At 40.9% G+C, this 144,179-nt stretch overlaps 8 protein-coding genes across 12 annotated transcripts; 3 read left to right on the top strand and 5 right to left on the bottom strand.

Annotated features, from left to right (window-relative positions):
* Window positions 1-26,942: 26,942 nt before the first annotated feature.
* LOC117451168 (zinc finger protein ZFP2-like) lies at window positions 26,943-30,963 on the bottom strand. Its single transcript, XM_034089325.1, has 2 exons — window positions 30,649-30,963; window positions 26,943-29,643 (listed from the first exon to the last, which is right to left on the bottom strand). The coding sequence occupies exons 1-2, from the start codon at window positions 30,836-30,838 to the stop codon at window positions 28,247-28,249; spliced, it is 1,587 nt and encodes a 528-aa protein (XP_033945216.1). The 5' UTR covers window positions 30,839-30,963; the 3' UTR covers window positions 26,943-28,246.
* Window positions 30,964-34,788: 3,825 nt separating this feature from the next.
* rab40c (RAB40c, member RAS oncogene family) lies at window positions 34,789-70,370 on the bottom strand. Its single transcript, XM_034089326.2, has 6 exons — window positions 69,230-70,370; window positions 48,116-48,176; window positions 44,649-44,709; window positions 44,375-44,452; window positions 40,673-40,895; window positions 34,789-39,749 (listed from the first exon to the last, which is right to left on the bottom strand). Exons 1-6 carry the CDS (start codon window positions 69,369-69,371, stop codon window positions 39,475-39,477), a joined length of 840 nt encoding a protein of 279 aa, XP_033945217.1. The 5' UTR covers window positions 69,372-70,370; the 3' UTR covers window positions 34,789-39,474.
* A 1,837-nt stretch (window positions 70,371-72,207) lies between these two features.
* Window positions 72,208-92,954, bottom strand: pigq (phosphatidylinositol glycan anchor biosynthesis, class Q). The gene is made up of 14 exons (XM_071203971.1): window positions 92,818-92,954; window positions 91,481-91,659; window positions 87,049-87,235; window positions 86,385-86,671; window positions 85,897-86,036; window positions 84,985-85,173; window positions 83,762-83,882; window positions 83,411-83,537; window positions 82,421-82,574; window positions 77,343-77,454; window positions 76,386-76,466; window positions 75,319-75,433; window positions 74,387-74,448; window positions 72,208-74,158 (listed from the first exon to the last, which is right to left on the bottom strand). The coding sequence occupies exons 2-14, from the start codon at window positions 91,631-91,633 to the stop codon at window positions 74,006-74,008; spliced, it is 1,881 nt and encodes a 626-aa protein (XP_071060072.1). The 5' UTR covers window positions 91,634-91,659; window positions 92,818-92,954; the 3' UTR covers window positions 72,208-74,005.
* A 1,085-nt stretch (window positions 92,955-94,039) lies between these two features.
* eef2kmt (eukaryotic elongation factor 2 lysine methyltransferase) lies at window positions 94,040-100,197 on the top strand. Of its 2 annotated transcripts, none has more exons than XM_034088926.1 (8): window positions 94,040-94,409; window positions 95,686-95,748; window positions 95,844-95,924; window positions 97,355-97,453; window positions 97,676-97,809; window positions 98,466-98,710; window positions 99,180-99,317; window positions 100,063-100,197. In XM_034088926.1, exons 1-8 carry the CDS (start codon window positions 94,341-94,343, stop codon window positions 100,161-100,163), a joined length of 930 nt encoding a protein of 309 aa, XP_033944817.1. In that variant the 5' UTR covers window positions 94,040-94,340; the 3' UTR covers window positions 100,164-100,197. The 2 variants fall into 2 exon arrangements, with proteins under 2 accessions (XP_033944817.1, XP_033944816.1); XM_034088925.1 differs by having other exon boundaries at window positions 94,041-94,409; window positions 97,352-97,453.
* On the bottom strand, window positions 100,161-107,809 carry alg1 (ALG1 chitobiosyldiphosphodolichol beta-mannosyltransferase). Of its 2 annotated transcripts, none has more exons than XM_034088923.2 (13): window positions 107,743-107,809; window positions 106,410-106,487; window positions 106,220-106,323; window positions 105,945-106,093; window positions 105,679-105,768; window positions 105,261-105,374; window positions 103,787-103,905; window positions 103,128-103,166; window positions 102,838-102,897; window positions 102,423-102,533; window positions 101,653-101,767; window positions 101,459-101,534; window positions 100,161-100,566 (listed from the first exon to the last, which is right to left on the bottom strand). In XM_034088923.2, the coding sequence occupies exons 1-13, from the start codon at window positions 107,792-107,794 to the stop codon at window positions 100,435-100,437; spliced, it is 1,239 nt and encodes a 412-aa protein (XP_033944814.2). In that variant the 5' UTR covers window positions 107,795-107,809; the 3' UTR covers window positions 100,161-100,434. The 2 variants fall into 2 exon arrangements, with proteins under 2 accessions (XP_033944814.2, XP_033944813.2); XM_034088922.2 differs by lacking the exon at window positions 107,743-107,809 and adding an exon at window positions 107,021-107,304.
* Window positions 107,777-113,359, top strand: c8h16orf89 (chromosome 8 C16orf89 homolog). The gene is made up of 8 exons (XM_034088924.2): window positions 107,777-107,957; window positions 108,999-109,151; window positions 109,634-109,784; window positions 110,232-110,349; window positions 110,500-110,662; window positions 111,037-111,141; window positions 111,660-111,749; window positions 112,101-113,359. Exons 1-8 carry the CDS (start codon window positions 107,777-107,779, stop codon window positions 112,202-112,204), a joined length of 1,065 nt encoding a protein of 354 aa, XP_033944815.1. The 3' UTR covers window positions 112,205-113,359.
* Window positions 113,360-113,444: 85 nt separating this feature from the next.
* ift70 (intraflagellar transport 70) lies at window positions 113,445-128,722 on the bottom strand. 3 transcript variants are annotated; one of them, XM_034088919.2, is made up of 19 exons: window positions 128,548-128,722; window positions 128,049-128,114; window positions 126,605-126,814; window positions 125,667-125,723; window positions 125,079-125,214; window positions 123,898-124,002; window positions 123,639-123,767; window positions 122,695-122,744; window positions 121,743-121,895; window positions 121,234-121,299; window positions 121,063-121,116; window positions 120,435-120,500; window positions 119,583-119,659; window positions 119,270-119,477; window positions 117,391-117,462; window positions 117,061-117,164; window positions 116,467-116,545; window positions 115,290-115,419; window positions 113,445-114,470 (listed from the first exon to the last, which is right to left on the bottom strand). In XM_034088919.2, exons 1-19 carry the CDS (start codon window positions 128,593-128,595, stop codon window positions 114,334-114,336), a joined length of 1,947 nt encoding a protein of 648 aa, XP_033944810.1. In that variant the 5' UTR covers window positions 128,596-128,722; the 3' UTR covers window positions 113,445-114,333. The 3 variants fall into 3 exon arrangements, with proteins under 3 accessions (XP_033944810.1, XP_033944811.1, XP_033944812.1); XM_034088920.2 differs by having other exon boundaries at window positions 119,583-119,653; XM_034088921.2 differs by lacking the exons at window positions 113,445-114,470; window positions 115,290-115,419 and adding an exon at window positions 115,778-115,940.
* A 946-nt stretch (window positions 128,723-129,668) lies between these two features.
* Window positions 129,669-141,068, top strand: LOC117451618 (uncharacterized). Its single transcript, XM_034090012.1, has 4 exons — window positions 129,669-129,767; window positions 134,584-134,740; window positions 135,295-135,424; window positions 140,117-141,068. Exons 2-4 carry the CDS (start codon window positions 134,614-134,616, stop codon window positions 140,358-140,360), a joined length of 501 nt encoding a protein of 166 aa, XP_033945903.1. The 5' UTR covers window positions 129,669-129,767; window positions 134,584-134,613; the 3' UTR covers window positions 140,361-141,068.
* The last annotated feature ends 3,111 nt before the right edge of the window (window positions 141,069-144,179 follow it).

Here is a 144,179-nt window from a genome sequence, read left to right as displayed (position 1 = left end):
TAGAATGATTCACTTAATGGTTATAGAAGTATGAACTGATTTTGTCAAGAGTAATATCCTCAGGCAATTTGTTCTAAAATTAATAAAGGAATTGTAGCATAATATGACAGGCTTAAAATAAACTGCTTCTCACTTAATCTTCTTGTATTGATACACTTAACTGTATTTGAATGTAAATGCACTAAAAAACAAAGATATAAGCACCTTCAAGCTTTGGGAGGAGACTTTACAAAAAGGTGCATTTAACTTTCGTTTCACCTCTTGCATTTTTTAAAGTTTTCATTGCATTGTGTGTTACATTTTGGGTGTGGTCATCACAGCAGTGCCTGCCAGCAGCACAATGACACTGGGATTGAAGGCGGCATCTGCAGATGTAAGCGGAGGAAACTGGTTTGGCAAACACAGAGAGGGAAACCTCTTCTGGAAATCTTGGCAACAAACTGGAGTTATGGCCGGGCAATATTATGATATATAGAAAACCGTTGAAATAGTGTCAGTGTGCGTGGAAAAGGTAGGACCCAAAAGCAGTATTAACAAAAAGCGAGCTTTAATTTTCAAAAAAAAGCCGATGACAAAAGAAAACGAGACAAAGTTAGCATTACCAAAAAAACAGGGGAGCACGAGTAAATAATCCAGGACCAAACTTCAAGGACAAATATGGAGCGTGACATGAAGGGAAAGACAAACAATGAACCGACACCGAACACAGGAAGAGACAAGACTAAATACAGGGAGGGGTAATCACGAGACGAGAAACAGCCGAGCAGGGGAGGAGAAACACAAGGGCCACAGGTGAACACAATCAGACAATCAGACACACCAGGGAAACTAACGACAGGGAGGAAAACACAGAAGAGGCTTCTCAATACTCAAATTTCCCCTCCTCGACTCCTCGGTCCTCCGGTAGTGACCCGGAAATGAATTTCAGCGCGCCATTTTGAAGGACGTCTCATTTCTCTAAATGCACACCGAGGACCGAGGATCGAGCGTCGAGGAGGCTCTCTGGAGGAGCTATAACCGAGGATACACTGATGGTTCCTCCACGGAAGCATTTCCGGGAACGGTGGAGGCGTGACGCATGGCCGGACTTATCTCAGCCAATGACAGCTCTGCATGCAACCCCTGGATATTATTTTAGAACCTGCTCTCATCGCAACGCGATGTTTACAGTGAGAACAGCTGTGAGGTGCAGAAAGCAGAGCAGTGTGTAAAATATATGCATGCGGTGTGTGTGTGACCGCATGCATCTGTAGCCTGGTATTGTCTCATTATACCGCACTCTCAATGAATTCAAAGTAAATATGTGGGGGAACAATGTTCAGCTGATCCAGCAGAGATTATAAAATATGACAAAACACTCGACAGCTGATGCAGCTGTTGCCACGTAATAATGAACTGACGTCGCTTTAATATGACCGCTCAGAGGAGAGGAGTTCTCATTTCTTTAAACGTCTGCTGCTTCCCCTCCTCTCTCCTCGGTTCCCCTCCTCGGTCCTCCGCTCGCATCTCCTGTGGGAGGGTCTAAGTATCGAGGAGGGGAGTCGAGGAGGGGAGTCGAGGAGGGGAAATTTGAGTATTGAGAAGCCTCTAGAGAAAAGGACCAGACAATCCACAAGGAGGAAAACATGACAGAGAGAACAGCAAAACACCCAAACCTAGACATAAAAACGTGACATAACATGAATATCGTGACAAATATGTACGTATGTTGAGGGCATTTTTCAATATCGCTTAAATCGCGTGTTACGCTGGGCCTATATTCATTTATCGCCATCATTTAAAACACTCAATGTTATTTTGCACTAAACTTAAAATGAGAAGAAAAGTGTGCAGGCTTTAACATGTGCTTATTTATTTAATAATGATTAATTATATTACCAGAGAACGTGGTATTAATATCGTTATTACTATGATTGATAATTTTGAGCCCCAAGTTGAGTCCTTCTTTTTTGTAAACATATTAAATCATGGCCTCCATATATATATATTTTGATTGAATTGTATTCTTGGTAGCAGGTCTGAGGAAAAAAATAAAAATGTGTGTTCGATTGCGGGTGTTGGATAATATAAAGAGTAAAACTAAATATCTCTCAGGTCAACTTCTGTCCACGCCACTAACATGTGATAGAATGAATAATAGATAACTAGAGGAATTATTCTATTGTTCTAGTTTTTGTAACCCTATTGTATCAGTATCTGGAAGAAAGATAATAATAATAATAATAATGACTAATTGTTACACTCTTCTCTTTTACAATAGCCATCTGCCATTTTCTAGACAAGACACGGTATTTTGTCCCTAGTAATACATATTTCTAAGTTTATTGCTAGTAAGATATAAATAAAAAACCCAATGCATGTGAGCTTATATCTCATAATGAGAATATCAAATATCTTTCTTGGTTTGCACAACTTACCGGTAAATGTTACATATATCTCAATATAAATCTAAACCAAACTCAGATTTAATATGAACCATTTATTTTTCCATGTAACAATGACAGTTACAAAATGCTAAAGTCATTTACTTTGTATCAAAAGTTTTAAACATAAAAAATAAATGAGTTACAGCTCATAGGGCTCACATGTAGCCACATGCACCGGTTGGGACTGGTTTGGGGTCGATGATTTTACTGATTGTAATTCGAGAAGGATCCCAGACACAATCCTCCTCCAAACCGCTCTTTACCATCCCACAGTTGGGGGGCACCCAGGAGTAGTAGTACAAATGCCATATCAATCTCATTAGTATGCAGAAAAAGTGACAGGTCGCCCCGCCCCTTTTTGACCGGAAGTCCCGCCTTATTTGACCGGAAGTCCCGCCTTTTTATTTTTATTTTGGAAACCGGAAGTCCCGCCTCGTTCGACCGGAAGTCCCGCCTCGTTCGACCGGATGTCCCGCCCCCGCTTCCGGCGGATGTCCCGCCCCCGCTTCCGGTTTACAAAATAAAATAAAAAATAAATTTAAATTTAAAAAATGAGAAAAATAAAATGCCGTTGTTTTCAATCAATTAATATGTCTAGGCTATATGTCCCGCCTCCTAACCACTTCCTGTGTGGTTAATCCTGTATACAGTATCGAATGTAACTTACAAATACTTGCAAATAACATGAAATTAATAGTAAAAGCATCTAAAAAACACATATTTAAACCTCTCTGTTTTTGCAAACAGGACATGACAGGACATGAGGGGAGAAAACATATGGTGAAGGAGGGGGAACACACACACACACACACACACACACACACACACACACACACACACACACACACTTTCCCCACCCCTCACCCTCTCCCTCTGTCTAAATAAAAAGCCAGCGTCACTCTTAAATATTTTTCAAGTCGAGAGAAAATGGCCAAGAGACGTCTTGATATGAATTTAATCAGCGAGACACCGGTGACAACTTACAGCCATCCGTTGGGTGCTCCAATCAAGAGACGAATGCAGTTTGTATGCCGGGTTCAGACGCCTACAGCCGAAGAACTTCACGAAGAATGGATTCTAAAAAATGGCGATGTTTGGGGTTATATATTCAACTATATGGCTATTACAAATAACATGAAATTAATCAAAAGTAAAAGCATCTAAAAAACACATATTTAAACCTCTCTGTTTTTGCAAACAGGACATGACAGGACATGAGGGGAGAAAACATATGGTGAAGGAGGGGGAACACACACACACACACACACACACACACTTTCCCCGCCCCTCACCCTCTCCCTCTGTCTAAATAAAAAGCCAGCGTCACTCTTAAATATTTTTCAAGTCGAGAGAAAATGGCCAAGAGACGTCTTGATATGAATTTAATCAGCGAGACACCGGTGACAACTTACAGCCATCCGTTGGGTGCTCCAATCAAGAGACGAATGCAGTTTGTATGCCGGGTTCAGACGCCTACAGCCGAAGAACTTCACGAAGAATGGATTCTAAAAAATGGCGATGTTTGGGGTTATATATTCAACTATATGGCTATTACAAATAACATGAAATTAATCAAAAGTAAAAGCATCTAAAAAACACATATTTAAACCTCTCTGTTTTTGCAAACAGGACATGACAGGACATGAGGGGAGAAAACATATGGTGAAGGAGGGGGAACACACACACACACACACACACTTTCCCCGCCCCTCACCCTCTCCCTCTGTCTAAATAAAAAGCCAGCGTCACTCTTAAATATTTTTCAAGTCGAGAGAAAATGGCCAAGAGACGTCTTGATATGAATTTAATCAGCGAGACACCGGTGACAACTTACAGCCATCCGTTGGGTGCTCCAATCAAGAAACGAATGCAGTTTGTATGCCGGGTTCAGACGCCTACAGCCGAAGAACTTCACGAAGAATGGATTCTAAAAAATGGCGATGTTTGGGGTTATATATTCAACTATATGGCTATTACAAATAACATGAAATTAATCAAAAGTAAAAGCATCTAAAAAACACATATTTAAACCTCTCTGTTTTTGCAAACAGGACATGACAGGACATGAGGGGAGAAAACATATGGTGAAGGAGGGGGAACACACACACACACACACACACACACACTTTCCCCGCCCCTCACCCTCTCCCTCTGTCTAAATAAAAAGCCAGCGTCACTCTTAAATATTTTTCAAGTCGAGAGAAAATGGCCAAGAGACGTCTTGATATGAATTTAATCAGCGAGACACCGGTGACAACTTACAGCCATCCGTTGGGTGCTCCAAATCAAAGTAAAGCATATAAAAAACAGATATTTTAAAAAGTCAGCCTTTTTTGCTAAAGGATAAGGGAGGGGGAAAACCCCAAACCCCCTATGGAGAAGTCATAAACCCCCTATGGAGACAAGCATGTTGTAAACAGAGGGGAGGTAGGTAATATACTTAAATATAGAAAGTCAGAGAATATTTATCAGAGGATAACGCATATACATTTGTACAAGTCGACACGGGTGCATTTTGTTAAGAAAACAGAGTTTTCGTACTCAGACCGCTGCAACAATTTCAAGCAGATCTCTGCGATATGCAGTCGCTGTCCGAATATAATGATGGCTTTAATTATTTGTTAACAGTCATAAATGTATTTAGAAAAACCTGTGCTCAAACATTAAAAAAGAAAAAGAAGGGTCAACTTTAAAACTGGTAGAAAGTTAAGTACTTTTTCTGAGCAGATTTTCTTTAAGACTGTGACTCTTAACACACCAACCCCCCGAGAGCCAGACATACTCATCCCCTTTTCAACGTATTTTGTTTTTGTCTTTCTCGCTTTTTTTTTCCATTATATTTTTGAAAAAACTACATAGTGATTGCTAGCAAAACTACAACATGCAACTAATACATTATACAATATTACGACTTTTGGCGATATTTTCAACACAATATACTTGTACCCTTTTTTTTTTTTTTGTAGGACTTCAAGATATGTTGCATGTCATGCATAAACACGGTGTCATCTTTCTTGAAACTGACGTGCTGTCCGTTTTACAAACAAGTTATGTTTATGCTTCTTCATCCTCTGAATGTTCCTCCCCCGTCCCTCTTCACAATAACAATCAAGGTGGATCTGTGAAATGAAACACCTCTTCCCAAAGCGTGACTACCCTATTGAGGGCATGCAGTAGGGGCAGTAGGGCAGTAGGGTCTAAATCGATGGGCCAGATATACTAACATGCAGAACGTACGGTATGTTTGAAAAAGACCATTTATCCAGTTCAAGCTGTCTTTAAGATGTGACATAGCGCTCTGACTATTTCCCGTAAAATCGTGACAAACTATTAGGGGTGTTGAAAATAATCGTTTCTACGATGCATTGCGATGCGGACGTGGACGATTCGGTCTCGATGCAGTGACGGAAGATAATCGGTTATAGAGTAGTAACGTTGCTTCCTGATTTTCCGGCCGCGGCTTTACTATAACGTTTTTTCTGTCACTTTAATATCAAATCGGTCGGTGACGCAGAGATCAGGGAACATACGTGACAGCGGCACAGCAACACCGAACACGGAGTCTGCTTTATCCACCAACACAAGAACACCAGTCCAGAACCCACAGCAGAAGGACCCGCTCTGAATCACTCCGTGTTGCTGCGGCTCAGAGACACAGACAGGGATTTATGTTTTTCAAAAATAATCGCGTTACAATCATGTCAGGTTTTTGGTGTATTTAATTAAGTCTTGGATTGCAGAGTATGAATGTCCTCTAGCAATTTTCAGATGATATATACGTGTGTAAAGTTTGTGAAGGCAGGAGGAAAAAAGCTTCCGCGATCACCGTCTCCTCTCCGTTCCTCCAAGCCCCGCCCCCTCCCTGAAAATAATGAGTGACATGCTTATAGTGACCCGATAGAAACTTTATTATTCACTTAATCACTGAGATATAATGAAGCTAATTTTATCTTTCATTCATTGGATTTATGTAACAGTAAAACAGAGAATGTAAGTGTGCACCCACATGCAGTATTTTAGTTTGTATATGCTGTTGTAAATACTCCTGTTGTCTGCTGTGTTCAGACTCACGTCCTGTGTGTGATGCCTCATTCAGGACATTCAGTGCCTTTCTTAACAGAAGGCCGTGGCTAGAAGCTGCAGCTAGACTGCAGAAGCATTAGCTTTTTGTTTTTGAGGATGGAACAACTTCACACACGGAGGCTAGACCTATACAATTCATTTATTTTGGTTTATAAATTAATGTCAAGACATTTATGTTATTGATTTCTGAAGCACTTTCTAAATAATAAAAAGAGAGTTCATATGTATTGACTGCATGTATGCATTGATGAAAAATAAGCCATGTGCAGTAATATAGAAAATTGAGGATGCAACGCATTGGTATGAATCGAGATGCACCGGGATGCACCGGGATATCGAACCGAATCGAATCGTTGACAGGATAATCGTAATCGAATCGAATCGTGAGACCAGTGAAGATGCACAGCCCTACAAACTATTACTTGTTCTTACATTTGACCTCTTGCTGCTTGGTTGAAAATGATAGATGAAAAAGAACTTTTTTAAAAAGAGTCAAACCACAAATGTTTTAAGATTGTTACAAAATGTAAAAAATAAAAAAGGTCTGGAGACAAAATTAATTCAGGTGACTCTGGCTTTATTAGGACAACAAACATATAATACAAATGGGTTAGGGGTTAAATATAACCATCGTGGACTTAATAGTCTAACAAAATACTTTTATCTGAATACATTTGTTCTTTTTAAGAGCACTTTTTGAAATTATTTATTTATTATTTCAGTGGAACAATCCAGTGTTTGTTAACATTAACGCTTTCTTCTCTTTTTCTTGTGTTACTAAGATACTTTTAAACACACTTTGGTGTATGCAACACTTGTTCAGATAAACAAGGTTTTTTCTTTTCTGATAAACTTACATATTTTAGTTATTTTATGTTACCAAGATACTTTGAGATACACCCTGATGTACGCAACACTGAACAAAGGGTATAATATGAAGTAGTTGGTAAGGAAGGGGTTTTTCTTTAAGGGTGCAAAACTTTAGAACAGGGTAAAATATTCATTAATTTGTATTGAATTGAGTTTTCTTTTTTTTGATTTTCAACATACTATATGACTTTTACATATTTCTGACGTACTATACTTTTTTGACTTTTTTCTGTAGAATCTTGACAAAACTATTACTTGTTCTTAAATGATGACCTATTGCTGGAGATGAGATGAAAAAGCTACAACGCTTAAAGAACTTTTTTCTAAAAACTCTCAATTCTACACTGACTCCCCCCACTCAACGCAATAAGTCCCAACCCACTCAGCAAATCATCTAAAACGAAGGACCCTACCAAGACGACCGTTGAAAACTAGCCATGGATCTGAGAAAAACCAAGTCTGATGTAGCCTACCCTTATTATCACCAGGATAATGGATATGGGCTTAATGACTGGATGGTACAAAGTAGGGGAGAGGATGTTCCCGAAGAAGAGCTCTCCTCTATATGTAATAGTATTGTAAACGAAACATTTAAAGTGGTCCTGGAATCTTCATTTTTCAGAAACATTCTGTAACATTACCGAATAAATTACACTTACTCTTTTTCTTGTGTTACCAAGATACTTTTAGATACAGTTTGGTGTCTGAAAACTGAAACTGGTTGAATATAAAGTACTTTATAAGGAATTCGGATTCTTTTAAAGGCAGATTTTGGCTTTTTTTTTTTCTCTTGCCAAGATACTTTTAGACACACTTTGAGGGATGCAAAACCTTAAAACTAGAAAATGAAGTACAGTCTGATTAGATTTTTTCTTAAGACTGTTTCTCTAAAAGGTAAGTTTGTGATTTTAACAATTTTCCCTGACACTTGGCAGATTTGTGTGTAATTCTCTCACAAAGGAACTGTAAGATACACTTTTTATGTATGCAAAACCTTAAACTTTTTTTTTTTTTTGAAAATAAAATACTTTGTCTGAATACATTTTCTTTAAAGGCACTTTTTTTATTTTAACGCTATTTCAGTGGAAAAATACAGTTTTGTTGACATCAAGGCTTTTTTCTCTTTTCTTGTGTTACTAAGATACTTTTAGACACACTTTGATGTATGCAACACTTGTTCAGTTAAACAATGGGTTTTTTTTTTCTGATAAACTTACATATTTTAGTTATTTTATGTTACCAAGATACTTTGAGATACACCCTGATGTACGCAACACTTAACAAAAGGGTATAATATGAAGTACTTGGTAAGGAAGGGGTTTTTCTTTAAGGGTGCAAAACTTTAGAACAGGGTAAAATATTCATTAAATGGTATTGAATTGAGTTTTCTTTTTTGATTTTCAACATACTATTTGTACACACTGACTTTTCCATATTTCTGATAAACTATACTTTTTTCCGTAAAATCATGACAAACTATTACTTATTCTTAAATTTCACCTATTGCTGGAGATGAGATGAAAAAGCTACAACGCTTAAAGAACTTTTTTTCTAAAAACTCTCAATTCTATAATTGACTCCCCCATTCAACGCAATGAGCCCCACCCTCCACTCAGCAAATCTTCTAAAACGAAGGACCTCACTAAGACGATCGTTGTAAACTAGCCATGGAGCAGAGAAAAGCCAAGACTCCCCCCGCGAGTTGCAGTCAGGAACAGAGTCCACCAGCGACACCACCATGTGGGAAACCCGAATCTTGCAGTACTACTGCTGCTGATGCTACTCCTCGGGTCAAGAAGTCTCGGTTTAGGGACACAGTGAAATCGGAATTGTTTTATATTCTGGAGATGGTGATGTATCGGTACAGAAAAGAAATCTGCAAAGAATGCCGACGCAGTAACCCCGACCAGAGGCAACACGATTGTCGGAATGACATGCCCGATTTCTTCTTCAGAAACAATTACAAAGCGTTAATGAAAAGAATTTGGCTCGCCGACTTCGTTGCAGTGATTGACCAGAGTCTTATTGAAAAAGGCATTTGCGAGGATAAACTGAGGATAGGACGCGCTTCGGAAGCCTTTCTGCACAAGCTTGTAAAATGCAGATGCCTCAAGGAGAGACTTGAAATATCCATACAGAGTTGGATGGAGAAGAAGAAGAAGACTAACAAACAGCAGTCGGATGGAGAAGAAGCCAGGGACTTGTTCAATGCAGTGACTTTTTTCTTTAAGTAAAATAAAAATGGGAAACTACTATGCAAAACGCTCTGTATATATTGATCATAATGTAGTCCTTACCCGTTTAATAAGTGTGATGATGGGGACGATTGAAAACAGAATGAGTAGTGACCCCACGTGTAAGCAGAATGGCTGAAGTTTGTAAACTAGAAGACATTTTGGATATCGTTCGTTCTGGCAGTACTATTCCGGGTCATTGGGAAATGATTGTAAACGAAACATTTAAAGTGGTCCTGGAATCTTCATTTTCCGAAACATTCTGTAACATTATCTCAGAAATGAAACAAACATCAACAGTGTATCATGTGCTCTCATTGTATGCTCTGTTTGTAGATGTAATGCATCTTTGTGTCGAAAACAGCATAGACGTGAATATTTTGACTGAAGTGAAAAACTTCCATCACGATATCTCCAGTAATATGGGGAATTCTATGCTGGAGACTGTCCTGGGGATGCTACAATCAGTATAACTATTGATTTTGTGTGTGAAAAAAATAAAAAAAGTGTTTTTTACATCTAAAAAACTGTTGTCATCATTATAGCAAGGGGAGCGTGTCTGATACATGTGTATTACAGTCCTTCTTGTTGTGTTTTTCAGTGTTTTCTGTGTGTCTGTACACACAAAGCACACTTCATTATCTACTTTTCAGCTTTTTTAAAAAGAAAAGTGTATCTTTCGGTAACTTTCTCAGAGAATTTAAGCATAAATCTGTCAAATGTTCAAAACAGCCTTGTTTCACTGAAATACCCTCAAAATGACAAACTGCCATTAAGAGTCAGATTCTTAACCAAATCTACTGACACAAAGTACTTCGTTATCTACTTTTCAGCTTTTAAATACAAAAGTGTATCTTTCGGTAACCTTCTTGAGAGAATTAAGCATAAATCTGTCAAAGATTCTTAACGAAATCTACTGACACAAAGTACTTCATTATCTACTTTTCAGCTTTTATACACAAAGTGTATCTTTCAATAACTTTCCCAGAGAATTTAAGCATACATCTGTCAAATGTTCAAAACAGCCTTGTTTCACTGAAATACCCTCAAAATGACAAACTGCCATTAAGAGTCAGAATCCAAGCGAAATCTCCTCAAACAGAGTACTTTCTACAGATGAAGCCTTCCCACTCAACGCAATATGTCCCACCCACTCAGCAAATCATATAAAACTAAGGACGACCGTTAAAAACTAGCCATGGATCTGAGAAAAACCAAGTCTGATGTAGCCTGCCCTTATTATCACCAGGATAATGGATATGGGCTTAATGACTGGATGCTACAAAGTAGGGGAGAGGATGTCCCCGAAGAAGAGCTCTCCTCTATAACATATCCATGTAAGGTCTTTAGGACAAAAGAGGACCATGATAACATGACATATGAAGAATATCTTTCTTTAAAAGATGGTATTATAGATAACCTTTATAGAAACAGTATATCTCATACCACTCGCCAAGATCGCAAACGACAATTAGCAGAAAAGAATAGAAAAAGTAAATGTTTAGGGGTCTCTTGGAAGTATACGAAAGCATTTTTTATATCAGATAAATGCATTAACATCACATGTAAATTCTCTATCCTTTCACCCGCAACGATTATAATCTGCTTTGCTTCTTCTTCGGTTTCTCCATTATTAGCTCTGAATGTAATCCTTTCTGGGGCTTCTTGTGCTTCTTGTGGTCTGTTGAATACCTGGCGTAGGATTTGTTTAGCTGTAAGGACAGGTACCATATAATTGTCTTCAAAAGCTTTGTCTATGTCGTCACACGTTTTGGCGTATGGGGGTCACTACTCATTCTGTTTTCAATCGTCCCCATCATCACACTTATTAAACGGGTAAGGACTACATTATGATCAATATATACAGAGCGTTTTGCATAGTAGTTTCCCATTTTTATTTTACTTAAAGAAAAAAGTCACTGCATTGAACAAGTCCCTGGCTTCTTCTCCATCCGACTGCTGTTTGTTAGTCTTCTTCTTCTTCTCCATCCAACTCTGTATGGATATTTCAAGTCTCTCCTTGAGGCATCTGCATTTTACAAGCTTGTGCAGAAAGGCTTCCGAAGCGCGTCCTATCCTCAGTTTATCCTCGCAAATGCCTTTTTCAATAAGACTCTGGTCAATCACTGCAACGAAGTCGGCGAGCCAAAGTCTTTTCATTAACGCTTTGTAATTGTTTCTGAAGAAGAAATCGGGCATGTCATTCCGACAATCGTGTTGCCTCTGGTCGGGGTTACTGCGTCGGCATTCTTTGCAGATTTCTTTTCTGTACCGATACATCACCATCTCCAGAATATAAAACAATTCCGATTTCACTGTGTCCCTAAACCGAGACTTCTTGACCCGAGGAGTAGCATCAGCAGCAGTAGTACTGCAAGATTCGGGTTTCCCACATGGTGGTGTAGCTGGTGGACTCTGTTCCTGACTGCAACTCGCGGGGGGAGTCTTGGCTTTTCTCTGCTCCATGGCTAGTTTACAACGATCGTCTTAGTGAGGTCCTTCGTTTTAGAAGATTTGCTGAGTGGAGGGTGGGGCTCATTGCGTTGAATGGGGGAGTCAATTATAGAATTGAGAGTTTTTAGAAAAAAAGTTCTTTAAGCGTTGTAGCTTTTTCATCTCATCTCCAGCAATAGGTGAAATTTAAGAATAAGTAATAGTTTGTCATGATTTTACGGAAAAAAGTATAGTTTATCAGAAATATGGAAAAGTCATTGTGTACAAATAGTATGTTGAAAATCAAAAAAGAAAACTCAATTCAATACCATTTAATGAATATTTTACCCTGTTCTAAAGTTTTGCACCCTTAAAGAAAAACCCCTTCCTTACCAAGTACTTCATATTATACCCTTTTGTTAAGTGTTGCGTACATCAGGGTGTATCTCAAAGTATCTTGGTAACATAAAATAACTAAAATATGTAAGTTTATCAGAAAAGAAAAAACCTTGTTTATCTGAACAAGTGTTGCATACACCAAAGTGTGTTTAAAAGTATCTTAGTAACACCAGAAAAAAGAGAAGAAAGCGTTAATGTTAACAAACACTGGATTGTTCCACTGAAATAATAAATAAATAATTTCAAAAAGTGCTCTTAAAAAGAACAAATGTATTCAGATAAAAGTATTTTGTTAGACTATTAAGTCCACGATGGTTATATTTAACCCCTAACCCATTTGTATTATATGTTTGTTGTCCTAATAAAGCCAGAGTCACCTGAATTAATTTTGTCTCCAGACCTTTTTTATTTTTTACATTTTGTAACAATCTTAAAACATTTGTGGTTTGACTCTTTTTAAAAAAGTTCTTTTTCATCTATCATTTTCAACCAAGCAGCAAGAGGTCAAATGTAAGAACAAGTAATAGTTTGTCACGATTTTACGGGAAATAGTCAGAGCGCTATGTCACATCTTAAAGACAGCTTGAACTGGATAAATGGTTAGTCTTTTTCAAACACACCGTACGTTCTGCATGTTAGTATATCTGGCCCATCGATTTAGACCCTACTGCCCTACTGCCCCTACTGCATGCCCTCAATAGGGTAGTCACGCTTTGGGAAGAGGTGTTTCATTTCACAGATCCACCTTGATTGTTATTGTGAAGAGGGACGGGGGAGGAACATTCAGAGGATGAAGAAGCATAAACATAACTTGTTTGTAAAACGGACAGCACGTCAGTTTCAAGAAAGATGACACCGTGTTTATGCATGACATGCAACATATCTTGAAGTCCTACAAAAAAAAAAAAAAGGGTACAAGTATATTGTGTTGAAAATATCGCCAAAAGTCGTAATATTGTATAATGTATTAGTTGCATGTTGTAGTTTTGCTAGCAATCACTATGTAGTTTTTTCAAAAATATAATAATAATATAAAAAAAAGCGAGAAAGACAAAAACAAAATACGTTGAAAAGGGGATGAGTATGTCTGGCTCTCGGGGGGTTGGTGTGTTAAGAGTCACAGTCTTAAAGAAAATCTGCTCAGAAAAAGTACTTAACTTTCTACCAGTTTTAAAGTTGACCCTTCTTTTTCTTTTTTAATGTTTGAGCACAGGTTTTTCTAAATACATTTATGACTGTTAACAAATAATTAAAGCCATCATTATATTCGGACAGCGACTGCATATCGCAGAGATCTGCTTGAAATTGTTGCAGCGGTCTGAGTACGAAAACTCTGTTTTCTTAACAAAATGCACCCGTGTCGACTTGTACAAATGTATATGCGTTATCCTCTGATAAATATTCTCTGACTTTCTATATTTAAGTATATTACCTACCTCCCCTCTGTTTACAACATGCTTGTCTCCATAGGGGGTTTATGACTTCTCCATAGGGGGTTTGGGGTTTTCCCCCTCCCTTATCCTTTAGCAAAATCAATCAATCAATCAATCAATGTTTATTTATATAGCCCAATATCACAAATGTTACATTTGTCTCAGTGGTCTTCACAGTGTGTACAGAATATCAGTATGACAATACGACACCCTCTGTCCTTAGACCCTCACATCGTACAAGGAAAAACTTCCAAAGAAAACCCAGTTTAAAGGGAAAAATGGGAGAAACCTCAGGGAGAGCAACAGAGGAGGGATCCCTCTCCCAGGACGGACAGACGTGCAATAGATGCCGTGTGTAAATTGAAAAGATAATACATTTGCAACATAGGTAGTCCAAATGTTTGGAAATGCATGTGTGTATAATAGGAAGATGAATCCACGAGGATATCCATCCAGGACCTATGATCCAGGACCACAGCCACGACTCAAGATCCAGCGCTCGCGATCCAGGACACAGGACCGCAGGATCATCCATGACTCCGGATCCCAGCGTATATAGACACCAAAAAGAAAGACATTTGGGGAAGCTGGGTTAATCGGAACATGAGTGTACACGGGTATAGACAGAGAGAAGGAAGAAGTAAGATGTCCCCCGACAAACTAAGCCTATATCAGCAAAACTAGGGGCTGAATCTAATCAGCCCTAACTATAAGCTTTATCAAAAAGGAAGGTCTTAAGCGCACTCTTAAAAACGGATAGGGTGTCTGCCGCCCGAACAAAAAAGGCTGACTTTTTAAAATATCTGTTTTTTATATGCTTTACTTTGATTTGGAGCACCCAACGGATGGCTGTAAGTTGTCACCGGTGTCTCGCTGATTAAATTCATATCAAGACGTCTCTTGGCCATTTTCTCTCGACTTGAAAAATATTTAAGAGTGACGCTGGCTTTTTATTTAGACAGAGGGAGAGGGTGAGGGGCGGGGAAAGTGTGTGTGTGTGTGTGTGTGTGTGTTCCCCCTCCTTCACCATATGTTTTCTCCCCTCATGTCCTGTCATGTCCTGTTTGCAAAAACAGAGAGGTTTAAATATGTGTTTTTTAGATGCTTTTACTTTTGATTAATTTCATGTTATTTGTAATAGCCATATAGTTGAATATATAACCCCAAACATCGCCATTTTTTAGAATCCATTCTTCGTGAAGTTCTTCGGCTGTAGGCGTCTGAACCCGGCATACAAACTGCATTCGTTTCTTGATTGGAGCACCCAACGGATGGCTGTAAGTTGTCACCGGTGTCTCGCTGATTAAATTCATATCAAGACGTCTCTTGGCCATTTTCTCTCGACTTGAAAAATATTTAAGAGTGACGCTGGCTTTTTATTTAGACAGAGGGAGAGGGTGAGGGGCGGGGAAAGTGTGTGTGTGTGTGTGTGTTCCCCCTCCTTCACCATATGTTTTCTCCCCTCATGTCCTGTCATGTCCTGTTTGCAAAAACAGAGAGGTTTAAATATGTGTTTTTTAGATGCTTTTACTTTTGATTAATTTCATGTTATTTGCAAGTATTTGTAAGTTACATTCGATACTGTATACAGGATTAACCACACAGGAAGTGGTTAGGAGGCGGGACATATATCCTAGACATATTAATTGATTGAAAACAACGGCATTTTATTTTTCTCATTTTTTAAATTTTAATTTATTTTTTATTTTATTTTGTAAACCGGAAGCGGGGGCGGGACATCCGCCGGAAGCGGGGGCGGGACATCCGGTCGAACGAGGCGGGACTTCCGGTCGAACGAGGCGGGACTTCCGGTTTCAAAATAAAAATAAAAAGGCGGGACTTCCGGTCAAATAAGGCGGGACTTCCGGTCAAAAGGGGCGGGGCGACCTGTCACTTTTTCTGCATACTAATGAGATTGATATGGCATTTGTACTACTACTCCCAGGCGGTGTCGAAGCCGTGGTCGTGCCAGGTCTTCTGTCTTGGATGGTCTTTTTTTCTGATGGCGATCACTCTCCCTACGTTAACCAAAACCTTAATGACAGCCCTGTCATGCTCTGGGTGATCAATTGGATAACGGCTAGCTTTCAGATGAGATGATCGATGGCTACTGCCATATTTGCACAATGTGCCTCTGAACCTTGACAAGAGCATGTTTCAGGCTCATCAATGAACAACAGGAGGGGTCACAAACATAAGACCAGCTGTTAAATAAAGCTCTTCTGACCTTAGCTGGCATGTGTGTATATATATTAATGCTGCCCATTATGGCCACAAGCAATTTTCACCCATTTATTAATTATATGTGTTAAATTTGAGTGTTTCCTATCCCCTAAACCTCCAGGGATGTACACAGTTTAATACTACGTCTTTTAAAACTACAACTCCCAGTAGAGACGTGCCATAGATAGAGAACATGTTGCGAAACACACACTAGCCAGCATGTGTAGTTCTGGGGACGGGGTGGGGGAGGGGGTGGACCCGTTCAAATCCAGTTTTGGACAGTCTGCCGTGGTTCCATCCCATTTCAAGTGCTGTTCGACGCTCGGCACACTCTCCAATCACAGAGCTTGAGGACTATCACGGGGTTTGTCAAGCGAAGCGGAGAGAATACTTACTTCCGGGTGTAATATTCTGTAAAGCAAATGAGCTGCTCCGACCCTCGGTTCTGACGGACTCCAACTTGTGTTTATTAATCAAACAAATAAATAAACACAAGGATAATGATGTGTTATTGTTGAGTAAATGGAGAATTGCACAGGGGAAAATAACATATCTATTGTGGTGATTGACATTATTCACCCACGGATCTATGGGTTAGGGTATTGTTATGCATGGACATTTTAGTGAGCCGGACTTCCTGTCTCCGCCGGTCTTCGCTTCCCGGGCATGAAGCTGTTTACATGTGTTTTGAGATGCTAAATAAAAGTCTAGCTTGTACCTTTGATACCCCGCCTCCGACTCCCATCTCTCGGCACCACACTATGCCACAATTTTAGATGCGGATTTTGTTAAACTAATACGTTTGCACTGTGGACCAACACTATACATTGACGGGGAAGGGGGTAGCAATAAAGATAACACCATTTTACCCAACATAACAGAAATAATATCGATAGCAGCGTCCCTAGCAACCACCTTGGTAACAATGAAAACGTTGTATAGACACAATTTCTTGAAGTAATCTTCGTAATAACTAGCAAACTAAAGATCATGTACATCCACTGCACACATAATCTGAAATAACAACTCATATTTCTCGCATCAAATGACATCAAAGGGCATTTTAATCGCCAAACTAACTTTAAAATAGGCATTTTCCACCGAGAATAAAACGAATGTCGGCCATGTTTTTTTTTTCTGCAGGGAGAAATGTGAAGATCATGTGACATAGACGCCAGCCATTGGAATGAATGGTGAAAAAAAACGTAGGCATTTTACAATTTCAGAGGCGTTTTCGTAGAAATACTACGTCCTACGTTGTGGACCAACGTAGTTATTACACGTTTTTTTATGAGACTGGGTTGGATCGACAGCTGGAACAAAAATCACCAAATACAAAAACATAATTCAGATCCAGTCGTCATGACTCCACTCCGGAGGGATTCCCCGATCACTTCTTACAGTCTCTCATCAAGGGGGGGGGTCTCCTGTCCCCGGTGCAAACACACTGCCTGATGAAGGCTATGTGTATGTTTTTTGTCATTAACCTTTTTCGGACCACTTATTTATTTATTTTGGTGACGATCCGACCTCCATGCTGCTACTCTGATTCAAACTGCATCCACCAAACAATATGATTTATCTCCACCTCCCCAAAATAACCCAAATCTGACACGTCTTTTTGAGCTGTTCTGTCGTCATTTCCTGCGATCTTCTTCATAAAGTCAGTCAAAATGAATGAATGGGCGTTTCTTTGACTATTTATAGGCAAATATGGGCGTTACGTGAAGCCCGCAAAAGCTGCACCGCATTTCGAGTCGGTTGTGATTTATAAAGGGAAACCGGCGAAGGAAGTGCCGTACGCACTGTCCTCGCCGGTGCGCAATGTTTGGTGAATCGGAAAATGTCGGAACATTTCTGTACCTATTTTTGGGATTTCTATACGTAAGCAACCTTCCCACGTGAATCCTACGCACGGCGTTATAGATGAGGCCCCAGAACACATTTTATGACCAACTTATGCAGAAATCCAGGTAATTCCAAAGGGTTCACATACTTTTTCTTGCAACTGTATATGTTTGGCGCTTGGTCCTGACCTGTGAGAACCACTTACCTCTAAAAAGTAAACCATTCATGAGTTTCTCAGAAAAACAACCCTGTTTGTCAGCTTTGTGGTGGTGGAGGTGGATTACCTCACCAGAGAAAATAAACATTTCTACCTGAATTTCATCACAAACGTTCAAAATCATCTCGAGTTAAATCGTTTTCACTGGACAGGAAGGGGATGGAAAACTATTATCTGAAAAGTAAAAAAAGCTGTAAGTAGGCTACTGTATTTACTTCTGAGATGTAGTGTATTAGATTAAGTATAAAGAAGCAGAAAATGTACATATTGTACACAGATTCAGCATGCTCTACCTCTGCTCTCCCTTTAATACCCTTTCCACCAGATTAGTCTGATTTCATGCATATTGCAAAGTGCCAGCAATTTAATTGAATGAGCATCTAAAAATAGACATGATTTCCTTCCCCTTTTTTTGACCTCCATCTTCTTTGACATTGTTCCAGATGCATATTCCTCACATAGTATACAGTTACATTTTGGGGAATGTGTGTTAATGTTCGTGAAACTAATCCCCAACACAGTTTGAAGTTACAGTTTGCATCAGATACTGAATTTAGCTTTCTTCCCCTGGCTGCAGTATTGATAGTTATTGTAAAAATTCTTTTATTTAGTGTTCACATTTGTTTCTGTATGTTCTTCCAATGGTGCAGGCTGTGAGTTCACTCTGCGTACATAAATAGCCTCAAGTTTCAGAATTGCTACATGTGTGTTCATCGTTCACTTTCGTTTTACTTATTTTTGCATGCCTTTGCTTACAGTCAGACATTCCTGGACTCAGCCAACAATCTCAGCCAATCAGAGGCACGGTAGGACTTGGAGAAAGGACAGCTTTTGGAATGGAAATGAAACTCTGTGAACGTGTATGAGCTGATTGTTTTTTACAACAGTCCCTGTAAATATCGACCTACAACGTTTTACAATCTAATGAACATATCTGTTATTTTTCTGGAGAACAAAGGGCTTTTTGACCATATATAAAATATGTACACATTTGAGGTACTTTGCTTAGAAAATAAAATGTTCATGCTATTTCATAGATCTTTGAAAAAGCAGAATCATAAGGAGGCCAGTATCTAAGACTCACAATGTGTGCACGTTTGCTTTTGCAGCTTTGCTCACCATCTTTCAGCTTTCAAATATGAAGTGGGAATCTATTATTTACTTTTGTAACCCTAGTCGGTATCAGTATCTGGAAGATAAATAATACATAATAATGATTCATCTTAATACATCTTTTCTTTTACAATAGCCGTCTGCTATTTTCTAGACAAGATACAGTATTTAGTCCTTAGAAAAAAATATTTCTGAGTTTATTTCTAGTAAGATATTAAATACAAACCCAATGTATGCAAGCTCACATCTCATAGAATATCTTGGTTTGCGCAACTTACCGGTAAATGTTTGTATGGAACTATTTGACCACAGATATCTAAAAATAAAAATAAACTCACATAACCAGAAACAAACTCAGATTTAATATGAACCATTTATTTTGCCATGTAACAATGACACAGTTACAAAATTCAAAAGTTATTTACTTTGTATCAAAATATGTAATGGGTTACAGCTCATAGGGCTCACATGTAGCCACGTGCACCATAGGTTGGGAGTGGTGTGGGGTTGATGATTTTACTGATTGTAATTCGAGAAGGATCCCAGACACAATCCTCCTCCAAACCGCTCTTCACCATCCCACAGTTGGGGGGCACCCAGGCGGTGTCGAAGCCGTGGTCGTGCCAGGTCATCCGCTGGGGATGGTATTGGTGATTAATGGCGATCACTCTCCCTACGTTAACCACAACCTTAATGACGACCTTGTCATGCTCTGGGTGACCAATGGGATAACGGCTAGCTTTCAGCAGGTCTCTGCTGAGGTAGACGCCGCGGCCGAGCATCCCGTCCGGGGAAGGGTGAAAACCTGTGGCCAGGATTGATTGAGCAATGGCCCTGGTAGTGCCATGGTACATGACATACTTTCTATTATCACCTGGTGCAGAGAGCCCAAGTCGGCCAACCCCAGGCGGCACATCAAAGTCATCTTCAGCCCAGCTGTACTGCATGTTGGTGTCAGTATCACTGCAGGAAAGAGGAATATTAGCAACTTCAGACTGACTCCATATGGCAAAACTAAACATCAATGCAAAATGATTTAAAACAGAAACTAAACAAGACGTTAAGAAATCATTAAACAACACATTTTAAGCCCTGGAAGAGTCTGAAAAAGTGATTGCATTCTTTCTAATATCACCCGGCCATGGCCATGGGGCAACACCTCTCTCAAAAAGTACAAAGTCTGATCGTATAGAAATCTATGACACATATTCAGAATCACAATACCTTTATTAGTCCCACAGAGGGGAAATGTACGTAGTTACATATGCAACACCCAGTAAAAAAAAGTATAAACAAAAATGAAATTAATAACAGATTTTATAGATCCTAAATGTGCGTAGGATGATTCACTTAATGGTTACAGAAGTATAAACTGAGTATGCAAGAGTAATATCCTCAGGCAATTTGTTCTAAAATTAATAAGGAATTGTAGCATATAACAGGCATAAAATAAACTTAACTTCTGACAAATAATCTACTGCTTCTCAGTTAATCTTCTTGTTTTGATAAACTTTACTGTATTTGAATATAAATGTACCAAAAAACAAAGAGTGTGTTCACATACCTTCCCTTTGTTCCACCAAGAGTGAAGGCTGTGAGCTCACTCTGCCTTTTATAACCACCTTCAAGCTTTGGGAGGAAACTTCATAAAAGTGCATTTAAATTTCACTTTCGTTTCACCTCTTGCACTTTTTTAAAGTTTGTTTGAATTGTGTTTTACATTGTGGGTGTGGTCCACACAGCAGTGCCTGCCAATGACTGGGAATTTAAGGCGGTATCTGCAGATGTAAGCGCGGGAGTTAAGGGACTTTCCAGGTCTCTTTTAACACAGGATGATTTGACACTCATGTCCTGTCCGGGGCAGATACATTCCATAAATAAAAACAATGAATAGGAAACTGGTTTGGCATGGCAACATTCTCCAGAACCACAATTATATGAGCTCAGGTTTTCATCGTGCATATACACCTGCTCATCAAAAGAGCTACTGTGGTCCAGTTTAACTGAAAGTTAAACTACATTTTGTAGAAATTAAAGAAACCAAGGTTGTAAAACGGAGGCAGGCTGAGTGAGCCTCCTTCTGCTGTCCAAATAAACACAGGAAGCATTTCAAGTGCATTCCACAAATGTCCTAACATGTTTTCAGCATCACAACATTTTGGATTTCCTGTCTTTTTTTATTTTACATCAACAAAGTGAATATCTAACAAGTGATTATTAATCTCGTTTATGGTTTATTAGGCTGACCCCAAGTGGCCAAACAAAATATTACAGCTTTAAAAATGCATTATTTTATTTTCCAACTTTGATTTAACTAAGTGTCTTTTTCAACAATATATTATAGGTCTCAGATATATACAAAACATGTTTCTGAAGTGTTTGGCTCAAAATACAAAACAGATCGTCTATTGTAACATCCCATAAACCCCTCTGTTTCAGCCCTGTTCCAAAAGTGATGATTCTGCGGCTGTAGCTTTAAATGCTAATGAGTTGCTGCTGGCCATGCTCCTCTGTGAGATGATTGGTTTGAAAAAACACAATGGTGGTCTAGGAGGAGATTCAGGTGATGAGGTGGACGGGTGTTACCTTGGTTAGTTATGATTTTGTAGAATGCATAGGTGATCTTTAACACATGATGAAATGGCAGTAAAAAAGGTGTATACATTATTTATTAAAGTTTTTAGTTACATCCCAACTGACGTTGTCTGAGAAAATAATAAATATAAAAATTGATAAAACCCTGTTTGTCTCACAATCACACATAAAATGGGGATTTGCAGCTGGTATTTTTGTTTGAATTGTATTCTTGGTAGTAATAAATATTTCTGAGTTTATTTCTAGTAAGATATAAATAAAAAACCCTATGTATGTGAGCTTATATCTCGTATGAGAATATCAAATATCTTTCTTGGTTTGCACAACTTACCGGTAAATGTTTTTATGGAACTATTTGAACACAGATATCTAAAAATAAAATAAAACTCCCATAACCAGACACAAACTCAGATTTAATATGAACCATTTATTTGTCCATGTAACAATGAAACAGTTACAAAATGTAAAAGTAATTTACTTTGTATCAAAAATATTTAAACATACAAAATAAATGGGATACAGCTCACAGGGCTCACATGTAGCCCCATCCAAAGGTCCCTGTACTTTGAGCAGTCCGATCGTATAGAAATCTATGAAACATATCACCTTATGACACAGTAGTAGTTGTTTTTTTAAACCAATATTAACAAATTGCTTTACATACACAACTATATGCAACACCCAGTAAAGAAAAGTATAAACAAAAATGCAATTTATAACAGATTTTACAGATCCTAAATGTGCGTAGAATGATTCACTTAATGGTTATAGAAGTATGAACTGATTTTGTCAAGAGTAATATCCTCAGGCAATTTGTTCTAAAATTAATAAAGGAATTGTAGCATAATATGACAGGCTTAAAATAAACTGCTTCTCACTTAATCTTCTTGTATTGATAACTTACTGTATTTGAATGTAAATGCACTAAAAAACAAAGATATAAGCACCTTCAAGCTTTGGGAGGAGACTTTACAAAAAGGTGCATTTAACTTTCGTTTCACCTCTTGCATTTTTTAAAGTTTTCATTGCATTGTGTGTTACATAACTTACATTTTGGGTGTGGTTATCACAGCAGTGCCTGCCAGCAGCACAATGACACTGGGATTGAAGGCAGCATCTGCAGATGTACAGTGTAAGCGGAGGAAACTGGTTTGGCAAACACAGAGAGGGAAACCTCTTATGGAAATCTTGGCAACAAGCTGGAGTTATGGCCGGGCAATATTATGATATATAGAAAACCGTTGAAATATTGTCAGGGTGCGTGGAAAAGGTAGGACCCAAAAGCAGTATTAACAAAAAGCGAGCTTTAATTTACAAAAAAAAGCCGATGACAAAAGAAAACGAGACAAAGTTAGCATTACCAAAAAACAGGGGAGCACGAGTAAATAATCCAGGACCAAACTTCAAGGACAAATATGGAGCATGACATGAAGGGAAAGACAAACAATGAACCGACACCGAACACAGGAAGAGACAAGACTAAATACAGGGAGGGGTAATCACGAGACGAGAAACAGCCGGGCAGGGGAGGAGAAACACAAGGGCCACAGGTGAACACAATCAGACAATCAGACACACCAGGGAAACTAACGACAGGGAGGAAAACACAGAGAAAAGGACCAGACAATACACAAGGAGGAAAACATGACAGGGAGAACCGCAAAACACCCAAACCTAGACATAAAAACGTGACATAACATGAATATCGTGACAAATATGTACGTATGTTGAGGGCATTTTTCAATATTGCTTAAATCGCGTGTTACGCTGGGCCTATATTCATTTATCGCCATCATTTAAAACACTCAATGTTATTTTGCACTAAACTTAAAATGAGAAGAAAAGTGTACAGGCTTTAACATGTGCTTATTTATTTAATAATGATTAATTATATTACCAGAGAACGTGGTATTAATATCGTTATTACTATGATTGATAATTTTGAGCCTCCATATATATTTTGATTGAATTGTATTCTTGGTAGCAGGTCTGGGGAAAAAAATAAAAATGTGTGTTGGATTGCGGGTGTTGGATAATATAAAGAGTAAAACTAAATATCTCTCAGGTCAACTTCTGTCCACGCCACTAACATGTGATAGAATGAATAATAGATAACTGGAGGAATTATTCTATTATTCTAGTTTTTGTAACCCTATTGTATCAGTATCTGGAAGAAAGATAATAATAATAATAATAATAATAATGACTCATTTTTACACTCTTCTCTTTTACAATAGCCATCTGCCATTTTCTAGACAAGACACGGTATTTTGTCCCTAGTAATACATATTTCTAAGTTTATTGCTAGTAAGATATAAATAAAAAACCCAATGCATGTGAGCTTATATCTCATAATGAGAATATCAAATATCTTTCTTGGTTTGCACAACTTACCGGTAAATGTTACATATATCTCAATATAAATATAAACCAAACTCAGATTTAATATGAACCATTTATTTTTCCATGTTACAAAATTCTAAAGTCATTTACTTTGTATCAAAAGTTTTAAACATAAAAAATAAATGAGTTACAGCTCATAGGGCTCACAGCCACGTGCACCGGTTGGGACTGGTTTGGGGTCGATGATTTTACTGATTGTAATTCGAGAAGGATCCCAGACACAATCCTCCTCCAAACCGCTCTTCACCATCCCACAGTTGGGGGGCACCCAGGCGGTGTCGAAGCCGTGGTCGTGCCAGGTCATCCGCTTTGGATGGTCTTTGTCATCGATCTTGATCACTTTCCCTACTTTGACCAAACACTTAATGACAGCCTTGTCATGCTCTGGGTGACCAATGGGATAACGGCTAGCTTTCAGCAGGTCTCTGCTGAGGTAGACGCCGCGGCCGAGCATCCCGCCTGTGGACTGGCGAAAACCTTCGGTCTGGATTGATTGAGCAATGGCCCTGGTAGTGCCATGGTACATGACATACTTTCTATTATCACCTGGTGCAGAGAGCCCAAGTCGGCCAACCCCAGGCGGCACATCAAAGTCATCTTCAGCCCAGCTGTACTGCATGTTGGTGTCAGTATCACTGCAGGAAAGAGGAATATTAGCGACTTCAGACGGACTCCATATGGCAAAACTAAACATCAATGCAAACATGATTTAAAACAGAAACTAAACAAGACGTTAAGAAATCATTAAACAACACATTTTAAGCCCTGGAAGAGTCTGAAAAAGTGATTGCATTCTTTCTAATATCACCCGGCCATGGCCATGGGGCAACACCTCTCTCAAAAAGTACAAAGTCTGATCGTATAGAAATCTATGAAACATATTACCTTATGACACAGTAGTAGTTGTTTTTTAAACCAATATTAACAAATTGCTTTACATACAATACAACTATGAAACACCCAATAAAAAAAAAGTATAAACAAAAATGCAATTAATAACAGATTTACAGATCCTAAATGTGCGTAGAATGATTCACTTAATGGTTACAGAAGGATAAACTCATTTAGCAAGAGTAATATCCTCAGGCAATTTGTTCTAAAATTAACAAGGAATTGTAGCATATAACAGGCTTAAAATAAATGTACCTTCTGACAAATAATCTACTGCTTCTCACTTAATCTTCTTGTATTGATAAACTTTACTGTATTTGAATGTAAATGTACCAAAAAACAAAGAGTGTGTTCACGTACCTTCCCTTTGTTCCACCAAGAGTGAAGGCTGTGAGCTCACTCTGCCTTTTATAACCACCTTCAAGCTTTGGGAGGAAACTTCATAAAAGTGCATTTAAATTTCACTTTCGTTTCACCTCTTGCACTTTTTTAAAGTTTGTTTGAATTGTGTTTTACATTGTGGGTGTGGTCCACACAGCAGTGCCTGCCAATGACGTGAGAATTTAAGGCGGTATCTGCAGATGTAAGCGCGGGAGTTAAGGGACTTTCCATGGTCTCTTTTAACACAGGATGATTTGACACCCTTGCCAACTTGGGGCCCCAAGCGACATTGTGAGATGAGGCCCCCCCCCCAACCGACAGGAGTGAATTTTTTTTTGCAAATATAATTCCTGTTTATTATGATTATTATCAACAGTTACTTTTTTATACAGTGAGGTAAATGGTAAATGTGCATGTATGTCGTTCAGTATGCGTTTACAGGTGAATACGTCTGCATTTCCTGCCAAATACTAGCCTCATAAAGATTAAAATATAATTAATGCAAATACACTACTTCTACTAATAATGATAATCATAATCAATTCAATAATATACATACTATATTATTTTATTATAATATAGTCGTAATATAGTCAAGACAAAACATGCTTATGACATGCTCAAAAACTGATATTTCTTAAATCTGTATTCAAATGTAGTTCCCTCTGTCAGCAATGCATCAACAACTAGACACACATTTCTATCAGTATTTCTCTGTGTTGTGGTCAGTGTTGGGCAAGTTACTTCCAAAATGTAATATATTACATATGACTTATTACTCTCTTTTGAAAGTAATAAGTTACATTACAATATTACTGACTCTGAAATGTAATGAGTTACACTACTTTAGTTACTTTTGAGTTACTTTCACCAAAATAACCGCAAAAGAATGGCTAGTTATTTTAAATGCTAAAATGTGGTTTAGTGCAGCTCATTATACATCCAGTGAAGGGCGATGTGGTATAGCATAACAACTGTGTAGGCCCTTAAGGCTACTAACAACTTGTATTACATGGCTTAGTTGAATACTCAATTCTGATTGTAACTTCTTAACATGTGACACATTGTTAATTAAGCAATCATACACGAGAGGCCATTCTGGAACGTCATTATCGGTACGACAGTACTGCGGCAGGACCGAGGCGCTTGCGCCGAGGTCCGTACGCCTGTACTGGAGTTTACATCTGGAGTTATTTCTAGTAAGATATAAATAAAAAACCCTATGTATGTGAGCTTATATCTCATATGAGAATATCAAATATCTTTCTTGGTTTGCACAACTTACCGGTAAATGTTTTTATGGAACTATTTGAACACAGATATCTAAAAATAAAACAAAACTCCCATAACCAGACACAAACTCAGATTTAATATGAACCATTTATTTGTCCGTGTAACAATGAAACAGTTACAAAATGTAAAAGTAATTTACTTTGTATCAAAAATATTTAAACATACAAAATAAATGGGATACAGCTCATAGGGCTCACATGTAGCCCCATCCAAAGGTCCCTGTACTTTGAGCAGTCCGATCGTATAGAAATCTATGAAACATATTACCTTATGACACAGTAGTAGTTTTTTTTTTTTAAACCAATATTAACAAATTGCTTTACATACACAACTATATGCAACACCAAAGAAAAGTATAAACACAAATTATTGATTGATTGATAAACAAAAATGCATTTTATAACAGATTATATAGATCCTAAATGTGCGTAGAATGATTCACTTAATGGTTATAGAAGTATGAACTGATTTTGTCAAGAGTAATATCCTCAGGCAATTTGTTCTAAAATTAATAAAGGAATTGTAGCATAATATGACAGGCTTAAAATAAACTTCACTTCTGAGAAATAATCTATTGCTTCTCACTTAATCTTCTTGTATTGATACACTTTACTGTATTTGAATGTAAATGCACTAAAAAACAAAGATATAAGCACATTCGAGCTTTGGGAGGAAACTTTATAAAAAGGTGCATTTAACATTCGTTTCACCTCTTGCATTTTTTCAAGTTTTCATTGCATTGTGTGTTACATTTTGGGTGTGGTCATCACAGCAGTGCCTGCCAGCAGCACAATGACACTGGAATTGAAGGCGGCATCTGCAGATGTAAGTGGAGGAAACTGGTTTGGCAAGTGGGAACACTGCACAATTATATGAGCTCAGGTTTTAATTGTGCTCATGCATCTGCTTATCAAAAGAGCTAATGTGGTTCAGTGTCACCTTTAGTTTGTAGAAATTAAAGAAACCGAGGTTGTAAAACGGAGGCAGGCTGAGTGAGCCTCCTTTTGCTTTCCAAATAAACCAAGGAACATCAAGTGCATTCCACAAATATGTCCCAACATGATGTTTTCAGCTTCACAAAAATATTTTGTATAATTGTATTTCTGGTTGCAGGTCTGAGGAAAAAAAGGAAAATGCTGGTAGGATTGTGGGTGTTGGATAATACTTATAGTAAAACTAAATATCTATCAGGTCAACTTCTGTCTTACCGCAATAATGCAAAATCCAATAAAGAAATCCCATTGGCTTTTGGTTGAGGGAACCAGGGAGATGCTAACTTCAGGGTCAACCTACAAAAATACGTCATCCCAGCACCACTCCATTGAACGTTGCGGTACAGGGGCAGATCTTGACAATGAGACCCGGGCAGGACTCTGCTACACACCACCTTACAGTATTTATCAGTCACTTCTCAGACTTGTGGCTCTTCATGTGCAGCCTCAGGTTCGTCTTACGGTGGAAACTTTTCCCGCAGATCTCACAGCGGTGCGGTTTCTCCCCTGTGTGCGTGCTGCTGTGCTGCTTCAGCACGGAGTGGTCGCTGAAGCAGCGGCTGCAGATGTTGCACATGTAAGGTTTCTCCCCAGTGTGAATCCGGGTGTGTCTTATCATATTGTGGCGGCAGTTGAAGGATTTTCCGCACTCGCTGCAGAGAAACGGCGTCTCCCCCGTGTGGGTCCTCATGTGGATCTCCAGGTTTTTCTGACCGTCGAAACACTTCAAGCACACCTTGCACACCTTCCCGCTTTTATGAGTTTTCATGTGAAGTTTTAAGTTTGCCTCGGAGTCGATGTGCGTCCCACAAACACCGCAGAGGTCCGTGGCGTGACTTTTAGCGTGATTCACCAGAGAAATCATGGAGCGAAACTTGTCACCACACACTTCACATATCGTCCAAGTCTGCTGCTTTTTTGGTAAAGTCAACGTCTTCTCATCCTCACTCTCTTTGCCATTTTCACTTTTGTTATTTGGGTTCCGTTTCTTCTTGTGCACGTGAACCAGCAGGTGGCGTTTCAACGTGGAGTCGTCATTAAAACATTTTCCGCACACAGTGCAAGGATAGGGTTTCTCCCCAGTGTGTATCCGGATGTGTCGCATCATGTTTTGGCGGCAGTTGAAGGATTTCCCACACTTGCTGCAGTTAAACGGTTTCTCCCCCGTGTGGACCCTCATGTGCGTCTGCAAAGAGCTGGAGGAGCCGAAACATTTCCCACAAACGCCGCAGACTTTCGCTTTCACGTGCGATGTCAGGTGATCTTGAAAACTCTCCTCACTCTCGAAGCGCTCCCCGCACACGCCGCAGACCTCCTTCGGGTGCACCTTCAGGTGGTTCACCAACGAGATGTTAGCATGGAACGCCTTCCCGCAGACTTTACAGCAAATTTGCGATTTTGCTTTTTTACCTGGGTGCAGTTTCAGCACCATCGGACGATGCGTCTTCCTTTTCCTCCAGTCCTCGTCGCTGTCTTCGCTCTGAGACTCCCCGCTGCCCGCCCACTCCTCACCGCTGTTGTCTTTCTCCACCACAGAAAAGCCGGAGTACGCTCTGCCTTCAACTTCAGTCTCCGCCTCCACCGTGGAAGTGCTCGGGAGAGGATCTGCTTTATCCTGGTCCAGCTCATTATTCACACACGGAGGAGTGAAGATGACCTTGATGGTGTCCTCCTCCTCCGCCTCCTCCTCCTGGCTTTTCTCAGTTTGTGGAGGCTCCTGGTCCAGTGCGGAGCTCCACTCCTGCTCACAGTGTTCTTCTTGGTGCTGGTCAGAAGGGAAGTCCTCTGAGAGAGCCAGCTGTGGTTGGTCTGAAAAAAAAAGAAAGCTATTATAAAGATCTGCCGAATGGAGATCAGGGCTGCAAACTCGGACTTTTTTCAAATCTATTTTACATTACATTTGATTTTGATTACATTTTTATCCAAAGCCGCTAACCATTACGGTTGTGCTATATAAAGAAAATCAAATATCTCAGAACAGAAAGAATCTTGCAGGTTTATTTGCTTTCAAAAAGCCGAACCATTTTTAAGTATTCCAACTATTTTTGTGTTAGATTTTAACTGCCAAAGAGAATTGCTTCCATGTTGTTTGTTGTGCTCATGTGTATTTTAATTAATTGAGTTGCTATTAGATATGTCCTGCTCTGTGTGTATTAAATGTGTTCTGGTATTATTGTTATCATCGTTTTTAGGCAAACTAAGTTACCATTGAGAATGATTAGGTGCAATAAAAGTTTATTTTGTTTAACTTTCGCAGGTATGATCTTACACTGGAAAGGCCTTGCTAATATGACATGGGAAACTTCAGCATTCACAAGAGAACATAAGTTAAAGGTGGGGTAGGTAAGTTTGAGAAACCGGCTCGAGATCGCTAGAATTTGAAAATACACAACCGGAGAAAATCTGCCACTTCCTTATAGAGCCCCTCCTCCAACACACACGAACGCGCACATGACCAATGAGGGCACGAGACAAGTTTGTGCCCCGATGGAAGGCTGACAGGCAGGTAGGCCATCCAATCCGTTTAGCCGGGCCGGCTTTTTACAGTATTATGGCTTCTACAGATGACATTTTTTTAATGGATTTTTTGTCAAAGCACTTAAGATATTCATTGCTATCGGGATGTTAAGAGCATTCCATGGAATATAACAAGTGTATCTCGAGCCGGTTTCTGAAACTTACCTACCCCACCTTTAAGCTAGCAAAACTTTAGCAGGAAACTGGGAGTTCACGAGGCTCGTGATGATAGCAGATAAGTGCGTAGCCGTAGTCAAAAGTAGAGCCAGAACAAATTAATGCTAATCACTCACAAACCTGAACGTTTTTTAATCTTTATTTTATTAAGTGTCTGCAGCTCCGCGCGCTGCCGGTGGATCTCCCGTTTGGAGAGCAGGATCTCCTCCTCGTAGCCCGCGAGGGTGTTTTTGAATGCCGCGAAGATCTCCTCAGCGGCCGCAGACAGCCGCTCGGTAACCAGCTCTCTGAGCAGCTGGAGGCTGGACATGATGGAGGGACACTCGGCTGTGTTCACGGGCCAACCAAACCGATGTTTAGGGTTTTTGTTGAGAAAACAATTTAATACGACTGCTGTCAAGTTGGCGCTTAAGTGCTGCCAGCATGAACTAGTTCCGGTTCGATCATATCCATTTCAAAATAAAAGCTTTGTTTTCTAAGACCAACGGTAGTAACAACATTTTTGAAATCAATCAATCAATGTTTATTTATATAGCCCAATATCACAAATGTTACATTTGTCTCAGTGGTCTTCACAGTGTGTACAGAATATCAGTATGACAATACGACACCCTCTGTCCTTAGACCCTCACATCGTACAAGGAAAAACTTCCAAAGAAAACCCAGTTTAAAGGGAAAAATGGGAGAAACCTCAGGGAGAGCAACAGAGGAGGGATCCCTCTCCCAGGACGGACAGACGTGCAATAGATGCCGTGTGTAAATTGAAAAGATAATACATAGGTAGTCCAAATGTTTGGAAATGCATGTGTGTATAATAGGAAGATGAATCCGCAGGATCATCCATGACTCCGGATCCCAGCGTATATAGACACCAAAAAGAAAGACATTTGGGGAAGCTGGGTTAATCGGAACATGACTGTACACGGGTATAGACAGAGAGAAGGAAGAAGTAAGATGTCCCCCGACAAACTAAGCCTATATCAGCAAAACTAGGGGCTGAATCTAATCAGCCCTAACTATAAGCTTTATCAAAAAGGAAGGTCTTAAGCGCACTCTTAAAAACGTGTTCTGCCGCCCGAACACAAACTGGAAGCTGATTCCACAAATGTGGAGCTTGATAAGAAAATGCTCTGGCTCCCATTGTACTTTTAAAGATTCTAGGAACAACCAACAACCCTGCATTCTTGGAACGCAATGCCCTAGTACAGGGGTGGGGAACCTCCGGCCCCCGGGCCGTATACGGCCCGCGAGACCATTTGGTGTGGCCCTCGAGGTAATTTATAAACACACGCAAAAAAGAAAAAAATTAAAGAAATCTAGACCGCAAAATAATTAAACAAGTGAGTGCCTGTTTTTCCTGGCCAAGGTCAGGGTCCTTGAACACAACACAAGCCTAACGTGTCATCACGTGGTATATGTCTGACAGGGGTGTAGTTCTGACCGGGAGCATCAGAACGCAGCTCAGCTCCGGCACTTCCAAAAATTGCAGTACCGATAAGGAGCCGTACACATGCTGCAGTTTTTGCGTGGCTGTGTCTTAGTTGTAAGCCCAGTGTCGATCTGTTCATCTGTCATACTGATCATACAGTCAATAACTTTATTGTTATTAGCATCTGGTTAGCTCGCTATGCTAACGAATATAAGAAGCTTTTTCTACAACCAGTGAGGTAAAGGCACATCTTTATATGATCATTATAATTATCAAAAAATAAGAGAATAAAGTAAACAGGTATAAAATACTATATGACAGTAAAAAAAAGTTGTTATTAATAAACAAGAATACAGTTTGAAAGGAGAGTGATTTGTAAAATATCCATAAAGAAAAAGAAAATCTGTTTACAGTTCTGTTTCACGTGGGTGTTGAGAGATGTATCCATAGATCTACTAATGTTGCTCTCAAAGTGCACCAGATTGATGCTTTTAACTTCAACATTTAAAAAAAAATCTTCCCTGACCCCCCTAGAGGAGGTTAGGTCCCCCCGACTTAAATCATGTTCACATGGATAGGAGTCTAAATACATTTGCACACATCTTGTGTCCATATCTTTCTGTTTGGGTGGTCATGCCACAACCGTGCACGTGCATGCATGCGTGAGTCATGGCAAGATATCTGGATTGAGAGGTTGCTTTTTCTTTGCACAGCATGAAAGAAAGGTGAAATGAGTGGGCTGTGATTTTAGTATTTTTAAGCAGAGGTTAATAATTTGTACGGCCCTCGGAGGATGTTGAAAACATTGAAATGGCCCTTGAGAGGAAAAAGGTTCCCCACCCCTGCCCTAGTAGGACAGTAGGGTATAATGAGTTCTTTAAGGTAAGATGGCGCCTGCCCATTAAGGGCTTTGTAGGCGAGAAGAAGAATTTTAAATTCTATCCTGTGTTCTATAGGGAGCCAGTGTAAGGCAGCCAGAACAGGAGTAATGTGGTCCCTTTTCCTAACTCTGGTTAGTACACGAGCCGCAGCATTTTGAATCAGCTGAAGCGACTTGATTGACTTCTTGGTACTCCCTGATAATAAAGAGTTACAATAATCCAGCCTAGAAGTAACAAATGCATGGACTAGTTTCTCTGCATCGTTTTGAGGCAAGATATGCCTGATTTTTGCAATGTTACGTAGATGGAAGTAGGCGGTCCTTGAAATTGATTTTATGTGGGCGTTAAAGGATAAATCCTGATCAAATATAACACCAAGATTCCTTACAGTCTCACTGGAGGCCAAATTAATGCCATCCATAGTTAGTATGTCTTTAGATAATTTGTTTCGTAGATTCTTCGGGCCAAGTACAATAACTTCAGTTTTGCTCGTGTTTAACATCAAAAAGTTTAAGGTCATCCACGTTTTTAAGTCCTTAAGGCAGTCTTGAATTTTATTTAGATGATTAATTTCATAGAAATAAGAGAAACAAGTCTCTAAATTGCAAGATGCACATTTTAATTTCTCCAATAATATGGTGCATTACAATTCAGTGGCAAATATGGCACTCTTTACTGCACTACATTTATTTGATAACTTTTGATACGTTTCTTGTTACTTTACAGATTAATATCATTACTTATGATTAATGATTATAAACTATTCATCAATTACCTTTAAAAACACTTTTTATGTAGCCTACTATTAATTATTATTATTTATAAAACAATAATTAATAACCCAGTGCAATAGGTTAAAGATGTTTTCGGCGTGGATACTGTACGTATTAGGCAGTTCTTTTATTTGACATTAAGTTGATTTTTATCCATCACTCTTACTTATTTGACTTTTTGTTACAATTTAATTAGTTGAGGGGTCAATAACGCTATAATATTGTCTTATCTATACTAAAGTATACTATAAGTTATACCATTTATTTTTATTTTGTATGATAAGTCTTTACTTTTAGGTTATTTAAGTTTAATACACTAAGCAAAAAAAGTAAGGACATTTTTGTTAGGTAGATTATTTCTTTTTTGTAACAATGCTTCTTGGCAATACATCTTATGCCGTTGGAAAGTTTGTTTAGTTCCCTTTCAAATGGTGCCACATTTGTGGGATGAGCAGCAGAGCTGAGTATTTGGGGTGCGCCCATGAAAAATGTGACAAATCTCCTCTGCCAATGCCAAACAGCTTTTCTTTTGACTGGTGTCTCTTGTTTGGTGATTGTATGATTGAAGTTTGATGAAACAAGACATATTGGCAATTGAAACGTGTATTCATTTAACAAGTAGCCTCAGTAGCGTGTGGAAGAACCATTCACAGCCACAACAACCTCTCCTCCTCCTGCTGCTGTCACCAGCCTGCTCACACTCTACTGTGGGATGGCATCCCATTCTTCAACCAGCATTTGTCCCAAGTCAGCCGACGGTTGTGTTGGTCATTCTGGCTTTGCTGGCAGGTGCAGACAATCAGAAGCTAATCAGGCAACCAGGCACCTGATTGTCAGCACCTGGGGGTACCAGAAATGGTAGAGTCAATAGCAACAGCAATAAAAAGCTGTTTGGCAGAGAAGACTTAGCAAAGGATTCATGGGAGCAGCCCACATACTCAGATCTGCTGCTCATCCCAAGTTATCTACCAACACATCTGTCCTTACTTTGTGTGCTATGTTCTCAAGATCTGACTATTTTAAAGCTACACATGTTTTAGTTTTTGAATTATAATGCATTATTCTTAAATAATAAATGTATTACTATAAAAAAGGGAGACATTTAGAGAATTTTCACAAAAATGCTGAAATCAGATCTGAAGTGTTACCACAGGATAATAATAATTATAACAAAAAAAATGATTAACCATTTAATTGATATAGAACAAACTAGTTAAATTAAGTTAAAAGTCCATGAGTTTGGATGCATTTAACTTCCAGTAGATGGCAACCTCTCCAAAACAAACGACACCGAAGTTGCTTTATATATATCATCTATGCTTTAAAGCAGCAGTCAAACATACAAATACTCAGCAGCGACATCTTGACTCCAACATTCAATAGTTTTATTGTGAAAAAGTCTTATCTCTTCATACCCTCACCTTAAAACTGTACAATCAATAATTTAAAAAAAGAAAGAAAATGTTCAGCTTTGTGTTTAAAGGAACATTCTCACAAAACACACCTAGACACACACACTCTCTTTCTCACACACACTCGCTTCAGATTACTCAGCAGCTTTAGCCAAAAACCAGAATAGTGTTTTACATTTTGTTCTCATCATTATCACAACAGTCTGCTCCTTTGTACAAACACTTCCACAATATCCGGTCCGGAACCTTCCACCATCCTTTTCTTTCTTTTTTTTTAAAAGTCCAAAATGGAAAATCATTTCAGGAGAAACACAATTAAGCAGAGTCAGCAAACACTGAGGAGGAAGTCCATAAAAAAAATCAAAAGGGAGGTGTGGAACCAAAACACATAACACACAGAGGCTGGATGTACAATATAACACAAAACAAGTCCGCAAGGATGAAACACAGAGAGGGAAACCTCTTCTGGAAATCTTGGCAACAAGCTGGAGTTATGGCCGGACAATATTAGGATATATAGAAAACCGTTGAAATATGTACGTATGTTGAGGGCATTTTTCAATATTGCTTCAATCGCGTGTTACGCTGGGCGGATATTCATTTATCGCCATATTTTTGCACTAAACTTAAAATGAGAAAAAAAGTGTACAGGCTTTAACATGTCATTATTTATTTAATAATTATATTACCAGAGAACGTAGTATTAATATCGTTATGACTATATAGTGATTGATCATTTTGAGCCCCAAGTTGAGTCCTTATTTTTTAAAACCTCCATATATATATATATATATATATATATATATATTTTTACATATATACATTTTTAAAACCTCCATATATATATATAGATATATGGAGGTTTTAAAAATGTATATATGTGTGTTTTCTGTCCATGGCCTCCGGGCCTCTGTAGAAAACACACTGAACACCTGAGCAGCAGCTCACTCTTTGTGTTATCGAGAAAACGAGGCGGACGCTGAGAGGTGGAGCTGAGAGGAGGATGAAAGAGACTGATGAAGCCCTCCAGAGATCTACCAAAAGAGCATCTATTATTCAGCAACTATGAATCATGGGACAGCATGCAGAGGCGAGGTGTACATCAGAGGCAGGGAAGAAGAAGAAGAAGAAGAAGAAGAAGAAGAAGAAGAAGAAGTGGTGCTGCTTTCATTCTCTCAAACGTCCAACACCGTTAACCCTACAAATCAAAGCCAATGTTTCCTCGCTGTTGACAACTCGTGTCTGCCGTTTCCCACTGGTCCTGAATGCCACTGAAAATAGTCCCCATCGTATGCCCTTTTCCTCCGGTTTGTCTGAAATGATTTGAACCTATTTGTCTTCTGGAACAAATGTTAACCTAATGGAAGCTTTTAATATGAATTCTACTTTACACTGCTTTCTCTTCATAAAGCATTTAACACTATGTCAATCAATAATCTGTGATGTGGAGCTAAAGCAGCCGTTTGGCCCTATAGGGAGATACTGCAGGAGACGAGAGGCTGGAGGGGACTGAGTGACATTCAGAGAAGAGTGGTAAACACAGGCGCCGTTTACTGTAAATACTGCAGACATTCCACTCGACCCCCCCCTCAGATATCTGCACTTCCTCTCGCTCCATCTCTCATCAATGTATGGAAAACACGGCTGGGAGGGATGGGGGAATTCTACACAGTACAGGAGAATTAAAGTGATATCCCCCCCCGCTATTTGAGTTCCACTAAGGCTGCGGCCCCACGAGGACGAAAACGGCTAAACGCATAGGATTAACGCAAACGCAATCGCAAACGGCTTCCGTCCACATGCAATAATTATCTGGATAGTGTCTGCCCACACGAGACCGCTCTGTTTAACTCCAACTGCTGGAGAAGCTGCAGTACATATGCAGGAGCCTCTACGTGGCGCTGTAGCTTCCTCCACAAAAGCAGCGAAGAAGCATGGTTGTCATGGTTGCCCTTCTGTTTATTCTCCGCGGTGGGGGCCGAGGGAACCGGGCAGAGTTTTTCGCCAGTCAGCGTGTATTAAAGTTGAAATCTTCCGGACAAAATTATAAAAGTGCCGGTCAAAGGTCTTCTTTGTTATTTATTGAGCTTTAAAACAAATGAATAACGACTCTATATAATATAATGATAAAATACACGGAGCCTCTCTTTTTCCTCCCTCTCTTCGGACAGCGCCAGTGTCTGTCTCATGCAGCAGCTCATCCAGTAATCAGTGACCCGGCCGACTGTAAAAATAAACATATTTATAACTAGTTTAGGGAGTTTGAGAGGTAATTAAAATAGCTAAGGGTGATGATCTGACTTGAAGTGTGTGTGTTGCTGCAGCGGGAGGAGCTGCAGGTGAGCAGAGCTGCGTGTCTCCGTCCTGTCAGATTAGACTTCACTCGCGAGAGAAAGATAAATAATCTGAATTCAGTGTGCAGTTTACTTTGACGCGGGGGTGAGCAGCAGAGGTGGGGAGAGGCGGGGCTATTGCCTCATCATTATTGCTGTAGATGTTGCACAAACAACTGTAGCATGGTCAATAGCGTCCGGAGCACGATAGCAACTCTGCGATCCGCCATTGTTGTTGTTGCTGGTGGCGAAACACTTCAGCACTGGCGCGGGGTAAGCGGAGGTGAGCAGAAGAGGTGGGGAGAGGCGGGGCTATTGCGCAATCACTATCAGTGATCTGAAAATGTCCGTATAGGGCGCACACACGGAGCTGTTTGACCCCCAGAGAGTGGCGTATGCATTTCTATCCACCTTGGGACCCGTTGTCGTTTCCTCAGTCGTTTAGTGCCGTATTCGGTCGTCCTCGTGTGGCCGAACGGTCTATATGACACTAAACAGTAACGCAAACGACCGAATTCGTCCTCGTGGGGCCGCAGCCTAAGACGGAGCGGAGTTTTAGTTCAAATAAAAGCCTGGAGGTGTGAAATGTGAAAACAAGAATAAGAAGAAGATGTCTCTAAACATTTGGGAGATTGAAAAAAAAAAAAAGGAGTGATAGTAAAAAGTAATCTCTGCCTGTATCCAACAGTGTGTGAGGCTTTACCTCTCCTGACTACAACTCCCAGAAGCCCTTTGGTCAAGAAAGGACTAGCTCATAATGGGATTTATCAACACATATGAGAAATATAAAATGAACCGCAGCATCCTGCGATCAACTGTTTTTCTTCCAAGTGGATGCGAGTTAAAAAACAAATATTTCACAAAAAAAGTATTGAGTGGTATCTATGGCAACAAGCATCGCTGGATCCCTTGCCGCGGAAAGTGGTTGTGTAAACAATAAAACATGAAAATAAACTCAGAGAGAAACTGTTTCTTCTCCTTCCTTTAAGCCACTTTGTTGCAGGTGAACGGACTCATTACAAATGCAGTTTGTGTTTATATTGACATCTCTACGGGAATATTCAGAAATGGACTCCTGCGCACCAGCATGTCCGGACCTGAGATCCGGATCAGGCTGCGTCTTTTAAACGATTTTAAAGGTGGTCCTGAAGACACCGGCTGTTAAACCCTCACTCAGGTTGTCGCCAAGATTTCCCTTTAGAGAGAGTTTTAACCTCCGAGGCAAAACGAGGAGCGAATTCACAAAAAGGATTGCACGACTTCTGCGGCTCATAAGACAAAGAGAAAGGTGTCATTGTTAACGCTTTGGCAGTGGTTTGAATGTGCTGCTGTGCTATTCCAACATATTTAAATGTGGTCATGTGCAGAAACTTGGCACAAAACTGGCCTCTTCGTAGGCCTGCCAAAAGAGTCCAACTCACAAAGACCAGCGCACGAGCCGGTTCAGTGAAATGATAACTTCAGAGAGTCGGTGGTTGAATCCTGAAACGCTTTCTCTCACACATTAAAGAATGACTGCATCGTGTGTTTCAGGAGCTGCAGCTCACGGCCTGGAAATGTCACAAATAGCTAAATGCACTCAAGAGCAAAACATTGGTGGTGTGCTGTGATCATATTAGCGCCGTGTTATCTTTAGCGACGGACTTTGCCGTCCGCAGCCACAATCCATTCTTTGTGAATTCGCCCGTGAGTTTTCAAACAGAACCGTCACAGCCAGCTGAGGAGACACAATGATCGATGAAGTGACTGACTGGTTACGAGTGTCTTGGTCATTAAAACAGCAGATAAACTGGGTGTGGCTTGTAACCAGAGGAGAGAGGGTAATGTGAGAATGTTGAGGTGATCTCTGTGATGCACGCACACAATGAGGCGTGCATCATGTCCAGGAACTAAATACGTTTGTGAGAGAGTTCTGTACAGGTAGTTAAAACGCCAGCAGTGACTCTGGTGGGGGTCCGGTCTGTGGAGACCCAGATGTTTTTCCGTGCTCTCCTCTGGAAAGGCTCCTTAAGAGAGCAGGAAGCCATCCCTTTATCCATCATTCTTGCTCTTCAGCTCCTCAGGTTTAGGGATGCTCTTTTCCTCTAACGTCCTGAACAAGCGCCTCCTGAGCGTTTACTAGGAGATTTTGCAGTTGTTGCGGGTGCAGTTCTGCGGCGGGCTCTGAGGCGGACGGATTGACTTGGAGCGCTTCAGGCTGTTCCCCTTGGAGCCGCCGGCGGGGTTGGCCAGGGAGTAGGAGCGTCCGTGCATCATGACGGCGTTCATGCCGTTGGCCATGGAGAAGGACTTGAGGTGCGACTTGATGGCGACGGGCAGCGGCAGCTTGTCGATGAGGTGGACCGGCGTGCACGACACGATGGCTCTGCAGCACAGGTCCTGCAGGCTGAACACTGCGGAGAGGAGGGACACGTTACAATGAGATCATGTCGAGCTACAGATCTAACTATTTATTTCTAGAATCCGAATCATGTTACTCGCAGGTAGGGGTAAACACTGTGCACACACACACACACACACACACACACACACACACACACACACACACACACACACACACACACACACACACACACACACACACACACACACACACACACACACACACACACACACACCCACAAACACACACACACACACACACACACACACACACACACACACACACACACACACACACACACACACACACACACACACACACACACACACACACACACACACCTTGTTGGGACTTTTGCTGAAAATTACACATGTTGTTCAGGCCTTCAGGGGAGTATTTCAGCATTGTTTTAGTGAGGACCACCCAAAAGGTCCTCACACCCAAAAATGTCCTCACAGAGCGAGTTGTTTCTCAATAAGTGGTCCTCACAAGTATAGCAAACCAAACACACACACACAATATTAATTTGCCATTTGGATCATGAGATTGTGTAATGTGTGTTTGTAAAGGAATTTGAGTGTGTGTTACTCCAGCAGGTCGGGTTTAGGTCTGAATGGGGAGGGGCTGCGGAGGTGTGGCTCAGTGAAAAGCACACAGTCTTTAGACCTTGTTTCTTTGCAGCTTGCAATAGTTTGATTTTCCTATTTAGTTGAAAATCTTTATTTGAATTTAGCATGATCAGAATGCGGAGCCCAGGAGGAATAGTCAAGGCTAGTGCTAACGGGGATGTCAACTACTACAACAAGAAAAGGATAAACCAACAATCTTTTATTTTCAAATCAAATCTGGACACCTCAGTCGGCCAAAAAGTGACACACAAAGTAAGAAAGAATGAACATCACGGTGACTACACCCCCATGCCCCCCCACTCACCTCTGTTGGGCTTCCAGAACTTCTCCATGCCGTGCCTCATGAGCACGATGCGCGACAGCTCCGTGAACGACTCGATGACGTTGAAGTTGCACAGCGGGCTCACCTCGAAGAAGGTCATGCCGTTCTTCTCGGCGTACGCCCGGGCCTGCTCCGTGGGAACTTGCCGTTTGAAGGCCAGATGCAGCCGGTTACCAACGAGGATCCGAGGCACTCCTGGTGCATGCTGGGAAGTAAAGAATCAAACAGGAGGACAGACTTAAGCTTTGTTCATTTAATGAGCTGTTCTTATTTTGTGTGCTGATGTGGCTAAAGTATGTATGTGCGTTAGACTCTGTGTCTGGACCCCAGGAGAAGAGCAAATGCTAATGCTAGTGCTAATGACGATCTTTAAATGGAATAAAGGAAGTAAAGCTATGGATTCCAACCCGTTATTAATTCCAACCCGCAATTAAAGTCAACAGGAGAAGGAGATGGGCAAGGCATGGGTGGATAAAGGGAAATGGATACAGCGATGGAGGCGCTTTCCTATCAAAGCTGCTTTGTGAAGCCAAAAAGCTCGATTTCCGGGCATTACACTTGCAAAACAATGTGTGTTGTAACTAAATGTCTAATGAATGTAGTGGATTAAATGAAAATTCATACTTAAGTCGCTACACTTTTTGTAAAAGTGCTTAGTAACATTCCATCACTGTGTGAGAGACATTTAATTCACATTAAGTTAGCAGAGGAAGCGTGTTATTAATTCAACAAGCGTGTATCTGGCCCTGTCTCTCAGCCTCAGGTCTCGCTAACTCATCCCATCTGTTCTGAGAAACACGATGGCCTCCTTCACTCCCACGCACTGTCACCCCTCATCACCCTCTCCTCACGTCCCTCCCTGCTGCCTTTTCATGCTCAGAGTCCCTGTGGCGCAGCAGCAGCAGGCTCAGGGGGAACGGCAACATCTGCAGCAGCAACATCTGCAGCAGCAACATCTGCAGCAGCAGCAGCAGCTAACACTAGAGGTTTCTCCTGAAGCTAGGGTATGTACATCTCCAGCAGAGCAGAGACATAGCACTCATATTAGGGCTGAACGATGCGATTATCAAACCGCAAAGCCTGCAATTTCTTTACATTTTTTTTTTGTGTGTCAGTCATCCACACCAATCAGAAGTGCTGTGCTCCACATGTACCAGCCATTGTTAACCAATCAGAAGTGGCCCATGATAGAAGGTGATAGACAGATTGATCCAATCACCTGCCAAGCCATTTTGAAAGTGCCTGCAGTTTCCAAATGGCTTCCAATGGAGCTTTCCTAGATGGTTTGGTGAAACAAAGCATCTGAGTCAGGTTAGTGACGCTCCATCACATGTTTCTATTACAGGGAGAATCTTAAACTGAAGCTTGACTTTAAAGCAACCCAACGGAAGTTTCATGTAAGTTTAGTTCTTTCACTCGTAGCTCGGGCTGCGGGGGTGCTAGAGACGGGAGCACGTTGATGCGACCTTCCTAGCCGGAGTTATGGCCGCATTTTACAATAAACTTCCATTGGGTCGCTTAAAAAAAAATATCGCGAATCGAATCGCAATATTTGTCAGAAAAATCGCAATTAGATTTTCCCCCAAAATCGTGCAGCCCTAGCTCGCATCTCTCTCTGAAGCAAAGCAGTAACACTACAGTGTAGGAATGCTCTGTGACGTGAACAATCACTGCACTTACAATGTTACTAAGTACAAAAGTGTTAGCATCGAATAAACTTGAAGGAGGCTAGTTGAAAAAACTAAATAAAGTGTTTCTGTTTTATATTGCTGTACTTTGAATTATTTGGAAAACCTTTACATTTCAATAACAAAATGTAAAGAGCATTTTTCCCTTTTCACTGAAATGTTAACTACACAATACATTGGTCGATCAAAATAAAGAAGAGATTAATAAAATGAATAAAACTGAAAAGGAAACTGAACATAATGATAAAAATAATTAGTTGAAGCCCTACACTGAGACAACAGGGAAAGATAGTAAAGATATGTAAAACATATAACCAGAGATAAAACCTAACAGTTGTTCTCTGCAGACTGTCACCACACAGAGATTTTCATCCCTCCATCTCTACTTTATTTCTGTGTTTCTAAAGTGGACGACCGCCACACCACGTCTTTGGAGGTGGAGCAGGAAAGGCCGGACTGAAACACACATTCCACAGGCCAAAAATATCACACACACTCACACAGACGCAGGCACAAACTCACACACACACATGCGCCTATACACACACATCCTCTTGGTCTCTAATTCAGCAGGAAGGACATGATGAGTGTAGCACCCCCCCTACACACGCACAATAAATATATATATTTATAAAAAAGGTTTTGCTCATATTTAAAAAGGTACACTGTCTGATTATTATTATTATGCAGCTTCATTATTGTTGCAGCAAAACAACAACAATCAACAACTAATCAAGGTCTCTGTCGGCGTGGCACCCGAGGCAGGAAGGGTTAACAATGGCATTGTGTTTCCCCGTCAGATATTCACTTTTAAAAATAAAATCCAGCTTCCTTTCACAATAATTCATTGTCTTTTTCCAAGTTTCTGTGGTACATTAAATGGGAGCAGACTTATTAAGACTAATCGATAAATATACATCATAATCGTAAAATACTATAAAAGCGTTATATATATACACAGCAGGGTTTCCGCTAGGATTTTTTCTCGCCGGTCAAATGTCCGGACAGAATTTATTTTACCGGACAAATTTGAAACTTGCCGGTCATGTTTCAATAATGATAATAATAATTGTGTAGCAGAGTTTCCGTTAGCAGGTAATTACCGGACTATGCCGGATATGCTGATGTTTAAAACTCAGTTAATAGGAGTCATTTTTATATCGCTTCAGTTTATAATCGTAACAGATGGAAAAATTCAGATTCCATTTTTCAATAAATGATTCCACAAACAACAAACAACATAATTATTATATTCAAACAAACTAATTGTAGTAGATGAAGTACATTATTCAAAAGTTTACATTAACTTTGGATAATAACACGGGATAAACGGATCCCTTTCCTTTCCCCTCTCCCTCCCTCTCTCTCCTGACAGCCCGCAGCGCGCTAAACAGTGGGCGGGGATTCAGGTGATTTTGCAGCAGCTGATCTGATCTCTCTCTCGGGTCCGGTTATACTTCACTCGCGTTTCTGTCCATATCGATCAGATCCAGCTCTCCTGATCGGCCTTTATAGAGAGCACCGATCAAACTATTAAGAGTGAATATCGGCCGATAATGTCCGGCGGCCGATCGATCGGAGCATCCCTAATTATTAGCGGACATTTTGACCGGCAGGTTTTGAATTTACCGGTTTTTATTACATTTTACCAGATAAAAACCGGTAACGGAAACCCTGATACACAGTAAGGCAACTAGTAAGTAGCGTAATTTACACAAGTTAGTTATATAAATACAGTCGTTTGTAAAGGATCAATTAGTTATAGAGACCATGGAGTATGTTTTTCAAAATAAAAGCACCAGATGGTAACTGTATCTTAAAATGGACTCAGGACGAGGCCTGTTTTTCAAAATAAAAGCCTCCAACAATCGATGCATGTTAACAGAAACGTACAAATGTAAATATTTTTTTTCAAAATAAAAGCTTCAGAATGTAAATGTATCTGAAAAATGCTCTGCTCCAGAGTTTGATGGCAGGGCTCCACTTCCACACTCACCTCATCGATCTCTCTGATCCACCTGTCGATGCCGTCAAAGGACCAGCGGTTTGTGATGTCATACACCAGCAGGATCCCCTGGAGACACACACGACAACAACAAGAAGCAGTCACACGTCTGCCTGTAATCACTATCACATTAGGACAGTGTTTCTCAAACTTTATAACAAGGATTACCATCTGCTCAAATATCTTTTAGCATTAACCTGCATTTGATCCAGCAGGCTTACTTAATGCAAAGTTCAGTAGTCTATTTAATGAGTTTGTTTCTCACCTGAGCCCCGCGGGAATATGACCGAAAGATGGTGCAGAACCTCCCCTGGCCTGAGGTGTCCCTGAGAACAGAGAGAAAAGACAGAAGAAAGATTCATATGTGAAACAGTGAAGACGGAAACACTCGTCCGGCTACTGGTCTGAATTCATCCAACTTTAATATGTTGGCAGAAATAAACAGAAATGTAATGGGTAGATTTTTGATGACACAGAGTAACGGCCCGTCCACACAGCGGCGTGCGTTGAAAGCTTCACCATTCACTTTGAATGGGGTGACGTCACTTTTCGCCGAACTGCATTGTGGGAAGCGACGCGGAGCGTTGCTGGCGTGGCTCGCTGCAAAAGTTGAGCAATGTTCAACTTTTGAAGCCTCGGCAGAAGCGTCAGCCATTTGAATCATATGCCAGTACAAGCTCTAGCCAATCAAACCGCTGCTTGTGTGTCAGGGGCAGGAGATTCGTGTGATTGGTTGTTGGTCGAGTTTCAGACACGCCCGCCGGCAAGCTTCAACGCACGCTGCTGTGTGGACGGGCCGTAAGACAGCTGGAAAAATGAGCTAAGCTTTTAATATTTCCTAAAGTAACGTTGTTGTACTCGATGTACTTTTACCCACATCTGGATGACTATATCCGTTGTTTCACATTATTTTGTAGCCTGTTTCTTTTTCCAACTTCTATCTTACCCATCTTGTGATATCAGATTCTTTACAAAGAGAATAATTGAGGATTAATTGAGCTATTTTTAAACCAGTGTTACAAATATGAAAGGAAGCATCATTTTACAACTTCACAGCTCGTTTGACATCTTACTGTAGATTCAGAAACTATTTATAGTGGAGGGTTTGAAGGATCATTTCAGACGAGCTGCTTAAGGAAAGCAAAGCCAGATGAGCCGGTCGTGTGTTCATCCAGTCAGATGTCTGTCGCCTGAGAGACAACCACCTGTCAATCAACTATTGTGCGGTCCACCATGTAGGATGTTCATACTAATTCAATGTTAGCAGGCAGCTTTCTGAATGAAAAGGAAAGAATTCAATGATTCTCCCCCGTCTGCAGACCAACATGTTGCACTTTGAGCCTGGTTAGTCATTACTCGTCAAAAGAGCTGAAATGAATAGTTCAGAGCTTTAGTTATGACATTGCCTTTTGAATACTAAATCAACAGTTTAATGTTTAGCAGCAGTTGAACGCTTATTCACTGTTTTAAAGATGATATTTGCGTCCATTTATAGATTAAGATTAGGCTACACTAATATTGTTAGCCTTATTTGTAGAATTAGATTCCAGTTAGCTGAGAAGGATGGTTTCAGACTCCAAACATTTCCAATAACACCCGAGCATGGTTAAGTTAAAAAGTCATCATTTATGGACTAAAGATAGATATAATGTTTTTATCTAACCAAATATTTTTGATTTAATCCTTCTTTGTTTTGCGCGAGGGCCTTTAAAAAGAACAGTTACCACAGCTATATTTGAAGACACCATTAGAAGCTTTGGATGTCAAATACATAAATGAAATGACATGAAGTAGATTAATAGTATCTGTTTTGCCTTCACCTGATGAAACACAAGCTCAGAGGGCTGCCATGCTGGTCAGAGGGTATAAGCACCCCCCCCCCCTGCCTGAAACGCCTCCATTGGACTCTTTCTTTACTTCTGTAACATAGTGACATCACCATTTAACACTTGCGCTTCTACTGGCTGGCGCTCCATCACATTGTGCTTGATAGGCTAAGGGGCGGGACATCTCTAAGCGGCTGACCAATCACAAAAGAGCCGGCCAGCTAACCAATCAGAGCGGACTGGGCTCTGGTTTCAGACAGAGGGTGAAAAGAGGTGCTGCAGCACAGGCAGTATGAGAACAATAAAGAGCTTTGTTAACATTAAAGCATGGAGACATGTCCCAGGAGAGACACTACATACACATATGAACCTGAACATGAGCAGACTAGGCCACTTTAACAGCAGCATGACGACGTGTGTGTGACCTGTCACCAGGTTTCTCATTTATGTGTTTTAACAGTTTTCTGCAGTGATTTGCTGACTAAAATAAATATATATAACACCACCAGATATCCTTCAACTTGACATTTCCTGTTTCTCTCTGAGAGTCATGAGACACAGATGGCAACAGAGACAGAAATAGAAAGGAAGCAGAGGATGGAAAGGACCACATTTAGACAACAGTGAGGACAGACTAAAGAAGAGTCAGCATCATAGGGCTGCATGCTTTGAAACCTTTCCCTCCACAGGGAAGACAAGGCGTTGCTTCTCCCGGGAAGAGTGCACTCCTTGGCCTACTTCCACCTCGCACTGCAGCGTCTTTACTGACAGATCCATCTGCTGCATCTCCACTGATGCAAGATTATTTGTCAGGCATGTAATAATATGCAGGGAATAAGGACCCACAACATCTGCAGGAAAGTACATGCACCCTGCAGCTGGCTGTCTTTACAATTAGATGTTTAAAATGATTGGTTTAAATAAGACGAAAGCAGTTGATGCACCTGCAAACATGTTTTTAACGAATATAGAAACCTTCCTGCTTAATGTGTTTTTGCTCTATATGTCGCTTGTGCTTATTTTAAAATATGATGTTAATGAAATGCAACCCCTTGACATTATTCCCTTGTTCCCTTAAGTAGCTTTCCCTCTCTGACAGTTTGAGATATATTCTGTATCATGTTGTTCCAGCTCTCCATTGAAGCTCTATGATGTTTACACCGAGTGAAATATTCAGAGCCAAGACTTGATGTTTTTCCTGGCTGCAGCATCCATCAGACTGAAATACTCAAGACGCATCTTTTAATACACATTTTTTTCAAAAACAGCCTGATATATTGCACATCTTTGGAAGCTTTTTTTGGTTCGCTCTGCAGGTAGAAATATGAGAATGAAGACCTTTAGACACCACAGGCAATTTTTAGATGAGATTAATCAAATGACGTAATGTTGTACTTGCATTCATTATGAACACTTCAGGGGTCTCTGAAAACAAAGTCATTTTTGATTTTATTCGTCCAGATTTTGAAATATATTTCAGGATTTCTATATTTTCACTCCGCTTAAATACATAGAGGTGATTTACATTTTGCAATTAGCATCACAACATGTCTTCTGTGATTATTCTTCCTCTGCACGACACTCTACTGAAGATATTTCTTATACAAACAGGCCCTGAGGTATGCAGAGTATCCAGAGTAACAGGGACAACCTTAGATAGACACGGTGTCGTTGCATTGTTCAAAAGTCATTTGTCAATGCGTGACAGGTTTGAGACCTCAGAGAGAAATGGTAAACACTGGTGTAGATAAACACTCGTGGTTTCATACCACCAGAATATTATATATGTGGACTAACCCATAAAGGCCTTTAGATTTAAGAGTGCATCCCACAAAAAAAACAGTAGTCACTATCTTTTGTACAGACAATAATGTGTTATCATTTCAGCAGCAATGAGTGTGCTTACCAAAGCTCCAGCTTCACTCTCTTCCCGTCCAGAAGGATGGTGGTGGTTTTATAGTCGATACCTGGACAGAGAGGGGGGGGACAGAGGCAGACATTAAGCAAAAGGACGCATCACTCTCCATTAGAACACCACAGCCAGAGGAAGGCTGATGAACCAAAGTGTTCCCACAATACAATCTAGAGAACTGTGAATAGCTTGGTAGAAAATATGACAACCATGTATTTATGGGTAACAAGACAATATATATATATATATATATATTAGGGCTGTCAGTCGATTAAAATATTTAATCGCGATTAATCGCACGTTTTTTATCTGTTCTAAATGTACCTTAGAGGAATATTCTTTAAGCTTTTAATACTCTTATCAACATATGAGTGGACAAATATGCTTTATGCAAATGTTTATTATCATTTGAACAATGACAAATATTCTCATGAATATTAAACGCAACAACCTGGAACCTCTCTCATACAATAAAGTGTGTGTGTGTGTGTGTGTGTGTGTGTGTGTGTGTCAGTCTGTGTGTGTGTGTGTGTGTGTGTGTGTGTGTGTGTGTGTGTGTGTGTGTGTGTGTGTGTGTGTGTGTGTGTGTGTGTGTGTGTGTGTGTGTGTGAGTTAGGGATCGACCGATATGGCTTTTTCAAGGCCGATACCGATACCGATTATTAGTAATCAAGGAGACCGATAACCGATATTTGGAACCGATATACATTTGCAGTAAAATCAGAAAATCTTGGTGTCAAAATGTAGAATAACACAAACTCCAACACAACTCAACACAACTTCTTTGAAATGCATTACATTTTAAGCATAACCTATATTATGTTTAATGAACTTTTAAACATCTTACAACTGGTTTCCTCTCTGTGCCCTTTTCTTTAGTGCAGCCATCTGCTATGAGTTAGAGAGAGACAAGAAGTGGGGCTGCAGGCTGACATGCTTAACTAACAATAATGCTTAATTTATTATATCAAACCAATGCCTGTCTATCTAGCATAAAATCCCAATAAGCTGCTAGCAACTGCAAAACACTAGTGCTAGCTAATGTTTTGCAAACTATTAAAAGTGAGGCTATTACAGTAGACCTAACGTTAGACTAGTAGCCTCACTTCTAATATTTTGCTAAACATTTGCTAGATACATGTTGGCTAGCTAATGAGCTTCACATATCAACCTGAAAAACTGCGAGGCTTCACTCGCAGCCCCCCCTCCGCACCACAGTTCCGCTGCGAGACGCTGCACGCTGACTGACTTCCCGCGTCCCTGTGTAACTGGGAAACTGATAGAATTGGATCAATAGATCGTGCTGTTTTTGCAACTTCAGCATAGGGGATTGGGATGTTTATTGAACTTCGGCTTTCAACTGATTTACCTTCAAAACACATGTATGGCTCTGCCGCTCAGCGCTGCTGCTCGCCTCTGTCTGTGTCTGCGTTCTTCGCACCTGCCTGTAATCTGAGAAGATCCCGCCTCTATGGCTGGCTCCCGCCCGGAAAATCTTCAGTGTTGATTGACACTTCAGTAATAGCCTATCAGATAGCGCTGTGGGCGGGACATTGCTCGTGTACAGAGAGTGGTGACTGCAGACAGAGAAACGGCCGCATCAGAGCCAAAGTGTTATCGGCAATTTTATAAAAAAAAGGCCGATACCGATAATCGGTCAAATGATGAATATCGGCCCCGATAATCGGTCAACCCCTAGTGTGAGTCTGTGTGTGTGTGTGAGTGTGTGTGTGTGTGAGAGAGAGAGAGAGATCGAGAGAGACTCCTTCTCCAACCCCCCAAACTTTCTTTGTATGTGTGCATTGTTATTTGTGCTTGAGCAACATTTTACTTGAACTTTATTTCAATGAAATTAGTTGTAATTATTGTCCTACATTTTAATTTGTTTTACAGCGATGTTTCACGGCTGCCTGGGCCTAGCGGCCCACAGGCGGCGTTTATCCAGCAGCCAGAACATCCTTCTGTGCCGGCCCCCAGGTCAAGATCTACTGTGGCTTAAGGGCCTTCCCCAGAGCCATCACCACCAAGGACCAGCAGACCAGCATCACTACAGCTGCCTCCACCTCCATCTGCGGCTGCCACCAGGTCAAGATACACCTCAACACAAAGGCTACACCACAGCCATCACCTTCAACCCAGCCAGCAAGGAGGTCTTGTGGAGGTCTCGTATAGCACTTGTACCCCCCCACCTACACAGCAGCCCATGCACCATCACCCCCATCTTCACAGCAGCCAGACCCACTGTCTTGGAAGACAGACAAAGACCTTGACACTGTCTTGACATTTATAATGAATAGTTGGTTGAAAGTTCTTATGTTCAATATTGTAAATAGTTAGATTTTCCAGTTTCTTATATTTATAATAAATTGTTGGTTGAAAAAAAAGGTTGAATGCTCAATTTGTATTTGTACACATCACATGAACCTTGGTATGTAATATGAAGTCATTATTCAGTCCTGATGTATCTCAGTCCCTGCTGTGGTGAAAGTAGAGTAATAAACACCTGTTTTACTCAAAATTCAAATTTAATTTTTTTAATTTTAGACATGAATTACACATTTAGGGATGCACGATAATTATCGGCCCGATATTAGGAATTATGACGTCATCCCGATAAACCCGATAAAGTATTAATAGCCCCGATAATATACAATATATTTTTTGGGTAAAAAAAAGAACTACTGCGGTGTGGGTGGATTGGGATGAGGGGCGCTTGTTTTTCACTCGGCTCCTCCCGTTTTGCCAGTACTGTGGTATTAGTGGTTTAGGAAGAGGGGAGTTCTTCACAAATCCAGCGCTCCCTAATACTTCGGAACCTGAACAGTCACCTGAAACATCGCCATCGCTACGATGGTGTGTTAAAAGCGTACGAAGACAATAATACAATACAAAGTGTGTGTGTGTGCGTGCACGTGCGCTGGAGCTATGTGCAACTCAAGGCATATGCTCGAACTGGAGCTGCCTGGAAGCTGCAATCATGTTCATGTATCCGAGCTGAGTGTGCTGACTTTTCGTACAATGACCCACTGTCTGGCTTCCTGCATAAAGTCAAGTGCTCGGCGCAGTTGTGGCGAAATGTCGCTCCTCTGTTTTCATTTAAACAGCTCCTTATATCCGTTAGCGCAGCTAGCTAGCACCAGATGCTAACAACAACAATGCACGTAAGGTTTCTCTCTCGCTCGCTCGGGCCACACATACACACACCCTCCCGGTCCTCCAGATGGCCAGTCGGTGCCTGCCGGTGAGCGTGGAAGTGTGGTCTGCCACAAGTGGGCGGCAGGAGCGGGGCTGTCAGCATCAGCTTGTAGATGGTATTTTAAACTCGATGCGCTCTGAAACTAGGGGGCGGCCGAGGAAAAAAAATGCGTTAAAATAATTAGTGGCGTAATTTTTTTTTGTTATCGGTATCGGTCTTGAGAAGCAGGAAGTTATCGGTATCGGTTTCAAAAAAACAATATCGTGCATCCCTAATTTATATAATAATTCAATGTAATTCAAATATTTCACTGCTTTTGTGATCCTAAGACTTTGGTAACCAAATCTAAAACACCAAAACAATTCGATCACATGAGTACATTTGTGTTTTCACAAAAGTTTTGAAGATTTTCCGAAAATCGGATGTCAAATTTTAAGCTTTTGAGCTACTTATCTCATCAAACAGTGCTCTAAGGCGAGTAATTTGCATATATAGCAATACCAGAGATTGTCCTGAACATGTTGATATGTAACACCTGGGGTAACATGTTAGAGGAAATACATTTAAAAGGTGATTTAAGAAAACATCTAAAAATCGAGAAAATACCCTTAGACTCCAGAGGGTTAATACAATTTAATTCTAAAATATGAACCTATAAACGTCCGGGAGGTCTAGAGTGATACACAACATGAAATCAATAGATTAAATGTGCACCTGCTCCTCAAGCGACTAATAACAATACTAAGAGTCTACAGTCTTGCTAGCAGCTGTGGGGCTGTAACTGGAGCTAAAAGCTAATAATAACATGCTAACATGATTGCACAATGTTAATATAACAATGCTGTGGACATTTGCAGGTATATTGTCCTAATAACTGGACAAATGTTGACCTGATAATGGGGGTAGATTTAAATGTCAAAGGGTTTAACCAAATCTTTCAAATACTCCAGAGGGGAAGAAGTTGTTTTACTCAAAACCACAAATGTCCCCTTATGGTTGGCAGGGCTCATTTCACTTCATTGATTTACAAAATTGTCCTCCCAATGCAAACAGTGGGCTTTTTTTGAAGATGTTATCTCACCGTATAAGTGAAAACAGCGACCGTTTGAAAATAATGACTTCCTGTGGGGACCATGAAAGTCTGAACCATATTTAATGCAAAACAATTTAAATGAATTATTACAGTCATAAAAAACTCTGTTTACAACTGAAATGAAGAACTGTGAAAAGCATGTTCCCTCCCAGAACAGGCAGCCGTGATCAACCTCTCTGTTCTCGCCCATTGTCTCTCTCTTCTTTGACAAACCTGTCTGACTGCTACACCTGTCGCCTTCTGCTCCGTGCCTCGACACGTTCACCTGACTCCACTACAGCTCATGTGGTTTATGCCCAGTCTGTTACCCCCTGAGGCCAAACTGTTGAACCTCTGGATAATCGGTGCTTTCTACCTCCTATCAGATGTTTATCTTCTTACTCGACAGTTTATTGTGTGATAGTGAGCTCTGCCCAGACATATTAACCAGCTAAATGCTGTTTGAAAGAAATCTACATCAAGAAAAGAGCCAAAGAGTTTAGGACATGCTCAAATCTTTGTATGCATTTATTTCAAGAAAAGGCTGGTTATTTCCTCATATCTTTCCAGTCCATTACAAAATAATTACTTCATTCTACTATCAAGCCGTGTGCATGGTCAGGGCTTGGTGCAACAAATAATCGTTTTATGTCCACCTGCCAGATTTTCATTTCATTTTAAGAGATGTAGATCCACTAGCATAATATACCAGTGTTTGGTTGATACATTGTTTTAATTCTGCACCTAGTTGTGTGTTTCCAAAGTCAGATATATCTTACTCTGCTTGCCTCATTAAAGGAATGGTCCACTCATTAGATAATTAATCAAAACTTCAGTATTTAGTGAAACGTTATGTTTAAACCATACCCTGAAGAAATCAGCGATATTCCCCGGTAAATAATGATTTTATAGCTCTTTTTTATCTGTATATTCCGTCTGGCCGCCGCCATGTTTGCCATTTTCAGTAGTCACGTGATGGTCGTGACGTCATCCATGCGTTCACTTTGTCAACACACGGAAACATGGTGGAGTATTTCAGTTCGGACTCGTCAGCAGAGGAAGAAGTGTTGACCAATGTGAAGAGATTGGATGGGGGAATTCAGCCATACATATCAGTATGACAATACGACACCCTCTGTCCTAAGACCCTCACATCGTACAAGGAAAAACTTCCGAAGAAAACCCACAGTTTAAAGGGAACATGGGAGAAACCTCAGGGAGAGCAACAGAGGAGGGATCCCTCTCCCAGGACGGACAGACGTGCAATAGATGCCGTGTGTAAATTGAAGAGATAATACATTTGCAACATAGGTAGTCCAAATGTTTGGAAATGCATGTGTGTATAATGGGAAGATGATATAAGATACTATATGTATGCATGTAGTACCACCCTTGCTAGCGATTCCCTCTCTAGTTTAGCATACTCAGCTTCGTTGTCCCTGGCCATAGAATCACGATTTTATGGGGCCGGAAAAACTGGGGGGAAATACACACTAGTCGGTACTACGCTATATGGAAAGGCCACCAAAAACTGTCCTGGCCTGGACGTTAAAACGGGGCTAGCCGCTGCAATGGAAATGCGCTATAACATACCTTATTCTTACTCCGAGCACTACTTCTGCTCCTCCGTCGCTTCACACTTGCAGAGGGCGATTTCTCTACTGGCCGAACTGGTGTCCTGGTCGGTGATGACACCAGAAAGACCGATGGTACTGCATCTCCATTGAGTAATGGTTGTTCTTTAAATCCCATGTTATGTTTGATCATACTCTCAGAGTAGTCGTCCGGAAATGTGAAATGTTCGCTGCATACATGAGCCTGTGAATCTTTTGGTTCGGGCCGGCCACATTTCGCTAGCCACTGCCTCCGAATGTACTTCTTATGCTTACCTTTTGGCAACAGATGGAACCGAGCATTCCGTGGATTGTTCCTATCCGAATTATGGCAATATTTCGCGATACAGTGAGGCATATTTGAATAGAGAAACTACAGTAAATAACATGGAGATCAACGTGTCTTCGAAAACCAAACGCATGGATTACGTCACGTCCGGAAAATGGCGGCGCCCACAGTGTTGATGTTATTTCGGTATATAATCAGTTTAAAATCACTGATAATGTCATCGGATTAAAAAAAAAAAGAGAGAGAGACTGGCAGAGACTGGTCTGTTTTATCGGATGATAATTTTTAAAAAATGAGTGTCATGAGCATACCATTCCTTTAAGTCAAAACCCTATTTTAAAACACATCAATAAGCCACACTGTATTAATCCACTGCTGTAACTAGTCCCTGTCGAATGAAGCACTGTTTGAGTAAGGTTTGGTAAAACTAGTGACAACTTCAGTCAATTACTGATCCTTTTTTATGATTGAATCATGAACTTGAAGCTGAGAGCCACACACAGGATAAGGAAGTGAGGACGTTCTGAGAAGTAGACCCAACATGTCGTTATTAATCCATTCCTTTTTCATTGGATTTCTTGACAATAACAAAATGATAGACTTACACCAGGGTATTTATTATTGGCTAGGTCTGGAATTAAAGGTTGAATTATAATTTATTCACATTTTAATGATAAATATTTTTTAAATAAAGACAAAGGCCAATTCCTCAAAGTCATAAAAGATACCAGTGTTCCCCACAGATCTGAAATATACTTGGGGGGGTTAGGTGACGTGCAATAACATTAACCTTTCTGTTGGTCGCTTGCTAGCAGACCCTTCACGCGATGGCAGAGCGAACAGGTACAGGCAGGGCCCGTAATGATAGCCCTATAGTTTAAATCTACTACCCACAAATAGACATATGGACATGGGTTACTATTTAAAAAACAAAGGTAAATGTATTTAGGAACTTATCAATGTGATTTTAATTGGGGGTGGACCTGTTTGTTACTTTTGTTACAGTTGTATATGTCTTAGGCCCCGGCCACACGAAGACGATAATGATCGTTTCCGTTACCGTTGTGTGTCATATAGACCATTCGGCCACACTAGGACGACAGAATATGGCACTAAACGACTACGGTAACGATAACGGGTCCCAAGGTGGATAGAACGGCATACGTAACACGCTGGGGGGGTCCAACGGCTCCGTGTATACGCCCTATACGATCATTTTCTGATAATGATGAGGCAATAGCCCCGCTTCTCTCCACCTCTGCTGCTCACCCCGCGTCAAAGTAAACTGCACACTGAATTCAGATTATTTATCTTTCTCTCAATATGGACTTAAACGCGAGCAGTGTTGGGACTAACGCGTTACGTTTTTTATATAGTCAACAGCCAGGCGAACAGAGATGAGAACTGTACTTAAGTACAGTACTTGAGTAAATTTACTTAGTAGTGGTGCACGATAATTATCGGCCCGATAATTATCGGTCCGATATTAGGAATTATGACGTCATCCCGATAAACCCGATAAAGTATTAATAGCCCCGATAATATACAATATATTTTTTGGGTAAAAAAAAGGAAAAAAATACTGAGGTGTGGGTGGATTGGGATGAGGGGCACTTGTTTTTCACTCTGCTCCTCCCGTTTTTGCCAGTACTGTGGTATTAGTGGTTTAGGAAGAGGTGAGTTCTTCACAAATCCAGCGCTCCCTAATACTTCGAACCTGATCAGTCACCTGAAACATCGCTACGATGGTGTGTTAAAAGCGTACGAAGACAATAATACAATATAAAGTGTGTGTGTGTGTGTGTGTGTGTGTGTGTGTGTGTGTGTGTGCTGGAGCTATGTGCAACTCAAGGCATATGCTCGAACCGGAGCTGCCTGGACGCTGCAATCATGTTGCACTATCCGTGCTGAGTGTGCTGACTTTTCGTACAATGTCCCGCTGTCTGCTTCCTGCATAAAGTCAAGTGCTCGGCGCAGTTGTGGCGGAATGTCGCTCCTCTGTTTTCATTTAAAGAGCTCCTTATATCCGTTAGCGCAGCTAGCTAGCACCAGATGCTAACAACAACAATGCACGTAAGGTCTCTCTCTCGCTCGCTCGGGCCACACATACACACACCCTCCCGGTCCTCCAGATGGCCAGTCGGTGCCTGCCGGTGAGCGTGGAAGTGTGGTCTGCCACAAGCGGGCGGCAGGAGCGGGGCTGTCAGCATCAGCTTGTAGATGGTATTTTAAACTCGATGCGCTCTGAAACTACGGGGCGGCCAAGGAAAAAAAATACACATGCGCTAATCGCGTTAAAATAATTAGTGGCGTAAATCTTTTTTTATTATCGGTTATCGGTATCGGTCTTGAGAAGCAGGAAGTTATCGGTTTCAAAAACCCAATATCGTGCATCCCTAATATATATATATATTATATTATATTATTATCGGTTATCGGTCTTGAGAAGCAGGAAGTTATCGGTATCGGTTTCCAAAAACCAATATCGTGCATCCCTAGTACTTAGATACTTCCTGTGTCACATGCGGAGACGGGCTGTGGGCGTGTTTGTGTTGTTTACTAACAAGACTATCATGGCGGCGGCGGAGCTCAAGTCTAGTTTCTCCACCTGGAGATATTCTCACTATTTCACTTTTGTCGAGCACAAAGAAAATAAAGTTTCTGTTAAATGTAAGTTGTGTCCTGGCGGGTCAAAGAGCCTATCTACTGCCCAAACCAGTCATTCAAATCTCTTAAAACATCTGCAAAAACAACATGCTGGGACAAAGCTACTAAGACCGGCACATACCCAGACTCATCCGACGCCACTCCACCTCCACCTACGTAAGCAACAGCGGCTGGATTTTAACCAAGGGACTGCTAGCCAGGGAAAAGTCGATAAAGCCATTGCACGGTATGTTGTAGAACACATGCAGGCTATTGCTACAGTGGAGTCACCCGCTTTCAGGGAGCTAGTTGGCATGAAAGCATGTCCGGGCGGCACACAGCATATGGGACGGAACACTTTGTCTAATTACCTGGAGAAAGAATATACAAAAATGGAAAGCCAGCTAATATCGATGCAATCCAGATTGCATATAATGCATGTCAAGTTGATCAACAGATTGTATTATTCTCCAATGCAATAACAGTACTGAAATGAAGGCTATAAGGCAGGGGTGCCCAACCAGTCGATCGCGATCGCGAGATGTGTCTAAAAATAGAACAACAATATTCAGTTTTATCGTTAATGTCCTGTAACATAATCTTCCTGTGCCAGAATAATGCACTTGAACGCATCAAAGCTTTGTGATTGGCCGGCGTGACCCCATGTGTCGGGGCGTGGCTGGTGGGCAGTGCACTAGTTCGCTAACGTTGTCGGTGTCAACAGGAGTGACAGTCCGCACACACACAAGACCGCAATCATGACAGAAGCAAAACATATATAATTTTCACTCCGAGTGGGAGGATGATTATTTGTGTATCTATTCCAATTCAAAGTCCATCTGTCTCATCTGCAATGTCAGCGTGGCTTTATCGAAGAAGGGTAATTTAGGAGCGGCATTTCAAAACAGTGCACAAACGCTACGAGAAGGAATTCCCTCCTAATTTTGCCCTACGCTCCAAAAGGGGAGGGGCCTGAAAGGACAGCTAAATGCACAGCAGTCCATTTTCACCAGGCCCAACAACAAGAGCAAGGCTGCTACCATAGCATCTTATCGTGTCAGTCACGTTATTGCGAAACACATGAAGTCTTTCAAAGACGGCGAAGTTGTGAAAGAAGCATTCCTGGAGGCTGCCGATGCGTAATAAAAATAACAGTAGCATTTCAACAGGTTTTTGATATGATAAAAACTCAAGTTAGATACCGTTATTAATCAGCTGTAAGTTTTAGTTTGTTTGAACTTATTCATTATAATTATTGTACAAAATGGTATAAGAATGCAAACTTAAATTGATTATAGTCCATTATCAATTCAGGTTAAGAAACTAGTGTTGCTTCCATCCTATTTTAAAAAGGCATTTCTTTTTATACTCTACTAAAATGCAACAAAAAAAGGGTTTGATTCTATTAATTTTGTCTTTTTTATTGCACTTTGGCAGCAGATTCCTGTGTAGCTTCAGATCTGACACTATTTTTATTTAATGGCAAAAAAAGGGTTCAGAGTCTTTTCTTTTTTTCCTGTGTCATATGTGGCAGCACTGTTCAATGTTTCTTGAAAACATTACCCACTGTAGTATGTGACGTGTGAATAAACTCCAACTCTGTATCAACAACACTTGTGTAAATTCAGTAAAATACTTGTATGTGTGTAGTAGGGGTGTAACGGTACACGTACCCGTACCGAAATTATTCGGTTCGGGCCCTTCGGTTCGGTACACGTGTGTACCGAACGATTATAACGTTAAACGTAAAAAATTGAGAACGTGAACAACTTCTTGGAAGTAATCTCAGGTGCTGCGTCGCAGCATTCGGAGTAATTTGCTCCCATTGTGTTCAACGCGTCATAGAGCAAACAAGTCATTTCATTGGACGAGCTGGTCAGAGGGATGCGTTCAAATGTAGTCAGTGATTTGAGGAACTGTCGAAATGGCGAACGCAGATAAAGTTGAGCTCGAAAATCCTCCAGCATCATTGAAGTCTCCGGTTTGGGAACATTTTGGTTTCGCAGTTACGTACAAGGATGACGGACAAAGACAGGTGGACCGAACCAAAGCTGTTTGTCGGCATTGTTCAACTAACATTGGTTACGCGGCTGGCAATACATCAAACTGGCACACTCATTTGAAAAGGCATCACCCGAATGTGAATATCACCGGTACCAAAAGACTGAAGTGCAAACCCAACTCCCACTAGCATGTAAGCCTCCACCACTCGCAAAAACATCAGACCGAGCCAAAGCTATTACAAACGGCAAATATCCTTATGTTGCCATGTTAGCAAAGCACTACCTGGCTGTATCTGCTACCTCTGTCCCTAGCGAGAGGGTGTTCTCCACAGCAGGAGACGTTGCTAGTGCCAGCAGATCTGCCCTTTCGGCAAGCAATGTGGACAAGTTCATCTTTCTTTAAAAAAACATGAAAATACAATGACAAGCAAGTCATAATGTCAAACTGGCTGCTTAGGTAGTACAGTTCAAATACAGATTATTTCAGTTAATCGAAATGCTGCACCTTAATGTTTGTTTTATTATATTTTGTATTTATTTGAGTGAATACATTATTCACAGTTTAATAATAATTAAAAAAAAATATGTTATGTTTTGTGATAATTTTCTGCTGTACCGAAAACGTACCGAACCGAACCGTGACCTAAAAACCGAGGTACGTACCGAACCGAAATGTTTGTGAACCGTTACACCCCTAGTGTGTAGATTAGAAAGAGGTGAGATAAAGGATCTGCAGTATTTTATGAAGTATTAATCGTACAAAGGTCAGTTTTATACAAGTAGAAGTGTGTATTTTCCTGGTAGTAGGCTGTCAGTAATGGCTACGCCTCTCGATTTGGACTGGTAGATCTTGGCAGACTGGCAACTTTAAAAGTAGCTCTCGGTTCAAAAAAGGTTGGGCACCCCTGCTATAAGGGCATTAATGGGAGCCCTTTTTTTAAGTAACTAAAAAGTTACTTTTCACAGTAACGCATTACTTTTTGGTGTAAGTAATCAGTAAAGTAACTGAGTTACTTTTGAAATGAAGTAACTAGTAATAGTAACTAGTAGTTACTGGTTTTCAGTAACTAGCACAACACTGAACGCGAGTAAAGTCTAATCTGACAGGACGGAGACACGCAGCTCTGCTCACCTGCAGCTCCTCCCGCTGTGATGCGGCGGTGAACGGAGCAAAACACACACTTCAAGTCAGATCATCACCCTTAGATTTTAATTACCCCTCAAACTACCTAAACTAGTTATAAATATGTTTATTTTTACTGTCGGCCGGGTCACTCATTACTGGATCAGCTGCTGCATGAGACAGACACTGACGCTGTCCGAAGAGAGGGAGGAAAAAGAGAGGCTCCGTGTATTTTATTATTATATTATATAGAGTCGTTATTAATTTGTTTTAAAGCTCAATAAATAACAAAGAAGACTTTTGACCGGCACTTTTATAATTTTGTCCGGAAGATTTAAACTTTAATACACGTTGATTGGCGAAAAACTCTGCCCGGTTCCCTCGGCCCCCACCGCGGAGAATAACCAGAAGGGCAACCATGACAACCATGCTTCTTCGCTGCTTTTGTGGAGGAAGTTACTGCGCCACGTACAGGCTCCTGCATATGTACTGCAGCTTCTCCAGCAGTTGGAGCTAAACGGAGCGGTCTCGTGTGGACAGAAACATTCCGGTGTCTATTGCGTGTGGACGGAAGCCTGTTTTGCGATTGCGTTTTACCGTTATCGTCCTCGTGTGGCCGGGGCCTTAAGTGTAATTTGGCTTGGCTTCCTATTTTGTATGGACATGCTTTTATTTATAAGGAGAGTTAGCGCTGTTGACAGGAAGTTGTTGTTGCTATGGAAACAACGTGACTGAGATTAACGGAGAAAGGTAATATCTACATATAAAGACGGAGAAAGTAAACGATCAAGTTTATGGTTAAGTGTTAGCACCCCCCGAAGAAGCACAAGCTATTACGCTGATATTGGAGATTTCCAAAAAAAAAGAAAAAGAAAAAAAACTAATATCCGAATAACGAAATTGAAACCCGAATAGTACTCCAACGAACGAATATTCGGGTACAGCCCTAACTCCCACACATGACTGCATCAGCCTCTGGCAGGTAGCAGCTGCTGGCTAACCAAATTAGCAATGTCTTCCAATTTCCCAGGCAACATAAAGCTGCTGCCGAGCTAAAGTGCTGAGCTCAGGCTAATTGAATTTGAGTGAGTGCAGGATTTGGGACCAAGCGCTCCTCTTCTCTAGTTGCCAGGGCTCACTTATAATCAATAGCATCTCTGACGTCTTAGCAGAGTACTGCTGCTTCTATTCTGGGTTTCTCTGTTCTTTCGAGGCACTCAAAGCTTTGTGAGGCTTATAAAAGCTTTTGTTGAGACGGTTTCAAATAAGTGCTGAGTTAACTATATGGTGGTAATGTGTTCTACATTAGGTTGGTTTGTCTCTGTAAAACTAGGAGAGGTTGACATAGATATGATCAGTGTATAGAATCATAGGGATGTACGTTTTTTTATTTGTACCTAACCAGCAAAGTAGCAGGTCAGCTGCACGCAGAGCGCACACTATGCAGGTTTGTGCATGTAATGTCAAATGAAAGGTTCACAAGTGTGCGTTCCACACATTTAGCCATTAGCTGTTAGCATGATATGCTGAGGTTACTACGACAAGTTGATTGGTGTGCAGGTGTGCTCGACAATATGGCGAGTGCAGAACAAATAATGGCTAATGGAATGGAAACATATAACGGAAATTCAGATGTGCTGATCATCAGGAGAATAAGTGGTGAAAATGTTCCTTGTTTTTAAAAAGAAAACAGTTTTAAAGTTTAAAATACATTTAAAAAATAAAATATCCTTATACAATTCGGTTTTTTTATGCACACAAAACCATGATTTTAGTGTACACCACAAGTAGCAAATTAATATGAATTTATCAATTAATTAAATAATAATTAAATTGCACATGAACATAATGTCTTAAAGTTGTAACATTTAAATAATAGCTATAAATATGAAATATATTACATCTGCAGATAATCAGATTTGACTGCACTTCCTGCTAAACTCTGGAGTAATATTGAACGGATAGAGTCTGTATGCGTCTTGCTAGAGGATTAGACCAGGGCCGGCTTTACATTTACCAGTTCACTCTCTCCTGTGAGCCCCTCCCTCCTTTAAGAGGGAAGGGGGTTATCTCGGAGTTGGCCTGCTTCCACTTGATAACGGCTGTGTGTGAATATGCCACTGTCTAAACAGCCAGTTTTCTTCTGCAGAGAAACAATGGGACGCCAGGCCTGCATGACCCCCGGGGGAATATCCCTTTGTTAGTGCATGCTGAATGAAAAACAGATGTAAGAGTCTCGCAGCTGCACTGAAAAGCCTCTTTCCAACCTGCTTTTGCATTTGGATTGTCTACACCCCTCCAAGGCTGGTGTTATCTGATTGCTAACTTCAACAGGCTGTGAAATTCAATACCTTAACGCAGTGTGAAAAATGAATTGGGGGGATCCTCCCTGTAACACACCAATCCCCCCCCCTCTCCAACCAAAGTTGCCTTAACAGGGCTCGACATTAAGGGCTGCCCGATGGCCCGGAGCCATCTAGTAGGGCTGTGCAATTTAATCGATCCTGCGATATATATCGATATTTAGTTTTCTGAGAAAGTATGGATATTTCAGCCGCGGGTATCGATACATTAAGTCTGATAACTGTGTTCGTTATCCTCGCGTCCAGGAGAGAAGGTTTAAAAAGGAGACTAATTGAGTCTCTGAGAATGTTCAAATGTATACTTTAATTAATAAAAAGCGCGGTAATGTTACAAGCAGAAGATGGTTCAGTCAGAAAAACAGCTGTGTTCTGGCTCTCGTGCACGAAGGGAAGAGAGCGAGCTCCACCTTTTAGCTGTCCTCTGTGGGCCGGTTGGCGCTGCTGGGGGCCGGCCCTCCACGTCTCCAATGTTCGTTGTTGCGCATTACAGAGGATTCAGACATTGTACATTAAATATATAACTAAACACGCCTTTTCTCCTCCTCATCTCTTTCATGACTTTTCATTTAATACATTTTAAACGCTGTAATCAATACTCCAAAAATACCTCACGGCTGGTATCATTTCCGGTAGTTCCGAATGTTGTCTCATGCTACCCACGTCTGTAAACAAACGTATTCAAATAAACTGTACCTTCATTTAATATTCAGCAATAATAATATCTCGACGTCTATAGTTGTAGTGTTGAAATCAGTAGGTTTTGGTGTGCAACACTCCGTGTCATATCGCTATTAAATTCACCTCTATAGGAAATGGTATATTAGCCACATGCTAAATGCTAACCGGAGATGAAGGATTTTCAGAATAAAAGCTTAACAACTGGTTGTGCACAAGAACTTCTGGTTTTTCAGTATAAAACAGCATTTAAACTGACGATATGTTTATGGTTCTTTATGCCATCAAAACATTGATTTTAATTTCTAACAAGTCCCATTCAAATCCCCCGTGTTCGGCCACCTGCTGCACCTTTTAATTCTCCATTGTCCATTGTGATACTGCACTTTATGTACTTACGTTTCAAAGGCTTGTAAGCTACAGTTTGCACTGTTTCAATAAATGAAACAAATTTTCTCACCACATCTTTTGATTCATTTTGTCCAGCATTTGCAAGCTAGAGACTCTCTGTCAGAGCCATATATTGTATAATTGATGCTTTCAGTTTTCAGTTGAATTAATTCAATCCAAGTCAATGGAACACTCACAAGATGTCACCAAAATCACACTGTCCCTTTAAAATCTTTCAGAAAATGATATAAGTGTATTGAATTATATCGAATCGTATCGTTGGCTGAATATCGTGATATATATCGTATCGTTGGCTGAATATCGTGTATCGTATCGTATCGTATCGTGAGATTAGTGTATCGCTACAGCCCTACCATCTAGTATTTAGCTCGGGCAATGAAGCCTCACCTGCTGGTTGCCCGATCGGGCAATCTATTATGCCAGTATCATGCAGCTCGCGGATCGAGTAATGAGTGACCCGACAGTAAAACTAAACATATCTATAACTAGTTTAGGTAGTTTGAGAGGTAATTAAAATAGCTACGTGTGATATTCTAACCTGAAGTGTGTGTTTTGACGGCTCACCGCTGCATGTGGTTATGCAGAGCTGCGTGTCGACTCGTCAGCAGCAGCTGATCTCTCTCTCCCCAGATTAGACTTCACTCGCGTTTATGTCCATATCGATCAGATCCAGCTAGTTCTAGCTAATGATAGGACTACCTGCTTATTAAAAGACACCTAAACAATAAGTGTCGCTATGCAACCGGGTGAGGCCGCAAAGTATAGCGCAGCATTATGCATTTGTTTACATGCCCACCGGAACCCAGAGGCATTACCAACAGATCAACGCACAATCAACCCATACAGGACATCTCTTTCTCCACATTAAGTGTTAGACATTAGAGTTGACTATTCTTGTCTGTCACATAAGTGGCGCAACTGAAGCGGTATTGCGCTAAAGGGAAATTATTTTGACCGGACATTTTGACCGAAGAGATTTAGATTTTGCCAGCTAACGGGAACTCTGACGTCACCATTTTGTGTGCTTCGCGGATGCGCTCGGCTCCTCTCGACTGCTGCTCGGTCAGCTTCCGGATGAGGAGGCATTCATTCGACCAACTTACAGTAGATAACATTACAAACATTTTTAACAGGGGCCATAATAGTGTAAATAATGTTTGTTTTGGTAGTTATAACTGAATGTAATGTTTTCTACTTTTTTCCATCTGGGAAGGCATTTGCCTTCATCAGATGGAAAGTGTCTTGACCAACAACTTAAGTAATTCTTATAGCTATGCAGGGCATGCAAGCGAGCAAACACAAACAAGAACAAACAAACAAGTGAAATGAAGAATACAATTGAAATTGTACAATACAATATTGTGGTGGTTCATCTTATAATTCAGTCTAGAGAATGCACCAGACAGCATCTAAGACCTGCAAAAATCTAAATGTTCTAGGGGGAGGCCCCCCAAACCCTTCATGCGTCATTTCGTCCTCGCGCATTTTTCAGGACAATCTCTATTGGGCTCAGCTCAGCTTAGATGGCCCACAGCCAACCACGTTCACACTCATTGTGTCTTTTAAATGCCTTCTACTTATTTATAATTATGACCTTCCTTTCTCAAATCATTGTCACTGGCTGTATGGAACAGTTTGGCCTTCAGTGTAGTGGGTGTGTAAAACACGCATGAAGAAGAGAAGCCAAATGCCAACAGGCGGCATCACCCTTTGGCTGAATTCATTAAAGAATCAGCTCATTCTGCTGACTGATGTATATTTCATGAACAGTTGCTGTCATCCTGAGGGGAGGAGATGAAAACCTTTTTCATCTAAAAAGCTAAATGGATACTCTGGGAATCATCTATGACTGCTTTCTGGTGAAGACCTTTTGCTGGAGCAAATATCTCAACAAATGCAAGTCACGTGCACGTTTACCTTTAAGAAACTGGGCAGCTTGTATTGCAGTAGAAGTGGTTTGAAGAGGAGGTGGGGGTATAATGCGTGAGATGGGTAGACGCTCTTCCTTGATGTCCTGCTGGCATCTCATTGTATTCCTTAACAGACTCTTATCGTAGCATCAAGTGATGCAGGATTTATTTCCCACACATCATAAAGAACCATGCCAGGGTGTTAGTATATTTTTGCCAATTTACAAAAACCAAGCGTTATCTTGGTTACTGCAGACTGTTTTCAGAAGCATTTAAGAGCTTTCAATATTGCTACCTGCCTTCTCTGCAGCCATTAGTACTTCTCGTTCCAGTACACTATTACAATTCATTTGGAGGTATTTTAAAGTCGCTGAGTGGAGAGAATCCATCATGTCTGCTTTTATTGTTGGCAAAGTAATGCTGCTTTCAGTGCCGAGTCATTTGTGATACATAAGCAACATCAATAACAGGATGTTTATGTTGAAGTGGTTTCCATATGTAGAGTTCACTTTGGTGACCCCCCCCAAATGGATTTTCTCCCACACACAATGTTTTTTTAGGGTGTTTTTGAATGTATTATTCCTTCATTTCCTTTGGTTAAATGCAGTTAAAGCTGGAGAATGGTAAAACAACATTCAGGCTCTTGTGTGTATGGGACAGTGTTTCCGCCAGACCAGGGCTGAGAGGGCGTCCACCCCGAGAGAAGGGGGTGGGGGTCGGTTGAATTTTGACTTCAGCCGCCCCCCTATAGATACGGCTCTCCGATCGGCATTTATAGAGTGCCGCAGTTACGCGTCCTAAAACCCGGAAGTAAGTTAGCATTTTTACCACTTCCGGTTCCTTCGACAAAAAGCAATGCAATTTCTCCATAGGATTTTGGAAAATATCTGGAAATAAGGTCTGTGGCACACCTTTAAGAGACAGATCACATTTTGTTCTACGACATTAAATACATCAGCAGTGACCCCACTGGTGATTTTTGAAGAGTTTACGCGTGATTGGCCAGCGTGACCCCATGTGTCGGGGCGTGGCTTGTGGGCATAGTTCGCTGATGTTGTCCGTGTCAACAGGAGTGACAGTCCGCACACACACAAGACCGCAATTATGGCAGAAGCAAAAAAGCCCAAAATATATAATTTTCACTCCGAGTGGGAGGATGATTATTTTTGTATCTATTCCAATTCAAAGTCCATCTGTCTCATCTGCGAGCGTGGCTTTATCAAAGAAGGGTAATTTAGGAGCGGCATTTCAAAACAGTGCACAAACGCTACGAGACGGAATTCCCTCCTTCTGCCCTCCGCTCCCAAAAGGGGAGGGGCCTGAAAGGACAGCTAAATGCACATCAGTCCATTTTCACCAGGCCCAACAACAAGAGCAAGGCTGCTACCATAGCATCTTATCATGTCAGTCACGTTCTTGCGAAACACATGAAGTCTTTCATAGACGGCGAAGTTGTGAAAGAAGCATTCCTGGAGGCTGCCGACGCGCTTTTGGGGGAACAGTAAAAATAACAGTAGCATTTCAACAGGTTTTTGATATAATAAAACTCAAGTTCGATACCGTTATTAATCAGCTGTAAGTTTGAGTTTGTTTGAACTTATTCATTATAATTATTGTACAACATCGTATAAGAATGCAAACTTAAATTGATTATAGTCTATTATCAATTCAGGTTAAGAAACTAGTGTTGCTTGCATCCTATTTTAAAAGGCATTTCTTTTTATACTAAAATGCAACAAAAAAGGGTTTGATTCTATTAATTTTGTCTCTTTTATTGCACTTTGGCAGCAGATTCCTGTGTAGCTTCAGATCTACGTTTTCTTATTAGTAAGCCTCATTTATACTTTTGTAGCAACACTATTTTTATATAATGGCAAAGAAAGGGTTCAGTGTCTTTTCTTTTTTTCCTGTGTCATATGTGGCAGCAATGTTTCTTGAAAACATTACCCACTGTAATATGTGACGTGTGAATAAACTCCAAACTCCAAATACTTGTATGTGTGTAGATTAGAAAGAGGTAAGAAAAGGATCTGCAGTATTTTATGAAGTATTAATTGTACATAGGTCAGTTGTATACAAGTAGAAGTGTGTATTTTCCTGGTAGTAGGCTGTCAGTAATGGCTACGCCTCTCTATTTGGACTGGTATTTGGACTCGGCAGACTGGCAACTTTAAAAGTAGCTCTCGGTTCAAAAAAGGTTGGGCACCCCTGCTATAGACTATAGAGAGCACCGATCGATCGGCAGAGAGTGAATATCGGCCAATATCGATCGGCGGCCGATCGGAGCATCCCTAACAGCAACCAACTATAATAAAATGTATTGATTAATCTGCCGATTAGTTCATCTGATTCATTGTTTCGTCTATGAAAATGTCAGAAAATAGTACAAAAATAAAATAAATCCATCAACATTTGTTAAACTCCCAGGTGATGCCTTTAATGACTTGTTTTATAATCCAAATCTATTCACTTTATTATGATATAAATCAGACAAAAGCAGAAAAATACCATATCCGAGGCATTCAACATGAAAAATGTACTTTATCTGCTAATCAAGTAATCGTTTCAGCTCTAATAAAGAGGAAGCCATGTAACAAATAACGTTTTTAATTTTGTTTAATGGATGGGAAGGGTGAGTTTTGCATTAAATAGGCTGCGACTTGCAAGAACACTGCTATGGTCATATGAACTTTCTTTTATGTGTTTTTTCTTCAGGGCTCTCCTTTGATGGGAGAGTGTGAGTATTTGTGTACAGCAGGCGGCAACAGACCACAGCTCACTGCAGCAGCAGGCAGGGATCAGCCTTGGAGCTACAGCAGTGAGAGCCAGGTGATCTGAGCGGCTGCACCCAGGGAGGACTCCTCTGACTGGGCACCGCTCCACCAGCCCGTCACAGCACGGTGGAGACAGTTAAACGAGCTGTGGGCTTACTCTAAAGTAACAAATCAATCAACCTAAAACAAAGTGTTTATTCTAAAGCAATAAGCCAATCAAAATGTGTAATTCATCCATTCTGAATATTTTATATTGGGCTAATTTTAGGGTTCCATCATTTATTTTGCCCTTCTGATGTGACATGTTTAGTTTACTACTTCAAATGTTCAAAAAGCTCTTTATTTTTCTCATACTGCAGCACCTCTTTTCACCCTCTGTCTGAAACCAGAGCCCAGTCTTCTCTGATTGGTTAGCTGGCCGGCTCTGTTGTGAGTGGTTAGAGATGTCTCGCCTCTTAGCCTATCACGCATGTGTTGGAGCACTAGCCAATAGAAGCGTGCGTGTTACATAGTGATGTCACCATGGCAAATGTTTTTTCTTGGAATATCTGAAACTATAAGAGAAACTATAACTGTAAAGAAGTTAACATTACAGTATTATGAACATACTACTTGCAGCCTTTGCTGAGCAGCCTTCAATAATATACATGTATAATGTAAAACAGAGAACATTGCTTCCTTTTTTTGTTTTTAAAGTAGGAAACCAGTGAGGCTGTTTTAGAAAAAGGAGGAACAACCCTTCATATCGGAGAGGATGTTGTTCGCTCAGTTTAATGTATAGGTCTAGAAATGTATTGTCAACAGGTCATTCAAACTATTGTTTGGCAAGTGAGACTGAACGACAATGCACATACAGTCTGACTGACTTCCATAGCAATGCTTTATATTATGAGAGAGCTCATTGTGTGTTCTCCACAGTCCACACAGCAGCGTATGTTCAAGGCTTTTCTGATGAGCAAGCATGACATAACACAAGAAGCCCATCATCACAAGAGCATACAACTAAGCCATTACTGAGTGAAAAGTGACTCACCACTACTGTACGCGTACGGGGACTCTGCAGATCCATCCTGCAGGCTGTCAAGGATCTCTCCTTTGCCCACATCGCTGTCTCCCACCAGGAGGAACTTGAGCAGGTAGTCGTAGCTTTTCACTGGGCTGCCCTGGCTGCCCATGGTGCATCCCGTCTGAGTCCAGGGGCTGAAGATGAATGACTGTAAACTTCCCCCTTGTGTGTTGTTCTACACACTTGAACCAAAACAAAGGCTTGTTATGCCATGAACCGAATGTTGTGTCCACCAACTTGAAGTCTTTGTTATGCCTCTGTTTCGGTCTTAACTAAACAGTCTTCCAAATTCAGAGCACCTTTTCAGATAACAAAAAGAGCTTCCAATCTCAAAGGAATGTCCTACTTGAAAAATAAAACATCCTTATTGCTGAACATAAGTGCAACCAAGCTGTATCCGGACGGGATGACTCTTTTTGGCTTGGTGGCATAAGTCTACGTAGAGAAGAAAAACATGCTTATTGCCTGGAATAATAATTATAATAAGCCACGTTGCAAAGTATAGGAGCAAATATCTTTGCGAATCATATATTTTTCTAGTTAGCAAAAAACTAGCTAACCTGGGGGCTGTGTTTTTATTCCCATTTAAGAAAAGCTCTGTGGGGAACAACAAGCTATCCCCTGCCAGAAAGATAGCTAGTTAGCTTAGCAGTTAGCACTGGTGCTATCGTTGCCAGCCGTTATCAAAGACGGTAGATATTAAAAGACACTGACACTCGCTATGCGTTACGCTACGCAATGCAACACGTGGCACTGCATTTAATAACTACAAATCTCCGTGAATAAAAATGACTTGCTGTTACTGGCTAAATGCCAACTTAGCTAGCGCAGCACGTAGCTCAACTTCAACCGCCGTCCGTGTAATTTCAGGCCCCCTTGTCTTCCTCTGGTCCGGGGTGACAAAGATTCCTGTAACTTCACTGCGTTATATCCAGAAAACACCAATATCTGCAATGGGATCAGAAGCCTGTGGCAGTTTTATGTCCAGTCCAAATCTCTGTAGGTGTACTCAATAATCCCAGTCTCTGATATCTCCATATTTCTCCATTATATTGAATCATAGTCACTGCTGTGGCTTCTCAGCACCGTACAACAACACTGCTGACAGATCCGCTGGTCGCCACAGTCTCCTCTCCTTGGTTCCCGCCCTCTCACTCCAAGCCCCGCCTTCCAACTCATGATTGGACGCTGGTCTTACGCAGGATGTAATACATTGGTTTAGCAAAACGACCATCACAATCTGCTGTCAACAACACGCAGATGGTGAGGAGAATGTGGACAACAAAGATGATTCATTTGTCACTGAAACACGTACAGAACAATGGCAATCTTGTGGATAATACATTCATACATTCCGACTGTTAAGGTAGATTTGGTTTACTTCGAAAACTGTCTGTTTTAATGTTTTGTAGGTTAATTTTGTATGGTTATTGGTTATGGTTAGGCTACTCGAAGGAATACACAATGAATGAGGCATTGTTTTCTTTGTTGTTGCCTGTTCTTGTGGTAAATGTAAAAAAACTGTAAATTCTAAACACTATTGTCCCATGTGAATCTATAGTTTTGTAGAAAAAGAAAACAGAGGTGATAAAAGCTGTAGAGTGCAGATTAATTTATACACATCATGGTAATAAAGAAATGAGGGGCAAAGAAGAATACACAGTATAATGCAGCGTAACTGCATGGTAACATGAGTTATAGTATGTGATGTACAGTAGTAAGGCTGAGTTTGATGCCATCTGTGTCAAATGACTCACTTCTCTTTAGCTTTGCTAGAACGAATCTCATGAGGATAAACACCTACACACAAAGAACCAAGCACACAGGCTGGTAATGGCAGCAAAAGCATGAATCATTAAAGATAATATGAGTAAAGCAGATTCAGAGTGGTACAAGGTTTATTATAGATTGACTGTTGTACATGCCCTTGAAAATAAGCAAATAAGAAGGAGGTCGGGGGATCGATTGATTAGGTTGAAGTGATTATCTATTTGAATATCCTCCAATATAATAATGAACTCTCAGTAGCCATCAGACTACACAACCAAATCTAGACCCCTATATCAAATCCTTTAATAATTATATTGACCTACTTTGGACTTGCACATAGACATTTATATATATTTATAATATTCAGAATTATCCAAATCTGTAACCTAATTCTATTGTTAGTTTTGTACTGTTGCGGTTGCTATTTTATTTGCAAAAAATAAAGATTTGCTTAAAATAAATAAGCAAGTGATTTTGACAACATTTTGATTAAACCCGATTAATCACCGGCTGTGAAAAGGAGTGCATTAAAAAAAAAAAAAAGTGCATAAAGACCAGTTTCAGAGTATTCCCCCTCCCCCCCCCTTAAATGCATTGTATGGCCCATCATGAGAATAGCATAGAAGGCATTAAAGATCAGACATTAAACACCATTAGCAGTCATTAAATCATTCTGTATAACACATGCTACATAAATAACTGAACAAACATCACACATCAACACACGAGGCATGTTTAGCTAGTGATAAAGGAAAAATACGTTTCAAAATGCACTTTTTCATTAACGATTTAATGTAGGGTTTTCATCATCAGTCCTACCGGAACTATATTTTTCCATTTGTTTGATTGTCAGAAAAAGCATTAAGACACAGCTCCTATGATCTATGGATCAGTTTGGATTTATAATGAATAATCTGAATAGAAAAGAGCGGTCCCAGGATTACAGTAAGACTGGATACGTGTGCTGCAGCAGCATTTATATAAATACATCTCATCAAATCTAGGCACACAAATTCTTATTCAAATATATGAATAGAGCAGCTCTGGGGTTTGTCTCTTCTTGACATTACAGATTAGATTAAATCAAGTAAGACTGTCATCATTTCTATACCAATTATTTTATAAGCCGTTTATGAAAAGATAAGCCTCATCTGAAAAGAAGAGACACCAGTATATTAAATACGCATGGATTTTATTAAATGGCAATGGAACATTTAGTACAGATCAGTAGGAGATGATCGAATAAGAGGTTACAAAAACAAGAATGCACATTTAGACAAATTGGTGCTAAAGACGCTAAAGTACAGAAATAATTCACATTAAAGAGTGAACATTTGTTTTGAATTCTAATTCAGCACTAAGACTGCAGGCAGAGGACATTTCATTGCCTAGCTTTATAAAAAGTGTAAAAATGTTTACAGCTTATGTATCGTTCACCGACAGCTTGTGCGGAACAAGGCCGACATCAAACCTCCTTCTAACAGTTGGTTAGTTTCATTTCAATCAGAGATGGATTAGGTTCATTGTTACAAAGAATGACACCACATTTCATTACAAATGACATGATTAGGCACATATATTAGAAATAACAAGACAAATGCTGACAAATTCACCCAGAGCAGAATAAAGATTTGCTTCGTACCATAACAGAACAGTAACTCCCTCCATAACTGCGAAATATGGCAACAAATGAACACATAAAACACTAATCGTTCTTTTAGACTACACTCTTATACATCAAAACACAAAGTATTCAAAAGAAAATATAAATCAGTTTTTCCAGTTAGTATCATTTAGGTAGACTTTTGCTAATACTTTAATAATTATATAAAATCTATATGATCAGTGCAGTTAAAGCATAAATACCTGATACTGAGTGGAATCCCGCCCCTATGTTGCAGACCTGTGGTTACTGCTGTCGCGTTAAATATGGAGTCTGGTTTGATGACTCTTTTTGACTTGAGTTACTGCTGCGACACGTGTTGGCAATATCCCATTACAGTGAGCGGTGTCCATTGGCTGCAGTTCACTAAAGGTCAGTCTCACTTTACTTCTAGAATCCCTCCAGAAGCTTCAATGGTGCGTAGAGGCTGGTGCTGGACTAAAAGTCATGGGTACAAAAACTCAAATGTTTACATTCTGGTATTTCATGACTAAGGAGTGTTGTAGGGAGGGTTTTATTTGTGTCCTGGTTGCCTCAGCAACACGACTTTAAACTAGGTAGGGTTTACAGGAAAGCCCATGAGTGTGAAAAACAGCTTGTACTTCATGTGTGATAGTGAGGGGTACATCACTATGGGTTATTTGCTTATGGCACTTGAAATGGACATTACATTTAAGAAGCAGGTGCACCAGCACAAAAGCCAATCAATGTACAGTACTGTCATCTGCTTGTTTGTTTCTCATTTGGTTTTTTCTATTAAGTCTTATCTAAGGATTAGTAATTCATCTTTCTGTCGCACACTTAAACCACACCACACAAATAGCTGTGGTCCTTCAGTGGCGTTTTTCTTTGTGGGAAACATTGTGCTTATACATTTAGTACAGGGGTTTAAATACTCATATTATTATTTATTTATGGCCTCTACAACAAAAGAAAACAGCTGACCCTAAATCAAATCCTAAAATGATGGGAAATAAAAGTATCTTCCCCATGTAGTGAAAGTCATCTTATGATCACAGTTCTTACAGCAGCAGGACGTGACTACTTGCTGGTTTTTAAGTTTGATGACTGACACCGCCTTGTTCTCTGTGCTCAGAAACATTTGTCTTCTTCTTCTTCAACCTGACCAAGTGTGCTGAACTGGCAGTTTCTTGCCAACACACACTTTCTGTAATTTTGTTCCAATTTAACATGAAAGCAGCGCAACTCACATTTCTTTTTACCTTTCCATCTTGTTTCACCTTTCCCCCCCTTTCCTTCCATCTCATTATGTAATCAGTCACTTCTCTTTCTGTTGTTCCCTCATCCCCTCAGTCGGTTTTGGTGGTTTTATGTCTCCAGGGATAAATCAGCTCCCCAACAAACAGTTTCTTGGCCAGGGCCGCCCACGAGTCTTTGGGGTAACAGCTGTACGTCGGGGTGCGGTACAACTGAACCACCGCGCTGCTCTTCAGAGGGTTAATCTGAGGAGGGAAACACAACAGCTCCATATCTTAAAAAAGTCACATCAATTGTACTGTATTATCAGGTTACAACGTTCTAAATCCTTTACTAAACAGACACAATCCAGACAATTTACTCCACTATTAGAAGCCTCAGAATAGACACAAAGGAAAATACTTTAGATGGCAAAGAAATCAAGGGGAAAGGGAATTCGATCTTTAAAAAGGAAACTAAATGTGGCCTCTTACCTCCATCAGCAGGTGCAGGGCCGTCCCGGGCTCTTCACACAGCACCTTGAACTTTACACCCTCTGTGAAGAACATGGATAAGAGTCCAGAATCATCTATACACTCATCCACCCATGAATCTCTTTGCTCTCAGGATGTAACAACCTGCTGATAATGCATCATGTTGCCATAGCTCTGTCAGTCCGATCATTCCCGATCGCTTCGACATGGACTCATTAGTTGTTCACACATTAAAAAGAGTGGAGCAGGGATGACATCTTTTTGTAGCAGAACCCTGAACTTAGCATCGCCCTGGTTCCCTAAATAAAACAATGGGATTTATCAATTGGATATTTGATTATATTATGATATTTACACAATTTGTACAATAAGGTCATCTTAATAAATTAATAACCCTTTTTTTTTTATATATATATATATATATATATATATAATAACATCGCTAGTAAAAAAAGCCACATCAAAAGAAAACATATTTTAGCCATTTTCATGTTTCATGACGTGTATTGTGTGCCTCTACTCCGACATGTTTGCAAGCTTGAATGTTCAAAAATGGCTTTATTTTTCTCAGACTGCCTTAGCATCATTAGAGCTAGGTACTGAATGCTAATTGGCTCACTAATGGATTTCATCTTTAGCTATTGAAATGTGGTATTGAATGACAGGGAATTCTTCGATACTTTAATTTACTGACATATTTTATGTGGTAAAGAAAAACAGTAAAAATCTCTCGGGCTTGTGTTAACCACAGAGCTTATTTCAGGCGTTTAACACATTAAATAAAAAAGGGAAGCTGTGCAGGTGTTCCTCCTAAATAAGGAACGTTTCAGATCCTCGAGTCAGTCGGAAGAACCCGTCGTGTTATCTTAAAAAGCATTGCACTTCCATCATGTTTACACAAATGAAGTGATCCATGACAAAAGGGAACGTACCTGCTAGTCTGTAGGAGCGCGTGATGCGGAGCGCCACGGCGAACAGAGGGAAGGAGTTGATGAAGTCCACACTGAGGTGGAGCACGCCCTGGAACAGCACCACCACCAGCCGCAACTGCACAACACAGGGGCACCCAGGTGTTACAAACAAACCCACCCCACTGGAGAGAATCAGGGCTGGATCACTTAATCAAACACAAGTGTGAATGGACTACTGAGTGTTAGGGTAATCCAATACAATAAGCTTTATTTGAACGGTTTTCACCAAATGGAGGCAGACATTTCTTGATCGATCAGCCATCAATCACATCCTCTGCAGACCAAGGCAGTTAGGTTTATATATGGCTTCTTCACAGAAATAGAAAGTGGACTCAGCATAATGTTAGTTAGCTTTAAGGGATTCTAATAGTGAGAAATACGTTAGATTCAATCCACAGGATATATGAAATAATGAGAATGTATTTCATGTTTAAATTAGGGAGGGTGAGAAACTTTTTGGGATTTTAAAACTTAATGCAGTTTCTTTTGGCTAAATCTATACTTACTAACTCCTTTTAGGTCAGTAACTAAATAAATCATCTAATAAAATGGTTAAGTATTTCTCTACCACAGTTTCATTCCTGGTCAAGGGTGCAGCAGACGGCTTTGAAACCGAATGTAGGAGTGTTTTAAAATGTCTAATCATTCCAAGGGAAGAACATCTGGGGCTTATTATCGGGAAATGTTGACGTGTCTTGAGGACATTTCCATGGAAGGATTCGTCAGTTTGAACAAAATAAATTAGCATTTATTGACTTTACGGTAAAGCAGCCTTTAAAACCAGGAAAGACAACCCTTAAGATATAACGATATTCAAAATCTAACGCAATATCTATTCTCATATCACAATATCAGCAGTTTTCTAATTACTGTGCTTACTTAAAAAGTTACAAGAGGGTTTCGTGATGCACAGCCTTTTCTAGATTCCTGTCTACAGCTGTCGGCTCGTTGTGTCTCAGAGGTCTGAACCCCGGTGAGCACAGAAGTGTATTTCTTGCAGGAGTGTGTTTACGTGTGGCTCGTGTTACCAGAGTGAAGACCAGGTAGTAGAGCGCTGTGGTGGGCAGCAGGAACAGCAGCACGGTGAACAGCAGGGTCCCAATGAAGAGCTGGAGCAACGATAACACACAGACACACTCACAGTAAACGGCTGTGCCTCTGTGCTGCTGATGACTGTGTGTGTGTGTGTGTGTGTGTGTGTGTGTGTGTGTGTGTGTGTGTGTGTGTGTGTGTGTGTGTGTGTGTGTGTGTGTGTGTGTGTGTGTGTGTGTGTGTGTGTGTGTGTGTGTGTGTGTGTGTGTGTGTGTGTGTGTGTGTGTGTTATTTCTTTGCATGATGACTTATGGGACTTGAATGTGTCTAAAAAATGAACCCAAAAAGGCAAATTGCACAATTAAGGTGTGAACTTGTCACCAAATGCAAATCCTAATGGGTAATAATTATCCTCCTAAACTAAACTCCTTTGCAGGCCTGTCATCCTCTTTTGAGGATCTTCTAAGTCTGCATGTTTCAGCCTCACAGTGACACACAGAAACAGCCTGTTCTCAGTGAAAGAAAGGGACCTGAACAAATACTATGAAAAGACGCACGCATTAAACATCATTGACTTATGAACCATGTCATATTCAAAGAGTCTCAAATTGGCCTCAATTTGACAAAAAACATTAAAGCGCTCAAATGTATACGCTGGAGATTAAAACTGAATAATATAATACTTTGTAATTGCATGAGTACTTTTATTTTATACTTTAATTACATTGTGCTTATATTTTACGTATGATTATATACGTTAAGATACATTTTATAATCCCTTGGTAAAATCACAAGCTACCTGACTTCTGGTCCTTCCAGTATGATTGGCTGGTGGTAATACCCTTATTGTTTTATCTAAGCAAAACATTTAGAATTCAGGACTTTTACTTGTAATGGAGTATTTGCAAACGTTGGTCTATGTTTAGGCGAAAGGCTTTGTCACTGGGGGTTACCTGGTCCAGGTCGTAGGAGCAGGAGTCCACCCTCTGCCGCAGGACGTTCCACTTCTTCCCCCTGAAGAGCCTCCAGAGAGACGAGAGGCCGTAGATCTTCAGGCAGTACAGCCTGACACACACACAGAGGGAAATGTATACCAGTTCATTCAATACATTATCAATATGTGTACATTACAATGGTGTACATCAGAAAAAAAAGGATGGAAGAGAAGAGAGGAAAAGTAGAGAGGGGGAAATGAAAGAAATGGGTTGGAATGCTTTTAGAAACAAAGTTAGTTTCAATGTAAAGCCTCTTTGAAAAAGCGTTACATATATTTAATATCTTTCTTTATTATTATGAGCAGAGATAATTGATCTAAGTGGCTGGTGAGACATTTGATATGGATAATTACATCTTTTAATATTGTCGTAATAATAATAAAAAATGTTTGATTGTTTACGTCTTTTTATGTTAATTCATTTATTTGTTGGCCGTCACTTTGCTGTTGTGACTCTGTAAATGTCCCAACTGTGGGACAAATAAAGGATTTATGATTTTTAAAATGGTATAATACTAGTATTATGAGTGTAACCTTATAATTATATGCAACTGGGCAGAAATACAGTTTTAAAAAAACAACTAGTAAGGCTGTACCATATATTGTGCAGCAAACTTAAAAATACTTGGCACAGCCCAACAAAAAACATGTTCCCATTCTAGATGTAAGCTAGTTCATATACTCTTTTAAATAAAGACACGTTTTCTAAAGATTTCTGATTATTATTAAACATGTATGAACATGGATAGTTATTACTAATTCTCTCCAATGTAGAAAGTGCATGGTGACCGCAGCAGGAGGTATGTTTAGGTCCATGCATACACATTTAATAATCCACTGACAAAGGCTTCTCAAACTAAATCTGAAAACAGACCCTGGCACAAATGTAGGAGCTGCTGGGGCATAAATATGTAATATTTCATTACGCACCACAGCGAGGGAGCTCAGCTATCTTTAGAGCAAATGCATAATTTAGTCAATCCTCTCCTCCAACACCAAGACCATTATCCCGGCCCTCTGCCTTCCATCACACCACGCAGCGGACCGCCACATCTACGGCTTTCATTCAGATACAACTGATGGAAATCAAAAGGAGGGGAGTGTACCTGAGAGTCAAATACACGTTCAATTATACAGATTTATAATTTATTCTCCAAACAAGATCTGCCAGTAGGGACATGTTCCGGCATGCCTTGACATGCCCTGACATGTTGTGAAATGAAAAAGGAAGATCAAAAGGCTGGGACAAACTATTTTTAGATGTTTAATAATGCACCAGGATATTTATAAATGTCTTTGACTTTAAGAAACCATCTGAGCTCTCTTTTTTTTTTACAGAAGTAAAAGTTCCACAATTTAGACAAACATGATGCTAAAAATGATGATGTTTTATAATGTTTAAAAAGGCCCTATAATGCTATTTTGGGGGTTTTCCCTTGCCCGTCGTGTTTTATAGATATTGTGCATGTAAATGTTCTGTTCCCCCCCCCCCCCTGCCTGAAACGCCTCCATTGGACTGCCTTTTTTACTTCTGTAACATAGTGACATCACTTCCTTACACTCACGCCGCTATTCGCTAGAACTCCAAGGCATTGTTTGTAATAGACTAAGGCCCCGGCCACACAAGGACGATAACGGTCGTATCTGCTACAGTTCACTATCAGATAGACGGTTCGGCCACACGAGGCCGACATGGAAACGCAGAAAACGATAACGGGTCCCTCGGTGGGTAGATCTGCAAACGAAACGCTCTGGGGGCCAAACGGCTCCATGTCTACGCCCTATACGATCATGTCCTGATAACGATGACGCAATAGCCCCGCCTCTCCTGCTCAGAGATCAGCTGCTGGGCTGTCAGAAGAGGGGGAGGAAAAGAGAGGCTCCGTTTTTTTATTCTTATATTATTATATAGAGTCGTTATAATTTTTTTTTTTTAAAAGCTCAATAAATAACAAAGAAGACCTCTGACCGGCACTTTTCTAATGTTGTCCGGAAGATTTCAACTTTAACGGACATGTTGACCGGCAAAACAAATCTAACTGAAACTCTGCCGCACGGTCCCCTCGTCCCTTGGAAGAGGCTGAGAGGTGGGTGTGTTTCATCTGCTGGTGGACTACCGGAGAGATCTACAGCAGGAGCACACGCTTGCCTCGGGGAGGGAGGAAAAGAGCCACAGCTTCCACAGCGGAGAATAAACAGAAGGGCAACCATGCGCGGGAAGTCTTCTTCGCTGCTTTTGTGGCAGGAGTACAGCGCCACTTACAGGCCTGGCATATGTACTACAGCGTCTCCAGCGCTTTCGAGCGGTCTCGTGTGAACGGACACGTTTCTGGTGCCTGTTGCGTGTGGGCGGAAGACTTTTTTGATAACGACTGCGGTCCGTTTGCGTTATCACCCTCGTGTGGCTCCAGCCATAGGGGCGGGACATCTCTAAGCGGTTCACCAATCATAACAGATCTGGCCAGCTAACCAATCAGAGCAGCCTGGGCTCTGGAAAAATAATTGCCATAAATGAATCAATAAGTCACTTTTCATGCAAATATGGTACAAACGCTGTTTTAAGTCTCTGAAATCTGGATTTATTTTTCTTGCTTTGTTCTATGGTATTTAGGTAAATATCTTTGGGTTTTGGACTCACAAACAAGAATGTTAAAGACCTTAAAGATCGCCTTGGACTCGGAAAAACTGGGATTTTTTCAGCTTGCTGGAATTTCAAATATAAATCTGACTTCCTTAGGATCACTGTTAACATTATCATAAGGGCTTATACACATGCTTGTCTAAATGTCACACTGTAATGGCGCAAACGCTGCTTTTCAGCTATTAAAAGAGCAGGTGTTTCAGATTTACTGAAGTTATTGGCAGCTTAATCTTTGTAAACTTGATTTCTGATCTAGAAAAGCAAACCTTGTGAGCCAAAGGACTAAAACAGAGTGAAGGAAACTACTAATTACTTTATAATTATGTTTTAATAACCGTATGACCCAGTTAAGCAGCAGTGACGTAAAACAAAAACATCTTGCTCAGCCAGATGGATTATTCATGTCCCGTAGTGCCATCGACAATTCAAATGATAATAACTTTGGTATTCTCTTCTTTCTATGAAGGGAAAACAGTGAACACAGCTGTTTTCATTACGCACAACACCACATTGAGGAAAAAAAGGATCCATTAGTTTCTACTTAAGATGAACTAACTCAAAATAATGAGATACTTAATCCCAATTTTGACAAAGTTTCTCATTATGTATGCTTTGTTTCTCCTCTCAGTGGCAGAGAAGGGCTTACATCAGATTGTTATGAAAGAAATATCATTTATATTTGACCCTCCTGGTACAGATGGAAGACAGTAATGGTCGTTGTGTGCCCCACATCTCCACTAAGCATGCATCGGTCCTGTTTGTGAATGTCTGTGTTTGGGCCTGTGTGTAATGTAAAATAAGACCAGAGTGCAGAACTATATTTCCCCTCAGGGATTCATAAACTGCGTCTTAATCTTTAGTCTGAATCTCAACCAAGACCCTAAAAGACGGGTCAATAAGGAACTGTAATTATAATGACTTGACAAGAGGGAAAGAAGAAGAAGAAGGTTGGAAAAATACGCCTCCTGCAGGAAGTCATCAGGAACTACAACTAATTACAGGGGATATGCAGGAATCCTGAAGTCAAATGTAATACCTTTTAAGACCCTTTCCATGCATTTTAAGACCTCATCGCCATTTTGAGTTTCAACCGGTTACATTAGCGACACACTTTACGTCACATTGAATATATCCAGTATTGATTGTCATAAATAATCTACCGTACTTTTCGGACTATAAAGCGCACCTGCATATGAGCCGCAGCAGCTACATTGTCCGTCTGTCTTGCTCTCGTTCTGTCTCTCGGTTCCACTTTTACTTTGGCGCGCTACCTGTCTCACTCTTTTCCGGCCTCCAGCTTTTCCTGCTGGAGCCCGCCGCTTAAAGGTGGCGGGCGCGGACCGGTCATAGAGCCCATATTGTTAAAGGTGGTTAATTTTACCTGTAAAATCCATAGATTTAGGAGGTCCCTAGTGGCCGTTAGCTGTACAAAAAAAATGGGGAAAAAAGTCGCGGATTATAGTCCGAAAAGTACGGTACACAGAATCATACTACACACCTACGCAATGATTACATTCAGGCAGACTGTAGAACACAACCTCTTTGGACAATTTATATACTTATTGAAGACAAGCTACACAATGTAATAGCTTGGAAAATGCCGTTTAATACTTTTTAAGACCCCGCGGACACCCTGAATTAGAAGCATTTTTGAGTGTTTAGAGTCACATTTAATCCTGGATGGATGGTGTTGAAATAACTTGGGATTTATCTCGAAAGAACATACAGTACATACTAGGGATGGACCATATTGAATAAAGCTGATATTAATAATGAATACTGTTATAAGTGATATTTTAGTTTAATGCTATATAAACTCCAACATGAAATAACACAGGTATTTTCACTAGATGTCTTGAAGGCTCTATTTTGAAATATTTAATTATTCTTGAATTATGAAGGCGGTTTTGTAGTGGACTGTATCTGCATAAAACATGTTATAAATAAGAGTTAGAATTCTGACTTTAAATCATTTTAAAGGACTACTTCAGAAATCACTGGTGGCATCAACATGACAATTGCCCTGTACGCATTAAAACATTTCCATACATGCGTTTAAAGGCTTCATAAATAAATAAATGAATCATATATCTGTCTTTAAATCAACAATGGAGTTCATCTTATCTTAAGGGATTTACTTTTTGTTGTTTTTGAATGATTTTGGTATAGTTTAGTTTTACAAGTTATATAACACTAAGCCAATACATAAGTTCATTAAGACATGAATTATCCCTTTCTAGTTTTTATTTAAATAAGAGTGCACTCCTATTCTCCTAAATAAAATAAAAGTCGTAAGCCAAGTAGAAGAAGAGGGGGAAGGGGGGGAAGAGGACTAGAGTGAAAAGATGAGTTTTAAGGGCTGTGGAGCTAGCTGTGGAGCTGTGCTGAGGCCTCACCTGGCTCCGTACACGTAGAAGCAGTAGATGTGGAAGGTGAGCAGGGCCACCATGTCGGAGAGCAGCGAGAGGGCGAAGGTCAGGCCGAAGCAGGCCGACAGACCCCCGTACCACAGGATGCCCTCGATGAAGGGGGACATCAGGTGGATGTAGCCTGGAAGGGAGAGGGTGCATCAGGGAGAATGAAAGCCTCTCATGGCCAGGAGCAGAGATGCTGCTTATATCTTTCTTTGGCATGGAAGTGATCAGCACGCTCAAAAGGTCTACCATGATTATTTAATGCTTCATCATTTCCACAGCAACGGATCTAGAGAGGGCTTATCTAGCTCTGAATGACAAATGAACACATGAAAATAACTTATGCTTTAAATAAAAATATATATTTTAGTGTCAAGAAACAGACATCGTTTGAATCCTTAAGACATGTATTTTCCCATGTTTGCATATAACTCCAAGTAAAGCAACATGTGTTAAAACAACAAACAGGGCATTTGAATGATAAGATGATCCTGGGAGGATATTTACATTATTAAATATCGGCATATTTCTTGCTATCTTTCATTTAGGGTAAGGGTCCAGTAATTGTATTGATTGATTTTGGTTAACATGAGTGATGGTCTAGTTAAAACACCACAATGTTGAAAATCAAGCCTTTTAGAAGGAGTACATTAACATATAAAAATAACCGTTGCATCCTAACGGTTAATATGAACTATTCTCCAAACTGTGAGGACTTTGTACAAGTCTTTGTATCAGGCATTGTCAAAGCTCTGTGTGTGTGTGTGTGTGTGTGTGTGTGTGTGTGTGTGTGTGTGTGTGTGTGTGTGTGTGTGTGTGTGTGTGTGTGTGTGTGTGTGTGTGTGTGTGTGTGTGTGTGTGTGTGTGTGTGTGTGTGTGTGTGTGTGTGTGTGTGTGTGTGTGTGTGTGTGTGTGTGTGTGTGTGTGTGTGTGTGTGTGTGTGTGTGTGTGTGTGTGTGTGTGTAGACTCACTGATCCAGAGGTGGATGTGGTAGAGGAAGAAGCGGCCCAGCACCTGGTCCAGGGCCCGGTTCATCTTCAGCCCGGCAGGAGCTCCCATCAGCCACTGCAGCAGCTCCTCCAGCTCTTTGGCCACGTGCTGAGGAGGAACCAGAGGGAACAGTTAGGTGGGACGAGGAAATCCAAAACACCAGCTCATTCTTTTCAGTTTTTATTCTCTTGTATTTTCAAAGACTTACATTAAAATGTCAAGGTTTATTAGGTAATTTACTTTACCTAAACCTTCTTGCGTTAACTTAAAAAGCCTTGTTTATGTAACTCAGCAACTTAGACTTAAACATCTGATCTGTGTCACACACTCACGTCGGCTGCAGGCACCAGTGTGTTGGCCAACATGCTGATGTGGTTGTCTTTGTACAGCCACCACATCAGCAGCATGCCGAGAGCCACGTCCAGCAGCACCGACACCACCATGTTCGCCTTCCTGGAAACACACGGAGAGACAATAGAAGTGGTTACAATAAAATAAGCTAAATAACAAGAAATAAAACATTAAAGGTCACATGTCATGGCCATTTCTACTGATCATAATTCCATTGTTGAGGTCGACTAGAATAGATTTACATTGTTCAATGTTCCAAACTCACATTGGTTTCTCATACAGCATCTCTGTATAGTATTCACTCTCTGTCCAAATGGCTTGTTGGAGCTCCTGCCCCCCCCCCCCCCCCTCCCTATGAGCCTGTGCTCTGATTGGTCAGCTCGCCCACTCTGTTCCGATGAGTCCACCACCGTTACAGCGGAACATCAGTGATTATGTGTTACAGTGGCGTTTGTTAGCAACCAGAAAGTGACACCAGTAATGACAAACAGATGAGAATGCTGCGTGGGGTCTGGGTGCCGTGTTGGCGGGACGTTGCGGGGCTCGCTGCTCCGCCCTTTGAGGCTCGAGGAGCGGACAGTGTGAGCCGGGTTACTGGTGTCGTTTCCTGGTTGCTGCGTGGGGTCTGCGAGACATCGCGAATGGATGCGGGAAGGGGGGGGGGGTGCTGAGGGGGCTGCAGCACCCCCATCTGCGAGGCTCCACTAGCACCCGCAAAACTTCCACTTCAAATCCAATCCAACGACCCGACTGACACTTCAGCATAAAACCTTTGAGACTGTATGAGGATGCTTTATGCGGTCGATGACGGCTGACTCTTCTCACCTAGGGGCCAAAATAGATCACTACCAACTGCTTTAGTAGAACAATGCAGATGGGCTAAAAACAATCCTTATCAACACTGTTTCACGACACATTTCGTCCTCGCCGTGGATCAAAAACTGACATCCAATGAAAAGTTTGGTCTCATTTTGAACCGGAGCATCCGCAGATTCATTCTATAATAGCTATGCTCCGATCCACTAAAGTTAAGAATGATACAACATGAATAAATCCTTGTTTTTGTAATCTTTTGGGAGGGACAATTAAGTGAGATTGAAATATTCGTTATTCATTTCGGAGGGGAGAGGGAGACCCCTGCAGGAGAGACCTACTCTCCTCTGAGGTGACCTGCTTAGAACACTTCTGTGTTGCTTTGACTAACCTGATGAACTCCGTGTGTCCGGCGGCGGGCTTCTGCGAGCTGAGCGTCCTCATGTGCTCCGTCCTGTAGCTGAGCTGCACACAGGTGGACAGCTTACTGCTCAGGAAGCGCAGCGGGGACAGACTGAAGACCCTGCAGGACAAACATACGACATAAGGATGATGTTTGAAGTGTGCTGCCTCGCATTGTCAGTCAGTCACATTAACATTTACAGAACTGTGGTGATACAATTTGGTTGTCGACTAATTGATCAATTAGTAGAACATTTGAAAGACTTTAAGGTGGGGTAGGTAAGTTTAAGAAACCGGCTCGAGATACACTTTTTGTTATATTCCATGGAATGCTCTTAACATCCATAAAATCCATAAAAAAACTTATCTCGTGCCCTCATTGGTCATGTGCGCGTTCGTGTGTGTTGGAGGAGGGACTCTGTCAGGAATGGCAGATTTGTTCAGTTTGTGTTTATTTTTAAATTCTAGCCACTCGAGCTGGTTTCTCCAAAAGTACCTACCTCACCTTTAAGTAACGGAAATGTATACGTTTCACTATTTTCTGAAATGTTCTAGAGCAGAGGAATAATATATTTATTTATTAGAAAGAAATATGAGGAATTATGTATTATTAAGCTAATCGTTGCAGTTCTGCTTTGATTATACATCTAATGTTAAAAAAAGTGTAAATATACTCTGCACCTTATCACTGTGCTGTCTTCTGGTTAGATGCTCTGTGCAAAGATAATAAAGCTGAATCAAATATCCTCTGACTAAGCCTGTTGTTGGTCTCATAGCTGCCCGTATGTCATTAAAATAGAGCACATTGCCTCCTCCTCCTCCTCCTCCTCCTCCTCCTCCTCCTCCTCCTCCTCCTCCTCCTCCTCCTCCTCCCCCCCCCCCCCCCCCCCCCCCCCCCTCCGGCAGGGTGGAGTGTTTCAGCAGCTCCACGATGATGCTGGCCTCTCGACCCTCAGACTGCCAGTGTGTGGACTTCAGGGGCCCGTCGTCGTATCGGTCCAGGAAGTACAGAGGCTGGCTGAGGGCCACCGAGCGGAACATCTGCCCAGAGGAGAGGAGGGGGTTAGGGCTGTTAATGGCTGCTTATACCCATTAACATGCACTTCACTCTGCACACCCTCTGGGAACAGGTGATTTGATGATTTACCTCACATGTGACGCCAAACATTTTAAATGTCATGCTGCATTATTATTCTTTTCTTTAGGATGTGTTGCTGCATTGTGGGAGGAAAGGCAATCTTACAAGCAGAGCCCAAAGAAAGAAATTCCTAGCATTTCTAAAACCTTAAAAAACAACAAATTGAAAGTAGTTTTTTCTTAGCACGTTTACAAACTCTGCATTAAGAAGAAAAGCTCAAACAGGAGTTACACGAGGCACTGCTGGTGTACCTGTCTCAGCTCAGAGGTTGGGTCCGTAGTTGGGTCCGAAAGGCCGTTCTCGATGGGGTGAAGCTGCGACAGCATCACCTTCCTCTGCTCGTAGTGGACGAAGATCACCTTCTCCTCCTCATCCTGCTTTTCTTTCTCCTTCTCCTCCTCCTCATCCTGCTTTTCTTTCTCCTTCTCCTTTTCTTTCTCCTTCTCCTCCTTTTTCTTCTTCTTTTCTCCATCACCTCCAGCCTCGCCATCAATCTTATCCGCCTTCTTTTTAATCTCCCGTGGAATTACTCTTCCATCTGGCCACAACAAAGTTAGTCATTCAAAAGGCGTTATTCATTTCACTGAAAAGGAAGTCCTCCTGAGGTTTATTAAAGCATTTGACACAAATAATAATAATAACAATAAGTAACCCAAAATGGTTCTGAAACAATATTTCAAAATGTGGATGTTTTATGCAAACCCAGCCCAAAAACCATACTTGTTATTAAAGTTATTTTGGAATTTAGAAATAAATGTGAAATGATGGTTAAGTTAATTTTTTTATTTCATTTGTTACATTTATTATGATTATTTGTTAATTATCATGTGTTTTCTGTTATGAATGATATTGCTTTCCTGGTGTTGTCTTTATGTACTTTGAAATAATACATGAGTCTCAGTGTGCGAGTCTTACTCTGATCCCGGCTGAGGACCTGGCAGTTGAAGCCGGTCTTCCCCAGCTCGCGGTTGATCTGGAGCCAGCGCTTCTGGGGGAAGATGGTGCTGAGGTCTCTGAGGAAGCTCTCCATGCCCTCCTGCCCCTCTTTGGGGAGACTCCATGAGCCCAGCACCGACAGCTCCACCCCACTGCGGGCCTGGATCTGGGGAGAAGAGGAAGGAGTGCGTGAGAAGAAAAGGCAAGACCTTCACGTTTTGGACCTCGAAGAAGCAGTGTTCTAAGACTCTCTCTACCCCCCCCCCCCCAGGAACATCACCTTCCGTAACCTACGCTCTGTCGATCCCCAGCACCTATCCCACCTGCTATCCTCTACTCTCCCCCTGGACTCGAACCTCAGCACACCTGATGACCTACTCAATCACCTCAACTCCACCCTTCTCACCTCCCTCAACAGCCTGGCCCCCCTCAAAAGGAAAACTGTCACCTTTACAACCTCGTCTCCCTGGTTCACCCCTGCACTCCGTAGAATGAAACAAACCGGCCGTCAGCTTGAACGCTTAACAAAAAAATCATCCCTCACAGTTCACCACCAATCCTACAAACTTCATCTCACCACCTACAGAGATGCCCTCACTGCCGCAAAATCAGCTTACCTCTCCAACATCTTCACCGACCCCTCCCATACCCCCAGGACCCTCTTCTCCACCGTCAACAAGCTCCTCAAACCCCGTGCCGACACCCTCACTTCCTCCACTTCCACCTTATGCAGTTCATTCCTCCAGTTTTTCTCGGACAAAATCACTGCCATTAATCACTCCCTATCTGCTTCTCCAATCTCTCCCTCCTTCTCCCCTGACCTCCCGACTCCCCCTCCCCACGGCCGCCTCTCCCAGTTCACTCTGGTCTCCCCCTCTGAAATTCTCAATCTGATCAGCTCCTCCAAACCCACTACCTGCTCCCTTGACCCTCTTCCCACCCCTCTACTGAAGTCCTGCCTCCCCGTCCTCTGCCCCTACCTTGTCAACCTCTTCAACTCCTCCCTGTCCCAAGGAACCGTTCCCTCTGCCTTTAAAACTGCTGCTGTCACTCCCATCCTCAAAAAACCCGGTCTGGATCCCTCATCCCTCAGTAACTACCGCCCCATCTCCAACCTCCCCTTTCTCTCCAAAACAATAGAACGCATCATCTCCAAACAACTTCACCGCCATCTTCAATCAAATCACCTCTTCGAACCCCTTCAGTCTGGTTTTCGTCCCCATCACAGCACAGAAACGGCACTCGTCAGGGTCCTCAATGACCTCCTCACCTCTGCTGACACCGGTTCCCTCAACATCCTCATCCTCCTCGACCTGAGTGCAGCCTTTGATACCGTGAGCCACAACATCCTGCTCACCCGACTCCAAGACATCGGTATCGAAGGTACTGCGCTCAGGTGGCTCCAGTCATATCTCTCCGACAGATCCCACTTCATCTCCCTCAATAATCACTCCTCTGCCACCGCTACAGTCACCCAAGGTGTTCCCCAAGGCTCAGTACTCGGCCCCCTCCTCTTCATCATCTACATCCTCCCCCTTGGTCAGATTCTCCGCCACTACAACCTGGACTTCCACTGCTACGCCGATGACACTCAAATCTACCTCAGCACCAAATCCCTCCATAACCCCCCCATCACCCACATTGAATCCTGTCTGACTGACTTGAAATCCTGGATGCAAAAAAACTTTCTTAAACTCAACAGCAATAAAACTGAACTCCTCCTCATCGGCTCCAAATCCACCCTCAGTAAAACCCCCAACCTCACACTGACCATCGATGGCACCCCTGTTTCCCCCTCAACCCAGGCACGCAACCTCGGGGTTATATTCGATCCCACCCTCTCCCTTGACTCCCACATCCGCCAAGTTGTCAAAATCTCATTTTTCCATCTCCGCAACATTGCCAAAATCCGTCCCTATCTCACCCGCCCCGCAGCTGAGCGACTCATTCACGCCTTCATCTCCTCCCGCCTCGACTACTGTAACTCCCTCCTATACGGCATCAGCTCCACCTCCCTCAGTAGACTCCAGCGTGTTCAGAACGCAGCCGCCAGACTTCTCACCCACACTAAATCATGGCACCATATCACCCCGGTCCTCAAAGAACTACACTGGCTTCCCGTTACTCACCGCATCAACTACAAACTCCTGGTCCTTACCTATAAAGCCCTCCACCATCTGGCCCCCCCGTACCTCACTGACCTTCTCATCCCCTACCATCCTCCCCGGACCCTCAGATCCACCTCGGCCGGCCTGCTTTCCACCCCCATTGGCAATCTCCGGAGCTTTGGAGACAGAGCCTTCTCTGTGGCCGCCCCAAAGCTCTGGAACTCCCTCCCCCAAGACCTCCGTGAGTCCGAGTCCCTCACTCTGTTCCAGTCCCGCCTCAAAACCCATCTTTTCACCTCTCTCTATCCGTAAAACACCCCCCCACTCATTTTCGACCTCCTCCTGACTGCCACTGTGTTTTGTTTTGTTGTTTTTGTTGTTTTTCTTAGTCTGTTGTCTACCTGCCCCAGTCTATCTACCCCCCCCCCCCCTCATATTGTAAAGCGTCTTTGGGTACTATAAAAGCGCTATATAAATCCAATATATTATTATTATTATTACTCTTTTTTCTGGGACATTTTATTTTCAGTTCATTGACAAACTGAGCAAGATGATATTTCCACCTATCGTCTTTGTTGTTATTAGGAAACAGGGGTAGACATTAAGGGTCAAACTCCACTGGCCCGGAGCGTTCGTCCAAAGAATCGACTAATAATGAAGAAAATTAACACATTTGTTGCAATAGTAATGTATGCACTAACTACATGACTTCTTATTCAACATTTGAATCATCAGTTCTTCCTCATTTTCCTCAATTCTTCATATTTAGTTTATTACAATAATGATATTGTGGTCATTGTTAAAAAATGTCTGCTATCATTATGAGTATTATTATTTGTTTAATGCGCTTCCTGTCATCAGGAGTTAGACATGTGATGGCTGTGTAATAGATTAGAGACGCTTCCCTAAAGCCATACCTTTATATTCTCTACTCTTCCCTCACTTGTCAGAACAGGTCGGCATCGACGCACAGAGCCGGCAGAAGACCTCGTTTACATCATCATATAGAACTCCATCGATCAAGCTGGCCGAGACCTCCTCTCCCTCTTCTTCTCATGCTCCCCGTCTCTCCTTTAACTCCTCCGGTGACTTTCTTTTATTTGAAGATAGTTTTTTGCCCGGCGCTTGGCCGGTTACCGCTGGTATTAAAAACATTTTGGCGAATGGTTAGGTGGCGAGAAAGTCTGTAGTGAACGGGAGCCTACTCGCGCTGCGCACCGCACCAAAACCTAGTTTGCTTTTCACCCAACAACGACAACCGCCTCACAAAACGCTATGTTGTAGCATTAATAAACCAAACAATTTAACAAAATGCTTGTCAAAATACCAATACCGCAGGACCATTGTTTTTTTTTTTAAAGCAATATTTTGAGTGGCCCGAGCGGGCAAGTGGAAAGTACGTTATGCTGACCGGGCCAACGGGCCATTTCAAATGTCGAGCCCTGGGAAATGATTAGCAACTTGGGAAACGGGTTGAACATCAGGTTTTAAAGAGCAGCAGAGAGAGAAGAGAAGAGAGAAGAGAGAAGAGAGAAGAGAGAGAAGTTCAACCACTTTCTTGAAAATATCCAGGTATTTATATTTCGGAAAAAATGATGCTTTTCTTTGTGACTAAAATTTCTAGGGTTGTGCCATTATAATAATTGTTGTATCCACAGGTTTTTGAATGAAGGTCAATTTACAAAAAAGTCATAGTTATACAAATGTATAACTATAATTAGAATTGTGTTTTTGAACGGCTAAACGCCACAAAATTGGGGTTGAACTGAATATTTGGTCAGTTGAAAACATTTGGTACATTTGGATAGCCTGTGTAACGCTCCGGATTATGGTACATGTTTGGATCAAATGAGTATGAAAAAGATCCTATGCAGCAAACACTGGAAACTTATTCTTCAGATAATATAAAACTAATAATATTAGTGTAGAATCATTTGTATCTGCAACTGAGCACAAATACCGGCTTTAAACAGAATGAAAGAAATTCTGCGCAACATTCAAATGTTGAAATTAAAATGTAAATGTCATGAATAAAACTTTGATACTCAAACAAATATAATGAAAGGTCTGCTAAGGTGTCCTCTTTGTATGAGTCAGATAAAACAGTAGAAATGTTAGTACCGGGTTAAAAACTGGTTTAATTATGCCGCAGATTGAAATGCATAAGGTTAAATTAGTCCTTGAGGAGTCAAAACATGAAGCCTTCAAAACACTCAGCGTTGTTACAAAACTTTCTAGGTTTTACAAAGTCACAGTTTTTCTATCTGGGAGGACACGGGTGTCTTCAGTGCTGCTGCACGTACCTGCTGGATGTACTGTTTGACCTGTCCCGGGATGAATGGGTAGTGGATGACCGCCAGCACCACGGCAGAGTCATGGCCGGAGAGCCAGCGACCGACCAGCAGGCCGCTGTCGGCCCGGTTACAGCACTGAGGGAAGAAGATCTTCAGCACCATGACTTCACTGCAGCTCTGGTGATGATCTGAGAAAGAGAGGAAACGACAACCAGGTGAGCTCTGCAGCACAGAAAGAGGCCAGCTGGCTGTATTCTAGCTTCCTGTCAACAAAAGATACATCTTAATTCATCCCTGAAGGACTATTCAGGTGTGAGAGCAACACAAGCAATAAGACTGAAGGACAGGATATGCCTGGAAAGAGTTCACAAAAGGATACTAAGAATACAAATATGAATATGAATGTAAGCAACAGTAAAAATAAGATTAAAGATACGAGTGAATATTTTTATATATATTTTTAAACAAAATCCATGAATGCAACATTAGTCTATCTTTCATTTATTAGTGGTATCTCTTTCGTGTGGCTCTCAGTACATTAGTTCCTAAAGACTTCAACCTTTTAAAAACAGCTTACAAAATATATATATTTTTTTAAATGTCAAGGGCTACACTGAGTAAAGGTTGAATAAAAAACCTGGTGTATAGCTTGATATTTTACTTAGGGATTATTTCGATGCTTTAAGGTTACTTTTTGTATTTTTAGTCTATGGGAATTTCGAATGCATTACGTTGAATTGGAAACCAGAATGTCCTACACTGTCGTATTGCTACTTGCTTTTACTTCATATAAAAACCATCTTGCACCACTGGTCACATTTATCATAAATCACAACATTTCAAGTACATACAAAAATATTTCTAATGTATATATAAAATACCTGATGTCTGCCGAATCGAAAAGTGGACCTTTGATATTCATGAGATATTTATGTTGTTAAAGCTGCTCTACATGGATGCACGACGGCTGGCAACTGGTCAAATGTCCTGATTTTGAATGGAGTTTGGTATGAACGGAACTGAACGGTTGGCCTCCTTTTATGCCCTTCAAATATTGAGTTTGTAGCGCGTTGTTGTGGCAACATAAACCCCGGGGCTGGATTATTATTGATGTCAGTGGCAGTTATGTCAATTAAAGGGTTAGCACAGGAAAGTAAGTTAGCTTGAGTGTTAGCCAGCGAAACATAAATGTGGCAAAATACCGTTAAAATAACATGAATGTAGTAAACGTTTATAGCAACAATTAGTAAGTTAACGACGATTGATAACACAACAAAAATGAGAGGTAAACGAGATAACTGCAGTATGGAGACCAGTTATTGGTGTGTAAAAAATACAATATTTACCTTCTTTAACAACGACCAAATATTTCACCTCCCATTTGTAACGTCGAGTGGAGTTATAATCATGGGTTTAGTGAAGACGCCATATTTTTTGTTGATAGTCCGTTGCATAAAACTGTCCGGTGAGAAGCACAACTCTAATATTTGGTTCCGTTTTCCCTCCCGTCGAGTTGTTTTTACATTTTCACGATTTAATAGACCGGACAATGACAACAACCAACAACAAAAAAACACGTTTTTGTTGACGTTACTATAGTTTGGTCCCATTCATATGTAAATGTTTACCGGAGATAATAAAACGACCAAAACTGTCAACTTCGGTCAAAGTAGACATGATAACAAAAATATCCTCCCAAAGAGTGAAAACAACATTATAAAATACGCCTGACTGAGAACCTGATTAAGTATATATTACAACAGAGGTAGAATGTATATAGATTATGATTACTTTACTAAATAAAGACGATGAAGTGTTTGGTTAGTATATGGTCAACATTTTCAATTAAAGAATAAACAATTAATAGGCCTATAATAAAAAAAAACCTAACAAGGTAACAGAACTCAAAGATAATCGAAGAATATAAACGTTGTTATGTTCTTTATTTCTAAGGAAAACATATAACATACAACCTAACTATAAAATAGTAGTTTATTGTCAAACACTCTACTCACCAGTAACAGTTTGGGTGCTGCTGTGAATGAGGAGTTGGCCCAACTGTAAAGAGCTTTATCTCCACTGGAATGACTCAGCAACAACAAAAAAGAGCGCACAGAAAGTGTCCAACAGACTATAATTAACACAAATATTGCCGGGGGGTGGGTAGCATATATTGCATCAAATGTTATATTATGTTCTTACAATCAATCATAGGCATACTCATTTGGATCTAATGGATACATACGTGTGGACAGCAGGGGGAGGGACGGTGATCATTTTTTTAATACCAATTCCTACGGAAAAAGTTTAAGGCCACATGAAAAATGTTTTTGGGGAATTCTGCCTTTTTTCAGAATTCTGAGATTAGGCTAAATTGTTTGTACCTTTGGTCACATCATAACAAAGGTCTCGTGTGGCTCTAATTCTCTTCCGTAAATTCAAACCTTAGTAATAAAGAATATGTTGTTTTAATGTTCACGTTGAGAAAGCCCGCATAAAACAACACGATAATTGGACACGGCTTAAAGTATGTGGATGCGTTTATCGTAGTCCGCTTTACGGTAAATTGTAGTTTCCCCACGGAAGACGCAGATGCACTAAACCCGCTGTCGCATCTTAATGACGTTGCCCATTGATTAATAACAAAGTTCAGTCGGATTCTCTGAGCATAGCGGTTCTCTTTTATATAGTCCTGATTAATTAACTCTCATATATTTCCTTAAGGCTATAACGTTTTTCACGGAGGTGATGGAAAACCGGTTAGGAACAAGACCTAGGACCTGACGTTGTGACCAGGACCAACACATGTCCAGGGTATGAGGAACTGTCCGGTCTAAGTAGTACAAACCCCAGGAAAACAGTCATTAAGATGGACATTTCGCAGGACTTCCAGGCTCCTTTTTTCGCCATGAGTCGTCTACTTTCATTTCCCTGGACTGTGAGTATGGCTTCGTGCTAGCATTGCTATTATCCCGTCTCCATTCATCATGCAGAGTGAGCGCTCAGCCAAAGTCCACTCAAATATTTATATATTCGTGATATTATGCTCAGCAGAAAATATATTCAGTGCCTAAAAAAGACTGATTTTATAAGAAATATTATTGCATATTTCGGCACACATATGATCCACCAGCAGGACGAAATGTGACAATTAATCTGAACCTTCTTCAATTCACTGCAGTTCAGTTTGCTAATACTGAAATAACAGTAGACCCAATATTGACCTTTTAAAAATAAGAGTGGTTTAATAAAGGTTGAATTAAGTGTTTCAATCAAATCCATAAGCTTTCCTCACATGCATTTCTTCAGTAAAATGGTGGTTGGTATAAGACTGTACTTGAAAATAATGAAAAATAATTAATATAAAGTAAAATAAGTTATATCCAAGTTAGAATGAAAAACATATTAAAAATACAAATGATTCTTGTAAAATAAAGCATACATATATTTAAAGTCTCAATCGCAATGTTGATTTCTGTATCTAGGGGGTTACAGTCATTTGACAGAATGTATCCATATGTAAAATGGTTTAAAGGTCACCTATTCACCTATCACTCTGAAAGTTTCAGGAAAAAAGATTCTCTCTCTTGTTGTCCTGATCCATTTCTATAAAAACTGAAAATGAGCTGATCAGATTTTGGACACTTTATGATGTCATAACGATTTGATGGCTTGTGCAACCATTAGCCATTCACCAACCAAGGTACCCCCCCCCCCCCAACCTTGTCACCTGAATCTCCTCCTAGAGCACCATTGATTTTTTTTTTTTATCAAATATCGGCGTGGGGAGGGGCTCCTTATTTTTCATCTAAAGTAAAAGACAGAATCAGCACTTTGGAAACAGGGCTGAAACAGAGGGGATTATGGGTAATGCTACAATGATCTGTTTGGTGTTTCGAGCCAAACACTTCAGAGGCATGTTTTGTATATATCTGAGACCTATAATATATTGATGAAAAACAGTATAATAGGGAAACAGTGTAATAACAATGTAGTATTGGTGTTACATTGATTTAAATGGGTCTGATAACAGTGCAATACCAGTGTAATGTAGAAAATAGCAATCAATTCATTTTCCAAAAATGCATTAAAGTGTACAAATCAAAAAGGTAGTAACCTGCGAGACTGTACTAATACAAACATGTGAGCATGTACAGCTCATTAAAGGCTTCAAACCATTTTATTATTTCCAACTAATAATATCTACTTTCCAGTTTGTAGAAAAAGATCTGGAAAGCAACAAATCGTCAGAGCTGATTTCAGACATCCTGAAACAGGTAAGTGCGGCTGCACTCAATCCTGCCAAAGTCTTCTAAACATAAAACAGTTATCAATTGAATAAACTAATATGTGTCCTTTGTGTTTCCCGCAGACATGCCTTCACTCTTTGTGCCGGAAGTTTCCTCCGTCAGCCAAATACAGGAAGCTGTTTCTCTCTCAGCTCATCAAACGGGTTGGTTTCCATCCGTCTGTCCCTCATAGAAAATATATTTATATACATCTGTTGATAATGCTATTTGTTGGAGTCGAGTGGTTTTAAAACCCACCTCGGCTCCGCGTGTTCGTTTGGTGAGCATCTTGTAAAATCATAAAGGGAGGAATTCAAAGCACCAGATACAGGGTTAAACAATAATCTGGTTTAACGATAAACGGTAATAATACAAATACACTTCTCAAAGGGGTAGGCCCACCCCCTGCTCTGGTCCAAATGCCGGGAGAACATCATCAGTCTTGACGGCAGGAGGAAAGAGAACGAACCAAAGACAGAACAGGCTTACATGCCAAAAACAAAACGGGAGGAGCTGAGTCAGGTTATCTCATTGGGAGATGTAAAAAGATGGCGTCTCCGGAAACCGTCCCTTAGTTTGAAGCAAAACAACCACATCTGGTGTTCGCTGTCTCATTCTGTTGCTTTCACACACACAGATTCTTCCGACTTCCCTCTCTGCTCCCCTCCCCCATCCTGTCCTGCACAACTGCACCCCACACTGTTTGGAGCAATTTTAGTCCTCACATTTATGAAAGAATAAAACAGAGAAATCAATATAAAACATAAACACCAGTATAATTGAGCAGTTATTATACAGCCTTATGGCTCCTGCAATGCATACACACATGAATATATAAAAACACACTTCTTATATATCAGGGGACATTAAGATGAATATACCAAAAATACGCTGTATCAAACTTTCACTTCAAACTTTCAAGTTACTTCAATTTTCCCTCATATTATAGTTTCTTTAGTTTCTTATAATGTCTTCTAACTCTCCAGGAGATAATAATGATATTTGGGACTTATCTATTATTATCGATTAGTTTGTTTAAGAAGTGAACTATGTAACATGTTAGCATTAGAATGTGAAAAATAACTATACTTGTTATTTATATCTTGTACAGTTTATTTACCGTATCCTAATGTTTTTTAGAGAAATGTGTAATTGTTATCCGTGTAACAGTGAGTTTCATCTAGTCTCCTATGTGGCGTCCTATCCACTTTGAGCACGCATTAGCATTATTCCAATTGTATTTCAATGTAAATACTACTATATTTGACTATATTTTTCAATGTTATTATAGTTTTTTTTAAAACAGTTTTGTATCCGTCTTTTACATTTTTGTTTTACTTTTATGTATGCACCACAACACCAAGTGAAATTCCTCGCACGTGTCAACCTACCTGGTAATAAACCTGATTCTGATTCTCTGCTAGAATCTGTCAAAATACACTTTTGATCCAGTTTCAAGCCACATTCTTACCATTCAACATACATCTTGGCAGATAACCCATCACAAAGCGTGGGACAAACACCTATTTCTAATGTAAAGCAGTGTAATGCAGTGTTATACTCCTCCCTACAGTAATGTGTGTCTGTGCAGCAGGAGGCGGCGGGCTGCGATCCTCTGGACGAGCTGTACGACGCTCTGGCTGAAGTGGTGGGAGCTGAAGACACCAGCGAGTGCTACAAGAGCTACCTACTGGTACTTTAAGAGCTTCCTTTGGCTTTTTGCTTTTTAACGTTCCAAGACCTCAAGTTTAAAGATATTTATGTGGGTTTAAAGAACATATTTAATCTTTGAAATACTCATTTCAGGGATAAATCTGTTGAATTGTATTATACAATCTTTAAATAAGGAATAAAAAAAGGATATTCAAGAGTTGAGTTGCAGACAGATATTCCAGTGTTGTTGTCCTCTCCGCAGCCCGGCGGGGACTCGGTCAGCCTGAGGGAGAGCGTGGCTCTGATCTCAGACGGGACCACGGGCCTGGTGACGTGGGAGGCCGCTCTCTTCCTCACTGAGTGGGCTCTGGAGCACCGGCAGGCCTTCAGCGGCAGGTACCCAGCGCCAGGAGACCTTCAGATATACAGAGAAATCATTGTAGTCAAAAGATCTGCATCCTGCAAGACTCAGAATTCGATTTATTTGACTGATTGATCCTCTTTTCATAACGTTGACATTTTCATTCTAAATCAACGTTTGAAAGGCGTGCAGTTGATGTCACAAATTGGAGGTACTCGTACTACATTACCTGAGCAGTTTGACTTTATACCTCTCTTCCACTACATTTCTGAAGTCAATATTGTACATGTTTTACTCCACTGCATTCCTTTGACAGCTTTAGTTACTTTATAGATACAATATATTAGCTTAAACTAAATATAAATGAACTAATAAATAAACATTGACATTTAATTAAAGGTTAATATATTCAGCAGCAGTATATAGAGTAATTAAAATGAGCTCCAACTTTACAGCTGTTATAGACACATTAATGAATCAATAACCATAATCCAGTGCCTTAATATGTGATTCTGAAATAGGCTATTACACATAATGAGTATTAAACTACATTTAAATACCTTGATACTTACATTTTGAATGTAGGACTTTTAATTGAGTATTTTTACATTTTAGTATTACTTTAATACGCGAGTACTTCTTCCCCCTCTGCATACTCACACAGTTAACCCCCCCCCCTCTCTCTCTGCAGGACGGTGCTGGAGCTGGGCAGCGGGGTGGGGCTGACCGGCATCACCATCTGTCGCTCCTGCAGCCCGAAGCGGTTCGTGTTCAGCGACTGTCACCCCCGGGTGCTGCAGACGCTCGAAGACAACGTGCGGCTCAATGCAGTGGCGCAGAGGGAGCCCCCCCCCGTCACCGTGCAGGAGCTGGACTGGAGCACGGCGACGGAGGAGCAGGTCGCTCGGATCGAAGCCGACACCGTCATCGCTGCAGGTCAGAGATCAGGGTCCAGAGGTGGAATGTTAATCGTTAAAAAAGAGGAAACCTACATGCAGATGTTCTCATCATGTGAACAACACCTGGTTCTTTTTTAATACTGTGAGCCGTGTTCATGCTTTTGCACACGTCTGCACAGCCCTCCACTTTAGAATATAATACACTAGTTTGCCATTTACTCATTGTGCTAAGTGTTTTTTTGTATTTTAGCTTTTACGGTTATTTGTGTAGTTAAATACAAATTTGGTGTAAATACTTGTCTTTAGCATCCTTTTTTAATGCTAAATTATTTCTTAAAAATACTTATTTTTTATTATACTTATATATTTCCTTCTTTTTTTTTACCTACTTTGCAACTTGTTTTTTTCGATTGTTTATGTTCACGACCAGATACCAAAGCAAATTCCTTGTATGTGTAAAGGTGCCTGGCAATAAACTTGATTCCCCCCCCCCCCCCTCCTTGCAGATGTGGTGTACGACCCGGAGGTTGCAGAGAGTCTGGTGAAGCTGCTGAACACCATCCTCAGCTGCTCCAGTCCTGACATCTACATCTGCTCCACCGTGAGAAACCCAGAGACCTACAGCGGGTTTAAGACGCAGCTCGGTGAGAACCTGTTCTTTTTATTTTACTGATGATATTCTTTCCAGTCTAATGTGAAGCAGCATATTTCTGGTTTTACAGATCGTTTTCCCTTCTTTGTAATACAACATTCATACACACATCGATAGAATGTGTAATGCTTAAGTGCTTAACATAGAGCCCAGAATAAAGTGAAGAGTCTTCAAGTCTACTGCTTCTTTGCTAAAGAATCGCACTTGAACACACCACAAAGACGACAGGCATATACATTCTGCACGCGAGGGAAATTCAATAGGCAATAACAGTCTTGCATTTCAAAAGGGCATTTACAAATGATCATAACTATAATTGTCAAATGTACTATAAATGCAAAGTCTTGTAAAAAAGGTTTAACATTTTAAACGATTAAAAAACCGGTTGGTTCAAACGCTGTTGTAATAACTTTTGCAAATTCAGATTTAAAAATGACTTTTGTACTTATTATTTAAAAAAAAAAGGTATTTTGTGCAAATGTAAATACTTTGGAAAAATGGTATTGTGTACGAAAGATGATTATTGATATCTCCCGTTTTCTAGGCGCAACACAGGCAGCTTACGACTTTAATTATATTTCATTTACATGACTTATGAACGGTATTTGATTTGTTAATTTTTTAGATATACTGAGATCTCTTGTGGGTAAATCCGAATGATTTTTATTTTACGAGGGCTTTAATTGCCGTGTCCTTAATACCATGAGGTGTTCTGACTGAATGTGTTCTTTTGGCAGAAAGAGCAGGAATCAGCCATCGGGTGATGACGGGAGCCGTCAGCCACGTGTTCCCTTACAGCAGAGGCTCTGCTATAGAAATGATCCAACTGTACAGATGACTGTAGCACAATAAAGATTTTATTTACAAATTTACATCGTATCAAAGTGTCCTTTTTATACATTCAAGTGCTCTGAAGTACTACAAAATAGCTGGAATCAAACGGTTGTACTTTATCTCACCTGTGTTGCTGCTGCATCTCATTTTTTAAAGTTAGTCAGACTCATTCCCTCCTCTTTAATGTAACGAGGCAGAATTGAAAAGGTGAGATTTAGATGCGTTTTTAGTCTGAAAAATGAGTATTGTCCATTAAATGTCCCTCCTGGTGTCCCTCAGGGAGCGGAGAGGAGAGGCAGGACATTCTGGTCCCAGTTCTCGTCCCAGCCTGGCCCCCTGCTGCGCCGCAGGGTCCTCCTGAAGGCCCCCAGCTGGCCCCCTGACCCGGGGAACTCTGAGAGCAGAGACTGAAACAGACACGATCAGATTTATTTCAAAAGCCATGTTCCTCACTAAGAACATTTATGGCTTGTTCAAACGGTTTTTTAAATATCATTTTAGGTGATTTAATGCATTTGGCTCAAATCCTTAATCTACATATTAACATATTGAAAGTGTAACCTCAGCTTCTCTAATAAGTGTATGGTAACATGTGTGTCCAAAATCCAGACAATCATAGAGACTCAAAAGAAAAGAAATTACCCCTGAATTAAAACCACCATTTTGTATTCCATGGACATCGTACAGATTACATCACAGTGTAAAGTCATGATCATATTATATCTTTAAATTAACATATAGAGACTTGGCTTGGAACCTTTTACTTTTTTCCAACATATTAAGATAATAATTTCTCATGTTACCCCTATAAGACAAACATACTATTTTCCTGGTTTCCTGCACAACAAAATCAAAATGGATCCAATTCAATGTTCTTGATCATATCAGACTTCCCTTAGCTTTAAGTGTTCTTTTCATCTAAATGTATTATATGCTGCAGTTTTGATCAGGACTGGTATAGTTCTGATTCGCCTCGGTTACAGTGGAGAAATAATATAAATATATATGAATTACTGGTTTTAGGGGGAGTTTCTCTAAAAAGGTGAAAATACATTTAAACTAGTAATTGTACAAAGTAATTGTGATAAGCTGTAATCTTTGCTAAAGGTGTTAAAAAGTGATTTAACCACCGTGAACATGTGTCAAACTTGTGTACTGATTTAGCTCAGTACTCGGTAGTGTTGAGAACTTGTCGATACAAATTAAAATTGTGGACAGAAACGAACCCATGAATTCAAGTATTCTGAACGTTCTTTATCTGGTTTTTGTCTGTATTCTGGAAACATGCATGAGTCTCACCTTGAGCTGCTCAGCGAGCTCCTGAGCGTCTCTGAAGATCAGCCCGTTCTCCTCGTGCTTCACCAGCTCGTGTAAACTGAGGGAAGAGAGGAGTCACGTCAGCTCTCAGTGACCCACCCCTCCATAGTTCTTGCTGATACCTAGTACCTTTGTTATTGTTATTGTATCAGTGTGTAAAGTGAAAGCAGACTCACCAGTGGAAGTGGATGGCGCAGACGGGCAGGCAGCAGCCGAACATGTCCACCACCTTCATGGGGAGGTCCAGACCGCTGGAGGACTTGTGGAGACACACACCCAGATCTGCTGAGCCTGATAGGAAGGAAGGAGGGAGAGAGAGAGAGAGAGAGAGAGAGAGAGAGAGAGAGAGAGAGAGAGAGAGAGAGAGAGAGAGAGAGAGAGAGAGAGAGAGAGAGAGAGAGAGAGAGAGAGAGAGAGAGAGAGACACACACACACACACACAATTATAATTCCCTCTGTTTTCTTACCAGTTTGAGGCAGCCATGTGAGTAACTTGCAGACATTTCCCCACATGCTTTAAGTTTGTAACACGTTTTCATTTGAGTTACTTCAGTATGTTTCAGTTATCAGATGTTTGACAGATTTGCTTCGATAGCTTTGATACCAACACACATTTCAGTTTTACAGATGACATCACTAAAAACTAAATCATTTCAGTGTTTTTGTTATTGTAATTTTTCTTTGACACAAATCGTTCATAGTCTTCCGACAGGCCTTAAACAAATGTTTTACATGTATGGTAAGAGTTATTTTATGACACAGTAATCCATGTCCCTTTATTTTCCCACCTGCCTTTGACTGTATGTTTTGATTATTATTAATTGCTCAGACTTTAAAAGAAAACGTTTTACCGAAACCTCAGGTTAGTGTGAGCCCATTGCTTCTTCCAACATGAGCTCAATGTGTTGAATTGTCTTAAGATAATCGTAACGTATTTATGTCTCACCCAGTAACACAGGATAGTCTTCGGCCTCCAGCCACGGCGTGCAGATCTGCACATGCTCCAACTGCAGAGAGTCAATCAGCTTCCTGTAGTACTCCTTCTGAGGACCTTTACCTGCACACACACACACACACACACACACACACACACACACACACACACACACACACACACACACACACACACACACACACACACACACACACACACACACACACACACACACACACACACACACACACACACACACACACACACACACACACACACACACACACACACACACACACACACACACACACACACACACACACACACACACACACACACACACACACACACACACACACACACACACACACAAATGAAACCTTTTGAAATCAGAGCTTTGGTGTAACCGTGCAGTGCAAAGAGTTACCTGTGATCACACAGACTAAAGACGGCAACGAAGCTCCTGCTTTTATAAAACCTTCATAATCTGTGGGGAAAAAACACAGCGGTGAGGGACTGTGAAACTCAAACAATTCTATTTCAAGCACAGTCAAGTTTTAAGAATGTTAGAAATGTATAAAACATATTTGGACCATCTCAACCCAGAATACAGAATGCAACTGATATTAATTCGATTGACTGCAAGCGGTGGAAGAATTAAAATCCTTTACTTATGTAGAAGTAATAACTACACACTGTAGAAATATGCTTTCACACCTTCAAGAGCCTTCAGTAGGACAGAGAAGTCTTCGTCCTCTGTGGAGAGAAGAGCCATTTAAAGATAGAAGCAGTCAAATCTGATTTCATCTAAAGAGTTCAAACAGAAACTAAAACAACGTTAAAACAAATGTATTCACAGCAGTAAATTAAAAAGATATCAACAAATTATGAAATAAAAAATCCCCAAAGCCAAAAGTAACCCACTTAAAAGCTTGTCACATTTGCCTAATCATTTATGATAATTATTTGACAAACTAAAATATAATCGCAGTGAAATATGACGACATATATTTGCTTCATTCTAACTCAAAGGGAGCTTTGAGTGTCAAAAATGACATCTTGCTAATATCTGCTGACGTAATGTATCTGCTGACGTAATGTATCTGCTGACGTAATGTATCTGCTGACGTAATGTATCTGCTAACATCATGTAATCTAAATCTACAAAAAAAACAAATCCTATATCATATATCATATAAGGAAAAAGAAATCCCAAACTAAAAGTATCCATCTTAAGCGCTTTGAGCACCAGGAAAAGCGCTATATAAATCAAATGTATTATTATTATTATCTACTTGTAGCACATCTTAATAATACAAAACAAGCATATTGAATATGTGTAGTCAGTAAATGCTCCCCGCGTCTCCTCCTCTCACCGGTCCAGCTGGTGCTGCTCAGCAGCAGCGCCGGCCGCTCCGCCCTCAGCGTCACCGCCTCCTCACAGAGATCACACTCTGAGAACACCGACCGCTCCACCTGCTTATCCTCCTCACACCTGGAGAAACAGAGGAGGAATGTGACAAGTAAAGTATTATTTCGACATACTTGTATTTGAGTATTTCAATTTGCTACATAAAATGGTGTGAGTATGTCATCATTTGATAGCTGAGGTTAATGTCAATGGAGTCTGGTGGCTTTGAGGAAATAATTGTAATAGTATGTTGTATCTAGTGATGGCGAGATGAAGCCTTAGGAAGCTTTGAAGCTTTCCAGCCAATTGGTTCTCAAAAGGGTTCATCTCATGAGGCTTCATCATGGGCTTCATTTGAACACAAACCCCTGCTGGTCAAAGTGTGTACAACAGGCAGATTGGACATCTCAACAGTGTGCTCTATCTCATACCGAGTTCCCAATGAGTAAAGCCTTAGAATAACTCTAAACAACCAACATTAAATCATATTTTCATGTTAACAATATTGTATTTATTCCAGTTTAATGATTGTGATTGAAAAGCCTAAGGAGGCTGGTAAACATTGCAAAGAGGGATTTGTATTCCTTAATAGTATTTGTAAACTTAACCATGTTGTAGCCTGAGAGGCTAAACCATATCAAAGAATACATTTATTAACTACATTATCTCATTTAGCTGTAGCTTTTATAAATAAAAAAAGACGCATTGACTAGTCGTTGAACCAGGGACCCTGCGGTTGTGAGTCAACTGCTTTCCAGCTGAGCCACAGCACACACACTGAATCTATCTGAAAAAACTGGATCCTATTTATTTATTCATGTTTTTATTCCTACATTTATTTATGCTTTTATTCATTTATACTTATGACATGTTGCGACCTCTATATAAGTGAGGGTCTGATCTCTCTTAATTCCATCGTGTCACCGGGCCCGCCGGGTACAGGAGGGGTAATGTGGTTCTTATTATACATCCATGGGTATTATGAGCGTTGTGGTTCAACCGATCTAAAGCACTTCCTGAAGCAGTCACGTGGTGTCGACAGGCAGCGAGGCTTTGTTTGTCATCGATGACGTCACTGGCCCAAAACGATACAAGCCTCGATACATGCTTCACAAAAAGCTTCGGGGATTACTCGACACACGCTCCGAAGCCTCGGCGCAATACGTAATATTACTAATTTTATATGTTATTACATTATAACAGTTGACCAAATCCTTGTTGATTATATTTATTATATATTCACTTCGCCAATTCACATGCCTTGGAAAAGAGTTGAAAAAGATCAGCAATCAATATCGGGACAACTGCAAATCTTTTCATTTGGAATGAATGCTGAATGTACCCATCAACACTGAAGATCAAAACCAGATGTGCGTGTTTCTTTGTCAAGTTGGAGAGGAGCTTTAACAGATATGAAAAGCCGCAGTAGAGTTCCTCACCCTCTGCTCTGGAACTGAGGATACGTGTTGGCGAGTCTCATGAAGAGCCCGTGCTGCAGCTTCAGAGGAGTCTCTCTGAAGATGGAGGGCGGACAGTCGTACAGAGTGGTCGCCCTGCAAACAGTCCAAATGTTTTATTATTACATCACTTAGTTTGCAATTAATAACTTTGATGGCAGGCTTTGGCTGACTTTATTGTCCATATGTGTTTCTTTTTACCGGAACTTTGTTTTAATTGTGCCAAGTCATGTATACAGTACCACAGCTTTAAGTCGCAACTTCCTGATTGCCATAGTCAATGATATCGAGAAGCTGGAAACTAACAATAACCTCCCAGATGGCATATCGGTGGCATAAGCAAGGCTAAACCGGAAGCAGGGGAAAAGTGTGTGAGTGTGTGTGTGTAAAAATGACATACTTGATGCCCCAGTTTTTCTGCAGGTCATCCTTCATTGCATTGGTGACACACAGGTTACGAGAGGCCAGCGGGCCGAAAAAGTGCTCGTACCTGGAAGAATAAAAACAAACATTTTTAGAATATATGCACACCAGGATGTCAGGGATGTCATTATAAACAGGCATGACTAATAAATGGATCTGCAGCATTTTCTTATCAGCTTCTAAGATGTGAGCTATTATTTTGCATATCATAAAGTAAAACAACCCCCGGGCTCACACACTCACCACTTTGCGAGCCTCACCACAGGGTGTGTGTCCCCGTGGCTCAGAGCCATGATGGTGTAGCCGTAGTTGTGCCAGTCGATGACGAACCTGCTGCCACGCAGGACGCACACGAGCCACGCCACCGCGATGCCAGGCAGCCCCGGGGGATTCTGGGACACAATCACAGTCATTACTAGCATAGGCCGACATTCCTTTAAAGCGTACCTGTGTGGTTATCTTTTAAATGCAGTATATCCATCAATAGAATAGAATTTATTCCAAAAATGTTCTCGTACCTGCATTAATATATGAGACTGTGTTTCCATCCTCAGCAGCACATAAAGCAGCTGCAGACACTGGAGGATCACCTTCGTCACATACGTCAGGATTGTTGGTCCCACTAGAAAAAAAGCAACAAAGCACTTGTGTAAAAAACATTATAACATTTCTGGGAATTTTTCATTACTTCTGAAATAAAATGTTTACCGCATACTCCTTTAACCTCTGCTATTGGCACCAGCGTTATCTTTTCCTCTCTCAACACTTCCTGATGAGGTTTGGTATCTAAAATGTAAAATACATTTAAAAATCTGAAAATAAAACACTTACAGTTTTTTGTGGTCTTCTGCATTAAATAACTTTTGTTGCACTACTCAACTTGTGAAGAATTGTAATTTTGACACTTTTTTTTAGTACTTGAGTATTTACCTTTTTGGGTATTTACATAAGTATAAAGTAGCATTACACTACATCACAGAGAAAACATATTGTATTATACTGAACATTTATTTGAAACTTAAAGGCTTGCATTAAAACATTTGCAATACAGTATAATGCTGTACTACACTATTGTAAGAAGTTAAATTATGGGATTGGGTTCGCAACAGTTATGCATATGTATAGCATATGTCTTTACTACATTACATACAATGGTGTATAAACAGTTACTTAAATCCCTTAGTTACACACTCCACAGTTGTTGACAGCATCAGGGGACGTTTTGGGAAACAGAGGAATTTATGAATGACAACATGAACGTTTATTTTTCATCTAATAAACCCTACAAAAGTCATATCATATCCGTGTTTGTAACTTACCTAAAAACCCGACAAAAGTAACATTATACCCGTGTTTGCTGAGGGACAGAGCGTGATACTGCATCCGGGGGCTGCGACCCAAATCCCCCAGCACCAGAACACACACACGCCGCTCAGTCCCGCCGTCCCTCCGCCGCAGCCACAGCGACCCCAGCCCGGTAACAGCCGTCAGAAACACAACCGGCCATGTTACACCCGAACCGGTACCATAAAACCCAATTAAAAGCGCAGAAATGAGCGCAAACAGAGCGAGAAAAGTTGTGCAGGTGCCGGGGGTCGCCATGTTTGTTTGTTATGACGTGGCTCAGCGCAGGAGGAGGAGCTTTATATTTAAAGGGGCAGCAGAGTGTATGGTGCATTCATGTACAATACAACATTAGGTAGTTAAACTTCACAAATACCAAATTAGAAACAATATTAGAAACGTTATTCTTCTTTAAAGATTTCATCATGCAATCTGACACTTTTATCACGTCTTCTTTAGGTATTTAAATGTTGTTCTTAACATATTCCTTAAACCCATATCAAATTATAGTGAACTTGGGGGATAACTTTTATTATTTTACTTTATGGAAGTAAAGCGTACCATAGAGTATAAAGTCGAGTTTGTTTTCGCAATTACGTCACGGCATCCTCTCCTTCCCATCCCGTTTGAGAAAAGAGACAGCCTGTCATCCCTCCTCTCCCATCCCCTCCCCTCCTCGTCTCTCCTCCCTATTTACCGTCCCGGAGCCTCCACACAGTCTGACTGAGAACATGCAGGCTGCGGGGCATCAACTGGCCGCAGTGCTGGCTCTGTTTGCCGCAGTGTGCGGAGGGTCGCAGGCCGAGGTGATCGATGACATCTTGGGCAGCCTCTCCCGGGGAGCCGCCTTCCTGGAGAGTCAACACGAGCACATCAACCTGGACGGAGTGGTCGGGTTCCTCATGCTGCAGGGTGAGAACCAAAAACAGAGCCTCCTGTGTGTGTGTGTGTGTGTGTGTGTGTGTGTGTGTGTGTGTGTGTGTGTGTGTGTGTGTGTGTGTGTGTGTGTGTGTGTGTGTGCGCGCGTGTGCGCGCGTGTGCGCGTGCGTGTGTCCACTCAGCTGCAGTAAACATCTGGAAAAATCTGTGTTGGTCAAGGGCAGTGGTAAAATGTAACTAAATATATTTATACAATAGGCCTACTGTACTTAAGTGCAATTGTGAGGTACTTGTAGGCCTACATTACTTGGGTATTTCTATGCTGCATGCTTTACTCGACTACAACTCAGATTGAAATATTGTACTACATTTATCTTCTTTATTTAGTTACTTTCATCTGCTTGCTTTAGTTACTTTATAAATTAAGTCAATGGATAATTTTTGTGAATAAAATAAACATATTTATATAAACATAGATTAATAATGCCAAAGTTGTGTAAATATTCGACAGATAAGTAATTCATGCGGATAATTAAATATTATAGCTTTGTCATTAGTCAAATAAAAGTAGGCTATAAGAGATTAAACTACCAAACTATTCAGTGGTTTGCATGCGCTTCATATAATGGGAAGTTTTTAGGTCATTTTTATGTTATTTAAAATGTGAAGCAAGCGCTACAGTTTGCATGTGGATGCAGGTAGCTGCTTTTTTAAAATCTTATTTTAATGTATTTTTGTATATATTGTCTTTTTTACGATATCATCCTTGTTTGTGTCCGTAACAAATTAATTTCTACTGCTGTTAAAAGTAAGGAATCCAATCTTTTGATGTTGTGTTTTTGGAAATTCAATATGTCGATGTTCCTTCTTTCACATTTTGATCAACTATAAAAGTCAGTATCAGATACCAGCAGAATAAATGCTGCTGCTTTTTGACTTAAGTAAGAAAGGTGTATTACAACAGTGTGAAAGAGGGAAGGACATGTGCAGAGATGTGCCAGTCAGAATACAAAAGGAAAGGTTGCAAATATTATTATTGTATAAAGATTTCCTCTGCTGCTGACTGTGTCCCAGCTGAGCTGAAGGAGGCGGTGCGGACGTGGCCCCACAGCGACCCGGTCAGCTGGGCCCAGAGGACCTCCACGGTGGTTCTGGTCAAACGTTTGGACCGGAGCTTCGAGAAGGCCGTCACCGCCCTGGAGCAGAACGACCCCAAGTACTACAGAGGTGAGCAAGACTCCATTACCCAGGAGCCCCGTGGTGTGATGTTTGAACAGAAAAACAAACCCTTTTACTCAACGTTACATTTTAGAGATTAAACATGTAAACAAAAAATTGGGTCGTAAATGTCTTTAAGCATATTTTGATCGTGATAAATCTAAAAATAAGTAAAGAAAATAAATAATAACATGTTACAGTTTTCATGGTACATTTGACATAGACTAATGCATAATAAGGAACAATTCCCTCAATATTAGTGTATTTTTTATGAATTAAGAAAAATAAATAAGAATAAGTAATTTACAAACATAAAAATCCTACAAAATGAATGTTTACCTCTTACTGTAGGTACTGACATTTTCTCAAAGGAGAGCACAGGATGTGTGATTTACAGAGCACATATATAATGTCGTAGAAATAGAACATACAATTGTATTTCTTCATTAATAAACGGTCTGATGGTAAATACCTTTGTTTGTGTGCTGCAGAGTTTGAGCCCCTGCTGTCGTCGAGCTTCTATCTGATCCCTCAGGAGTGGCAGTCCACGGACACCAGCCTGGTGTATTCCTCCATCCTGAGCACCGAGTGCTACGACGAGCAGCTCAGCGACAAATGTCTGACGCTGCTGCTGGGAACCTGGTACGTACACTTATTGTCAGAGAGGAAAACACAACAGGGCACGACTTCATTACACAGACAGACATATCAGAAAAAGTGATGTGACCTCGACAGAATGAGGTTTAAAACCTGTCTTCCTGAAACAAAAAGTATCTGTGTTTGTAAACCTCGGTCTAAAAGATTTAAACATATTTAGTATCCTATGCAAAACAGCAACAGCGTTGGTGATAATAAATATAATCCCCGGTTTCTCCAACATACAATATGCCTTTCTTCAAATTTGGCACAAACATCCAGTTGGACTCAAGAAATAATTGATTAAAAGTTGTGGGTCAAAGGTCACTAACCCCACAGACACGAACAAGAATTCAAACGCTAATTATGCTAATTTGACACGGTTAGAAAATAGGATAAAATGATGAAGTGATGACATTTTGGGCAGACCTTGGTGTGTGTGTGTGTGAGCAGGAAGATGAACGGGACGCCCTGCATCGTCACCAAACCCTGCCGGGACACCATGACACGTTTCGGCTGTCCGCACTACTCTCTGTCCCACCAGCTGCTCTACTTCATGATCGGGAAAATGGTGAGAAGTTAAACTATCGAAATATCTCTATCACTCAAAATCATCGGTAACCTTCAGCTCCAAATGCACTAAGTTCTGAGCAGAAGCTGAAATAAAAACATGAATAATTTAGTATCACTATGAATAACCTGCTGTGTGCGTGGGTCTCAGAGAGGCTGCACTAACCTGCTGAAAGGAGACACCAGAGAGTCCCGCGCCAACATGACGGAGGCCAGCTACCAGAAGCTCTACTGCTCCAACATGATGAAGGCCAACCAGGACATCTTTAGGGACGGGATCACCGAGCAGACGGTCGACATCTTCATTGAAAATAGTGAGTATATTATTTCAAATTCTTCTTCATTCTTTTTGTCACATTCGTGTGAACGCGCCATCTTCGGGAAGCCTTGAGGGATGTTCTTCAAATTCAGCCAAATGTAAATTTAGACTAGGATGAACAGATTATATGTTGCTGCTCAAAGGTCAACGGACAGTTCGACCTCACAAAACACGTGTTTGCCTTAACTCAAGATCCAATACAGTACACCATCTATTACAATGTATATCAAATAGGTTAACAGTATGTCAGTATTTTGGACATTAGGATGAAAAAGTTTGCATGTAGTGTGTATTATATCATGTGTATATTTTACATAGGCCTATTATATAGTTTGGACTATCTTGAGTTCCTCTGCTCTTCTTCAACAGTCCTGATTTGTGGATTGTCTGGTTTCTCCGACTTCTACAAAGCTGATTGGCTGCAGCACATCCTCCGGCTGCAGGACGAGGAAGCGGGCTGCTTCGGGAGAGACAGTACGTGTTTAAAAAGAAAGTTTTAAAATGCAACTGAATTGAAAATATCTCATTATCTCCAGGTACTGTCAAAGTACATGTTAAAGCTTAATCTCTTCAGTAAAAGGAATACTGCACACGAATAATCTACTCTACTCTAGTCTATTGTTCGAGTACTGTTTATACGCAATTTTAAGGGCAGTTTTTGTTAAAAATCCAATGTGTTAGTGAAGTATTAAGCATTGACTGGATAAATGGGACTTGTATTATACTGCACTAGTAGTATGAGAGTTTTCATGTACGGTAGTTGTGCTGTTGTTAAACGCCACTCCCTTTTATTTTTCAATTAAAAACTTTTCTTAGTTTTTTTTAAAGAATCCAAGGTTACATGGGGTTAATGTTGTATATAAAATGATTTTGGGGTTGAATTATTCCCTTAATGTTATACTAAGTATCCGTCCTGTCTAGTGGAGGTTAAACATATTAGTAAATGGAGAGATAGTATTATTACTTGAGAGATGTTACCTGCTGTTTCTCAGAGAGCATCATGTCTCAGATCATCGGAGACGAGCTGCTGGAGCAGCTGCAGCCTCACCGGAGAGTGAAGAGGAGGGAGAAGATACTTCCAGGTACTCGCATGTTACATTAAAGTCTAATCGATAGGAAATGATTGCAATTTGAGCTGTGAAAGTTGAAGAAAAATAACTAATCAAAGCTAACTTTCTGCCGAATACAGTGGGACTGACCTCACTCCTTAAAACAAAGTATTATCAGCACCTTTTTGGTTTAAAATCTGAAGACATTTTACTGCTGTTATGTGTTGACTTTCATAAACAGTTTGAATGCAAATGAAAGTTGCAGAATCGACTTATGGTATCTTTGCGTTACCATTTCCTGTTTCTGGCTCTTCTCTTCATTTTTATAAAAATAATAATGATAACTTGTTCCCTCACTCATTGCTTGACTTTGTGACTCCTCAGACGGCTGCTCCAGCCACATGACGGCGGTGGCGGTGGGCGCTCTGGGAGGATACCTGAACTACTACCTGGCAGAGCAGGACATAACCAAGAGGCCAATCTCCTGAACACCCCCCCCCCCCTCCCCATCAGGTAGCGATGCTCTTCACTGAGAGACTCCCGACACAACATGATGTTAATGAACATAGGTTGAAGATGATGAAAGTAGAATGTAGCTGTTTGTTGGGCACCAAACTACATGTATTCTAATGATCTTTAAAGTGTATTAACCCCAAACAATGTATCTTTTGAAAGTAGCGATGCTCCCATTCAGCGGGAAACCATATGAAGTCGCATTTACTCTTTGAAAAGTAGCTTTAGTAGTTTGTGTCTACAGAACCAGGAAGTACCTTTAGGATGTTTCTTCTGTCTGTGATGCAACAAGCTAGCTAAAGATTGAACCTTTTTTTTTTTTATGAAACCCGGATAACAACACGTCAGATTTAGCTTTTTACCACACAACCAGTTCCACGTGTTATGGTTGAATGTATGCTGACCAGTGCTGGAACGTAACTAAGTTTATTCACTCGAGTTTATTTTTCTTAAATTCTATTTCCTGCTACTTTATTATTATTTTATTATTTATTTCTATTCCACTTATAAAAGGTGGTACATATTGTATTACATTACATTTGTGTGATAGCTTTAGAAGATTCAGATTAATAATAGGAAATATAATCATCAAATAATTGCTAATACTTTGGTTCTTTTAATTAGTAACATTCTAAATGCAGGACTTTTATTTCTATCAGAGTATTCATAGTTGTATTGAGGTATTCGTTTTGTTGTGATGTCATCTCCTGGTTGGTTCCTTCGTCTGATTTGATGTAAGAATGTGAGGCGTGCGCAATTTGGATTTTCTTAGCGGATACCGGCACCTAATAATGACCTGCTTCAGAGGTGAGGGGTTAAACAATAAGTTCATATAGTACTTTAGGCACACCTGAGGCTAAAGTGTAGCATGTACAGTATCATCTACTGCTACAAAGCTCTGACCTAACTTCATCTAAATCTAACTTCTGACTTCTTACATTGTTATTAATGCGCTTGTTTTGCTTTTTCTTTTCCGTGTCTTCTTTTTTTTGGCGGGTCACAAAGCAACTTGTGTAAATGTGCACAACATCCCCGACTGCATCAGAGTGTGTAGACGCTGTACTTGTTAAATGAATTTGGCTTTGTATTATGAGCTATAATTGAATTATCTGAATAAAAGATTATAATAATAGGCGTTTACACTTTTTGATTGATACATTTTCTGCACGATGTGTATATTTCTCAGATGCTCCGTCATCATTAAGACAAGAATCCAGGTGGGAAAGACACCGGCTGATTTTGGAGGATGGATAAAAGTATAACAAGGTGTGAGGACTTATAAGACGTTTTTATATTTGATAACTTTCTTATTCTGAACATTTTAAAATGGCAATGCTGGCATCCCAATTCAGACCTGGGAAAGGTGTAAACGATTTGAGATGATATTCAATAATCGGGCTATCATTCAAATATACTGACCGATAGTCGTTGTTTCCTTGAGCTTTGTGTCCGCAGGATCTATCTCTGAACATGTGTGACTGATTGGAGCATCCCTTTTAAAAGGCCATGAAATATTCACTTAAAGAAAAACATCGTAAGCAGTTTTTTCTTCCAAAAATATTATCTTTATTTTCTTTAAATTATTTGTAGCTACTGAATATAAAGCTCGCAGGCAGCTGTACAACCAGCACTGACCAAAGAGGACATCTGTAGAGGAGCTTACGTACACACTGTATCACGTATTCCATGTAAACACAATAAACAAGTCTGCTTTATATACATGTATATATACACATGATATCCTCTACAGCAGTGCAAAAGTAGTACTGATAATACAAGTACTAAATAAATATGAATGTCAGAGAGTCTGTGAAGTGAAGCAAAGACGCCATGACATTGAGAACACAAACTGATGATGTCACATCTGCTGCAGCCATCTTTTTGCCCAAACTCCCCCGGATTCACTCCATTTCTAATAACAGCTTCGCCTGGGGTGCGAGCCGACGAGTCCACACGCTGCCCGAAGGAGTCCGAGCTGGGAACTGGATCTGATTCCCAGGAAGAAGGCGCGTGCACAGCAGGCCTTGTTATGCTGTCTCTGTGCCTTCTTCTGTCCATCCTCCTTCAAAGAGGTAAAACACCTCATGTGTTGCAGTGACTCCGGTCACTTGTTCCAGCCAATGACCTCGTAGAAAAGCGCCTTGAGCATTCTGGCCTCGTAGGTGACGGTGTTCTTTCCGATGTGGGTGTGGGTCTCCTCCAGAGGCTGCTCGATGATGGCCGTGACCTCCTTCCCGTACACTACAGGCGAGACACACTGATGTTACCTCACACTCAACAACATACCATTTGTTACTTAGGTCCTAATATTGTACAAATAATTATGTTTATGCATCCTATTTTTTTATTGTTGTTATCACTGTCATTTTATTCAGATATGTACACAAATATATATATATGTTTTTCAAATTCAAATGAGCGCCTCCACTAGTATATGAGAAGAAGTGGTTATATATCTTCCCCAAAAGGTCTGTCTCCTACATCCACATCACTTTTTAGAGTTCTCCATAACAAGCCCATGACCTTGAGAAAACAAAAGCTGTTTTCTTGTGTGATAAATGATCTTGTTATCTTGAGAAAGCAGATACTTGTTTTGTCGTAAGTCCACATGAATAAACCCATCTCACAAGAAGGCAAGCTCTCGTATCTCTTGACAATAAATGAATAGCTCTTTATATTCTGAAAGGCAACACTTTGACCTTCAGGTTTTGCCAGAATGTTGGCCGACACTGGAAGTAGTGTTCGGCTTGTGTCTGGTTTGTTAGTCGGTTTGTCACTGTCGCTTAGCTAAGACAATAATGATGTTCAGTATACAGTACAACCAATTCCGACCTGATGGTGATGCTGCAGAACATATCCAGGCATAGAGGCTACATCTGGCTTCCTAGTTCATCTGGATCTGCATGTGCTCTCTCAAAGGATAAATAGTGTTTGTTGCAAACTGAAATATCAATTATTGTCACAGGCCAGCACTTTTGCAGGTGTGTGTGTGTGTGTGTGTGTGTGTGTGTGTGTGTGTGTGTGTGTGTGTGTGTGTGTGTGTGTGTGGATGCTGCTTACCCTCGCAGTGCTCCAGGAACTGGATACACTCCTGTACCACGGCGTCCCTCAGCATGACCATGTGTTTGGACATGTTCTCCAGCAGGGAGAGGAAACAGCGCTTGGCGTAGAACCATGTGTCTGTTCCCAGCTACACACACACACACACACACACACACACACACACACACACACACACACACACACACACACACACACACACACACACACACACACACACACACACACACACACACACACACACACACACACACACACCACACACACACACACACACACACACACACACACACACACACACACACACACACACACACACACACACACACACACACACACACACACACACACACCATTGTGATATCAGAGTTATTAACCCTGCTAACTGATGTGTTCAAACTTAAGCTGCATCCCTTTTCCCACGCTAACGAGTCCGAAAGCATCGGTTTTGTCCACAGAATAAACAAAATGAAAGGTTGTGACTTCAATGTTAGTAAAAGCCAGTGTCTCCGTTTGGGTGGTCTTTAGGGTTTGGCTTTACAGAAGGATACGTGGCAGAGACGTCTTCCTTCTGTTGGACGGAGTTCAGACACGGCGGTCAGATTGCTCGGTTGAATGTATGCGGCTCCACAGACTCACATTCCTGGGAGTCTGTGGAGGGGATTTGTACGAGGCTGAGAGGGGGCAACACTCGGGATGACAGCCTGTGTTCTCAGCTGGAGCCTCAGTGGACTCAGCTGCGACTGGATCAGATCAAAAGAGACTCTTCTCGGGGGGGGGGGGGGGTATTTTTGGTTCAAAAGAATGAATGTTTGTATTTTAAATGAGCACTTTCTTGTAGTTGTGTTTATGGCGTATTACTCACACACTGCTTGCTGCACAATAAACAACAAACTATTTCCCTTCAAATATGTATTGAATGTTTACTGTTTTTATTACATGGCTTAGTTGAATACTCAAATCTGATTGGTCAATTTGGACCTTCCAGAGGTTTTACATTTTCAATAACAGACCACTATGAAGGAGAGCAGGCCGTTGCTAAGGAGAATAGACGCTGCTTCGACCGGTGTGCTTCTCTCATTAATGACCATCTCACCCGTTGCACGTTATCCCTTTCTTAAAGCATGTGCTACAAACCTTCTAAAAAAGGAACCATGGGAACAATGGAATGACTGACCTTCTTATTGTAAGGCTCCAGGCTCTTGATGACGCGAGATATGCCAAAATCATAGTTTCCCTTAGCACAGTACAGCGTCCTGAAACAGAACAGCAATACTTACTAAAAGGTTGCAAGATTTCTTATACAGATTTGGATAATCGTCAAAAAGTAACTTAGTCTCTTAGTGTCCTAGCCAAGCTGTTGTTTCTGCCTGCTGCTGCATATAGGAACAAGGACCTGAGATACACCAGGGTGAATCCTGATTGCATGATAAATGAGCTCAGGTTTAACATACATTTGATTATTTCTTTCTTAACATATTTGTTCTGTATTTATTAATGATAGTATGTATTGATGTGTTTATTCGATGATAAACACTTTGGGTCTCCATAAGTGTGAACTTTATAGTAAAGGCACTTTTTTTTGTTCCAGGGCTAACATGAGTTTTGACAGCCTGTCTAATACATCAATGAACACGCAGTACTAGTGAATACCATAGACGTATATATAAAGGTTAATACACATGCACGTGACATATTTTGAATCATGAGGTTCTTGGTGGCGAAACCTAGTAAGCAACGTGAAAGCAGATCTTTCAAGCTGTACACTCACCCGATGACCAGGTTGACGATGCAGAGGTGGAACACCTTCTTGTCGGGGTCGTCGTAGGAGATCTGCTCTTCCTCCTTCTCGATCTTCCTCATCAGCTCTTCAGCCTGTAAGACAACGAGAGGAGGAAACTGGACTTTTTATACTGAAGATAAAGATTACACGACAAACATTATTACCATACAGAGACAGAGACAGAGACACAAAGAACAGAAGTCAAATGAAAGTAAAATCCCTCTGAAACATATTTAATTAAAAGTAGTATAGAAAAAGGTGTACTAAATGACAGTACAGCATTTTATGTTAAATTGTGTTAATCTCTGTGAACAGTACCTCCTCATTCTGGCTGGTCAGGATGTAGGACACACACAGGTTGGCCAGGACCACAGCGCTCACATTCAGGATCTACAATGGGACACACAGACACACACAAACACACACATTTTGAGTTAACTTTACAATATATTTACAACACTCAGAATTTAACAAACTTCAAAACCAATCCAGGGTGCGTGCAAGTTTCCACAAACTGATTTGAGGTTATTTAGAATAGAACATGATTAAAACGTCATGAACACGATGATGCTAAAGTGTTTAGCATCATTGTGTGGCACAGTGGGTTGTGCGTATGTGTTGGGATCAGGGGGTCGCAGGTTCAAACCCCACTGCAGTCAGCATGTCGTTGTGTCCCTGGGCAAGACACTTCACCCCAAATGGCTCCTGTGGGGATTGCCCACAGTAGAGAGTATGTAAGTCGCTTTGGATAAAAGCGACTTACACAGGGGTGTCAAACTCAAGGCCCAGGGGCCAAATCCGGCCTGTGACTTCATTTATGTGGCCCACAACAGCTCTGAAAGAATATAATATGTTTATTATACGGTTACATGCCGATTTATAGAAGCACGTTGCCCATAAACTACATGTCCCACAATGCATCTCAAATTTGACTTTTTTCTCAGAATTTGGCTTTTTTTCTTCAAAATATGCCTTTTATCTTAGAATGGGCCTTTTTGTTAGAATTTCCTTTTTTTCAAAATGTTACTTTTAAAAAAAAAAAAAAAAAATCACCTTTTTTCTCCAAAATGTCACCTTTTTTTTTTTACTTTCTTTCTTCAGAATTTTACTTTTCTTTTCAAATCATTGTGTGACATTCTCACTGAAGAGACTTGCAATTATTTGCCTTAGACTTCTGCTTTCAGACGTAGTTAATTATGAAGTTATTACCCTATCTGATAATAATCCAATGCAGAGGCAATAATGTAATATTATACATTATTTTATATATATTAAATATTTATATATGTATATCTATATAGTCTTAAAGTTACAACCGGCCCTTTGAGTGCAACCATAATGCTGATGTGGCCCGTGATGAAATTGAGTTTGACACCCCTGGTATAACAAGTACCATGTCATGTAATGTTTAATTTTTCAGTGAGGAAAGAAAACATTCTAGAACCCTCAGCTGAGTGACTGAAGTTCCCTGAAATTGGAGGAAAATCATGATTTTCAGATTCAAAACAAAACCAGCACTGCAAACCAAATCAAAAAATCCACACAGCAGAAAAGAATGAAACTCATATCATGCACACATTTGAGAAAACACTGCAGATCGACGCAGAGCTGCTCATCTATTTTTACCGAGGGTTTGCACTTGCAGGGACACTCTTGAATGTTACACTGCTCCACCTGGACAAAAAGGCAAACTGTCAACGATTAGTCCTGACCTCACTCTGACATCGGGGCTGATCCCATGCATTGTGCGCATTTTATCTTCAAAATACTTTTGTTTAAGAGTCTGAAGTTTATGAAGGAGTATTAAGGCCATATCGAGAGAAACTTCTTCAATTCTCAATCTCAAAAAAGAAACTAACTAAAATGTATGACTTTATAATCTCAAAGTATTTTGGAGTTGTACATTTACCAATTTAATGTTGTAATGTAGTGATTTTTTTTCTCATGTATTTAATTATTTAATCTCAGAAAATATCCAACTTAGTTTTTCCTAAGATTAAGACTTATTCTCTTTTCTCTCAGACTACCACCACTTTCACACCAGCTCCATCATCATGATTTAGTTTGACCTACAATGGCCTTAATATGGTATTGCAGATATTTATGAACTCTCAATAATTAATCAATGGAAGTGTCCCTCCTCCACACATTTATGTTCTCCACGTTCTTCATGACATGGCCGCCCTGAGGCACTCACATTATCATAGTGCTTCTTGACGATGGGCTCGTAGAAGCCGATGGCCTCCTTGTACTTGTTCTGCATGAAGAGCACGTGGGCTACGTTCAGCTTCCAGGTGTCGTCCTCATTGCAGACCTCTACAGACTTTCGGAAAATCTTCTCAACCATCTGGAAGTTCTCCCGGTTCCAGTAGATCTTGGACTGGGCCATCAGCACCACGATGTACCTGGGAGACGATATGTCTCGTTATGTCATCTGAATCTTTTTTGGGTGAATTAGTGAACCAAATAGAAGCTGAAGGTTACATATTTATATTTGTGTGTGTCCTCACTTCTCCTGCATCAGGTCGTAGTCCTGCAGACATTTCTTCTGAGCTTCATCATCCCTAGTCAGCCTGGCTTCCTGCACCTTACAGCAGAGGACAACAACAACACTCAGCCAAAACAAATCAGAGCCTTCAAAATCCACTATTCTCAATGTAATGTAACATATTGAGAAACATACATGAAAAGAATCCTTAGGCTACTGTAATAAAGGATCCAGGGCAGTGTTTCATCATGACTTGTCTTACATATTAGGCTGATGACAGGTTGATATGTCTATTGTGTTAAAGGTCACCGATTATGCAAAATCCACTTTTTCACGTCTGTTCCACATCAACATGTGTCCCCTCTGTGTGAAGACATTCTGAAAGTTTCAGGAACAAAGATTCTCTCTCTTTTTGTCCTGATCCATTTATATAAAAACCTGTCTGAAAATGAGCTGATCACATTTTGGCCACTTTATGATGTCATAACGATTTGTTGGCTTGGTAACCATTAGCCAATAACCAACCAAGGTAACCCCCCCCCAAGGTATCACCTGAATCTCCCCCTAGAGCACCATTGTGTTCTTTTTAACCAAATGTCTCTCAGAGGGGCGTGGGGAGGGGCTCCTTATTTTCATCTAAAGTAACAGACTGAGAATCAGCACTTTGGAAACAGGGCTGAAACAGAGGGGATTATGGGATGCTGCAATGATCTGTTTGGTGTTTCAGCCAATCAGGGACATGTTCTGTATATATCTGAGACCTATAATATATTGATGAAAAACAGTATAATAGGGGACCTTTAAGATAAGGGCAAATACACATGCGTACAGGACAATGCATAACAAATGAGAAGGAACAAAGGAGGAAAACAACCTGCTTGGCCAGTTTCCGTAACTGCTCCGTCAGTTTGCCGTTCATCTCGTCAAACTTCCTAAAAGCCTGTGGAATAAACAGACAGTTTATTGATGGATGAATAAACACAAATAAACAGATTTTGGAGTAAATCACAAAATGACACGGTTGGCTTCAGCCCAGATAACATAATGAGGTTCCTGAGAACCCACTCCCACTGAGAATGAAAGCTTAATGTAATGCGGTGACTATAAGCTGTTTTCGATCACCTCCTTAAACCTTTATTCAATCCAAGTCGTTTTGAAATCCAAACTTTTCAACATTTGATTAAGCTGTGCTTCTTGGGATTATAAAAGCAATTGTTTATGTAAGTAAAACAGCAAGTTTAAATGGGTTTATCACAGTGTTCTCCCTTCACAGTTACATAAAGGGTTGTTTGACCTCTTGGGGGCAGTGGAACAAGCTTTAAACCCAAATGTGACACATTATGAACTGGTAATAGTATTATGGTGAATGAATATGTGTACTGTATATGCAATCGTGTGCTTACAATAGCTCAGTGCTGCTGAGGTCGATGGGAAATACTGTAAGCATGCAGGAAAGCAAACGTAAAAAGTAGCTTTTATTGTAAAAAGAAAATGTGTAGTACCTCCTCTGGTGCCGTCTGACAGGTCAACAGGGCATCAAGAAACTCATACATGTACTGGAAAGGAAACGACAACACTGTTTCATTAGTGCAGGCAAACAGAAACAGAACATGTGAGTTCCTGAAGTGTGAATTAGGAACTGGAAACACTGATTGGTTCAGAGTGTAACTTACCGGTGTGAGGAACTTGTATGTGAGATGGGCGTTCTCTGCCAGGACGTCAGCAGCCAGGTCAAAGTACTGAGATGAGAGGGAGGACATCTTTGGCATTAATACCAACCTCTCTTTCAGCGTTCTGTGTGTTTCCACTAACACTCACGCCACATGACTCCTATTCAAAACAGTGCTCCTCCTCGCATGGACCCTCACTGTGTGCCGTATGGAGGAAACCGCAGACACAGTCCTCGGGTCGAATGATAATTGATGATAATTTGATAATTAGCATAATTAGTAATGGCCTGTTTGACAGATGAAGGTAATGTATGTTTTTCAGTCTCATAATATAGTGTGGAATTGGTAATGAAACAGCTTTTGGGGGGAAAGAAACACATTTGTTCAAACTGCCACGGGCTTGGTGGGAGGGTACTGTGCAATAAATAAGCTCGGAAGTCTTTGAGCAAAGAATTCCTTTCTCAAGCTTACCTAATACATGACAATCGCCTGCAACCTGTTGTGTGCAGTACCTCATGTTTGCAGTAGAGCAGCAGCAGGTTCCCGAAGGTGACGGGGGGGAAGGAGGGTTGCTGCAGCAGGAAGGCCAGCTTCTCAAAGCCCTCCGACGGCTTCGTGTCCATGTTCAACAGAGCCTGGTTGTGTAGCGTCACGGGGTCCAGCTCCTGAAGAAACACACACATCACAGTATAATAATAATAATAATAATGAGACTTGTATAGCGCTTTTCAGGAAACTCAAAGACGCTTTGACAGAGAATACAAAAAAATACAAAAAGAGATTATTGATAAGCAGCATAAGTATCAATATCTATTATCTAAGAATTGGAATTATAACCTGGAATTGCAAAGAATAGTGGATATGTAAAAATACAGAATATTCTGTATCGAGCCTCTCAGATTTGTAGATTATCTGCTGTGGATGGGTTTTGTATCGTGGTAAAGTGAATATCTTTGGGTTGGTCTGACAAACTGCAGTAAGTATTACATTCCACTAGGGGGCACTGGTGGTTAATTTCTCTCTGTATCTCAGGATAACTGGACATTGATGACTCAGAGGCAGATCCACATTTGGCCAAGGACAGAGCACCTCTGTACATTAATGTAAATGAAGCCGTTTGAAGACAACACAGTATTATCATTACCTCCATGTAAGCCTCTGTTCTAACGTTCTACTCTACTCTGCTATCTGCAGGCTGTCAGCAGGCAGCACTAACTCACATTACACACACACACACACACACACACACACACACACACACACACACACACACACACACACACACACACACACACACACACACACACACACACACACACACACACACACACACACACACACACACACACACACACACACACACACACACACACACACACACACACACACACACACACACACACACACACACACACACACACACACACACACACACAGTGGATGTGAATGGCTGATAACAGTTACCTCCTCTGATCGGGGGGGCATGTCTGTCAAGGCCTCCTGAGATCCTTTCGCTGCAGGGAAGCAAAAGAAAAGAAAACAGAAAAGGAAGCGGTAAGTTTTAGTCTTTTACCGTCAATGTTCCAATACATACTTTTGTTTGTAGATCCCAAAAACGTAATTTAATCAAACTCAACTTGACATTCAGTCATATTCCTCGAGACGCTCTAAGAACCAAATTGTCTTGAGATTGTCTTCCCTTTCCCAATCATTCCATCGCGACAGCCATTCCTTACTTACTTGTGTAAAATGTATATTTCTAAAAATGTTTGAATTACTACTTAGTCTGGAAACTTAAAATAAGCATGCTCTCTATTTGTTTTTATCTTTGTATTGATATCTAACATGATGTATCTTTACTAGCCATGTTTGTCTTCTAAACTCTCCTTCAAACTGTTCAGACTTTGTATTACAAATATTTTTTAAATGTCCGTCTTTTAGTGATTTGTCATTTTTTAAAAACATGTGTACTGTAAAAGTGCAAATAAATAAATAATCAACATTTAAACGGGGCCATATGGATTTTTCTTGAAGACAAAACAAGTGTATATCTTTGAAATGATAAGTATGCTTAAGGCTTAACAAATCATAAAAGCCATATCTCTGGATATTTAAAATCCACGTCTCCAGCTTATAGTCTTCCTCTTTCATGCATCGTGAAAGCATCGAGCGGTCCCAACGCTTTGCAAGGAACCTTTAACTTGAGGACACTTGAAGTAGAATACACACTGTAGCAAATGAGGTCACAAAGCAATTACAAATATGAAGACTGGCAATAGATGAAATAAGTGCTGAATGAGTTTTGGAGCCAAATCATTCTTTCTATGAGGAATAAGGTTATCTTGTGAAGATGTATTCTCCATCCTGCTCGTTACATGCGAGTCAGAGGCTCCGAGTGAGGGGCTTACAGTTCTTCAGCTGGTATTCGATGGCAGCTTTGAGGTTGAAGGCTTCGATCAGGGCGGTGTGATGCAGCACCAGCGTGTTGCCCACACTGTGCACGTCGATGCCCTCGGTCGTCATCCCCACGCTCAGCTCTGATGCATGAGGACACACAGATGTTGGACGATCATGAGATAATGTAAGAAGACTAAAGATTCCACTGAACTCTTTTTGCTGATTGAACACAGATGAAATAATGGCCGTGTCTTTGCGCTGTGGTTCTACCCGGATGCTCTCTGATGCCTCTCTCGATGATCTCTCCGATGTGTTTGAGGGCCTGCGCGTAGTTCTTCACGCTGTAGAAGCACAGGGCGATGTTGTATGACAGAGCTGAGAAAGAGGAGGGCAGAGATAACAGGATGACATTTAAATGCTTCCTGTGGAGACGATTTCAAACCCAATCTACTTGATAGCCTTCAACATTTCTCTTATCATATTATTCGCCTCCACTTTCCCCAGCTCGTAACAACTCTTAAGGTGTCGCCTTCCCCTTAATGTTGTGTTGCTCTGATTAACGACTGCAACACATTGGCTGCAAGGTATATCAATCATTGTCAAACATGGTGTACATTTCATCTGGAAATGTCACCAACTGAGCAATAAAGAACCAAACAATGGGTTTATAGTGGGACGACGGTATTAGGTCCGTTTACAAGTCCAGTAAAGTCAACGGTGCAATCTCGCAAGTGTGGGCTCAAGACCTTGGAGTGGAGATATATGAATGCACAGGGCAGTAATACGGGAGTACACTAACAGCATATCCATGTGTAATAGAGCAAGGGAACGACTGCTGCCTTTACATATGGCCTCATTTCAAGAATAGGACGGAGCGAAAAAAGTCGACTGTGTATTAAATAGTAAGAATGGAGTTGGGAGTTTTTTGATTTACACTATTTGGACATCTAGGACATCTCAGTGAAAGTACTTTCACAATTAAATGGGATTTTTAATCAAGAATTCGATTTGAATCCAGTATGCCCTCTGCAAAGAACACCTTACCTACAAATCAGGGATGAGGGAAACGTTGAGGTGTTAGCCTGTGCAGACCATTTACATGCATACAAACCTATACATCATAATACACCCCAAAAAGCATAATATGGCCTCTTTAAGAGTCCATTCAAAGCCCTGTTTGTTGGCATTGGTATTGAGGCCTTTGCTATTGAGGCTTATTCTGTGAGGATTCTCCTTTAAAGATGATGTTATCCGATCACTTTAACAATCCCAAAGTCACAGCTGTTGTGAAGCTAACTTCCTCACCGCCCATTTACAGCGCGACGTAATAAAGACACACAAATGTGAAGTCTTGTGTAGCAAGGGCCACTTAAAGAGTATACATGTGCGTGTGTGTGTGTGTGTGTGTGTGTGTGTGTGTGTGTGTGTGTGTGTGTGTGTGTGTGAACTACCTGGCACGTATCCCAGCACTTGAAGGGCAGACGTGAACTTCTTGCAGGCCTCCTCGTACTTCCCGTCCTGGTAAAGCAGACAGCCCGTATTGTAGACATAGTCCGGGTCTTCCTGGGGAAGCTGCTCCAGGAGTGACTACACACACACACACACACACACACACACACACACACACACACACACACACACACACACACACACACACACACACACACACACACACACACACACACACACACACACACACACACACACACACACACACACACACACACACACACACACACACACACACACACACACACACACACACACACACACACACACACACACACACACACACACACACACACACACACACACACACACACACACACACACACACACACACACACAAAGTGCAGTTAGTGGAAAGTGGATGGATGGGTGTGTGTGTGTGTGTGTGTGTGTGTGTGTGTGTGTGTGTGTGTGTGTGTGTGTGTGTGTGTGTGTGTGTGTGTGTGTGTGTTGGCAGCAGATAGTAATGATTCAAACCTGAAATGGTATAATTCATATGCATTAACAGATAGTGTGAGCGCCCTCGTCACCTTGGCAGCGGAGTAATCTTCCTCACAGTATTTGATGCAGGCTTGCAGCTTCACCATCTGTGGAAGAGAGAAAAACAAAGAGCGAGGGGTAAAGGTAAGTGCTGGTTTGACTTTGGGGAATAAGAATTAAGCAATACAATGAAATACCAGCTCTAATCCAAACATCTATTATTCATTTGAAGCATCTTGAACCGGTTTTCCCATGATTAATTCACACATGTCCTGTGGATCATCATATAAATATAACTAACTTATAGGGGACATATTGTGAAAAGGATGCTGTTTTCAGTGCTTGTGCACTTGGGCATCTGGGAAGACTTATCACATTGTGATAACATGGGATTAAACTCAGATTTAGACTTTAATCCTCCTCTTATATCACATTAGATTATACGTCCCTATCTGAGTATCTCCAAACATGACCTCTTTTGCACATTTTTTTCACAAGTCAGATGTTTAGTTTCTGTTGTGTTACCCCACAGCGATACATCAATGTCTTAATAGACATGGGGGTGACAGACAGTCTTAAAATACATGAATGCATGTCAACATTTGTAAGATTATAACTTTAAATTCCATTTGAAATCAGCATTATTTTGACTCCTGGTAATAGCATGTGTTTCCTGTTGTTGGGCGGTACACCGCTTGACTTGCTTGATTTGATAAGGTGTGCATTCAAGGCCCATATGTACTTGTTAGAGCACTTCTGCTGAACAACTGATCCAGTGATGGATGCAACAGATGGAGTTGGCAGAGTGAAACATTCAGAGTAAAGAAGGTGGATTTGTTCTGAAATCGCACATTTGATGCAATGATGGTGCACCTGGAGCCAGAGTAATGCAGTGCGTCTTAGTGGAGCAACATAAAAGCTGGCATTTCATAGAAACAAGGTTTTCATCATCTTTTTCTTTTCGTCTAGCAGTGCGTACAGGCGGTACCTTGATGTGACTGCTGGGGTTATCAAGCACGAAGGAAGCCTTTGTAGCCTCAGGGTAAGCACCAGCTTTGTAAAGAGACTGGGCGTAGTACACCTTGTACTCCTCCACCTCCGGGTGCAGCTGGGTGAGCTGCTCGTAGCACTCTGCAGAGTTGGTGAAATCCTGGATGTGATAGTAGCAGTAACCCAGCAGAGAGAGTGCTGCCCTGGACTGGGACACAAAGGACAGCAAGAGGGATTGAACCTGATGGTCGTCTGCAGTGTGTGTTAAATAAGGGTGTGTGGTTAAACAATCAAAAACACCAAGACATACAGTAGCCAAACCGAAAGACACCAGGAAGTATGACAGCATCAAATGTACTTTGCCTTTAAACAAAAAGAAGGTATAAATCATAAGTTAGCTGGTAATTTAAATCAGTGTAACCCATCTTTTTGAACCCATCTGTTTTTAAATATTAAATCGCAAACATTGCAATTATGATGTGCTGATTTGGCAATTCCTATTATGAATCATCGTTGAATTGTTCAGATGGTATCTGAGATAAACTTGTAGGGGCAAATCCTATGCTGCCTGCAGCCCAATGTGACGTCTTTAAATCCTTTGGTTTGTCCGACAAACGCTTTAATACTTCAGTCATTCAGATTACAACAATATCTTAAAGGTGGAGTGTGTAATTCACTTCAGAAACACTTTTTGTTATATTCCATGGCATGCTCTTATCACTACCGATAGCAATTAATATTAAATGCTTTGACAATAAATACATTAAAATATTTCATCTGTGGAAGCCGTTTTTTGCACTTTGCTTTAAGAAATGGCTCAAACGGCTCTCAAGAATATTAACAGCAATTCTTTTTTTACTGGTTGATTAATGAACCTATCATTTCAACAATTTTACATTAAGAGCTTTAACCAGTTTTCCAATTGAAATTAAACAGAAAAATAAGCAAATCCTTTTTCAATTACATTTGATGCCCATTATTTTGAATAAAATATCTCTGATATCCTGAAAAGAAATGTTCTCTCTGTTTTTTAAATTAACAGAATCCCAATGAAGGTAGTCCTGAAAAAAAACTGGATTGCTTTAAATATTTCCAAATCAGAAAGAGTAAATGCCTGAAGCTAAATAAATGATAATGTTTTAAAAAGCTTTGAAACTGCAAAATATGAATATATATCAAAATACTCGGAAACATGGGGGACAGATGAAAATAAGTCAATGTCATGATACAAAAAGAGGGTAGAGGAGTTAAAAGAAGGAAAAGGAAGGGCTACTAATTCATTATTCACTTATCATTTAAAAAAATGGTTGGCTCAGATTTGTATATTGGTTTAGAGGGGGGCGGAATGACAAGATGCATATATGTTGATGTAGTCTTACATTTTTTTACATGTATGTTTTGTATGGAATGTTTTGATTGACAGAATACAGAAATCCACCTACCTTCGTGTGTTTTTGAAGTTGGCCGTTTAGGATATGGATTGCTTCCACATACTGTCCGTCTTTAATCTGAAATTAACTGTGATGTTACTATTAAACAGTATTAACATTATAGACAGGACACACGTTACGAACAAAAAATGTCAGTGAAGAAGAAAATAATTCTATGATAATGTTCCTTTAAGTATATCATGTGTGTCTCATCTGTAACGTTACACTAAACTGCAGCAAAGATTAGAGATTATTTAGAGTAAAGTAGCGTAATGTTAACAGACAGAAACACATCAAACTTGTATTGAATTAGTTTGGTCGTTTTAATTGTGTGCCGAAGTTAAAATCATTCCAGCACAATTCCGGAAACGTGTTATATGTCCAGTGTATGTTTTTCAGTAAGATAGTCGATACTTTTGAGTGGAGTTTGGTTTATAGTTTACCGTTATAGTGATGCTAGCTTACCACTGAGTTGGGAAGCTAACCTCGACTTTAACAACAATATTCTCACCAGTTTGTAGATGGTAGCCGTGTACTCTCCGTCTTTTATAGTTGTCATGGCTGCCAATAAGTCGTTTTAACGATAAGTAACTGCTTCTAACAGTGTGTGTTCACAAAACCCTACAAAATAGCATCGAGCTAGCTTCTGTTTAGTGGACGGATGAAACGCATTGAAGCTGTTACTAAGCAACAGAAAAGAGCGGAAGTGGAACATTTGACAGACCTGAAACACAGCCAATCAGAGAGCAGGATGAAGTTACGCTGGCCAACCCTCCTTTTTTTGTACCCAAATCTTTATTTAGCAGTTGAGCAGAGAGCTACAACCAGCTATACTTTTATGAACATCATATCTCCTCCGATGTTATTTACAATTTCATGCAGGTTAGTTTTATTATCTTAGATCGTGTATGCATCATTTATTTTTACTATTCATTTATTAATATTAATATTTGTTATACTGCAGACAGGATTTACAAAATAAATATTTGGAGAAACAGTATGAACCTTTGAAAACATAACCTTAAACAGTGGATATAATCCTCAAAAACACAATAATTGCAATACAAAAACCGAGTTTATTCATGAACACTAGATGAAAAAACACTTTAAATACATTAATTTCCATTAGGAGATACAGATATTCATTTGCTATAACCTGCCTATTAACATCTGTAGTAGGCCTATAGCTGTAATGGAGAGTGTGTGATTCTTTTGTAATTAGCACCAAATTATTTAAGGAACACCTGATGGCAATTAAGCAAATTAGATTGAGGGTTATGCTTATGCCAATTGTGCCAACCACATAGCTTGCAAGAAAAAAATTAAAAAGGCAAGAATATGAATATATTTTCTCTCTTCCTGTCTTTCTTTCTTTCTTTCTTTCTCAGCACAAGGACATTCTGGTCAAAACCACCAATGATCTCATTTGCAGAGTCCAGGACGATGGGCTGACAAACAGGATACACTGACCGAGGTGCTGGAGCTTCGACTCAAACCTCAACCATGCTGACCACCGGGACGCCATAATGACGGGGAAGTGGTAGATGCTGTTTGTGTGTGTGGGTTTGAAAGTGAGAGAGTGTTCCTTTTGTGAATATGCATGTGTATGCATGCTGGGTGTGTGTTCTTTCTATCCTTCTGCCCTTCCTGCATGCCTCTCATTGCCTCTGTTTGGACTGGAACTTTCCAGAAGGAGCTGTGAATTGACAGGTACACTCTACTGATCAACAGGTATGTGCAGAGAATAGGATTTGTATTGATTAAAGTTGTTTAGGCCAAATTATACAGAAAATGCAAGGGAAACGTTTATAACAAAGGAACGTAAAAGTAAATTGTACTACTTTATGATTTCGGTCTGAAGTTTCAGTTTTATTTTGTTAACACAAAGGTCAAGAGTTTTTGCAGAGGAAATTATTATACTATATTATCTCTTTGCACCACTCCGTGTTTTTATTAATTACATGCTGTATAAATCAGGCTCAGGTCCGGGGGAGCATGCCCCTGGATGCCCCTGGACCCCCCTAGGGATATTATGTCCACCCCCCACTTATAAAAATAGCACTTTACCCCTGCTTACACCTATATGCCGTGAGCTGATTATCAAGCCTTCATTGTAACAAGTGTATATATACTGTGTATCGTATGTGCGTGAAGTGTTGCAGTAGAACATTCCACTGTAGCACCTGGTAGATTAAGGGAAAACCCTAAATGTTTGAGCACCCTCTGTGAAACGTCAAGCTACCCCACAGCACCCCCAAAAGAAAATCTCTGGCACAGCAACTGCTTCTGAACCGGATGCTTTTTTCGTTTGTGCAAATAATGGCCTTTAGATATTGTAAAGACATACATGCACTTCTTTTGTGGGTTTTCTCTGGAAGTTTTTCCTTGTACGATGTGAGGGTCTAAGGATAGAGGGTGTCGTTTTTCTCATACTGATATTCTGAACAATCTGTGCTGTTGTATTTGCTGTAAAGTGTCTCTACTGTAGGCTATTTTTATTATATGTACAGCACTTTGGCTCGACCAAACATCGTTTATAAATGTGCTATATAAATAAAACTTGATTTGATTTGATTTTGGATGGGATAAAACTCTTAAAGATATCACCATAAAACGTTGATAATTTACATTAAAAGGACTATCTTGTTATTACAAGTTTTTGAAATGTTAATTTTAAATATAAATAATTAAGCACTGTATAATGTTGACTATTGGTTAATTTAGGAGACATGGTGTTGGGAAAGTTCACTTTCTACATGAACTAGTTCAGTTCACAGTTCACACATTTTAAAATGAACTAGTTCAGTTCATAGTTCATAATTCAAAATGTTGAACTAAAGTTCATGGTTTCAAAAATGAACTAATTTATAGTTTATAGTTCTTTTTTCAATACGTTGCTGCGAGCTATTATTTGTCTCCTGTACGATGTTAATGGGATTTGGGTGGTAGTGGATCTGTTTTGGCTCTCTTTTTTATTCGCCACTCACACATACCGTGAAAGGCTAGTCGTGTGCTTATTCTCAATGTGCCGTTTAAGGTTTGTTGTCGACGTCGTCGATGTACGGACTTGCTTTTTCAAACCGGGCGGACACAGTTTACAGGCAAACGTTTGATTTTTTCCGTCTGAGTCAGTACTGACTTTAACGTAAAACTCTTTTAAATGCTCATACGCCGACGCCGTAGAGCAGGGGTGGGGAACCTTTTTCCTCTCAAGGGCCATTTCAATTTTTACAATATCCTCAGAGGGCCGTACAAGTTATTGACCTCTGCTTAAAAAACTAAAATCACAGCCCATTCATTTCATTCTGTGCAAAGAAAAAGCAACCTCTTAATCCAGATATCTCACCATGACTCGCGTATGCATGCACGTGCAGGGTGTGGCGTGCTCCCCTGGGAAGATTTTTTTTAAATGTTGAAGTTAAAAGCATCAATCTGGTGCACTTTGAGAGCAACATTAGGAGATCTATGGACACATCTCTCAACACCCAAACACAACTGTAAGCAGATTTTCTTTTAATTTATGGATATTTGACAAATCACTCCCCTTTCAAACTGTATTCTTCTTTATTAATAACTGTCATATAGTATTTTATACCTGTTTACTTTATTCTCTTATTTTTTTATAACTATAATGATCATATAAAGATGTGCCTTTACCTCACTGGTTGTAGAAAAAGCTTCTTATATTCGTTAGCATAGCTAGCTAACCAGATGCTAATGATAACAACACAGTTATTGACTGTCTGATCAGTATGACAGATGAGCAGATCGCCACTGGGCTTTCAACTAAAGACACAGACACGCAGAAACTGCGGCATGTGTATGGACTTATCGGTACTGCAATTTCTGAAGTGCTGGAGTGGCGTTCTGGTGCTCTCCGTCAGAACTGCACCCCTGTCAGTCGAGACATATACCACGTGATGACACGTTAGGCTCGTGTTGTGTTCAAGGACCCTGACCTTGGCCAGGAAAAACAGGCACTCGCTTGTTTAATTTTTTGCGGTCTAGATTTCTTTCATTTTTTTATTTTTTGCATGTGTTTATAAATGACATCGAGGGCCGTACCAAATTGTCTCGCGGGCCGTATACGGCCCGGAGGCTCCCCACCCCTGCCGTAGAGTCTCACTCTGAGCGAGTGCTGCTCCAGCTGCTCTCGGCTTCGTCCATACTAATTCATTCAATGCTCGCCGGTTCCGCGGTTCCACATTGTTTGTTGTGAGGAGTCTGATATATTTAATATATTTATATTTTAGTGCGACAGCCAGGGGTGACAGGCGCGTACGCGTCACAGGCAGCTTGCTGTTGCCAGATTGGGTGGTTTTCCGCATTATTTTGAAGCCTGTTTACTGTGTGTTTTAACTGGGATTTCGGCTGAAAGGCATATGAAATCTGGCACACTTTTGAACGCCGTTATAATACAGTGCTGAGAATGAACGCACTTTTGAACGCCGTTATACAGCGCTGAGAATGAACGCGTTCTCAATTACGTTCATCTAGCGGAAATACAGTACGTTCAGTTCACGTTCGCCCAAAAATATGAACGCGTTCATGAACGATCGTTCATTGAACGCGTTCAGGTACATCACTCCACGCATCGACCTGGTATTGCAGTACCTCCAGGAACGGTGCAAAAAAAAAAAAAAAGGTACATCACTGCATGTACAGAGACATATAGACAAAGTTAGCAACATAAACAATTAAATGTGGATTTTCAATTTTTCCTTTCTTCTAGTCTGAAAGAAGACATACTATGGAAGCAAAATATTGTCCACTATAGCACTCAATACATATTTTTTGATGAGCAATTTTGCTGCTTTGAATGAACATATGTTGGTTTTCATGCAGCATCAATGTGCACTTTTAGTGTAACATGCTTGAGATGAAACGGAATATGACTCCTTTTTTAATGTTGAGCATGAATTTAAATGAGGCATCTGCCTTTTAAATACTGAATCCATTTGGGAAATTCTGTAATTATTCTGCGTGCCTTCTCTCGCTGCAGGGCCTAATTTATTTCATGGTTGCCAGATTGAGCGCGGTTTGAGTTGATGAGATTTTGGTTGCTAAGGAAAGAAAAGCTGTGGGTTTAAGAGACCGGCAGCAGAGAGAGCTTTAAAAATATAGCTACAATATTTGTGGTTGTTATTGTGTGCATGCCTGCAGGGTCAGTCAGGGTTTATGTGTGTTTAATTAAGTTTTAGCGAGATGGTTCATTCTGCAGTGATGACTGCAAAAAAATCGACATATCCCCAGTCGTGGGGCATACAGTGTGATGCGTTAAAGGAAAATATTGGTAATCATCAAAAAATAATAAAAATAACACGGTCTCTCAATATATTTTTTATTTCTGTGGCTCTCAGATTAAAGCCCATTGGTTCAAAAATAAAGCTGAGTCTATAAAACAGAAATATGTAGTCTCAGTTATTATTGTTTCACAAACAAACAGGAGAAAATATTGCATTTGTTGGGAACTATTTTCAGCAGCAGGATGATCAAAGTTATCATGCAGATGGACAGTAGTTAGAAGAAGTATGTTTTAAACTTGTTCTAGCTGACTTATACCAATCAAACTTATTTTACCCAGTCATAAAGCCCACAGATAATTCATGTTTAACACTTTAGAATAAACAAAAATAAATTATGAAATCTGTAATTTAAATGTCTTGTACGGTCAGTTTTCTGGCGTGAGCTCAGCTGCAGGTCAGTCTTTCAATTACATGGATTTAAACACAGCTGTATAGTCTACAAGGGCCTCTGTGTGTTATTGGAGTGATGGGGCATTGCTACTCTGCATGTCTCTGCAGCTCTCAGTTTTTCCAAGCCTCCCTTTGTGTTTGAATGCTGTTGGCCTCGCTCCCGAGCTGAGAGTTCAGCCTCGGGTTATTTTGCTCCTGTTCCTCCCTCTGAAACGCAAGGAAGACTCTAAGAAGTTTGTTCTCAGAAAAGTTAGATTTCCTTTTTCTCTGCATTATCACGATTGATAGCCACAGCTGTGATAAAGCCATACAGTGTTCAACACAGTGCTGAGAAGAGAGTGATACCTGCAGCATGCTGACTACAGAGCAATAGTTACAGATGGAAATAAAACCTGGCACACTGAAGTCAGAGAACATCAGGCATGGAAAGCAAAGGAAAAGAGAATTTAGAAAAGGGCACCCACGTGCTGAAAAGTGCTATATAAATAAAATTGCCTTGCCTTGCCTTGTATTAATAAATTGGAAATAATAAACATACCAGCCCTTCCTCTAAGCCTTTGGCATTTGAGGATGCAATGCATGATTTAGTGAATTGCTACAGTGCCTAATGTGTGCTCAGTATTGCTATTAAAAACAAACAAACAAACAAACAATCAATCGTTTTAGTTTAGCAAGTCGTTTGCCTAACAAAAACTAATTTGACATAAAGTTAATAGGATTTGAACCAGTATATTCAAATACAATTCCTTAGGATAAAGGGTCACAGATGTAAACACATTTTTTTTTTAAATGTTTTGTATTTAAAACAGGTTATTCATTGATCATAGGCACTGTGTCTTAATGTTTTTAAGGTTTTTGTTAAAGCTCTTCTCTTCTAAATCATGGCCCCAAATCTCAACATGCTGATGCTGCTATTGGCCATCACCACGGTAACGGTTCTGGCCCAGAAGCGGCGCCCGGCATCAAAGCCGAAAGTCAGCACGGACGAGTGGAACTTCAGGGATGGCTGTGAGCACACATTTTTCTCTCTGTTCACCCTGGGTCAAAGGTCAAGTTCAGGGCTCAATTTAATTTCATGGTTTCACAGCTAGAGGTGAAGGCAAAGCTGTCTGTCTGTGTGGAGCTCTATTATGGGGCCAAACCATAGACTGTATAAAGGGCCAAACCTGATTGGTTAACGTGGGTAGACAGAAAACAACTGATACCTTAATACTACCTTAATACAACCTTAATTTGTCCTCTGTTATCAATTTGTTGTGTCAAAATTATTCGTTCAAACTAAAGATATAAAAAAGATATTTCCATGTTTCTTTACGTCATTTTGGCTCAATTTAAGAAGACTGACTAACATGGAGCATTAGCATTAAGCTGCTAATGCTAATATACTTTTATATCTTAGAAGCGAACGGCAGCTTAAAGGATTCAAAGGACTTCCAAGACAGTGGATCTTTTTCCTTCGAGTATTTTTCAGTTAGATTTAGCAGGACGAATGAATTCAGTGGGATCTGACTCAGAATTACGAGCCTTTTTTCGGTTCACCAGAGTGTGTTTTCTTGTTTCAGCTGATAAGGTGAACATGCGCGGCGTTGCTAACCTGACTCAGACCCTGGACGACTGGAGGTTCGACATCCTGAGCCAGATGAGAGGACTCCTGCAGAACGACCACCAGTCTGTGCTGCCCGACTACGCCAGGTACGAGAATGTGTTATATTTATCTTTACAAGTATTTCTCTTTGGATTATGTAGTTTTGGTAGAACTATTTGTATTTTCTATAAAGTTTCTGCGTATACGTTTATATAACTTACATGAATGGATTTTCCTTTGACGGATGGGTAGGATTTCTTAGTTTTGGTAAGTAAACACATCTTTTAACCTTCTACCTCCCTCTCTCAACAACAGCAGAAGCCAAGCCTTCCCATTAGGTTTCGGGTACCCCATTGGGTAAAAGCCAAGAATTATTCTAGTTTTGGAATATGCTCTTTCAGATTTACTTATCCACTTGAGATATTTGCAATCCTTTACTTGTTGGGGAAAAATACAGTTGTTTGGAAGAGACGTTTTCACAGCAATATGTAAAAGATAAGAATGTAGTTTGATCTTTGTCATAATCGAGACACACTAATGTAATCTTCGATTTGTATCTGTCCCACGGCTATTCGAAATATCAGTTTTCAGGAAAGTTTAGCTGAGTCATCAAAGTAACCTATTAAAATCTGTGTTTAACAGAATTCATCAAATTCAGAGGATCATATCCAAATGTATTAATGCCAAAGACGGCAAAGAAGTTCAAATATGAATCAAATGAAAAGGACAAACAACTGCAATGAGTGTAAATGAAAACGTGAGAGAAGTAAAGCTGCGTACAAAGGCCAAATGAAAAGAAAGGAAGTTCGAGAATATCCCAGAAAACCTGCTGCACCATCACTGTTTATGTAACTAGTGCACCATAATGAAGTCTACTACTCTAAACTGTGGCGAGCTGCAGGAAACACCAGACTGCCTCGGTGGAAAACTCCTGGGTTTCTTATGGCGCCATCGGCCACAGAGTGTTCTGGACAGAATGTATTATCAGCCTGAAGGATAAACCACGTTCCTGTGGGGACTCGCAACTGTTTTATTTCACTCATGTGGAATATTTTGCTCATTGAAGACACACAGGAGGATGGAGATGTGCTGTGCTCAGTCAATTATAAAACTAGTTGTTGAACTAAACTTTCCCCAGTGATGAAAGACGTAGTGCGATCCATTCCTGCAGAATTGTTTTCTTCTAAATACTCCATTACAAGTTACCTTAAGTAAAAGTGGATTTTTCTTGGATAGGATACCTGAGGATGTGGATTTGTTGTTTTTATTGTGTTTAAATAACGAGAGATCAATAAGTACACAGTCTGTTCGGGATGTGCGTGTGCCTGGTTTTAAAATAAGTCTATAAAAGTGTTTATGGCAGCAATGCTTCATCATGAGGGGTGTGGCGCAGTGGATAGAGCGTTGGTGTTCGGATCAGGGGGTGACAGGTTCAAACCCCACTGCAGTCAACATGTCGATACCTGGGCAAGACACTTCACCCCAAATTCCTCCTGTGGGGATTGCCCACAGTATTGAGTATGTAAGTCGCTTTGGATAAAAGCGTCTAACAAGTAACATGTAATGAGTGCAAAGCTCACTTAAAATTGTACGACTTAAGAAAAATTCCAGCCGGTTGGTTCTGTTTTTTTCAGTTTTCTACAGAATCACTGATCCAAAAAACTTCTCTCGGGTCCTCAGTAACACACACGCCAAACGTAAAATACATCAATCCAATGGATTCCAAGAATAATTTAATCTCAAACACACATAATTACACTACACTTACACTTTGAAGTTGAATGAAGTTGAGGCCATCATCAAAAAGATGAAACCCTCCACCTGTGCCCTGGACCCCTTTCCCACAGCTTTGGTTAAATCGAACATTGATGCCATAAGTCCGCTGATCACTTCAGTGATAAAACAGTCCATCCAGTCTGGTCATGTTCCACCACCATTAAAAGCTGCTGTCATCAAACCACTCCTCAAAAAACCCACTTTAGACCCTGAAGTCCTAGCCAATTACAGACCCATCTCCAACCTGCCATTCCTATCCAAGGTACTGGAGAAAGTAGTTGCCATTCAGATCCAGGAACATCTAACACTAAATAAACTCTTTGAACAATTCCAGTCTGGTTTCCGCCAGGGCCACAGTACAGAAACTGCCTTAGTCAGGGTGACCAATGACCTGCTGATGACAGCTGACACCGGATCTCCATCTCTCCTCATCCTCCTGGATCTAACTGCAGCATTTGATACCGTCGACCACGACATCCTACTCCACCGTCTTCACACTACAATTGGACTCTCTGACTCTGCCTTAAACTGGTTCACCTCCTATCTCACCGGGAGGACTGAGCACGTCACCTTGGGAGCGGCTAAATCAAGAACTCACTCTGTGACTTGCGGTGTCCCCCAAGGATCAGTCCTTGGCCCCACCCTTTTCACCATATACATATCCCCCCTTGGTCGTGTCATCAGCCGGCATGGAATATCTTTCCATTGCTATGCTGATGACACACAGCTCTACATCAGAGCAAACCCAACCCCCTCTGCACCTCTGCCATCATCCACAATAACCACATGCCTGGAGGAGATAAAGGTGTGGATGAAGCACAACTTCCTCCAGCTAAACAGCTCCAAGACTGAAGCCATTCTTATTGGCACTCCACATCAGGTCTGTTCATCTGCCATCACCAGCATCACCTTCTCCGGTCAGAACATTCCACTCTCAACAACGGTTACCAATCTGGGAGTTAAAATGGATCCTCACCTGACCTTTGAGGCCCACATCAAGCAAATATGCAAGACCTCTTTCTACCACCTGAGAAATATTGTGAAACTCCGCCCCACACTCAGTCTGCCAGATGCTGAAAATCTTGTCCACACCTTTGTCTCCTCCAGGCTGGACTACTGTAACGCACTTCTCATTGGGATTCCTAGCAAGAACATCCAGAAGCTGCAATACATCCAAAACACAGCTGCTAGGATCCTGATGAGAGTGCGGAAGTACGAACACATCACACCCATCCTCAAATTACTGCACTGGCTCCCGGTCTCACTCAGGATTGACTACAAAATCACCCTCTTCACTCATCAGTGCATATATGGAAATGCTCCCTCCTACATCAAGGAATTGCTCACCCCACAAACCTCCACGAGGAACCTACGTTCAGTAAAGGCAAACCTCCTCATCCCACCAAGGACAAAATTGAAGACCATGGGAGACCGAGCCTTCTGCTCCGCTGCTCCGAGATTGTGGAATGCCCTCCCAAGCCAGCTGAGGACACCACAGACTGTGGAGGCTTTCAAAAAAGGCCTAAAAACGCATCTTTTTAGAATAGCCTTTAACTAGATTTTTAAATCCCCCACATTATGCCATGCCGGCATGAATGTCACAGCTTTTATTATGTTGTTTTAATTGTTTTTTTATTGTTGTTTTGTTTCACCCTTTTTAATTTTTAATTTTGTAGCACTTTGAGTTTTGTTTACGCAAATGAAAAGTGCGCTTATAAATAAAATATATTATTATTATTATTATTATTATTACAATGTAGCTACAGTGCTTATGACAATAAAGCCTTTGAATCTTGAACATACAAACACACACTGAAAACATTTAAACCTTGACTTTAATTAAATGTAATACTGTATGTCAACAGATTACACATCATTGTATTAGGTTAGTTGAAACAATATTATGTTGAACCTAATAATTTGTTTTCACACTTAATAGTATTGCTTTCATCTAACCTAATAAAGTCAATGTTTCAGTTTTTTCAGTGCACCCACACATGTCATTTAAAGGTCCCATGTCATGCTTTTCTGGTTATTACCCGTCCCCTTGTGTGTTATGTAGCTTTTTATGAATGTGAACGGTCTGCAGAGTCACAAACCCTCAAAGTACACCCTGTAGCGAGTACAACTCTAACACAGAAAAGACGTGTGCCCCAGAACGCCTCGTTGGAGATTTTATTTTTCAATTTTTTTCTTCCGGGAACCAAGTGACGTAACGACGATCCAAATGGACCAATCCGCGGAGCTCCTCACACACACACACACACACACACACACACACACACACACACACACACACACACACACACACACACACACACACTCACACACACACACACACACACACACACACACACACACACACACACACACACACACACACACACACACACACACACACACACACACACACACACACACACACACACACACACACACACACACTCAGCCAGCCTTATTTTTCTCAGCTGCAGCTCTGCGGATTTCTCAGCCTGGACTCAGCCTGAGACAGCGGGACACGGCGAGGCCCGGCCCGGTAAGGCCAGGCTGCGGGTATGTGTCTGTGTGCTCCGGCCTGAGCTCGGGCCGGGCCTCCCCGTCCCGCAGACCCCACGCAGCAACCAGGAAACAACACCAGCAGCAGTGAGCCAGCTCACACTGTCCGCTCCTCACAGCAGCGAGCCCCGCAACGTCCCGCCAACACGGCACCCAGACCTACGCAGCATTCTCATCTGTTTGTCATTACTGGTGTAATTTTCTGGTTGCTAACGCCATTGTAACACACACATTGCACAATATAAATCTATAGTAGACCTCAACAATGGAATTATGATCAGTAGAAATGGCCATGGCATGGGACCTTTGATACTTCGTTTGCCATTATTAATCACTTCTAATTTTATTTATTATTTGCATCCACTTCTAATGTTTTTTTTATATCTTTGTAAAATACTTTTTAACCAGTTTTTTAAAAGTGCTTTATAAATTATTTTAATATATTTTGAATCTTTGTTCCTGTCTAGGATCCAGCCACTGTCTGAGGCTTTAAACGACCTCTACACGGAGTTCAATGCCCTCAAAGCTCACCTGGGCGACCTGACCGAGAAGTTCAGCGCCATTGAAACCTTCATTGATGAGGTCAAGGCAAGCCGCACCACCAACACCAACACCAACGCTGATGCAGGCTCCGCCCCCAGCGGGGGCATCGGCCCCATCGTCAGGCAGGGCGGGAGGAGGGTGATAAAGAAAAAGCCAACGACTTCCTAAACAGCCAAAATTATGTTTATTTCTTCTTCTCAGGCTTTCTTATCTCTGTGTCCTGATCCTCCTTTGATTTCATTGTTATCACATGTTATACAAATATTGTACCAAGGCACTCCCAGTTTAAAACATCTGGATATATTAAGTTGAACTTGGCATGTTGCCGAGATCAACTTAATATTCGTTTTTTGATATATTGCGATATTTTCTCTAAATACATATTGTTTTTCTGTTATGCATTTTTAATTACCTGCACACAAAGTGGTACAATTAACAATTGGTTTAAAAACATATATTTGGTCCTTCCATTAAATAGGAAACAAATCTTAGTAATTGTGTGCATGAAATTGACATTTAGGATGCATTTTGGGATACATTACATTGGATGCATTGCATTGTGGGATTATGAGAAGAAAACTGTCCATGCCATGATCACATTCTAGATTCTTTAAGGGCACTATAATTAATCATTTTCAAACCCTGCCATTCAAATAAAGTAGCACTAGTAACAACATGGCAGAGATTTGAAACACAGACTGTTTTCAGTTTCCTCATGAAATAATTGCTCTTTTCTAGAACTCAACACACATTTTTGAGGGATTTGATTTGACAGATTTCCTGGTTGTGGGTTTATATAAGTGCCTAGTTTGTTGTGTTTATTCTTAATATTTTTCGAACAAACAAGCTTGTTGGTTTGGATTTACTGTTGCATTATATGAGCTCTGTAATAAACTCACTTATTGCATTCATTCATTATTTAGTGGGAATGCTGATTTCTGAAATTCTTTATTATTCCGCCGGGTTATTTTGCACCTCTTCTTCTCCCACATTCCACATCGCACAAACTCCATTCGAACATCAAAACGTCAGCCTGTCCTCCTACAAAAAAACGACCAAATAGGTCGATTGTTTAAGCACCTTAGATTACGACTCATAGCCACGTTTTAGTGTAGCACCTCTAGTGGTCGTGTAAGAAACAACATGCTCCCGTTTATTCACAAATAACCCTCTCTGGAAAATCCTAAATTGTGGAATAGTTTGGCCATTAAAATGCTTTTTGATTAGATTTCTAGCGAGAAGTGTATATTGTACTTTTAGAATCCACGTCCAGTGGATGTGTAAGATCTATAGTTTGATAGATATTACGAAGATGATTTGAGGTCTCGCCAGGATAACGTGTATATGCAGCAGCTTCCATGTAAAGTTAGCGTGGGTGAAAACAGTTTTTCCGGTCTCGAAGTTTTCATAATAAAACCGGAAGTATTCCCCACACTGTCAAATGATTACACAGTGATATCTCCATTACTCATCCACTAAAAAACATCAGTTTATCCTTGTTAATTACACAATATTGATTGGTTTAAATTGTGTACAATGCTTTTGTGTTTTTAACCTTCGATTCAGAGAAACAAATTGTTTTTTAGGAGTTTCGACACTACAGTTTCCGAAGACACTACTGTTGTATATGTAAGACTATGGACTACGACATTTAGGTTGACCGTTTATTGAACACGTTGTTGTATACGCTTCCATGACAACACCACAACAACACAACTGTATCCGGTTCACACATCCCAAAACTCCCGGTGCCATCTTAAAGGCACAGTCACAACTGATGTGACACATACATAACATTTACCCCTCCCCACAAGGAACCCAATTAACTTTTAGCTATCTACTCTAGATGAACTGGGTAGACTGCCAGTCACCAGCATAGCCATGTGGATTATTCTGCCACGCAACAGACTATGCTCTGAACATTACCCCTGAGAGTCACAAGCTCACAATATAGTCCTCCAAGTATCTTGGTCTGACCCGGACACGGGCCGGATGAGCTTCAAAACGAACCACTGGCTCAACCGGCTCAGGTGGGAACCCGGCTGGATCCTGCAACTGCTCATCAGGAAAAACAAAGTCCCCGTCCTCCCTGGGCCCTGGGTCCACGATGGGGGGCGGTGCCACCTTCCGAAGCCGGCTTGCATGCCACCGTGATCCGTCGGCCAAACGAAAGGTGGCTGACCCCAGTTGACCTTCATCGGCGCCGTCCAGAAGGATAGCAGCTTGTGGTCCCGGTTAGGACGGTGAATCCTGACCCAGTCTCCCACTGTGAAGGAAGGTGCTCTCACCCTCCGTCTCTTGTCGAACCGCTGCTTCATGCGACGCTGAGCCTCTGCAACCCTGGCACTCTGGCAGGGTGTGGCTGTTGGCGTGACGGCCGCCGGGGCCCGTAGCCGATCCAAAGGGAGCTGCAGCTCACGGCCCATCATCAAGAGGGCTGGGGAGCTGCCGGTAGTTGAATGCGGCGTCGCCCGGTAGTGAAGCAAGGTGCGAAGCAGCGCGGCTGAGAATGGAAGACCATCTGCCAGGTGTGCTCTGATCCCGTTCTTTAGGGTTTGGTTGAACCTTTCCACCCCCCCATTTGCTTGCGGGTGGTAGAAAGCTGTACGGATGTGTTTAATCCCCCTCTCTTCCACAAAGGTGGCGAACTCAGAGGAGACAAATTGTGGGCCGTTATCCGTAGTGATGGCGTTAGGACTGCCCCACCGAGCAAACAGAGAAGAGAGGAAGTCTGTGACCACCCGAGCCGTTACGGACCCTGTGGCGACCACCTCTGGCCATTTCGAATGGAGGTCGTAGGCCACCAGGAGGAAGCGTTGGTGGTGCGGGACGCCATGCAGCTCCCCACAGATGTCCAGCTGCATGTGCTCCCAAGGCGCGTGTGGCCACTGCAAGGGCTGCAGGGGCGGTGGGAGTGGCGGGCCAGTTTTGCCACTGACCAGGCAGGCCGTGCACTCCTTCACCATTGTCTCTATATCTCGATCTATGCCCGGCCACCACACCAAATCCCTGCAGCGCTGTTTTACCTTCACGATACCCAGGTGGCCCTCGTGCGCCATAGACAATACGCGGGCCCTGAGGTCGATGGGAACGAACGTGCGGAGGCCCCGAGCCACGCAGACACCGTTCCAGCAGGTCAGCTCGTCCTTGACCCGATGAAAAGACGCCAGCTCCTCCGGGAACTTCGCAGGCCATCCCTCCCGGATGTAAGTGCGGAGCAGGGAGAGCGTGGGGTCCTCCTCCGACGCGAGCCGAAGGTCATCCAGGGAAACCGCGGCCTGAAGCGGGGCGTGGAGCATGAGTATGAGCTCTGACTCTGTTGCGTCCGGGCCCTCGCCGGGCGCTGGGGTGGGGGTGGCGCGGGAGAGCAGGTCAGCCACCACATTCTCCCTGCCGGGAGTAAACACTGTGGTGAAGTCATACGGCAGGAGTCTCTCTGACCAGCGGTAGATCCTCAGCGGTTTGTGCCCCGACCCCGATGTAGCAAGCAGGGCTGTAAGAGCCTGATGGTCAGTACGCAACGTAAAATGCCGCCCATACACGTACATGTGCCACCGCTCGCACGCCCAGACGCAGGCCAGCGCCTCCCGCTCCCCCACTGAGTATTTCTGTTCGGCCGAGTTGAGGGACCGAGAGGCGAACGCCACCGGGCGTTCTGTGCCCCCCTGGATCTGGGACAGCACCGCCCCTATTGCCGTATTGGACGCGTCACAGGTCACGAACGTGGGGCTCTTCAGGTCAAAGAATGCGAGCACCGGCGTTGAGGTGAGCTGCGTCTTGAGCTGGCGAATAGCGGCAGAGCAGGCCGGGGTCCACTCCCAGACTGCGTCCTGTTTCAGGAGTTCACGTAGTGGGGAGGTGGTCGAGGAGTACTGAGGAAGGAAGCGCAGGTAGTAGGCCGTCATCCCCAGAAACGAAGAGATCTGAGCCGGACAGGACGGCTCAGGCAGGCGCAGCACCGCCTCTACGTTGGAGTGTAACGGGCTG

Source organism: Pseudochaenichthys georgianus, chromosome 8 (assembly GCF_902827115.2).
Source record: "Pseudochaenichthys georgianus chromosome 8, fPseGeo1.2, whole genome shotgun sequence".
NCBI classification, from domain to species: domain Eukaryota; kingdom Metazoa; phylum Chordata; class Actinopteri; order Perciformes; family Channichthyidae; genus Pseudochaenichthys; species Pseudochaenichthys georgianus.
This window is presented reverse-complemented; position numbering and strand designations above follow the sequence as displayed.

Coding starts and splice junctions, on each gene's coding strand:
- ift70 (XM_034088919.2), bottom strand. CDS start 128,595: ATGACAACTATAAAAGACGGAGAGTACACGGCTACCATCTACAAACTG. Junction 121,896..122,694: donor TGCCCCCCCGATCAGAGGAG/GTAACTGTTATC, acceptor GTGTTTCTTCAG/GAGCTGGACCCCGTGACGCT. Junction 115,420..116,466: donor TGGAGCCTTACAATAAGAAG/GTCAGTCATTCC, acceptor GTGTGTGTGTAG/CTGGGAACAGACACATGGTT.
- alg1 (XM_034088922.2), bottom strand. CDS start 107,303: ATGGCGACCCCCGGCACCTGCACAACTTTTCTCGCTCTGTTTGCGCTC. Junction 103,167..103,786: donor GAGCAGCACCAGCTGGACCG/GTGAGAGGAGGA, acceptor TTCTCTCCACAG/AGGACGAAGACTTCTCTGTC. Junction 102,534..102,837: donor TTTAGTCTGTGTGATCACAG/GTAACTCTTTGC, acceptor GTGTGTGTGCAG/GTAAAGGTCCTCAGAAGGAG.
- eef2kmt (XM_034088925.1), top strand. CDS start 94,341: ATGGACATTTCGCAGGACTTCCAGGCTCCTTTTTTCGCCATGAGTCGT. Junction 95,925..97,351: donor TCTCTCAGCTCATCAAACGG/GTTGGTTTCCAT, acceptor GTGTCTGTGCAG/CAGGAGGCGGCGGGCTGCGA. Junction 99,318..100,062: donor CGGGTTTAAGACGCAGCTCG/GTGAGAACCTGT, acceptor TTCTTTTGGCAG/AAAGAGCAGGAATCAGCCAT.
- LOC117451618 (XM_034090012.1), top strand. CDS start 134,614: ATGGCCCCAAATCTCAACATGCTGATGCTGCTATTGGCCATCACCACG. Junction 134,741..135,294: donor GTGGAACTTCAGGGATGGCT/GTGAGCACACAT, acceptor TTCTTGTTTCAG/CTGATAAGGTGAACATGCGC. Junction 135,425..140,116: donor GTGCTGCCCGACTACGCCAG/GTACGAGAATGT, acceptor GTTCCTGTCTAG/GATCCAGCCACTGTCTGAGG.
- LOC117451168 (XM_034089325.1), bottom strand. CDS start 30,838: ATGTCCAGCCTCCAGCTGCTCAGAGAGCTGGTTACCGAGCGGCTGTCT. Junction 29,644..30,648: donor AAAGATTAAAAAACGTTCAG/GTTTGTGAGTGA, acceptor TTTTTTTTTCAG/ACCAACCACAGCTGGCTCTC.
- c8h16orf89 (XM_034088924.2), top strand. CDS start 107,777: ATGCAGGCTGCGGGGCATCAACTGGCCGCAGTGCTGGCTCTGTTTGCC. Junction 109,785..110,231: donor ACGCTGCTGCTGGGAACCTG/GTACGTACACTT, acceptor GTGTGTGAGCAG/GAAGATGAACGGGACGCCCT. Junction 110,663..111,036: donor CGACATCTTCATTGAAAATA/GTGAGTATATTA, acceptor CTTCTTCAACAG/TCCTGATTTGTGGATTGTCT.
- rab40c (XM_034089326.2), bottom strand. CDS start 69,371: ATGGGCAGCCAGGGCAGCCCAGTGAAAAGCTACGACTACCTGCTCAAG. Junction 48,177..69,229: donor CCCGTACGCGTACAGTAGTG/GTGAGTCACTTT, acceptor CTCTCTGTCCAG/GTATCGACTATAAAACCACC. Junction 39,750..40,672: donor GTTCTGGAAGCCCAACAGAG/GTGAGTGGGGGG, acceptor TCCTCTCCGCAG/TGTTCAGCCTGCAGGACCTG.
- pigq (XM_071203971.1), bottom strand. CDS start 91,633: ATGGTGCTGAAGATCTTCTTCCCTCAGTGCTGTAACCGGGCCGACAGC. Junction 86,672..87,048: donor GGTCCTCAGCCGGGATCAGA/GTAAGACTCGCA, acceptor TGTTGTGGCCAG/ATGGAAGAGTAATTCCACGG. Junction 85,174..85,896: donor CTGAAACACTCCACCCTGCC/GGAGGGGGGGGG, acceptor TGTGACTGACTG/ACAATGCGAGGCAGCACACT.